This window comes from Lithobates pipiens, unplaced genomic scaffold, assembly GCF_037356315.1.
Source record: "Lithobates pipiens isolate NorthernLeopardFrog02 unplaced genomic scaffold, aLitPip1_a1.2 Scaffold_13, whole genome shotgun sequence".
NCBI lineage: Eukaryota > Metazoa > Chordata > Amphibia > Anura > Ranidae > Lithobates > Lithobates pipiens.
In genome coordinates this window covers 331,338,446-331,482,624 of record NW_027507718.1, presented here as the reverse complement: position 1 = coordinate 331,482,624, position 144,179 = coordinate 331,338,446, and the positions used below count along the sequence as shown (strand labels likewise).

The window sequence follows — 144,179 nt, the reverse complement described above, 5'->3', positions numbered from 1 at the left end:
CCCAGGAGATAGCGGGGACCACTTACGATGCGCTTTTTTTTTAAATAATACACTTTTTTGGGAAAAAATACACTTTTTTTAATAAAAAAATAAGACAACAGTAAAGTTAGCCCAATCTGTATATTGTGAAAGATAATGTTACGCTGAGTAAATTGATACCAAACATGTCAGGCTTCAAAATTGCGCCCGCTCGTGGAATGGCGAGAAACTTTTACCTTTTTGTACAAATTGTACAAGTTGTATGTTTTGAGTTACAGAGGAGGTCTAGAGCTAAAATGATTGCTCTCGCTCTACCGATCGCGGCAATACCTCACATGTTGGGTTTGAACAACGTTTTCATATGCGGGCGCTACTCACGTATGCGTTTGCTTCTGCACGCGAGCTAGTCAGGATGGGACACGTTTAAAAAAAAATAAATGTTCTTATTTATTTTACATTTTATTTTTTATTTTTATACTGTTCTTTTTTTTTTTTTTTTTTTTTTTAATGTGGCACTTTTATTCTATTACAAGGAATGTAAACCCCTTATAATAGAAAAAAAGCATGACAGGACCTCTTAAATATGAGATCTGGGGTCAAAAAAGACCTCAGATCTCATATTTAAAGTAAAATGCTATGGGTGGAAGTGACATTTTGACATCGCTTCCGCCCTCCAATGATATGGAGACGGGTGGGGGGCATCTTCCCCTCACTCATCTCCATGTCAGGCTAGGGAACAGATCCAATAGTTTCCGCCACTGCTGAAGGCTCCAGTAAGTGGCGGAGGGCACCGGAGTGCAGAAGGAGGGGGGGGGGGCCCTCTTCCGCCGCCACAAAGACCACTTTTATCTTGAAGCAGACCGCCCGCTGAAGAAGAGGATACCGGGGTTATGGCAGCTAGCTGCTGCCATAATGACAATAATCCTCTTCAAAGTACCAACGTATAACGATGGTCCAGAAGTGGTTAAACTCCAGAAGAAGTACAGGTCACCTTCAACATGGAGATTCTGAAAAACATTCAACAGTTGTGCAGCACAGCCAGCAGTTTGGGAAATGCAGCTAGAAATTAAGCATCCCATGCCCCCTCTACCTATCCCAGTTCATTGTTCTCAATAAAAACCCAAAAGGAAAACCCCTAGACTGTTCCGTAATCTGTACCCATTCAACCCAAGAAACTCTTGTGAGATCAGGTATCTGGTTTGAAACTGGTGTTTAGAAGGGTTGAGGTTAGGACTGGGCATTAGGGATCCTCCACACCAAACTCATGAAACCATATCCTAAGCTGGCTTTGTGCATGGGGACAGTTATGCTGGAACAAAAAAGGGCCTTCTAATGTTGTCACAAGGCTGGAAGCGCATAATTGCTTAAAATACCTTTGTACTGAATACTGTAGCATTAAAAATACACTTTTTACATGAAAAACCCGGTCTCGGTAGTTTAAAAGGGGCCATAAAGCATTTTTTTGTGACCATACTTACATACACTTTAATATATGAAAGCATTACGCCATCTAGTGGCAAATACAAAACACTAACCACAAAAATGTCTACTATTGTATTTCCAATTCAGTTTTTTCTTATTTCAGCAATTCTACAAATGTTAACCTTTTTCATTGCACAAACAAAGGTTTTCCCAGCACACTTATCAGCTAGCCTGCAAAAAACTTCAAAATAACTAAAAAAAAAAAGTCTATCAATCTGCATTAAAAACAGGTTTTAGTTGCATACTTTTGCAAATATATGTGGAAGCCAGACTGCCTCATCAGGGCTTCTCTGTAAAGTGCCATCCTAAGGTTGCATTCGCACAGGTGTTTAGCCATGGTGTTAATCCCAGCGGCAGGAATCTACTTATACAAGCACATAGCTTTGGGCCACGGAGCTTGTTAACTGCTTGCCGAGCATATAACTTAGAACTGGAAATGCAGGATCACATACTAGTTACATGATCCTGCACTTCCAGGTCTGGGCGGTCCCATTAAATTGTCCCACAGTTCAGTTACTAATGAAAATCTGGAAAGGGGTCAAGAATACATTGGGACTGCCTGGGTTTCTGTCAAACACCCATTTGGCAGAACCGCTTTTACACAGATTTAGCTAAGGTGGCTAAACATCCGATCCAGGAAAGGGCAGGGATTATATTCCACAATCAAGTGCTAAATGACTCTGTCCTAAAACCATATCTTCAACTTCTGTGGGAATTCCCAGAGCTCTAAGGTCATCACTACAATATACACAGCTACAGCATGCCATGCGCTGCCAGTGTAGACAATCTAACTTGAAGTTAGAGGAATCTGCATTTCTGGAATCCATGTATACTGACCCTGAGAAAAAAGGTATTATTTCTAGAATTTATACCCATTTACTGTCACATGTACAAGCCCCTCACCTTTTACCCTGCAGGGAGGGGTGGGAGCAACAGGTCGGTCCCATTCACGGTGAACAGTGGGATCAGATTCTTGGAGTAGAACCATTGGTGTCGGTGTTTGCGGCGCAGAGGCTGCCACACCTGTTTATACTGCACCGAGTATACCGTACACCTGTACAGCTACATAAATGGGGTAGACGAGAGACTTCCATATGTCCAAAATGTCAGGCTCATCCGAGTGACCTCATCCATATTCTTTGGAGATGCCCCAAGTTGGTGCAATATTGGAACAGAATTGTCATCAAAATTAACAATGTATATAAGGTTCAGCTAGCAGTAGACCCGTTGACGTGTCTGTTAAGGAGGCTTGAAGAGGAACTGTATCCCCCTCCGGTGTACATCGCCATCATGAAGCTCTTATAGCTAGCTAGGAAGCTGATTGCCCGACTTTGGCTTTCAGCACAGGCCCCGAAGGAAGCACAGTGGATCCAAATGGTTACTACCATCCTCATCTGAGAAAAAAACACCTACCATCATAGGAAATGACTTAAAAAATGTATAAGCATCTGGCAGAGTTGGTGGAACGCTCCAGAAGTGGCACCCCCGCAGATGGCTCTAGGCAGGTTACTAATAAGATAGGTGGTTTCCTGCACTGACTTCAGGTGACAATATGAGACTATGGGTGACCTGTCAGAAGTGATTTGCCTTTTCTTTATAACACAATGTTCTGGCTGTATACTACCAGTTGGATTGACCTTTTCTTTTTAATTGTATTTTGTTTTTCTTCTTTTCTACTCGTTGTTTTGTTTGATTGTTTGCACTTTCCTTTCCAAGAGAGCTTGTTATGCAATGCTTCTCAGTCACTTGCTAGATGAGTTGGCTATAAATTTACTGTCATTCATGTAATGCTATGAGGATTGAAACTCCTGTCTTTCATGGATTGTATACCTATGCAACTGCACCATCGAATGCCTTGTGTTCTATTCAATAAAAATCTATTTTGTTCATTTAAAAAAATGGGGATCTGATCAACATGTACAAATACATAAGTGGTCCATATAGTGAAATGGGGGTTGAGTTATTCACTTTAAGGTCATCACAGAGGACAAGGGGGCAATCTTTACGTCTAGAAGAAAAAAAGATTTCATCTCCAAAATACGGAAAGATTTCTTCACAGTAAGAGCTGTGAAAATGTGGAATAGACTCCCTCCAGAGGTGGTTCTGGCAAGCTCAGTAGATTGATTTAAAAAAGGACTGGATTCTTTCCTAAATGTACATAATAAAACTGGGTACTAACATTTATAGATAAAGTTGATCCAAGTCTAGCGGCCATAACCTTCTGCAGGGCGGCCTTAACTTTTTGGGCTTACCGGTTACCTCCGCTTGGCTTGTTCTTCCACGTCTAGGGGTTCCCAGGGTTGATACCCAACAACTTTGGACGCTGACACCAATAAAGTCCTTCTGAAAGGTTTGTTTCTCAGGATGCCAGCTTGTTGGCCCTCCTCCGAAGAGTCCTTCTCCGGTTACTTGCATGAGCTGCGGTGCCCCTCCAAGCCGAGAGCACACCCGGACATCTTTAATCCTCCTTCAGTTACTGCACAGGTGGCATTTTATCCTGAAGGACGTCATATGACGCCCAGTCAGGATAACAAAACCACTTCCCGGACGTCAATCTTCTATTGACCGGGGGCGGGAAGTGGTTAAAGAACATGTGATCACTTTGTTCTCTGTAATCTTTAACACCAAGTCTAGGTAGTTGATAGACGTGGTGTCCCATGTGGCTATGGACTTCAGTCCATAACTGTTGTTATTTATAATTTCTAGAAACTACTTTTTTAGAGTGGTTACAAGGCCCTCCTACATTATTACAATCTCATCTATGTACCACTTGTATAACTTGAGGCTGCTCCACTGTTGTCCATAGATGTTCTCTTGTTCCCATTTGTTTAATACTAAGTTTGCCACGCTGGGAGCATAGCGAGCTCCCATTGCCACTCCCTTAGTTTGGTTATAATATGTCCCTTGGTACCAAAAATAATTGTTCCCCATAACTAATTGTAATCTTTCCAAAATGTATTTCCTTTGTGCTGATATTAACTGAGATTGTTTTTTTAAAGCCCATTTTGCAGCTGCAAGTCCATCTTTTTGTTTGATGTTAGTGTATAGGGATTCAATATCCACTGTGACTAGTAAAGTGTCTGCATTCATTTCTACTGTAGAGAGGATTTTAATGAGTTCTCTACTGTCCTTGAGAAAAGATGTTCCCCCTGTGACTAGCCGTTGGAAGAATATATCTAAATATTCCCCCACACTAGAAAAAAGTGAACCAATCCCACTTAGCCCACGTACACATGGTCGGAGATTTTGGCAACCAAATCCGTCGGATTTTGTCAGTCGGATTTAGTCCGACGGATTGTGTCCGAAACTGTTGCATACACACGGTCGGGCCAAGTTGTCTGATTTTGTGGTTGCCAAGAACGCGGTGACGTAAGCCGTGTACGGCGGGACTAGAAAAAGGAAGTTCAGCTCCACGTCCGGCACCCTTTGGGCTCCTTCTGCTGATCTCGTGTCTATCGCGTGTTAGTAGAAGTTTGGTGAGAGACGATTCGCGCTTTTCAGATTTGTGATTCAGATCGCTACAGTTCTTCAGTTTCTGCTTGTCGGTGCGTATCTGATAATCAGTGCGTGCAGTCAGTAAGTATTTGTTGATCATTGTGGACTATATCTTGGTATAGTACACTTTGAAAGGCAGTTCTTATTGTCTGCTTGCTTCTGCTATTCAGTTCGTTCTTTCAGGCTTTGCTGTTTATCTGTGCTTTCTGGTGTCCGTTCTGACCAGCCGACCGTTTTCAAACCATGTTTCCTCTACGTACTCGTCGTAGAGTTTCTGCTGTGCAGGGGCTTCGTGTTGGGGTTGTTACTTTGACATAAACCCGGTCCATGAACAGGGAGGGGAGGCGTTTGTGGACCAAGAATTGGTTGCGCCAGCGTGACCAGTTCTCGCACATGCCTTTGCTCCGTGAGATCCAGGAGAATAATCCTGATGATTTCAGGAATTATCTCCGGATGACGGACCCCGTTTTTCACTGTCTGCTGGCTTTGCTGACCCCTTATATCACCAGGCAGGATACCTGCATGTGGCAAGCCATCACTCCGGAGCAGAGGCTCATCGCCACGTTGTGCTACTTGGCGACTGGGAGAAGCCTTCAGGACCTCAAGTTCTCTACAGGCATCTCCCCCCAGGCTCTGGGGCTCATTATTCCAGAGACCTGTTCTGCCATCATTCAGGTCCTGCAGAAGGACTATATGAAGGTAAGTGTTATCCTTTAACATCACATTCTATGTATTTCATGATTGCTAATGTCTTGAATTTCTTTCCTCATTCCCTAATTACCATCATTGCAATAGGCTCTAATTTATATGCTGTGCCCCTTTGTCCTCAGGCATATTTGCCTCACTAACTTCCCCACCATGCTCTTCTTGGCCCATAGAACTAGAGTCTAGTCACTTAACAATGTCTTTTGTCAGCTCCATAGTATTGTATTACCCTAAACACCCCCTAAAATGTCTACAAATGTGATGTGTATGCTTCAATTCATGCAGAGTGTTTTTTTTCTTTTTTTGGGGGGGGTTGTGCCAAACTCATTAGGAACCCCCCCCTCTCCCCAACTGCTAGCTCAGCTGATAGCAATCCTCTATCTGTTGACTTTACCAAACTCAATATACACTATACCTACCTTTTTGATGCTCACATTTATGGATGAATTCACCTAAGCATGTAGTGTAAGGGCCTGCCTCAATACTTTAAACGTTTTTGTTTTTTTTGCTTTTAACCTATTAATTATCTGGATGTAATATGAGAATGTCAAAAAGTGCTTACATTTTGTTTAATTTTTGTTATTCTGACACTTCTTACCTGTCCGGTGGGCTGCCAATAGTGTAACTAAGGAGGGCCTTCCCAAAGTATCACACATTATTTAGCCATTCAGCTCTCAATCAAGTGGAGAGGGTTACCTGTCCTAAACATCCCCCCCTCATTTTTTAGCAAGGGCCCATCAGATGGGGGGGGGGGGGGTGATGACTCTCATAAGGGGATATTAGACTTTAGGCTTTAAATACTTAGTTCCCAAAATGTTTGACTAATTTAGTCACAAAATGTTTGTGTGTAATCTGCTTGGAATGTTGATTGGTCAAATTAATAATTTTTGTTCTTGTTTCAATCCACAGTGTCCTTCAATGCCACAGGAATGGCAGACTGTGGCCTCCCACTTTGCCAGTCGTTGGGACTTTCCCAATTGTGGAGGAGCAATAGATGGGAAGCACGTCCGCATCATCCCACCACACAACTCGGGGTCATACTATTTTAACTATAAGGGGTTTCATAGTATCGTGATGTTGGCGGTGGTGTCTGCGACATATGAGTTTTTGTATGTGGACATGGGGCAAAATGGACGGATGTCGGATGGTGGAGTGTTCTCACGGACGGAGTTCTACTGGCGTCTCCAGAGTGGCAGTCTGGGCTTGCCACCCCCAGAGGAGAATCAGGAAGGACTGATAGTTTCTGCGAACTATGCGGTCTCAGTTGGCCAACAAGAAGCAGACTTGATGGACAATGCAGATAACCTCACGGGCCTTCAACATGCTCATCCTGGCTTGCCCCCCAAAAGCGCCCGTGAGGTTAGAACACAATACATGGACTACTTTGTGGGTAGGGGGGCCATTGATATGCCAGACAATGTCTGAGCAGCATTTTAAAAATACATTTTTATCTGAAACTCCTTCATTTACTGCTTGGCTTGGTTTTATGTGTCTCGTAGGTATAATTAGGTTTGATCAAGTTGTGCCTTTTTCACCAACAGTGCAAACCCAAGTTCAGAGCGAGATGAGGGGACAGTCTCTTCTTCAGATAATCTTATTATGTTGTGGGTCTGCTACACACACACCTTCTTTTTTGGTAACTAATGTATGTAGTGCTTTACTGACCCAAATCGTGCTAATTTTCATCACCATGGCAGGAAAATGGCATGATTGTCAAAATTTACACATCACTGTGGGTGTTTTTTTAGTAAAGGCACATCCACTATGCACTACAGGTGCACTGCAAAAGTACACCTGAAACTGCCCTGGGAGTGCAAAGTGGAGTTGCCTTTATTAAATCACACTCCTTCTCAGCACAAACTTAAATTGTACTCCAAATACATTTTTGTTGCCATGAAAAAAAAAGCCACACATTGCTGCTAATTGAACTGTTTAATCCAACCACATTCACATGTGCGTTTTGAAAAGGTTTTTACAACCAACCAAGAAATCCTGTGTTTCCAAAACTTAGTTTATTCAAAATTTGGTTTAATTGTTGTTTTTGTGTAAACAGGCATGTATCTAACTGTAAAATACAGAACACAGGAACTTACAAAGTTCCACTTTGAAAAGTGAAGACAATATCAGACATGAGTATGTACAAACTGGTCTGATCTTGCCTTCATCACATGGGGTGTCACCCCTGAAAAATCCAAATTTTGAAGATGCACACAGTGTGTCAACATGTGCTATCTCCCATCATGGGGGATCAATGTACATGCTTTGGGGCTGCAACTCCTTCATCTCAGACACTAAACACAAAACACATACATTGATCCCCCATGATGGGAGATAATGCATTTTTACACACTCTGTGCATCTTCCAAATGTCGAATTTGGAGATATACAACATTTTGTTAGTAAAATTCCAAAAATAAGACCCTATCTAGTTTGGGGTGTTTCACACTCTCCCCAAAACATCAATGATGTTTTTCAAATTTAAATTAACATCATTGATGTTTTGCAGGATATGTTCCCAATCCCCATTGCACCCCATTATCTCCCCGATCTGGGCATTTCCACTGGTAAAACGGAAATCTTCTTCCACATCACCTACAAAACAAAACAAAAAAAAACATGTAATATAAATATGGTGACATACATTGATGAGCTTACCGGAAGCTGTGTTCTCCGACACTCACCTGTTGTGGTGACAATTTGCCCAACCTGCACGATCTCTCCTTCCTCCTCCTCCTCCTCCTGCTCCTCTGTTTGTGCTTTTGGAAGTTGTCCTTCTTTGTGAGGGGTGGGGTCCCTGGTGTCCTCATACTTGCCGAGTCTTCTCTCCCCTATGATATTTAGAAAAAATAAAGAATGAACACACAGAGTGAAGAATTAACAATATGAAACATTGTTTGGAAGTGTTGTTCAATTGTTTATTTTGGCTGAGCTTCAAGGTCATAACATTATTAGGGACACTGTGTTCAGCTAGAATACTTACCAGAAGAACGATGTTTCTCACGAACGAATGAAACCATGAACTTGAAAGTGGCCATTTTAAAATGCACAACATGAACTCAAAGCACATGGAGCAGTATGCAAGCAATAATAATCAAATGAACACACGACAACTACTTACTTTTGGCAAGAACACGCTTGATCCTTATGTACTGCTCGTGCTCCCTCAGTTTCAGGTCTGACCAGCGTTTTCTCAGTTGATCCATGGATCGGTGTACCCCAAAATTAGGCAGAAGACACTTCACAACTTTATTCATGATCTTGGCCTTTCTGATATTTGGGTTTGGGTAAGGTCCCTACTTCCCATCATAGTCGGTCCTGTTCAATATGTCGACTATCTCCAACATCTCTCCAAAAGACATATTTGCGGCCTTAAATCTTGTCTTCCTGGATCGGGACGTTTCAGGCTCCGGCCTTTCCTCACCCTCCTCCTCGTTAGTGGAATTATTAGTGCGCACCTGTGTTCTCTCCGCCATGTGCTCTCCCCACTGCGCCGGAAGCGAAGGGGCGGGGAATAGTCTGGAAAGAACGTCAGGGGCGGGCGGAGTTGAACACATGCGCACTGTATATAAAACGTAACACGCGTGTGTCGTCCGTACGATCTGTTAACAGAGGGAGAAGCTGAGGCGACGAACGCGCAAACGAAGGTAAAATTTTGAACTTGGCACATCACTAGGCTACACTGCTTCTAGATTGAGGCCTGCATTAGTGGAGTTTAGCCTGACATTAGGGTTTGTCTTGCAGACATGGACAGGTTTAATGACTACAGCTTCCTCCCTCTATTCATCGACACTGTTGGAACTGGTTGAGTTTGTGAAGCCGGTGGTCCCCAGGGCAGATGACAAATATATCAAAAAGAAAATTGGGAACCTCAGGAGTACATATCTGAAGGAGAGGAATAAGGTGCTGAAGTCCATGAAATCTGGAGCTTCAGCAGCTGAGGTTTATGTTCCCACCCTGTGGTATTATGACAGGATGAATTTTCTGGCAGACCAGGCTGAGGCCAGAGAATCCCTCTCTACTCTTCCTTCCACGCGTCCTATGCTCCATTCCACACCTGATGAGTCTTCCGACGCCCAACCTGGGCCTTCCACTCAGGAAGAACTGGAGGAACCCAGCTTGAGCCAGGTATAGTATTGTTGTACATATTTGTGGAGTCAAAATGAATGATGTTAACTTGATTTCTGATCCCTAATTGGTGAGTTTAGAAAGTGTTTCACATATCAATAGACAATAGTGGCCAAAACCTTTGGGACAAGAAAGAAAAATGCTAGGCTCAGAATGATAGTCTTTTCTATTGGTTAACAATTTGCAACAGTGTTGATGTGAAAATTGTGCATGTTTGATGAACCAAAAACTCAAACTATGTCCCTTTTTCATACACAGGAAGACCTCAGCCAGGACCAGGAGGGTGTGGAATGCAGCAGCCAGGAGGTGGCTGTGGAAAGTGGCAGCCAGGAGGAGGCGGGGGTAAGCGGCAGCCAGGCGGTGGGCAGCCAAAGGAGCCTCACCGAATGCCAGGTCCCTCCCCTCCGCCTTCCACACAGAAGGGCGAGAAAGGGGGGGAATGTTGAGGAGTCGGCCCTGAGGCTGATTGGTGAGGCTTCTGCGGCACTCCAAGCAAAACCAACCTACCAAGAGGCCTTGGCCGCCTTGGTTGTATGCAAGCTTGAGAAAATGGAGCAGGGGCAACAGATCTTGTGTGAGCAGGTTATTCTCCAAACCCTCAACACGGGTAGGTTGGGCCAAATGACACCAGAAACACACTTGTGTCATTTGGCCCATGCCCCTGCTACTCCTCCTCCTTCTGCCACACCTCCAGCACCACAGCCACAGCCTGGAAGGAAGCGTGTAAGGAAGACCAGAGTGTGATGACCTGGGTTCAGTCTGGTCTGCCAGAAGATGCAGCCTGTTGTAGTACCACAGCCTGGGAACATAGATGTCATCTGCTGCTGTTCCGGGTTTCATGGACTTCAGGACCAGACTTCTCTCCCTCAGATATGTACTCCTCAGGCCACCAATTTTTGCGTTGAAATATTTGATGTGTGCCCTGGGGGCCAAAGGCTTCACAAATCTCCCCAGTTTCAACATTACTGCCTCCCTCTTTATCTGTTACTGACACCGAAATAAAGGTATTTTTTGTTTGGATGAAATACTTGCGTATGTGTTTTCCTTCCAAAAGGCCAGTTTATTTGTGAGCAGGCAGGTACATTTACAAAAAACAAAGTGAAATAAATAACAAGGGGTGTTAACACTAAACAACCTCCTGTAGTTTAAAAAAGAAAAAGAAAATCTAAAAAATAGAATAATGTTGTTGTTGTAAGTTTACACAAAAATAAAAAATAAAAAATAAGGAGAAATGAGCAAAGTGTCTTTAAAGGAGATTTTTAGATTAGATTTTTAGGCAATCCCCCCACAAAAACATCCAAAAAAGAAAAAACCTAATCTAAAATTGTGTAGATGTGCTCCGAGAATACTTTCGGATCACACTCCATACTGGATTGCGCTCCAGCTCCTGAGCGTCTCACCTGCTCCTCCTTGGCGGCTCAACCCGTTTTGGCTGACGGCCCTGAGGGACCAGGAAGACATCCCCACTGAACTACAATATTACTTCACAGCTAACGGGCACTCAGCTGCTTATGACACGGTCTGGGAGATGTTTAAACTGCATGCCCGCTCCCTCCTTTCCACGCGCATCAATAGAGTCAAAAGGTCATCTAAACTTATTCTGCAACAGGCTGCGGAACATCTACAGGTGCTGGAGGAGGCGTTCCATCGGGACCCTTCGCCCAGCACAGCCAATAATCTTAGGATACAGACGCGACAGGTTTCCCAGTTGCACATTGAGAAAGCTAAGCAGCGCATCTTCTTTTGTAGACAGAGGGTGTTTGAGTACGGTGAGCGATCAGGCAAACTACTTGCATACCTGGCCCATCTGGATGCGCATCCCCCTGTGGTAGTGTCGTTGTTAGATCCGCGGGGAACGATATCACCGATCCGCAACTAGTGGCGGAGGAATTTGGGAAGTTCTACCGTGCACTTTACACCTCCCGGGTCACCCTCTCTCCCCAAGACACCAGGGACTACCTGGCGGGAGTTGCATTTCCCAGACTGGCTGATGAACAGCTTGAACTGTTAGAAGCCCCTATTACTATAGAAGATATCTCTGTGGCTATCTCCTGCCTGGCAGCGTCCAAGGCCCCAGGATTAGATGGCTTACCACTTGAATTCTACGCCACTTACTCTGAAATCCTCATCCCTAAACTTTATGACTTATACAAATTTATGTTTGATACAGGTACCCTACCCCCCTCTATGAGAGAGGCCCAAATTGTAGTAATCCCCAAGCCTGGCAAGGACCCTAAATACCCAGAATCGTATAGACCTATCTCCCTGCTCCAAGTTGATATTAAGATATTAGCTAAGATCCTAGCCTCCCGCCTCAACCAAGTCATTCTGTCCCTAGTCCACCCAGATCAGACAGGCTTTATGCCAGGGAAAAATACAGCAATGAACATTCGTCGTCTATTTATGAATATTCAGGGATCCCACGATGACATCGGGTCGAGGGTCGTGGTGGCTCTGGATGCCGCTAAGGCCTTCGACTCTGTGGAGTGGAACTACTTATGGGAGTGCCTTTCGAGATTTGGATTTGGCCCCAATTTTATTCGTTGGGTTCAACTCCTATACCAATCCCCCAAGGCCAAGGTGTTTGTGAATGGTTGGTTATCGGACCAATTTCCACTTGAGAGGGGGACCCGACAGGGCTGTCCTCTTTCCCCTATGCTGTATGCACTGGCGGTGGAGCCGTTGGCCATCATGATTCGGGCAGATGCTAATATCCGTGGCCTTAAGATTGGTAACCTGGAAGAGAAGATCGGGCTATATGCCGATGATACCCTCCTGTACCTGGCAGACTCGGGTCCTTCCCTGTGCGCTGCCCTTCATTCTATAGAATGTATCGGTGGCCATTCGGGTTTGCGTATTAACTGGTCCAAATCTCAGATCCTTCCCATTGACCATTTCCCCCCTCCGTTCACGTCTCCACCTCTGAGTCTCCCAAGGGTCTCCTCGATTAAGTACCTCGGGGTGCAGGTGACCAGATCACTCACAGACTACACACTCCTTAACATTGAACCCCTATGTACCCTGATCAAGACTAAGACACAGAATTGGGCCAGACTACCGCTGGGGGTTATGGGACGCATTAATTTGGTTAAAATGATACTTTTACCAAAGATACTCTATCTTGTGTGGCATGCCCCCCTATATATACCACAAAAAATTTTCAAAACGATTGAGTCTATTCTTAACTCATTTATATGGGGGCACAGCAGACATAAATTATCCTGGAAGCTCCTGAAAAACCCGGCGACGCTGGGAGGAGCTGCTCTTCCAGACTTTCAGGAGTACTATCTTGCCTCACAATTATCCCATTTTTATTATTTTGATAAAAGCGAACTACTACGATATCAGGCACTAATCTGTGGGCATCCTGACAATCCAGCCCACACCCCCCTTCAGGCAGTCCTCAGGGCCCCCTTGACGGGTTGCTCCCCCCGTCATAACGCAGACATGCTGACACATCACCGGAGGGTATGGGGGGTGGCACTGAAAAAACTTGGGATCCCACGGGTCCACTCCCACACGCCTCTCTGGTTCAACATGCACCTACCTGAACTGCTGTCCATTCCAGATCCTGTGGTGTGGATACGCCACGGGATCTTATATATTTATCAGGTCATGACTAATATGGGAATAAAAACGTTTCAAATGCTCAAGGACGAATTTTCCCTCCCTAACCGTCTTCTTTTTAGATACCTGCAGCTCCGCCATGCCATACAAACCCAATTTATTAGCTCTAACCCATCCTTGGCAGTCCCCTCTATAGTAGATACAGTTACGGGTACTGAGCCAGCTAAATTAATCTCCACCTTGTACTCCGCTATCCGTCTCCCTGGTGTCATGGCCTTGGCCTATGCTGCTAAGACCAGATGGGAGGTGGACGTTGGGCTTATTGCGGATGAGGATTGGGATGACATTCTGGGGGATGTGAAATATGTATCCTCCCGGCTGTCAGATCGCCTCACGCAGCTGTATATCATACACAGGACATATCTAACTCCCCAGAATATAGCACGTTTCAAGCCCATGTACAATCCGGGATGCCGTCAATGTGGTCATACCCCGGGCTCCCTTTATCACCTTCTATGGACCTGTCCCACTATTCAAGCATACTGGATGCAAGTGATACGATTCCTGCACGACCAGATGGGTTCACCTGCTACCCTAGACCCCAAAATGTGCCTGCTCGGTCTGATGCCTAGCTTAGAAGCTGATAAATCTCTTCACACCTTTTTGCATGAGACCCTATTCCTGGCAAGGAAAGCGGTGGCTAGAAGGTGGATGCAGGCCCTGCCCCCCACAATCCAGTGTTGGAAAAAAGAGGTAAATGATACTCTTCCATATAAGAAGCTAATTTATGTGCATAGGGGGTGTTCACCTAAATACGAAAAGGTCTGGGGTAGATGGTTGGCAGATGATGAAACGTGTACTTGATATACTCACCCTTCATCTTCTCCTTTCCCTCTCCCTTTTTTTTTTTTTTTCTCCTCTCCCCTCCCTCTCTCCCCCTTTCCTTTGTCTCTTTTTATACATACATATGTACTATGTGATGGCTCTACCTCTTGTGGGTAGTTTGTTTTATGCTACACGGTTACTGTAATGTATCTATATATGTGCTATCGTTTTGGCCATGTTGGCCTCCGTCAATTTATGTACCAAGCATTCGTACCTCAATAAAGTTGGCTTTTTCAATTAAAAAAAAAAATTGTGTAGATGTGACTAAAATTGTATTGCTGAAATGGTTAAAAAAGAATAATGAAATCCGTTCGGGAGAAGTGTGTGTGACTATGAGCATCAAAAGAAGTTGGTTCTTGCATCATTGTAAAGAACAAGAGAATGCGCTTGATGAATGAATTTTTAACATTGCAGCGTGACGAATGTGCTATATCGCTTACGAGCCTTAGTTTTACCTGAACGAGCGCTTCCGTGTCGGAAGTTGAATGTGAGCATGCGTGGCACTTGGTCCGATCAAAATGCTCTACACATGATCGGATTAGGTCCGACCGGCCCAGTTGGTCGGGAAATATTTCCAACATGTTGGAAAATTGGGTCGGACGGAGATTCGGACGGAATCAGTCCGATGCATACCACACACAGTCGGATTATCTGACGACACGGTCCGATAAGACGCATTCCGATGGATTCTCCGACCGTGTGTACAAGGGCTTAGAATGGGCCATCCTGGGGGGTTAACTGTTGATTTGTGGACTTTGGGGACAATATAAAGAACAGGTAGTATAAGAGCTTGTGGGACGAGGTATTTAGCCTCTTTCTTATCCAGAATTTATCCTTTTGTACCCTTTTTAACCCATTCTGTAAGTTCAGCTTTTAATTTTAGCGTGGGGTCACCCTTTAGCTCTATATAGGTAGCTTTATCACTAAGTAGTCTAAGTACTTCTTTATTATAGCTGTCTTTGGACGTAAGAGGGCATTTGGCTTATATTTGTATTTTTTAATAAAACTTTATTATGCTATGGTCCTGCTCTTTCTGTTTTCTGAGCAACCTTGGATTGGAGTGATTCCCCCCAAGCTTACCCCACTGGATTCCACTAGTACGGGCAACAGTTCCTTAATCTGTCAAAGCTCCATCTGACCTGTCTTTTTAAATAAAGGGGTCATGGTGGTTTAGTAAATGGCTACATATATCCACCGGGTGTCGTTTGTTTTCCACGATCATTTTAAGTGCTGACGGTGTACGATTTCAAATGCTCCAGTTTATATGGACATCTTTGTGATTTAACAGATTTGGACTTTGTCATCACTTTGCACTTTATCTACTAATGCTGCTTTTCGTTGGATTTTCTTCATCACTTTGCACTTTATGTATTTTTGGATTAAGATATTAATGCTGTATTATTTTGTCACAAGTTTCAATTTTAATTATTGTGGTTTTCTTGTTTTTAAGCTCCCCCTTGTTATGTGTCGCGGTGGCTCCTGAAGAGCACATGCTATGCGTTTTTCAAAGTTAAACTTTACCTAAACTGCAGTTTGGTTTGGGTTTATTTGTCTAAATTGGACCTCTGCATCAGTCTGACTGGACTGTGAGATGTTCAGCCTGGCCACAGGGGGCACTGTCTTTTGTGGCAGGCATGGAACTATGCTCTGGTTGGGTGCTTATGTTACTCTTTTTCAGAGCCAGGTCAGTGGGAGTGGCCCTCTCGCTGTGCCCTCTGGGAGAGGGTATTTAAGATGCGGACATCACGTGGTTCTGGGTTCCGGTCCAGTATGAAGTGCTGATTACATGGTCCTGGTCCTCCTGACCAGCCCCCAGGAAGGCTATGGCCTGGGGTGTGGATCCACTCGACTTTAATGTCTCTGGGCTGGCTAGCTCGAGGCAAGGAAACTGAAGGAGGATTCTGAGGTGGTTGGGTGCTGTATCCGGTCCGGGAGAGACCCAGAGTACTTCAAGCATTCCAGGGGAGGACTCTTTAGAAGAACACCACGCACGGGTTGGTTTTCTTAAAGCGGAGGTCCACCCTAAAATGGACCTCCGCTCATCGGAATCCCCCCCCCCTCCGGCGCCACAATCGGCACCTTTCAGGGGGGAGGGGGGTGCAGTTACCTGGATAATCCAGGTAACTGCACCCACTTCCGGGCTAGCTCTCTGCGGAACGAGCGTAGGTTACGCCCCCGTTCCGCAAGCGCCCGCCCCCTTCAGCAAGTGCCCTGCTGCCTGCTGGGAAACACACAGCTCCCAGAGGCAGCGGGGACCGTCCGGATTGCGCCGCGCGGCTCGCGCATGCGCAGTAGGGAACCGGGAAATGAAGCCGAAAGGCTCCATTTCCTGATTCCCATACCCAAGATGGCGGCGGGACCCGGCAGCCGAGCGAGCGATCGGCTTCGGGTGCCGACATCGCGGGCGCGCTGGACAGGTAAGTGTCACTATTTAAAAGTCAGCAGCTGCAGTATTTGTAGCTGCTGGCTTTTAAAAAAAAAAAAAAAAAACGCGGAGTCCCGGTGGACTCCCGCTTTAACAAGAGCCTGGAAGGGCTGAAGTAACCGAGAGAATCCGGTCTTGTGGATATCGCCAAGCTGGCTGAAAGATCCAGGTATCCTACAAGTGTTCTCAAGCTTAGTTTCCCTACATGTTCTGCAACAACGTCTGTGACACAGACTTTGTTCCTGAGTAAGAACCTTGTTGGCTGCTAGGCCTTGTGAGAGAGAAACTGTTCAACCTGAGTGATCATCCTGCTGCGAATGGCTATTCTCTAGATGCAGTCAAAGCAAGCAAGTTCTTTAACGTTTTTTATGGACTTTGATATAAGTGTACCTGAGCCTCCTTTCCAACCCTCTGATCCCAAGTTGAAAGACTGTTTAATTGTCTGAGTTTTCAAATAAAATCCATTCAAGTGGCTCTATTGTCAGTCTCAAGTTACTGGGCCATCTACAATGGGACATCCCCTAGACGTGCCACAAGGAGAACGGAAGGTAACGGTAATAACCAGCAGATCCTTCTGGGGTTAGTGCTACATATATACAACCCATATTTCACAAAGTTAGCATTTGCACTTTGAAGGGAGCAGCTAATTTATTGTTCACATTGTTTAATTTAGTCATAGTGCGGGGTTCTTTTTATTTTTCAGGTTATGGGTATATGGGGTATCCTAGCCAATAGACAGGGGCTTTCTTGAATCCCTTGGCCTACTGGGAGCACCTATATATCTGGGCAGAGTCAGATGATCTGTGCCCCCTGGATGGCTGTCTGAGTGGACGTGTGTCATATACGCCCCGGGCTGCTGGCTGCTAGGCTATGTGGGGGCCTGTCCAGAAGTAAAGAGAGCAGCGCAGGGTTGGGAATGCAGCTTGCAATCCAACCAAAAGTGACGGTTCTGCCAGCCAGATAACCTGTCAGTGGTCGGAAGTAAAAGGGAAGCTGTCGCCACAAAGGGTCCAACCACCTTTACCAGGGACCACAGTGAGTAACTGAAGCAAGTATCGGAACCACATTCTCACCAAACGGGTACCGTGGAGAATATGGAAAATTCAGGCGGTGATCAAGTCAGGGACCCAACCCATGGTGGATACGCTTGAAAAACAGCCTTGTGAGACAAGCCAGGAACCTCGTCTGTTAACAGGGGTGAAGCTTGAGAATTATCTGGTACCAAGCTAGGGGCCCAGCAGGGAAGCGTGGGTGACCTTTGAGGGGATACCACCGCAAACCTTGGAGGAGCTCAAGGGATTCAGAGTCAGTAAATCAGTGGGTCTAGTGAGAGACTGGGAGCTGTTGAAGAACTACAAGAGGCAGTTGTCGTGAAGTTGAAAGGACTGTTACATTTGAGTTAGGAACTGTTAAAGACTGTTACCATAGGAGACAGCAATCCTGCATGTGCAGATGTGGTATCTTGCTGGGGCCTTTCCCTGCATGGCTGTCCTCCTATTGAAGTCTCAGAATCAGTCAATTGAATTTGCAACTATCTAAGGGTGTCCTGGCCCTAACCCTCTTTCCCCCAAAAAAGGACTGTCAAAAGAAATAAAACCTCTTTTACATCCAAGAAGTGTCTGGCGCCCAATGACTTTCACCATCTTTACACCCACTATGCCTTACAACTCACCACATTGAAAGATGTCAGCTAGCTTTGGCCTGGAAAGTTCTCATTAGATTGGACAAGGCCAAAGATCTTGCTACATTATTTAAATGTGATTCTCTTGTTTGAGGCATTGTCCTTGCAGCAGTTGCCCATAACAATCGGCTTCAGCACCATCAGAATTTCATCTGGCTCCGTGGTTCTTCTGAGGTCCCCCGGCAGCTTTTGTGGCTCCTTCCCGCATCAGATAACCCCCTAGGAGAAGCACTCTCCCGAGAGGGTTACCTTGCGGGCGTGCTCCCGAGTCCAGCATTGCGTCCTCGGACACAAATGCTGCCCCCCCCGGGCACCCGCATCATTGGATTTGATTGACAGCAGCGGGAGCCAATGGCTGAGCTGCTATCACTCTATCCAATCAATAGCCGGGACCCCGTGGAGAGAGGGACGGCAGAGAGATGAAGGGGATCAGGTAAGTAAAACGGGGGACTGTGACTGCCAGGTGTTTATCACCTTAATGCATAGAATGCATTAAAGCGGTGTTCCAGCCGCAATTTTTTTTTCATTAAAGTCAGCAGCTACATTGTAGCTGCTGACTTTTAAAAAGGACACTCCCCTGTCCAGGGAGCCAGCAATGTCGGGCTCCCGAGGCCGATCCGTCCATCGGATTGGGTGCCCGGCACGCCATCGTAACAAAGGGAAACAGGCAGTGAAGCCTTGCAGCTTCACTGCCCGTTTCCTACTGTGCATGCACGAGTCGCACTGCGTTTTGTGATAGGCCCTGTTGATTTCTGGGACACACACATGTCCCAGAAGACAACAGGGCAGCTCATCGAAGAGGAAGAAGTGAAGGAACAGCGCAGCGGAATAGGAAGAGGCAGATTAGGAAGACTGCCTAGCAACAGGGGTTTCAGGTAAGTAAAAAAATATTTTTTTTCAAATTTTTTATATATATATTTTTTTGAGAATATTAATGTAATTTTATTATTTTTGGATAGACCTCCACTTTAACCACTTGCTGACCGCCGCACGACGATGTACGTCCTATTTTGAAGAGGGATATCTCGGCAACGGCAGCAGCTGCTGCCACAACCAAGATATCCATCTCTTCAGGCGGCGGTCGGCTGTACGATAACGGTGGTCTCCGCGGCAGATTTGCAGCGAGATCACCGCTATTGGCGGCGGGAGAGGTGCCACCCCCCCTCCCGCCGCCCTCCTGCACCTTCCGCCGCTTACCGGAGCCGTCGGTAGCGGCGGAGGCGATCGGGTCCTCTTCCTAGCTGGGCATAGAGACAAGTGAGGCTAAGATGGCCCTCACTCGTCTCTATACCATAGGAGGGCGGAAGCGACGTCAAAACGTCACTTCCGCCCATACCTCTTAAAGGTATATTTTTTTTAACCAGTTGCCGACCACCGCACGCCGATGTACGTCGGCAGAATGGCACGGGCAGGCATAAGGGCTTACATGTACGTCCCTTGCCTCCCGCGAGTCGGGGGCCCGATCGGGCCCCCGCCCGGTGCCTGCGGCGGTCGGTATTCGTTCGGGAGCGATCCCGGACGAGGGGACGGCCATTCATTCATGGCCACCCCCTCGCGATCGCTCCCGACGAATAGAAATCCCCCGTGACATCACTTCCTCTCCTGTAATGTAAACACAGGAGAGGAAGTGATGTATTCTCTCCTCCGTGTCGGTATTTTTCGTTCCGACACGGAGGAGAGCGGATCGGTGAGTTGCACCAACACTCTACACACACAGTAGAACATGCCAGGCACACTCACACCCCCCCTTTACCCCCCGATCACCCCCCAATTACCCCTGCCCCCCAGTCACAGTGACACCAATGTCATTTTTTTTTTTTTTTTTTTTTGCATTGGTGTCATTTGTGACTGTAATAAATGTTAGGGCAGTTAGGGTTAGCCCCCTTTAGTTCTAATGTACCCCCCTAACCCCCCCAATAAAGGTTTAACCCCGTGATCACCCCCCGTCGCCAGTGTCACTAAGGCTGGGTTCACATTGCAGCGGTTTATGAGAACGAATGTGATTCGCACCGCACTGCAGTGCAAATCACATCCGATCTCTGTGCGATTCGAGTTCAGCCATTCGCCGCACCCGCCACACCCGCCGCACCCGCCGCAAATTCGCACGGGACCCTTTTTTTGGCCCGCAGCAGAATCGGATCGCATGGGTGTTCACACCATGCGATCCGAGTTTGCAGATCGCACTGCGATATGCGAACTGATCTGGGGGTGTCAGTAACATTTCACTGACACTCCCAGCAGTTCGCATAGGGCAGTGTGAACTGCCGCCGGGAGGCATGCGATGCGGGAACCCGCCGCGGATTCGCGGCGTTTCCGCATCGCTCCAGTGTGAACCCAGCCTAATAAGCGATCATTTTTCTGATCGCCGTATTAGTGTCACAGGTGACGCTAGTTAGGCAGGTAGGTATTTAGGTTCGCCGCAGCTTTTTATAGCGCCAGGGACCCCCATATACTACCGCATAAAGCCCCATGATTGCCCCCTAGTTAACCCTTTCACCAGTGATCACCATATAACTGTTACAGGTGACGCTGGTTGGTTAGTTATTTTTTTATAGTTTCAGGGCACCCGCCATTTATTACCTAATAAAGGTTTAACCCCCTGATCACCCGGCGGGTGTCATTTGTGACTAATAACTGTTAGGGCAGTTAGGGTTAGCCCCCTTTAGTTCTAAGGTACCCCCCTAACCCCCCCAATAAAGGTTTAACCCCGTGATCACCCCCCGTCGCCAGTGTCACTAAGGCTGGGTTCACATTGCAGCGGTTTATGAGAACGGATGTGATTCGCACCGCACTGCAGTGCAAATCACATCCGATCTCTGTGAGATTCGAGTTCAGCTATACAGATAGTATGGCTGAATTCGTGTCGCACCCGCCGCACCCGCCGCAAACTCGCACGGGACCCTTTTTTTGGTCCGCAGCAGAATCGGATCGCATGGGTGTTCACACCATGCGATCCAAGTTTGCAGATCGCACTGCGATATGCGAACTGATCTGGGGGTGTCATTAACATTTCACTGACACTCCCAGCAGTTCGCATAGGGCAGTGTGAACTGCCGCCGGGAGGCATGCGATGCGGGAACCCGCCGCGCATTCGTGGCGTTCCCGCATCGCTCCAGTGTGAACCCAGCCTAATAAGCGATCGTTTTTCTGATCGCTGTATTAGTGTCACAGGTGACGCTAGTTAGGCAGGTAGGTATTTAGGTTCGCCGCAGCTTTTTATAGCGCCAGGGACCCCCATATACTACCGCATAAAGCCCCCTGATTGCCCCTAGTTAACCCTTTCACCAGTGATCACCATATAACTGTTACAGGTGACGCTGGTTGGTTAGTTATTTTTTTATAGTTTCAGGGCACCCGCCATTTATTACCTAGTCTCACTAGTGTACCCCTAAATTTAGGGGTGTCTACTTTCCAAAATGGGGTCATTTGGGGGGGGGTTTGTGCCATCTTGGCATTTTATGGCCTTCAAAACTGTAACGCCCTTAGAAAGCCTGAAGGCGGTGCTTGGTTTTCGGGGCCCCGTACGCGGCTAGGCTCCCAAAAAGTCCCACATATGTGGTATCCCCGTACTCAGGAGAAGCAGCAGAATTTATTTTGGGGTGTCATTTCACATATGCCCATGGCATGCGTGAGCAATATATCATTTAGTGACAACTTTGTGAAAAAAAAAAAAAAAAAAAAAAGTTTGTAATTTTCCCGCAACTTGCTGATAAAAAGCCGATTTAGAACTACAGCGGGACTTTGAAATGACTTCTGTAAGAAGTCAGTGTGAGTTGCCTGAGTCGTCATAGCAACACTTTCCTCCTCTCTGGGCAGTCTGCCAAGAAAAGAACTAAATGATACAATGTTTACACTTCTGAATGAATGAAGTCATCTCTGTGTAGAAGTTCCCAGTTTAACCATTTAACCACTTCAGGACCGCCGTATTGCCATTGTACGTCAGCACAATGGCACAGGCAGGCACAATCACGTAGATTTACGTGATTGCCTTCCAGCGGGTGGGGGGTCCGATCGGACCCCCTCCCGCTGTTTACGGCGGTCTGATTCGGTCCAGGAGCGCTCCGTGATGAGGGGATGGCCGTTGGTTTTCGGCCACCCCCTCTGGATCGCTCCTGGCCAATGAGAAGCTTCCTCCCCTGTGTATTGTTTACACAGGAAGGAGGAAGTGATGTCATTCTCCTCGGGGCGGTCTTTTTGACCGGACTACGAGGAGAAGACTAATAGTAAGTGTGCACCAACACTACACTGACATGTAGGTACACACAGGCACACAAACCCCCCCCCCGATCCCCCCCCGCCCCCCCTCCCCCCCCAGTCACAGTGTCACTGATTGCATTGATCATTTCTTTACTGATCAATGCATTCAGTGTCAGTTGTGACAGTAAAAACTGTCAGGACAGTTAGTGTTAGGTCCAGGGTAGCCCCCTATCACCCCCCAATAAAGATTTAACCCCCTGATTGCCCCTAGAGTTAACCCTTTCACCCCCTTTTGCCAGTGTCACTAAGCGATCATTTTTCTGATCGCTGCATGTGTCGCTAGGTAGCTAGTTATTTTTTTAGGTTCACCGCCAGGTTTTTATATCGCTAGGTACCCCGATATACTACCCAATAATGGTTTTAACCCCCTGATTGCCGCTAGTTAACCCTTTCACCCCCTTTTGCCAGTGTCACTAAGCGATCGTTTTTCTGATCGCTGCATTAGTGTCGCTACAGTCGCTAGGTAGCTAGTTATTTTTTTAGGTTCACCGCCAGGTTTTTATAGCGCTAGGTACCCCGATATACTACCCAATAATGGTTTTAACCCCCTGATTGCCGCTAGTTAACCCTTTCACCCCCTTTTGCCAGTGTCACTAAGCGATCATTTTTCTGATCGCTGCATGTGTCGCTAGGTAGCTAGTTATTTTTTTAGGTTCACCGCCAGGTTTTTATATCGCTAGGTACCCCAATATACTACCCAATAATGGTTTTAACCCCCTGATTGCCGCTAGTTAACCCTTTCACCCCCTTTTGCCAGTGTCACTAAGCGATCGTTTTTCTGATCGCTGCATTAGTGTCGCTACAGTCGCTAGGTAGCTAGTTATTTTTTTAGGTTCACCGCCAGGTTTTTATAGCGCTAGGTATCCTGATATACTACCCAATAATGGTTTTAACCCCCTGATTTCCGCTAGTTAACCCTTTCACCCCCTTTTGCCAGTGTCACTAAGCGATAATTTTTCTGAACGCTGCATCAGTGTCGCTAGTGTCGCTAGGTAGCTAGTTATTTTTTTAGGTTCACCGCCAGGTTTTTATAGCGCTAGGTACCCCGATATACTACCCAATAATGGTTTTAACCCCTTGATTGCTGCTAGTTAACCCTTTCACCCCCTTTCACCAGTGATCACAGTATAAGTGTCACTGGTGACGCTGGTTAGCCAGTTAGTTATTTAGGTTCCCCGTCAGGTTTTTATATAGCGCCAGGGACCCCCATATACTACCTAATAAAAATTTGAACCCCCTGATTGCCCCTAGTTAACCCTTTCACCACTGATCACCGTATAAGTGTTACGAGTGACTCTGGTTAGTTTGTTTTTTATATATAATCCGGAAGGCAGTGCTTGGTTTTCGGGGTCCCGTACGTGGCTAGGCTCCCAAAAAGTCCCCCACATGTGGTATCCCCGTACTCGGGAGAAGCAGCAGAATTTATTTTGGGGTGTAATTTGACTTCTGCCCATAGCATGTGTGAGCAATATATCATTTAGTGACAACTTTGTGCAAAAAAAAAAAAAGTTTGTAATATTCCCGCAACTTTTGGCAAAATATAAAATATTCCATGGACTCAACATGCCTCTCAGTAAATAGCTTGGGGTGTCTACTTTCCAAAATGGGGTCATTTGGGGGGGTTTTGTGCTATTTTGGCATTTTATGGCCTTCGAAACTGTGATAGGTAGTGAGGAGTTAAATCAAAAATTTGCACCCTTAGAAATCCTGAAGGTGGTGATTGGTTTTCGGGGTGCCGTGCGCGACTAGACTCCCAAAAAGTCCCACACATGTGGTATCCCCGTACTCAGGAGAAGCAGCAGAATGTTTTTTGGGTTGTCATTTCACATATGCCCATAGCATGTGTGAGCAATATATCATTTAGTGACAACTTGGTGCAAAAAAAAAAAAGTTTGTAATATTCCCGCAACTTGTGGCAAAATATAAAATATTCCATGGACTCAACATGCCTCTCAGTAAATAGTTTGGGGTGTCTACTTTCCAAAATGGGGTCATTTTGGGGGGTTTTGTGCTATTTTGGCATTTTATGGCCTTCGAAACTGTGATAGGTAGTGAGGAGTTAAATCAAAAATTTGCACCCTTAGAAATCCTGAAGGTGGTGATTGGTTTTCGGGGTGCCGTGCGCGACTAGACTCCCAAAAAGTCCCACACATGTGGTATCCCCATACTCGGGAGAAGTAGCGGAATATATTTTGGGGTGCAATTCCACATATAACCATGGCATGTGTGAGCAATATATCATTTAGTGACAACTTTTTGTAAAAAAAATTTTTTTTTTTTTTTTTGTCATTATTCAATCCCTTAGGACAAAAAAAATAAATATTCAATGGGCTCAACATACCCATCAGCAATTTCCTTGGGGTGTCTACTTTCCAAAATGGGGTCATTTGGGGGGGATTTGTACTGCCCTGCCATTTTAGCACCTCAAGAAATGAGATCGGCAGTCATAAATTAAAAGCTGTGTAAATTCCAGAAAATGTACTCTAGTTTGTAGACGCTATAACTTTTGCGCAAACCAAAAAATATACGCTTATTGACATTTTTTTTACTAAAGACATGTGGCTGAATAAATTTTGCCCTCAATGTATGACTAAAATTTAGTTTATTCGATTTTTCTTATAACAAAAAGAAGACAATATCTTTTTTTTTCAAAATTTTCGCTCTTTTTCCATTTATATCGCAAAAAAAAAAAAAATCGCAGAGGCAATCAAATACCATCAAAAGAAAGCTCTATTTGTGGGAAGAAAAGGACGCAAATATCGTTTGGGTGCAATATTGCATGACCGCGCAATTACCAGTTAAAGCAGCGCAGTGCGAAATTGCAAAAAGACCTCTGGTCCTTAAGGTGTTTATTGGTCCGGAGCTGAAGTGGTTAAAGACTAAATCTTTTCTGACACTTGTTGCTTACAAGTAAAAATCCTGTATTTTCTGCCAGAAAATCACTTAGACCCCCCAAAAATTATATATATTTTTTTAGCAGAGATCCTAGGGAATAAAATAGCGGTTGTTACAATATTTTATGTCACACGGCATTTGCACAGAGGTCTTTCAAATGCATTTTTTTGGGGGAAAAAATACACTATTTAAAATTAAAAAAACTATTTTTTCGTCCAAAAGTTTTGACTACCTGTTTTTATTTAATACATAGGTTTTGTTTTTTGTTTTTTTTAATCTAAATCATACATACAAGTAAACTGATTGGAGGTTTTTTTTGTTTAATAACTGTTTAAATGTAAGAAATTTTCTGTATCACTTATGAAGGCTGCTTTCACACTGGATCGTTGATGGTAAAACGCAAGTTTTAGCGGCTCTTTACCCTCATTATAGTGGTGCTATTTAGCTGCTAGTGGGGCACATATAACCCAGCTAGCGGCCAAGGAAGAGGTTAAATGCACCCATGAAGCACTGCTGCCAAATCGCATTGCATGCGCTTCGGCAGTGGTGCCCATTCATATCAATGGGCATGAGTGGTGGAGGAGCGGTATACACCACTCCAAACGTGCTGCTTGCAGGACTTTTTTTTTAAGATCCTGCCAGCGCATCGCCTCAGTGTGAAAGCACTCTGTCTTTCACACAGACTGCAGAGGAGCCATTTTGCAGGCACTTTACAGGCGCTATTTTTAGCCCAAAAGCGCCTGAAAAACGCCCCAATGGGAAAGGTGTGTTAGATCAAGGGGGATTAAAAAAAAAATAATAATAAATAAAAAAGGAAAAAAAATAAATAAAATAAAATCGGCCTAACATATCGGCCCAAAAAAATCGGCATCATATATCGGCTATCGGCCGCCATGATTTCTAAATATCGGCATCGGCATCGGCCAGAGAAAAACCCATATCGGTCGACCTCTAGTTTACATTGCACCGATATACGCCGGCACAATGACAGCGGTGGGCAAATGGGCGTACCTGTTTGTTCCCTTTCATTGGCAGGGCTAGTGGGCACGTGTGCGCCCGCTGCGTACAGCGTGACCGTGCCTGTGGATTTTAATGTCTGCCAGTGTCCCACGATCATGTCATAGAGAGGTAGGACAGGGAGATGTAAACAAGGAAATTCCCTGTTCTGCCTAGTGACATGACAACGATCTACTGCTCCCTGTCATCGGGAGCAGTGATCGCTGTCATGTCAGTGGTAGCCCACCCCCCACAGTTAGAATCACTCCCTAGGACACACTTAACCCCTTGATCGCCTCCTAGTGTTTAACCCCTTCCCTGCCAGTGTCATTTATACAGTAATCAGTGCATTTTTATAGCACTGATTGCTGTATAAATGACAATGGTCCCGAAATAGTGTCAAAAGTGTCCGATGTGTCTGCCATAATGTTGCAGTCACAATAAAAATCGCAGATCGCCATCATTACTAATAAAAAAAAATAATAATAAAAATGCCATAAATCTATCCGCTATTTTGTAAATGTTATAACCTTTGCACAAAAAAAAAATTCAATATACGCTTATTGCCATTTTTTTACTAAAAATATGTAATACATATCGGCCTAAAGTGAGGGAAAAAAAATTATATATTTTTTGAGAATATTTATTATAGCAAAAAATAAAAAATATTGCTTTTTTTCACAATTGTCACTATTTTTTGTTTATAGTGTCGTGGATATTCCACTACACTCTAGCGCTAATAAGCGCCCTTCCACCATAATAGTATAATGCAGCCTTTCGATCGTATGTCTCCCCTCTGGTTCTCCATTAAAGAGACATCACCAGCATTCTTACGTCCTCATCTCACCATGGTCAGTCAGCATCCCTGTCTCCTGACCCATGCATCTCCTTTTATTTACACATAAACAGCAAGCCACACCCTTGAGGGTTTGCCTCCAACAGCTAAACACCTCCTACACAGTTTGTGACCTCACAGGAAAATTAGGATATTACCAGAATAAATTATTATTATTATACACGATTTATATAGAGCCAACAGTTTACGCAGCACTTTATAATGTATAAGGAGGGACAACACCAATACAGTACAATACAAAAGGTACAGGAGGGCCCTGCTTGTAAAGCTTACATTCTAAAGGGAGGGGGTGGTGGTACAAAAGGTAATAGCTGCAGAGAATGATTTGATGGGGGTGAATAAATTAATTTATACAATAACCAATGAATGATGACTACAATTCCACTGATAGAAATCCTTAATATACATTGTTCCAGAGAACAATGTTTACCTGGATTATGCTACCCTTCCTTGTGGATGGAAGGTTATCTGCAGATGCACGCTGCGAATCTCGACATGTGCTGATCATACACATCCGCCCATAACTGATCCTTGCAGAGCAAACATATCCCCTCAGACAATTGTCTGTGCAATGCACAGGGGCCCTTTCGCTGGTGGCCATATCCCCACTCTGCAAACACCTCTCTCCAAACAACAGGAAGTTTGCAACTACTTAAGAGGTCTCAACCAGAATCATTCTGCCCCAGTCATCTCTTTAGAGTGGGCTGGGAGAGAACGAAAACTGGGGGGGGGGGACTCTTATGACAATACATATTAAAATACATCCAATAAATCGTAAGAAAATTTTCCACAACAGCAGCACAAAAAACAAAAACCGCAGAGGTGAAAAAATACCACCAAAAGAAAGCTCTATTTGTGGGGAAAAAAAAGTCTATTTTGTTTTTGTGTAACGTCACACGGCTGCGCAATTGTTATTTAAAGCGACGCGGTGCCGAATCCTGAAAAGTGCTCTGGTCAGGAAGGGGGTAAAATCTTCTGGGGCTGAAGCGGTTAATAAGTCACTGGGACCAGATGGCTTATACCCGAGGGTCCTTAGGGAACTCAGTAAAGTAATTGTCAGACCATTGTACCTAATTTTTTGTGACAGCTAATTCAAAAAAGGGCCAAAATACATCCCTGGGAATTACAGACCAGTTAGCCTAACATCAATAGTATGCAAGCTCTTGGCAGGGGTGATAAGGAACTATATACAAGATTTTAGTATTGAAAATTATATCATTAGCAGTAATCAGCATGGATTCATGAAGAATTGTTCTTTGCCAAACCAATCTATTAACCTTCTATGAGAAGGTGAGATGCCATCTGGATAAAGGAAGGCTCAGTGACGTATTGTATCTGGATTTTGCAAAAGCATTTGACACAGTTGCCCATAAACATTTACTGTACAAAGTAAGGTCCGTTGGCATGGACCATAGGGTGAGTACATGGATTGAAAACTTGCTGCAAGGGCGAGTTCAGAGGGTGGTGATCAATGGGGAGCTCTTGGAATGGTCAGGGGTGGAAAGTGGGGTCCTCAAAGGCTCTGTGCTGGGACCAATCCTATTTATTTTGTTCATAAACGACCTGGAGGATGGGGTAAACAGTTCAATCTCTGTATTTGCGGACAAAATTAAGCTAAGCAGGGCAATAACTTCTCTGCAGGATTTGGAAACCTTGCAAGAATATCTGAACAAATTAATGGGCTGGGCAACTACATGAGGTTTAATGTGGAAAGACTTAGTTAGACTTACCGGTGATGGTATTTCTAAAAGCCATTCAGGACAACCCTGAAGAGAGCGCAGCTCCGCCCCTTTTTTCAGGAAACACTTGCAGGCCTTTAAATCCCTACTCTTCCACCATGGCTTCAGTTATTGTGGCCTCAGACATACTGGAAAACAAAGCACAGAAAAAAACACAAACAACCATGATAGATACTTATACCAATTCTAAGCTAGAAGAAGGGAGGAAAACTAGGGGTTGTCCAGAAAGGCTCTTAGAAATACCGTCACCGGTAAGTCTAAGTCTTTCTCAAATGGTCTTTCAGGACAACCCTGGAGAGGATAACCAAGAAGCTTACCCTAGGGTGGGACTATTGCTTGCAGCACCTTCCTGCCGAAGGCCTGATCCGCAGCTGACAACAAGTCCAACCTGTAGCGTCGGAGAAAGGTTGAATAGCTTGACCACGTGGCTGCCTAGCAAATCTGATCAGGCGTAGCACCAGCCCTTCGGCCCAAGATACTGCCGTTGCTCTCATGGAATGAGCCGCGATCCCTGAGGGAGGTATTTCTCCTTTAGCTCCGTAGGCCTCTGAGCCACCTACCCAGAGTGCTTTTAGAGGCTTTTTTCTTCCTTACAAGGGCCTGAAAAGATTATAAAGAGGGCAAAGTTTGAGGAGACTTTGGGAAGGAACGCTGCGTCTGTTTGGAGAACTACCCTGTCTGGAAAGCTTTTGAGAAAAGGCTCCGTGACTGCAAAGGCCTGAAGTTCACTGATTCGCCTTGCCGATGTAATGGCCACCAAAAAGATTGTCTTTAAAACTAAATTTTTCAAACAAGCATCTTATAAGAACGGAACTCCCATGAGACCCTGCAAAACAATAGATAAATCCCAACTGGGAAAACTTTTGTGGGACACTGGCCTATTTTGTGCCAATGCCCTAAAAAATCTTGAAATTAGAGCTTCTCTAGATTTTTGAAGTAAACTGAAAGAGCCGCCAACTGAGATTTTAAGGTGCTGGCTGCCAGTCCTTTCTCCATTCCGTCATGAAGAAATTCGAGGACCAAAATGACACTTTTCACCTGGAAGCTCTTGGAGGTATAATAGCAATTACATTTATTCCATACCTTCTGGTATATGGCCCTAGTCACATCTTTTCTGCTGGAGAGTAGGGTTTTTATTAGCTTGTCGGATAAACTTTTAGCCTTTAGAATATCTTCCTCAGAAGCCAAGCAGTTAGGTGTAGACGGTCTGCCTCTGGATGAACCACTGATCCTTGTGTTAGAAGGTCCTCCCTGAATGGTAGTTTCCATGGAGGCTCTGTGGTCAGGTTTAGTAGTGTTGCAAACCAAGGCCTTTTTGGCCAGAACGGCATGATTAGGATCAAACTGGTCCCCCCCTCCCTGAATTTTCTTAAGACCATCGGAATTAGAGGGAAGGGGGGAAAGGCATAACACAGGTGGTAGTGCCATGGATGCGCTAGAGCACCTATGCCTAAGGCCTGGCGTTCTCGGTGAAGAGAAAAGAACCTGTGGACCTTGGCGTTCTGTTAACTGGCAAACAGGTCTACCTGAGGGAATTCCCACCATCTGGTAACCATCCGAAAAACCTTCTGATTCAAGCACCACTCTGGTTCTATCAGTCTTCTTCTGCTGAGCAGATCGGCTAACAGATTTTGGGAGCCCTTCAGGTGAATTGCCGACAGGGAGGCTACATTCTGCTCTGCCCAACAGAAAAGTTGATTGGCTAGATCCATAAGACCCCTGCTCCTGGTCCCCCCCTGCTTTAGGACATATGCCACCGCAGTCATATTGTCCGAGAGGATCTGGACATGATGTCCCTTCACTGAATGGTGAAAAGCTAGGAGGGCTAGGAAAATGGCCCTGAGCTCTCGCCAGTTTGACAATCTCTGGGACTCCACTTTGGACCAAGTCCCCTGGGCCGTTAATCCATCCAGATGGGCTCCCCAACCCCAGGCACTTGCGTCCGTTGTTAGACGTTTGTCTACCGGAAACACCCAAGTCAGGCCTCTCGTTAGATTGGCTGAATCCCTCCACCACCACAGAGCTCATCTCACCTTTGAGGTAAGCTTGATCTTTTTCTCCAACGAAACCTGATGAGACCAAGTTTGTAAGATACACAACTGAAGTGGCCTGGAGTGGCACCTGGCCCACTGTATCGCTGGGATCGAGGCCGTGAGAAGCCCTAACACTGCCATGGCTGAGTGGACTGAAACCGCATAATTCGTTTGAATTTGCTTTACCGCCATCTGGACCTGTTCCAACTTTGCCTGCGGTAGGAAGACCTTCTGCAGGACAGAATTGATTATATAGCCCAGAAAGGTCACTTCCTGACTCAGATCTAAGTTCGACTTCTCCAAGTTGAGGAGCCAACCTAAGTGTCAGAAACCATGAATCAGGCCGAGACAGAAGTACAATTAAATCTCACTTGTTTATTAATAAAAATAAAAAGGTAAATATAAAAAGTGTAGTCAAGCATAGCCAGAGTCCAGTAACCAGATCGGGTAGTCAGCCAGGCCAGAAGTCAGGGATCCAAGTAGAGCACAGCAAGCAGGATAAGGAGCCAGAAGGGATGTCAGCAAGCCAGTCTTTAAACAAACTGCAGGAGATGGTTTCAGTGATGTGACCAAGGTGAAGGCAGAGGTGAAGTGAGCTGGAAGGCTTTAAATAGGCAGGTCAGACGAGCATCATCAGGAACAACTGGTAACTGTGGAGAGAGAAGAGAGCTGGCAATTAGCCGACAGCTGAGCGGCCAGCCCAGAGAAGGAAGGGCTAAGCCAGCCCTGACACTAAGTCTCTGAGGTGTACCTGAGCTACTCGCAGGTTTGTTAACAGCTGCTCCCTGGAGTCCGCAAAAAACAACAGGTCGTCTTAATACGGAATCACAGGAATCCCTCTCAACCTCAGTGGCTCCAGAGCTTCCGCCATGATCTTTGTAAAGATTCTGGGGAAGACAAGAGCCCGAAAGGCAGGGCCCTGAACTGAAGGTGCCAGATTGATGTCCCCGGCGGGTTGATTGCCAACCGAAGAAAACGTTGGGAGGCCTGGGCAATCGGGACATGTAGATAGGCATCCCTCAGGTCTAGGGATACCATGAAGCAGTTTGGGGGCAGCTTTGTTATTGAATGGATTGTGTCCATGCGAAAATGTTTGTAGCGGATTGACCTGTTCAAGACCTTTAGAATCAGAATCAACCGATACTTTCCTGGTGGGTTTTTTCACCAGGAAGATGTGGGAGCAAAAACCTTGCCCTTCCTGATGTTTCAGGACCTGGACAACTACCTTCTGCTGGATCAGATCCTGTAACAGGTCATTGCGGAGGCTTTGTCCGGGTCTTTTGGAAGGGCCGTAATGTAAAACCTGTTTGGAGGGGGCTACAAGAACTCCAAACTGTAACCCTGGGCAATAATATTCCTCACAAACTGTCTCGAAGATGTTTTGCTCCACTGCAGGAGGAAGGCAGACAACCTCTCCCCTACTGGAACTGGACTGTCATTTGCTTTTTGGTGGCGGATCAGCGGGGGATCTAAAAATAACCCCTCCTCTACCTTTACCCTTTTTCAGGGACCCAACGGCTTTTACTGTCCTCCCAAGTTTTTAACCAGACAGCCCACCTAGCGGAATTTACTAGGGACGAAGACCTGGCTGCCATCTTAATAGATTCGGCTGAAGCGTCGGCCATGTACTTTACAGCCTTCAAGATCAACGGAAAAGACTCCAGAAGATCCTTCTGGGATGTTCCTGCCTCAACGTGACTTCTTAGTTTTTCCACCCAGCACTCAAGATTTCTTGCCACCACTGTGGACGCCATAGCTGGTTTGAGGCTAGCCGGCGCAGAAACCCATGCCTTTTTCAAGAGGGATTCTGCCCTTTTGTCCATTGCATCCTTGAGAACCCCCATGTCCTCAAAGGCTAAACCTGTATGGTGTGCTACCTGCGAAAAAGCGGCATCGAACCATGGCTTTTTGTTCCAAGCTTCTGAATCTTTATCGTCAAAGGGAAACCATCTTTTCAAGGTTTTGGAAAGGAAAGGACCTCTTTCCGGATCCTTCCACTCCCTTCTGACTGTATCTCATAGTACCCTATGGACTGGAAAAACCCTAGACTTGGTGTCGTGCAGGCCCTGGTACATCTTATCATGAACTGACAACTGGACCTTCTCTTCTTGGATATCCAATGTTGTGTAAATTGCTTTCAGAAGGTCGTCTACTTCCTCCAAGGACAACTTATACTTGGAACTACAGCTGCCATCTTCCTCTTCTGCCACATCCTCTGAATCCCTGAGGGAAGGAAGAGTGCTTGCCCCCTCGTCCTCTGAGTCTAAATCCTTCTCATATTTGGAGGTAGACACCCTGGGACTTAGTGGTGGTTGCTGACTACTGCCCGCACCTGCTGGACTTTGGACCAGCAGTGTCTTAACGGAGCTCAGGGAACTTACAAGCTCCCGAACTGAGGAAAAAAGATCCCTGTACTGTTGGGAGGCTTCTTGATACACGATCTGCATAAGGCTTTTTGCCAAGATTCATGCAGTGGATTCTTGCATGAGGGGCATTTCTTCTGGCCTGGCGGATTTGAACGTTTCGATTTCCCCGAGATAGTTTCCTAAAAGACAGATAGATGATGTCTTCCTACCACTGTAACAACCAAATAACGCCATCCATGGTGTTCCCCACAATCACCAGCACATAGAAGAAAACCAGCCCTGAGAGCCACCAGTGCCACCACCAACAGACTAGATAGATCCAAGAGAAGTTACCTCAGAAAACTGTAGCGGCAGGCTCCCCAAAGGGAGGTAGCATAGACAAGAACATACAGCCCATGAGGAAAAGAATAAAGAGTACCGCTGTGCCCCTCTTACCTGGGCTTGACCGTTGCCTGCCTCAGTCGCTGACGATCCCTCCATCATGCAGAGAGCGCAGCGGGGGACTGAAACCAACAGCCACATTTTTAAGCTTCCCGAGTCTGACGTCACTACGCTGCTCGGAAGCAGAAACAGGACCCGCCCCCAGGCCACTGGGGTTCCAAACGACCGGAACCATTCGTTGTTCTGCCCAAACAGGAAGCCGCGTCACTGGCCGCCATGTCACCAGCCCGCAAGGGATAACGTCCGGAAGCCTACCAGCGTGAGCGCGCGAAAAACAAAATCAGAGCTCCAGATTTCCGGACGCCTCGACCTCCTGTCAGCCACTGCTCCCCTGAGCTGGAAAAGGCTGGGTGCTCCGGAGCACCCTCCGATTGTACCGGGAGGGAGCTGGGATGGTCATACGTTGCACAACACCTCACCGAGGTAAGGCCTTTCAACTCCACCCTGGAGAGAACGCAGCCCTATGGTTCCCACAAGTGCTTCCACCATTACGGAGGAAACACAATAACTGAAGCCATGGTGGAAGAGGAGGGATTTAAAGGTCTGCAAGTGTTTCCTAAAAAAAGGGGCTGAGCTGCTCTCTCTCCAGGGTTGTCCTGAAAGGCGATTTGAGAAAAATGTAAAGTAATTCATTTGGGTGGCAAAAATATGAATGCAATCTATACACTGGAGGGAGAACCTCTCTGGGAATCAAGGATGGAAAAGGACCTGGGGGTCCTAGTAGATGATAAGCTGAGCAATGGCGTACAATGCCAAGCTGCTGCTAACAAAGCAAGCAGAATATTGGCATGCATTAAAAAGGGGATTAACTCCAGGTATAAAATGATAATTCTCCCACTCTACAAGACTCTGGTCCGGCCGCACCTCGAGTATGCTGCCCAGTTCTGGGCACCAGTCCTCAGGAAGGATGTACTGGAAATATAGCGAGTACAAAGAAGGGCAACAAAACTGATAAAGGACCTGGAGGATATTAATTATGAAGAAAGGTTGCGAGCACTGAACTTATTCTCTCTGGAGAAGAGACGCTTGAGAGGGGATATGATTTAAATATACAAATACCATACTGGTGACCCCACAATAGGGATACAACTTTTCTGCAGAAGGGAGTTTAATAAGACACGTGGTCACTTATTAAAATGAGAAGAAAAGAGGTTTAACCATAAACTACACAGAGGGTTCTTTACTTTAAGTATGGCAAGGATGTGGAATTCCCTTCCACAGGCAGTGGTATCAGCAGGGGGTATCGATAGTTTCAAGAAACTATTAGATAAGCACTTGAACGACCAACATACAGGGATATAGAATATAATACTGACATACGTCTTTTTTCAACCTCACCTACTATGTAACTATGTGACACCAGGGAGAGAAAATGGCTAATTTGGCCCAATTTGGACATTTTCACTTAGGGGTGTACTCACTTTTGTTACCAGTGGTTTAGACATGAATTGCTGTGTTGAGTTATTTTGAGGGGACAGCAAATGTAGACTTTTATACCAACTGTACACACACTACTTTACAGTTTAGCAAAGTGTAATTTCTTCAGTGTTGTCACATGAAAAGATATAATAAAATATGTACAAAAATGTGAGGGGTGTACTCACTTTTGTGAGATACTGTATGTATGAGAAGTGTAGTCCTGTGTGTGTAATGAGGACTAGGCCTCTGTATGTATGGAAAGTGTAGCCATGTGTGTGTGTAATGAGGACTAGGCCTCTGTATTTACGGGAAGTGTTGTCCTCTGTGTGTAAAGAGGACTAGGCCTCTGTATGTATGAGACGTGTTGTCCTGTGTGTAATGTAATGAGGACAAGGCCTCTGTATGTATGGGAAGTGTAGTCCTGTGTGTAATGTAATGATGACGAGGCCTCTGTATGTATGGGAAGTGTAGTCCTGTGTGTAATGTAATGAGGACGAGGCCTCTGTATGTATGGGAAGTGTAGTCCTGTGTGTAATGTAATGAGGACGAGGCCTCTGTATGTATGGGAAGTGTAGTCCTGTGTGTGTAATGTAATGAGGACGAGGCCTCTGTATGTATGGGAAGTGTAGTCCTGTGTGTAATGTAATGAGGACGAGGCCTCTGTATGTATGGGAAGTGTAGTCCTGTGTGTAATGTAATGAGGACAAGGCCTCTGTATGTATGGGAAGTGTAGTCCTGTGTGTAATGTAATGAGGACGAGGCCTCTGTATGTATGGGAAGTGTAGTCCTGTGTGTAATGTAATGAGGACGAGGCCTCTGTATGTATGGGAAGTGTAGTCCTGTGTGTAATGTAATGAGGACGAGGCCTCTGTATGTATGGGAAGTGTAGTCCTGTGTGTAATGTAATGTGGACGAGGCCTCTGTATGTATGGGAAGTGTAGTCCTGTGTGTAATGTAATGAGGACGAGGCCTCTGTATGTATGGGAAGTGTAGTCCTGTGTGTAATGAGGACAAGGCCTCTGTATGTACAGAAAGTGTAGTCCTGTGTGTAATGTAATGAGGACTAGACTTCTGTATATATGAGAAGTGTAGTTCTTTGTATGTAATGAGGACTAGGCCTCCGTATGTATGGGCAGTGTAGTCCTGTGTGTAATATGAGGACTAGGCCTCTGTATATATTGGAAGTGTAGTCCTATGTGTAATATAATGAGGACTAGGCCTCTGTATATAAGGGAAGTGTAGTTCTGTGTATGTAATGAGGACTAGGCCTCTGTATATATGGGAAGTGTAGTTCTGTGTATGTAATGAGGACTAGGCCTCTGTATACATGGGAAGTGTAGTTCTGTACGTGAGCTTTGTTCTGCGCATGTCCATAGTTCTCTCCTCATGATTAGCACTTCCTGCTCCTCCCCCTCCTCTCGCCCATCCCCGCACTCAGCTCTAAACTGAAAACAAAACTTTTGGTTGCGGAGTTGTTTCGTTTCTTCGTACTTTCCCTCCGCCGGGTGCCGCATTGCCTCGCCCTTCCTCCCAATGGAGGTGAGCGGCTGGTTGTAGCGGTCGGTGCCGCCATGCCGAGCTCCGCTGTGGTTGAGTAGCAGGGGGCCCTGTCTGTCAAACGCACCTGGCGTTGCACGTGGAGCTGTGTGCGCCCCTATGTGCCCCTCTCATGCCCCCCACTGGAGGACGATCCCTGCCACTCGGCCCCTGTCCGCTCTTCTGCCATGCGGGTTAGATAGAGAAGAGCAGAGACACGTTTGTTTGTACTCAGCACTCCGCAATGGACGAGCCCCGTGTGAAGGGCACAGAGCCTGCCCTCAGCAGTGCCAGCAAGGAAGAGGCTGCCATGGACACTTACCTGAGGTCTAAGGGGCTGTACAGGAAGAAAATCGCTAAGGATGGATCGTGTCTGTTCAGGGCAGTGGCTGAGCAGGTACTAATCCCCCTTTTATTATTACTCTGCACTCTTCTGTCCTGGAATGCTCACACTAAGACCTCATAACAGGTGTAAAGGCCACATCACAGGGGCAAGGGGGTCTCGGTAACGGGGCTGGACTTAAAGAAGAACTCCAGTCTCCTGTGTAAAAAATCAAACACCAGCTGTAGCTAGCTATTGACTTTTAATAAACACTCACCCGTCCCACCATCCAGCGGTGTGCTCACCTTAGCCGCTTTACTCTCCTTGTCTGTGCCCGAAATCTTAACTGTGGACACTTGGCTGTGACAGCTTGCGGCTTCACAGCCAGGTGACCATTGTGAATGGTCCCACAGACTTCTGGGACCTGTCATGTGTCCCAGAAGACTGCGGCGAGAACTTCTGCTTCTGATTGGTTAAGCGGTTGGAGTGGGTACCTGTCAAAAGTACCTGAGACCTTATAGTGGAACTTTCCCTTTTATGTGCAGCTCCACTTTAAGTCTAATCCCTTATGAGGGCTTTGTGCTGCCTGCAGGGATTGTAAAGGGGTTCCATGCATCACCGTGCAGGCGGTCCCGCTCATGTCACTTTGACACAGCTGCGATTTGACATCCTTGTTAGTGCATGACCCTAAACTCGCACTGGTTGTGCTCAGGGACACATACCCACATGGATGGCAAATTGAGAGCAGCTCTCCCCTCACATAAACTATGATCATAAGCGTCTCTCTGAGAGGAGGTGAGCACATGCTACGTTTTTGGCTGGAGATATGTTGCAGAAGCAAATGCAAAGCTGGGGACATGTTGTATGAGATTCATAGAGATCAGTGCTGTAGCCTTAACCACTTCCCACCCGGTCTATAGCAGAACGACAGCTGGACAGTGGTTTAGTTATCCTGACTGGGCGTCATATGACGTCCTGCAGGATAACAGCCGCCACGTGCCCATTGGTGGTGTGGTGTGTCAGTCTGACACGCTGCTACACCGATCTCGGTAAAGACCCTCTGACGGAGGCTCTTTACCACGTGATCAGCCGTGTCCAATCACGGCTGATGACTATGTAAATGGGAAGAGCCGGTGATTGGCTTTTCCTCACTCGTGTCTGACAGACACGAGTAGAGGAGACTCTACGCTGATTGTTTATCAGCGCAGCCCCCCCCCCCCCCCCCCCCTCTCGGATACCCACACTGGACCACCAGGGAAGCCCCCCAGCATGTGGATGGCCAGGTACATCCCCCATGGCCATCCAAATGTGAAAATTGATGCCCAACATATGCCAATTGGTGCCCACAAATGGGCTTCTTTGGAGCGGTCTGTTTACTGCTCCTCCACCGCTGCTCCCCATTGAAATCAATGGGGCAGCGCAGCTATACCGCCAGCAAAACATCCCTTTTGCGGGTGGTTTTAACCCCTTCTCAGCCGCTAGCGGGGGTAAAAGTGCCCCGCTAGCGGCCGAAATGCTCCGTAAATCCGACGGTAAAATGCCACTAAAAATAGTGGCGTTTTACCACCGACACTATGGGCAGCTTGGTGTGAAGGCTCTCTTATCTGCTCACTCAGCTGTCAAAAGAAAACATCCAGGCAGTCTGCCAAGTTTTTAAAATGTAACATTCTAACTAATGCTTCCTTCTTAGATCAGGGAAACTTCTGTGTGTAAAGAAAAAAAATCCATGCAGTCTGCCAAGTTTTTAAATCGCATGTAAATGCAGGAAGTTTACCACTTAAAGCGGTGCTGCACAGAAAAAAAAAAAATCATTAAAATTTCTTAAAAAAAAATTTTTTTTTTTTACTCGCCTCTAAATGACTGTTGCTAGGGGGTCCCTCGTAGTCTGCCTCCTTCAGTGCCTGGGCTGTTGACATCACTTCCCCTCAGCACAGAAAGAGCTCAGCTCTGCCCCCCTCACTCCTGTCAGTCATCTGGGACATGTGACAGGTCCCAGATGACTGCGTGTCCTATCATGGCCACAGCCGGGTGCCCACAGTTGCAATGCCGGCGCCGCCGAGCGGAGGGGGTGACGAGCGGGGCTTCGATTCGCTGGACCCTGGAACAGGTAAGTGTCCGATTATTAAAAGTCAGCAGCTGCAGTATTTGTAGCTGCTGACTTTTTTTTTTTTTTTTTTTTTTATGGAAAATCCTCTTTAAAGTCTAAATCTTTTTCTGACACTTGTTTCTTAAAGTGGTTGTAAACCCTTATAAACCACTTTTACTTACAGGTAAGTCTAGATTAAGGCTTACCTGTAGGTACAAGAAATATCTCTTAAACCTACATAGTTTAGAAGATATTTGCAAAAGACAGCAGCGCAAACGCACTGAGCATGCCACTGCCAACGGCGATCATGCCGTTACTGGTGGCTCCGGCCAGTCACAGCGCCAGAGCCGCGATACTCGGGGATAGATGGAGGCGTCAGAGGAGGACAACGAAGATCACTTCTGGGGCTTCCATCTCAGGTAAGTTATTCATAATGAGCTAGTATGCTATGCATACTAGCTCATTATGCCTTTGCCTCGCAAGGTCTTTTTGTTTTTGTATTATTTTCGCTTTACTCCCTCTTTAACCACTATGAATCCGTGCTATAGACGAATGACGGCTACAGCGCGGACCTGCTTTGCTGGGACGACGTCTAATGACATTGCTCCATGCACGAGTGGCCTGCGCGTCCCCTGAAGGGCACAGGCGGCGCGCTCTGTGATCAGCGAGTCTAAGACTCGCTGGATCACAGATCGGAGTAAGGGGTCGATCCCGACCCCTTACCACGTGATCAGCTGTCAGCCAATGACAGATGATCACGTGATGTCAACACAGCTGGTAGATTGCGGAACATCAGTCCCGATCACCGAGATGTGCCCCAGCTCCTCTGTGCCCCCTACAAGTGTCGCCCACCAGCACCACCTGTCATTGCCCACAGTAACGCCTATCAGTGCCCACAATCAGTCCCTGGACAGTGCTGCTGCCTATAAGTGTCACCTACCAGTGCCCATCCGTGCCACCTTATCAGTGTCCATCAGTACCGCCTTAACTGTGCCTTTCAGTGCCCACCAGTGCAGCCCATCAGTGCCGCCTCATCAGTGCAAATCAATGAAGTAGAAAAATGATCTGTTGGCAAAATTTTATAACAAACTATTAAACATGATTTTTCTTTTTTTCAAAATTTTCTTTTTTTTTTTGTTTAGCAAAAAATAAAAACCCCAGCTGTGATTTAAATACCACCAAAAGAAAGCTCTATTTGTGGGGAAAAAAAGATAAAAATGTAATTTAGGTACAGTGTTGTATGACTGCGCAATTGTCATTCAAATAGCGTCAGTGCCAAAAGCTGAAAATTGGGGGGGGGGGGGGTGTTAAGTGCCCAGTAAGCAAGTGGTTACATTTTAAAATCAGTATTTTTTGCTAGAAAATGACTTGGTACCCCCAAACATTAGATATATATTAGCAGAGACCCTAAGGAATAACATTTCAATGAATGTAATATTTTGTCGCACTATATTTGCCTAGCGGTCTTTCAAACGCAATTTTTGGGAGAAAATACACTTCAAGGAATAAAAAAGAAAGTAAAGTTAGCCCAATTTTTTTATGGTTTAATGTGAAAGATGATGTTGCGCCGTGAGAATTGTGATCTATCTTCTAAGCAAAAAAATTGATTCTCATTTTAGCCATAATCGTGCAGCTCTACTTCCTTGGCATGGAGACGAGTGAGGGGAAGATGGGCCCCCACCCGTCTCCATGACATTGTAGAAATTGATGTCAAAACGTCAATTCCGCCCATAGTTCTTAAAGAGCCATTTAAAAAATAAAATAAAATTTTATGACTTTTTTTAATTGCATTTTAGTGTAAATATGAGATCTGAGGTCTTTTTGACCCCAAATCTCATGTTTTAGAGGTCCTGTCATGCTTTTTTTTTTTTTTTTTTTTTTTCTATTACAAGAAATGTTTACATTCCTTGCAATAGGAATAAAAGTGACACTTTAAAAAAGAAAAAAAAGTGCAGCAGATTTAGAAACAGCGGGGGATCGGTGTATAACACGCACTCCCGATTTCCCCCTGATTTTAGGGGGAAAAAAGTGCGTGGTATATGGCGATAAATACGGTACTTGTTTTAAAGGTACAGTCTACCATGTCATTGTATTTGTGCACTCGTTGATCTTGTCCTCATACATACTGCCTGAAATCTAAATTAAAACAAAAAAATAGTAAACTAAATGCACTTCTCAACTGTCTCAGATTTTCACCTTGTATAAGTTAAAGGAGAAGTATAGCCAAAGCTCGTTTGGCTGTACTTCTCCTATGGATCACAGATGTGCAATTAGTTTTGCACTCCTGTGATCCAATTTCAACAGAGAGCATACTGAAGTCCACACTCTGACGCCACCAATGTCAGTCCAGGCACCGTGTTATCCCGACCACGGAGTCTGGATCAGCCAAATGCCTGGACTGACACCCGCCGAGCGAGCCGCTGAGAGCCTGAAACGGCCCTCTGACCCCCTCCATAGCTCAGGGCTCCAGTGAGCGAAGAAGGGGAAGAGCAGAGTGCTGTGGCTGACGGTCTGCAGCTCTCTGCTCACAGAGCTCTGAAAACCGAGTGATTGGAAATGTTTGATCGCTCAGTTCTAAGCGGGGACAGATGCAGCCTCTACCTAGGTAAGTATGAATATTGGGAACATTTTTCCTTTTCTCTTTTTAATGAGTTGTGGCATTTTGGCAGTCCCCACACTGTGATGCCGGTGCCATGTTTGAACTTGCTTGTCCTTCCTGGAAGCCTCATTGGCCCACAGTGCAGGAATACCCAATGCTAGCAGTTTTCTTGGTAACGTGCATCACTCTTGCACCAAAACAGAAGACCATTACAGAAATTGTCCAGCCCTGCACATATAGCCATCTGCCTTTACCAATACTGTCGGTTCTCTGCCTATCACACCATCATTTCTATATTTTTTTATTGACTCATTTTTTCTCAGTAAATTAATGGATAGCATGGGATGTAGAGAGAGGCAACTGGGGAAGAAGATGGCTGAGGACACATCAGAGATGTGAAGTTATGTTTGCTGCACAACTGTGCATGTTCTATAAGGGCTCATTAACATGGTCACAGAGTGCCAATAAAACAAGTGTATTTCTGTGCCGGGGGGGGGGGGGGGGCGCGCATTCAAGTGTTTGCATACAGCCACTTATACAAATGAATGAGAGGCTGCAGCTATACGCTGTTAACCACATACCCGAGCGTACACATGTGCATCCCTGGATACAGCTTGTGTGCCCCTGTATGCATGAACACCCTTGGATGTGTGTTTACCAGTGTAGAGCTGCAACCTGTCATTGATTTAGAGTACAGGCTGCTACGGCTCTACACAAGCATCTGTACTCTTAGGTGCAGAAATATATGCTTGTATGGCTTTCTGCGGATGTTTGAATGAGAAATATACAGACTGGAAGACCTAGGTTTACAAAGTGGTAGAAAGCTAGGTTGTTGCATATAGGGTAAGCATTGCTATGGAGCAAAGTTGTATAGGAGACTAAAGACTGCTTTAAAGTAGTTGTAAGGTAAAAGTTTTTTTTACCTTCTCCCTCACTGCCCCCTCCATCCCCAAATACATAGCTGTGCCTGATTTTGATCAAGCAATGTGCACGAAAGCTCATTAGCTCAGATACAGCTCTGTGCATCTTATGGAAACAGTGCAGAGCTTGGGAGCCAGCATGTACAAGTTCCCCCATAGCAAGAGCCTTGCTATAGGGGCACACTGTGCGGAGCAGGGCAAAGGGTGCAATCGGAGGACCTGACGAGGATGATCGTTAGAGAGCAGAGCAAGTATAGTATGTTATGTTACTTTGAAGCAGAACTAAACCCTCCTATCTTTTACAGCCAAAGAAGCTGCCACCTTGGCCTCTTTGATCTGCATTTGCCATGGTGCTGCACATGTGATCAGTTATGACACCATTTGATTTTATTGTTCACTGCATGCCTTGAATGTAATTGGGTTTAGTTCCACTTAAGTATGTCAGAAAGTGTATGAAAGAATTTCAAATGTTTATTCATGAAGTATTAAGCCGCCAGTGGCAATACTTAACACCTGTCTGCTACAGGTATCCTTATATAGTACTTGTACCTACATGCTTAGTATAGGAAGGTCTTAAACATGCCATAGTTCCTGTACAATTTTTATACTTTAACAAAAGTGTCCCAAAGTAAAAAACAGTTTCTAGGTTATGACAGCTCTCTGCAATTTTTTTTTCTCCAAAACATTGTACTGCTTTCATCATAAGAGTTAAGTTTCAGTAGTTGACAAGCCACATTCTTTCAGCTTAGCTTTTCTTCTTTTTTTTTTTTTTTTTTTTTTTAAAGTGGTTGTAAATCTGTACAAATACCCAGTGAAGTGATTGACCTTTGGTGATACACAGAGAAACAAACAAATCTTTCATAAGTTTTACCTGTGTTCTGCAGTCTTCTCTTCAACCTTGCATACAAAGTCCAGAATTTATTAAGGTTGTCTAAGCTGTCAGAAAGTTGAAGTTACACTCTGCAGGGCTCAGTAGAGAGCTCTGAGAGCTGATTGGAGAGAACGGCACACCCTCTTAACACAGCACACAGGAACAGAGCTGATGCTGTTAAACACAGGCTGTGTGCTGGGAGGTCTCTCCCCGTCACCTTTTTTCTCTTGGTATCAGGAATACTTGTTGATTCATGCTAATAGCAGAGGAGCAAAGCAGCAGACAGAAATGACACGTATTGCTCTTAATTGTGACTATACACAATAGAACAGTGTTTCTCAACCTTTCTTCGGTCAAGGCGCCAATTAAAATTATGGATAGTCTTGAGGAACTCCATTCTAAAATGTAAAAACTATTCTAAAAGCTTTACATAAAGCATAAAGAAATCTATTCACTGCTTCATTCTCCGCCATTCAGAGGAGAGCTTTCTCCTCTGTATGCCAGTTTATAAAGCGGAGTAGATCGCTTCACCCTTGAGGGGTGAATCGATCTACAAACGCTTCTAACTGAAGAACGGCTCCTAATACTGGAATCTTGTGAGACTTTACGAGATTACAGTTCTAGAAATTCACTGATACACAGAGATGTCAATTTATTAAGCAGTGATAAATTATTACAGCTCAATACACTGACACACGGTGTGATTAATGTTAGTAAAATAAAGAGTCCCCCTACATAATATATACATGTATACACACACAGACATTATATATACATGTATATACACAAAATATATATAGATGTGTATATGTGATAGATATATATATATATATATATATATATATATATATATATATATATATATATATATATATATATATATATATATATATATATATATATATATATATATATATATATATGGACATGGTTACATTGTTGGGGGTTCGAACGAGGCATAAAGAAGTTAATTATCTTCCTCTTTCCTCCTCAGATCCCCCCCACATTCCCTCTTCACTCCCCGATTCTCCACCTCTGAGTTGGTGAATCAGGGAGTGTTAATTCTCACACAGATCGCCAGTGTAGCGCTCAGATCGCAGCTTCATAAACTGGCCGTTACTGTGTCATTCAATGAGGATTCTCAGTGTGCGGAGATAATCGGCGGGAGAACAAGTTCAAACTCTTCTCCCCCGATTATCTCTGGTTCATAAACTGTTTATGGGCTGTGATCAGCGGCGATCCTCTGGATCACTGCTTCATAAATGGACACCATAGTCGGCTAATATCACCCCAGTGCTGAGGGAGAGGGTCAAACAAAGATGCTGGGGAAGCAAGACATCCTCCTCATTTACTGATGTAATTGGTTGTTAGGATGCCAGTGTCTAGAAAGTCATAATGGTAAATAATGAAAACCTGTGACTTTGTGTAACAGGCAGGCTTGATCCACCTGCTGGCTCGTATACAATTATTTATTTATTTCTTGATCAATTTTATTAGGCATTTTGCCAAAGCACACCTGGTTGTAAAGCTGCTATAGAGGGATATGCTTTGTTCATATTTCAAGGCTGAGGTTTACAACCACTTTAACTCCTTTATTACATTTTTTTATTTTTTTTTTTACAGAAAAACACACTTTAAGGCCCCTTTCACACGGACGGATAGAATGGTGCTTTTAGCTGTGGATTTTCTAGTTTTCTACCGCAGCTAAAAGCACACAATGCTTTCCTATGGCCCCATTCACACACAGCGTTTAGCCGCGATTTCGTTACATGCGGTTCGGTGCGAATAGAAAAAATAGAATTGAATGCGTCTAGGTGCGATGTAGCGCAGCTATATGCACATAACTGCAGGTAATTGCAGTCTTTTGTGTCAACTGCGGATAGCAGCGTGAGAAGGGATTCAAGGGACCAAAAAAAAAAATGAAAAAAAAGGGTTGCTATGGGAACGACTATATTAGATAACTGCAGCTGAACGCAACTGCACAGAAACGCACCTAAACGCATGTAATTGCACTGTACAAATGCAGCTGATCGCTGTGCCTGGAGTCTTGAATTTCACAGAAAAAAATAAACATGCTAAACTGCGGCAGAACAGCCGTCCGTGTGAAAGGGGCCTTATCGTGTATAGGCCAATAAGGGAGGGATGGTTGCACAGTGCCTTGAAATTTTTCAAATTTTCTCATATTACAACCAAAAAAACCTGAATGTATTTTATTATGATTTTATGTGCGAGACCAACACAAAGTGGCACGTAATTGTGAAGTGGAAGGAAAATGATAAATGGTTTTCAAAATGTTTTACAAATGAATATCTGAAAAGTGTGGCGTTTCTTTGTATTCAGCCCCCTTTTACTGCGATACCCCTAGCTAAAATCTAGTGGACCCAATTGTCTTCAGAAGTCACCTAATTAGTAAATGGAGTCCACCTGTGTGTAATTTCATCTCAGTATAAATACAGCTGTTTTGTGAAGCCCTCAGAGACGTTTAAAGAATGGTTAGGTTATAAAACAAAAATATCCCAAGCTTTGAACATCTCATGGAGCACTGTTCAATCCATCATCCAAAAATGGAAAGAGTTTGGCACAACTGCAAACTTGCCAAGACATGGCCATCCACCTAAACTGACAGGCTGGCCAAGGAGAGCAGTAATTAGAGAAGCAGCCAAGAGGCCCATGGGAACGCTGGAGGAGCTGCAGAGATCCACAGCTCAGGTGGGAGAATCTGTCCACAGGCAACTATTCGTTGAGCACTCCACGAATCTGGCCTTTATGGAAGAGTGGCAAGATGTCATTGTTGGGGGAAAAAAAGCAATAAGAAGTCCTGTTTACGAGAAGCCATGTGTGAGGACACAGCAAACGTGGAAGAAGTTACTCTGGTCAGATGAGATCGGAATTTAACTTTTTGGCCTAAAACCAAAAGTGCAGTATGACGAAAAACTATCACTGCACATCACCATGAGCACACCATCCCCACCGTGAAACATGGTGGTGGCAGCAGCCTGTTGTGGGGATGCTTTTCTTCAGCAGGGACAGGGAAGCTGGTCAGAGTTGATTGGAAGAGAGATGGAGCCAAATGCAGCACAATCTTCAAAGAAAACCTGTTGGTCTGCAAAAGACTTGAGCGGAGGTTCACCTTTCAGCAGGACAATGGCCCTAAACTTAGACGGAGCTACGATGGAATGGTTTAGATCAAAGCATATTCATGTTAGAATGGCCCAGTCAAAGTTCAGACCCAAATCCAATTGAGACTTTGTGACAAAATTTGAAAATTGCTGCTTACAGATGCTCTCCATCCAATCTGACAGCTTGAGTTATTTTGCAAAGAAGAATGGGCAAAAATGTCACTCTCTAGATGTGCAAAGCTGGTAGAGACCTCCCCAAAAAAGACTCGCAGCTGTAATTGCAGGTGGTTCTACAAAGTATTAACTTGGGGGGGGGGGGGGGCTGAATACAAATACACGCCACACTTTTCAGATATGTATTTGTCAAAAAAATTTAAAACCATTTATTTTCTTTCCACTTCACAATTATGTGCCACTTTGTGTTTGTCGCATAAAATCCCAGTAAAATACATTTTAGGTTTTTGATTGTAACAAAATAAGGAAAATTTCAAGCGGTAGGAATGCTTTTTTGAGCACGAAAAATGTTTTCAAAGAAATTGAGCGTGCCGATCTTATGATGAAAAAACTTCACACACTCTATAACGAAAAGGGTTTTTTATAACGTAAATGCTGTAAACTACCTGAGTAGTAGTGAGAAATGAACATCTTGCACTCTGACGCGATCAGCCAGGCCCGTGTCGTGCATTCGGCCTCTATGGATGCCGAATGCTGGACTCTGGAGTGCACCCTCAAAGTAACCCCTCCTTGGGGAAGCGCTTCTCCGAGGGGGTTATCGGATGTGGGGAGGACCCGCAGGAGCTGCCGGGGGACCTCTATACCCCCTGCTCTCCTGCCCCACCAATACACCTTTTTTCATATCTCCACTGCTCTACCCCTTTCCTTCTCATCTGCCCCAACGATGTACCCCCCCCTGCTCTTCTGTCCCACTGCTGAACCCCCTTCTCATCTCTACCACCACTGTACCTCCCTGCACATCTGCCCCATTGCTGGCACCCTCCTGCTTTTTCTGTCCCCCCCTCTGAACCCCTTCTGTTCATCTGCTCCATCGCTGTACCATCTTCTCATCTATGATATGTGTGATGTGCAGAGTGGTGAAAGGAAGCAGAGATGACACATCTACCTTTCCTTGCACACTCATCCTGCTGATTTACCTCTCACATCCAGCCCATGTGCTTGTATGTGATGTCACATACAAGCATCTGGAATGGATGTGCAAGGATGAGCTCGGGTTTAGGGGCGTTTTTTGCAAGCAGTGGGCCTGTGTGCATAAGTTGGGGCCCAGTAGCAGAGAAAAGGTTTGTACGCAGCAGCAAACGTTGGGTGTGATTATTATTTTTTTATTTTTTTCATTGCACTGAATATTAGCTGTGACTTAAAGGAACACAGAGTGCAAGGGGTTCAGTAGTAAGTGACGCAAAGGTTCGGGAATGATTTCAACAAAGTTCCCAGAAGCTCAACAGTAATTCCACAAACTGTCACCTGATTGTGTTTTTCTCAATCACAGTGAAATCCCTTCTTTCTGAGATTGATAGTGACAACCAAGAGAGTCCTCTTCCTCAATATGGTGGACGGGGCTAGCAGGACTGTGATTGGCTATAGCATTGGCCAATGTCAGTCGTCGTCCTCCTGGAAACAGGGACGCCCCCCCCCCCCCCCCACCAAAACTTCACTCAATCTCTTCCCCCATCACAAAAGCTGACGGTTGCAGCTACAGTAAAGTTAGAGAACCAAACAATGTTTCCCATCTTTTACAATGTGTGGGGTGCGCAGTGCCTCCCCTTCAGTGCAGGTGCAGCATGGGGAATTCTGAATTTGGAATGCATTAGTGTCTCACTGACACTTCCCTGCTCTGCTGATGGGGAGGGAGTCGAGTGCTGGCAAAAGAAGCTTGTGGCACCCGTGTCGGGGGTTGCTTTACCCCTGCACTAAACCTGATTCGGTTGACGGTGGGTTTTGGATAACTAAAGTCTTAAAGAAAACATCACTTTTTGCTAATTCAGTGCAAAGTGACTGGTTCTCTTAATAGGACACCTTCCATTTCACCCACTAGTTTCCCATGCTCATTCGCAACACTATAGGGCACATTCTCACTATGTGCCGTGACCTGCGTTAACCTGCCTTGATTGTGTGGATTATCACAAGGGCACGTTGAAAACTGTGTCCTATGTGCCTCATTCACACAACGGAGCAGTGATTTGCTGTGTACTGCAGAAAAATGCAGACATACTGCATTTTCTTGCAGCGTACTGTGCAACACTGTTTTCACTCTTGGGTTCCATGCACAGTTGACCTGAGAACAGCCATAGGGATTCATAATCCATGTCTCAGAATAGAGTGCAGCTTCCTGTAAACGACAAGCGACTAGTGAAAAAGTAAAGGGTTTATGGCTTCCCTGAAGATTAGATCGCTTCTCTTAAGTGAATCTGAACTCTCTGGTCGGGTAGTTTGTCTTTCAGGAAACTGGCTGACCTGTTGCAAACTCTGATTTGCTCAAACTGAACTAGTGATTTGATGTGTTTGTTCCTAATTCATTGATTCCTTTTCTCTTTCCTTCCGCGCTGTATCTCTTTGCTTTACTAATTTCATCATGAACACGAAAGCCGTGTCCAACTGAGTTTTCAGTACACTGTTTGCTTTTCCATCATAATTTATTTGTGGCTCGACAAATCCCAGGTGCCAGGTCACCATGGAGACTAAAAATTGCTTCCTAGCACCTGGGCTTTTGTCAGCCGTCCGAATCTGCCTCTCGCTTTCCGACTGCGCTATAGCCAAAAGAAGGCTACAGCACTGTTGTCCAGTTCTGGGAGGGCATCTATTGAAGTCGCTCCGACTTCAGAAAAGGTTCCTGTTCTACTTCAATCCGACTTGTAGGCGACCGGTACCCATTGATTTCAATGGAGGTCACCTCCAAGTCGGATCTCAGTCTATACGGAACTCTCACAGAATTATCAGCTCTCAAGAGGCAACTCCACGCCAAATTTATTTAAAAAAAATTTGGTGTGGGTTCCCCCTCCGAGAGTGTACTAGGCCCTTAGGTCTGGTAGGGATTTTAAGGGGAACCCCCTACACCAAAAAAATGGCATGGGGTCCCCCCAGATCCATACCAGACCCTTATCCGAGCACGCTGGCTGGCCAGGAAAGGGGGTGGGGACGAGTGAGCGCCCCCCCAGCCATACCAGGCCGCGTGCCCTCAACATGGGGGGTGCCTTGGGGAGGGGGGCTGCGCGGCCCCCCCACCCCAAAGCACCTTGTCCCCATGTTGAGGACAAGGGCCTCTTCCCGACAACGCTGGCTGTTGGTTGTCTGGGTCTGCGGGAGGGGGGCTTATCAGAATCCGGGAGCCCCCTTTAATAAGGGGGCCCCCGGATCCGGGCCTCCCACCCTATGTGAATGAGTATGGGGTACAATGTACTCCTACCCATTCATCTGGTGAAAAAAACGTAAAAACACACAAGGGTTAAAATAGTTTATTGCACAGCTCCGGGGGTCTTCTCGCCGGACTCCTCCGCCATCTTCTGCTAGCTCTTTTACTAGCAGAGGAGCCTGGCTTTCTTCTTCGCTGCCGCCCTCTTCTTCCGACTTTGGGGGGTCTTGTCCCCCCTCTTCGGTTCTTCTTGCCAGGCCACCACGCCTCCTTCTAGCTCTTTTACAAGCGGTGGCCCGGTCTTCTGTCGCCGTCTTCTGTTCTCTTCAGGAGCTGTTGCCTCGTCGCTGTCTCTGCTCACAATGACAGGGACGCGGTGACTTATATATAGGGACATCACCGGATGATGTCCCCACCCATTATGTCACAGTCCCAGCATCCTCTGGGACTGTGACATAATGGGTGGGGACATCATCCGGGAATTGTCAAAAGGTAGTTGAACTGTATAAAACAGGAAAGGGATATAAAAATATATCCAAGGAATTGAGAAGACCAATCGGCAGTGTTCAAATTCTCATCAAAAAGGTGGAAAATGACGGGTTCTGTTGAAACCAAACCAAATTTCAGCCACAACTGCAGGAAATTTGTTCAGGATGCAAAGAAAAACCCACAAATAACTTCAGGGGAAATACAAAACTCTCTGAAAACATTGTGTGGCTGTTCCAAAATGCACAATAAGGAGGCACTTGAAGAAAGATGGGCTACGTGGTCGCATTGCCAGAAAGCCATTACTACGCAAATTCCACAAAGTATCCCGCTTATAATACACCAAATGGCACAGAGACGACCTCAAACCTTCTGGTTCAAAGTCATTTGGAGTGATGAGACCAAAATTGAGCTTTTTGGGCACAAACATAAACGCTTCATTTGGAGTGGAGTCAACAAGGCCTATGATAAAAGGTACTTGCTGTAAAAACACGAAGGTAGATCACTGATGTTTTGGGGATGTGTGAGCTACAAAGGCACAGGAAATTTGTTCATAATTGATGCCAAGATGAATGCCATATGTTATCAAAAAATACTGGAGGAATATTTGCATTCATCAGCCAGGAAGCTGTGCATGAGACGTACTTGGACATTCCAACATGACAACGATCCAAAACGCAAGACCAAGCCGACCTGTCATTGGCTATAGCAGAATAAAGTGAAGGTTCTGGAGTGGCCATCTGTCTCCTGTCCTCAATAACTTTTGGGGAGATCTCAAACCGTGCAGTTCATGCAAGACAGCCCAAGAATTTCCACGAACTGGAGGCTTTTTACCAAGAGGAATGGGCAGCTTTACCATCTGAGAAAATTAAAGAGCCTCATCCACAAATACCACATAAGACTTCAAGCTGCCATTGATGTTTAAAGTGGGGAATGCACGGTATTAAAGGGGTTGTAAACCCTCGTGTTTTTATTTTTTTATTTTTTTCTTAACCACAATAATACTTCCACTGTGCAGTTTGTATTGCACAGAGTGGCCCTGATCTGCCTCCTCTGGGGTCCCCTGGAGTCACTGGTAGCTCCTCCCCACACCTCTTTGGAGAAGGCTCTCCTAAGGTGAAGACATGTGAAGGCACGCGCCCGAGTCTTGCTTCTGTGTCCATTCACACAGAATGCTGGACTCGGCGCCCACGTCATTGGATTTGCTTGACAGCAGTGCAGCCATTGGCTCCCACTGCCATTAATCTATCCAAACAAGAGCTGAGACAACGGGCAGAGAGGTACAGCGTGTCTCCGCTATGGGAACAAACTGGCTCAGGTGAGTAAAAGGGGGGGGGGGGGTTGGCGGGGCGCTGGTCAGCGTCCAGAAGTTTTTTTTTCACCTTAATGCATAGGATGCATTAAAGGGGTTGTAAACCCTTGTGCTTTTTTCACCTTAATGCATCCTGTGAATGAAGGTGAAAAAACACCTGCCAGTGACCGAGCCCTCCTGTTTTACCTGAGCCCTGGAACCTTACCCGACGGGGACACGCTGTCCCTCTGCCTGGAGTTGATTGGATAGATTGATAGCAGCGCACCCATTGGGTCCCGCTGCTGTCAATCAAATCTAATGATGCAGGAGGCGGGGTCGAGTCATACATTCAGCAGCTATGGAAGCTGAGTGATGGACTTGGGAGCATGCCAACAAGGTATCCCCCCTGGGAGATTGCTTCTCAGCGGAGATTATCTGATGTGGGGAGGAGCTGCGAGAGCCACTGAAGACTGTTCGGGGCCACTCTGTGCAAAAAGAGCTACACAGTGGAGGTAAATATCACAGGGTGGTTGTTATTAATCACTTCCCGAGCGGCGTACGCTGATGTACGTCGGCAGAATGGCACGGGCAGGCAAATGGGCGTACCTGTACGTCCCTTTAAATTTGCCACCCTGCCATTGCGAGCACGCCGGCGCGCTCGCGTGCCGGTTGGGACCCCCGTGAGTCCGGTCGCGGGTCCCGTGGACACAATTGCCGCAGGCATACCTGCAATCGTCTCATGGGGTGGCTGAACTAGGAGATGCCGTTGTAAACAGCATCTCCCCGTTCTGCCTAGCAACAAGTGACGCTGATCTCTGCTCCATGTGATTGGAGCAGAGATCAGTGTTCAGTAAAAGAAAGCCCAGCCCCCAACAGTTAGTAACACGCCCCTAGGAACACTTAACCCCTACACTGCCACACACTGGTTAACCCCTTCACTACCAGTGTCATTTACACAGGAATCGCTGCGTTTGTATAGCAGTGATTGCTGTAAATGACAATGGTCACAAAAATGTCCGATGTGTCCGCCATAATGTCACAATAAAAATTGATGATCGCCGCCATTACTAGTAAAAAAAATAAACTAAAAATGCCATAAAACTATCCCCTATTTTGTAAACGCTATAACTTTTGCACAAACCAATCAATAATCGCTTATTGCGATTTTGGGGGGAAAAAAATGTAGAATACGTATCGGCCTAAACTGAGGGAAATTTTATTTTTTATATATAATATATATTTTTGGGGGGATATTTATTATAACAAAAAGTAAAAAATAATGCGTTTTTTTTTTTTTCAAAATTGTCGCTCTATTTTTGTTTATAGCGCGAAAAATAAAAACCACAGGGGTGATCAAATACCACTAAAAGAGAGCTCTATTTGTGGGGAAAAAAGGGGCGTCAATTGTTTGGGAGCCACGTTGCACAATTGCTCAATTGTCAGTTTAAAGTGATGCAGTGCCGCATCGCAAAAAGTGGTCTGGTCTTAAGCCAGCAAAATGGTCCGGGGCTGAAGTGGTTAATCAAAGCTTTTCAATGACTTTTAAAAAAAAAGGGTTTACAACGCCTTTAAAAACTGGGGTATGTAAACTTTTGATCATGCTTTATTTGGGTAGTTTCTGTTGTGATTATGATTTAAAAAGAGTAAACACAGTTGATTGATAATTAATGGCTTCAGCCAATCGAGAACCACAAGTGAAAAATGTTTGTGTTTTATCTTTCATGTTCTCTGAAAAATGTCCAGACATAATAAATTCTGCTAGGGTATGCAAACTTATGAGCACTGTCGGCTGGCAAAATCAGGTTGTTAAAGTGTGTGTGTGTGTGTGTGTGTGTGTGTGTGTGTGTGTGTGTGTGTGTGTTTTTTTTTTTTTTTTTTTTTCTGGTCTCAGCTGCTGTCAAAACCAAGCATTACCCACCAGACAAGCCTCATGCATATTGCCATTACTGCCACAGCTTCAGTGTGGTGATAATAGAATGTGCAATCCCTCTTCCAACAGGCATACTGGAGGTGGCTGAATTGCCGCTGCTGACAATGCAATCCACAGCTAGGCCCATGTTAAATAGGCCTACTGATTCTTAACCTCTTTCTGCCTGTGTAATGCATATGTGCGGAGGCAAGGAGGGTGGGCTTCATCGCCCCCATACTGCACATACAGTATGTATCAATGGGCAGCTGAGGCTTTTCTGCCAAGAGCACATTTACTGACTGCTCCCAACACAGAGAATGACCTGTCAAATACAGCTTCTGGTCTCTATAAATGATCAGGAGCCAGAGGGCTAACATTGGCGCCTAATTCCACAGCTATTACCTATTTCCATAGAACTATATTGGTGCATGTATGTGACTCTACACTGTAGAGAATACTGCTGGAAGTCCTTTATTGTTCCATCTGACCGTCTCTTGGAACCACTACAATTGAAATACACAGCAGCTTACATAACAGCTCAGATAACATTAGGGCCCAATGCACCAGTTTGCCCAGCTCTTTTAAACTATTTCTCCTGGTAGCAGAAATGAGGCTTCAAAAACACGTCCAAACCGCCTTTTTGCAAAGCCGTTTAGGCATATCAAGCACTTGGGCGTTTATTCATTTCATTGGCCAGAATATTAATTCCAGCCATTGAAATTAATGCTCATGCTCTAAACATGCTTGGGGCTTAGGCACGTTTTTTTCTTTTTTTCTTCCTCCAAATACGTTTGAATGGACACACAGGCTAACAGAGGAGCATTTGATAATTTTTTTTTTTTTTTGTAAAACAGGCATTTTGAGCTACAGTGTGCATGAGGCCATGAAGTGTTGCCTTTTACAGAAAAAATGTAAGATGAACTAACACAGGACACTCTCCCCTCTTCCTTGTCGTCATTGTACTTAACTATGTGGTTGCTGAGCTGTGAGCACCCCTGCAGCTGCTCCAGTGACCCACGGATTTGAAATCACTAGTTTTCGCTCTCTCCTCCGTGTTTCCAGGATGCCCCCGTTGCATTTGGGGAGGGTGAAGTTCTGCCTAGGTGAATATAACTGCACCGCAGCTGCATGCCATGCTGGCTTTTAGGGGTTAAAACAGGCAACAAGGAGGTGACACAACACCACCTAACTCAATTGCGACCTCTGAAAAGCAATCTGTGCTGATCTTCAGAGGGCCAAAAAAAACAGAAAATGCACTGAATGATTAAGCATTATAAAATGGCGATTGCTATTCAGCCCCCCTGAATTTTTTATTTTTTTTGTCTCCCGGAAAATATTTATCAACTTTGTTCAACGATAACTATAAACATTGTATCATTTGGTTCTTTTAGGCCCCTTTGACACTGTCGGACCATTCAGGTCACACTGTCAGGACCTGAACAGGCGCTCCATGCTGGTCTAAGGAGTGACGGATGTCAGCGGTGACATGCCTGCTGACATCCGACCCGGGTGATAATGCACATGCTGTCCGTTTTCATTCGATCACTCCATAGAAACCAGCGGCGCTCGACAAGCCCCTACCCGCTCAGTGAGCAGAGAGGGACCTGTCATTAGCCGGCTCAGCGGAGATCAACGGAGAGATCTCCCGCTTAGTCAGCGGACTGAGGCAGCGGATCCTCTTTGTGGAAATGAGGCCTTAAGCTCCGTTCGCACCATGATGTTCTATTTTGCAGGCAGAATTGCCACAATTCTGCCAGCGATTCAGAAATACTGCAAATTGCGGGGTGCCCTTGCAAACCCCTTTACTTCGGCATCAAATCCCGGTGTGATTCTGCCACGATTTTCGTCCGAATGGCAGTAAAAACGTGCAAACAGAATCACGGGGCGCCCAAAAGAAGTTCTTGTACTTCTTCTGGGAGTCGGACATCCCTCCATTCAAAGTAATGGGGTTCAAAAGGGCATCCCGCGATTTGTGGCATTTCCAAATTGCAGGCAGAATCTCCAAAAACGGTACACCATGGTGTGAATAGAGCCTTAGATCAGTGGTCTCCAAACTCCGTCCCGGGGGCCGGATGCAGCCTTTTGCTTGCCTTTTATCCGGCCCTTTGTATCAGTGAGAAGATAGAACTCCAGACACTATTTTACCTTAATGACTAGAAAAAAAGAAAAAAAAAGTACGGTTAGCCCAATTTTTTTTTGTGTAATGTGAAAGCTGTTGCGCCACGAGAATTGAGAGAATCGTCTTTATTCTAGGCAAAATATTTTTTTTTCTAAATTGTCAATCCTTTTTTTAATTTATATCACTAAAAAATAAACCCTGTGGTGATCAAATACCACCAAAAGAAAACACTGTGTGGTGGGGGGGGGGGTAAAATCTTCTGCGCTCAAGTAGTTAAATAGTTTATATACCCCACCTCTGCTCCAAGGAATTCCCACTTCTCATCTTGCTGAAATGTAATATATGCAGTGTATACTGTTAATTTTTTGTATGTTCTCATTTCATAGGTTTTGCACTCTCAGGCACGGCATTTGGAAATCAGGAAATCCTGTATAAAGTACCTGCGTGAGAACAGGACCCTCTTTGAAGCTGTAAGTAAAATTTTCATTTTCATAAATTTTGATGCTGCAAGCAACTTTTTAATCTATGACCAATATTCTTTGGCAGAAATGTTGCTGTGGAAATATTTATCTTGTGCAGAAGTAAACTTGTATGATTAAGATGAACAAATTTAGACTTGGGCCTTGTTTACATGGGTGTAATTAAACGTACACCCTTACAAGGGCCCAGTTTGCCTGCAAGGGATGCTCAGATGTTTTGTACATCCGTGTGGGCAGTCCCATTCATGTCTATTGGCGGCTGCACAGATGCAGTTGCTATTCCAAGTTTGACGGCCATGTGAAATGCCGGTGCATGTCCCAGAATGCAGACAGTATAAGTTCGGGGACATGCACCTGCACAAATGCCAAATTGGGAGCAGTGGCTGTTACTGTGCAGCTGAAGATGAAATGAATAGCACTCCCCCAATGTAGGTGCATAAAACGTGTTCATCCCATGTGGGCAAACATGGCTCTGACAGGTGTACACTCAAGTTACTTTTCTTATGACTTTTATGAACAAGGCCTTAAAACAAGAGGAAAAAGCTTCTGGTTTGAGAGAGAGCTTTGGATTTGAAACATTGCTGTTATTTATGGAAGACTTAAAGAGGAAGTAAACCCTCTGTTTCCCTGCAAAGGTAATGCATAATGGGCTACTATGTATTGAATTTTTGCAGGCGGTTTTAACTCTTTTTCGGGCGCTAGTGGGGGGGTTAAAACCGTCCCGCTAGCGCCCAAATACCGCCACTAAAAATAGCGCCGCTTTAGTGCCGATGACCGCGCTGCCCCAGTGTGAAAGGGACCTAATAGATGGGGGCAGGGTAGAGCTTGTGTTCGGAGCATGTGTGCGCCTTCATTTCATTAAACGTCTATGTGGAGAGGCCATCTTAGTTGAGGCCTATATAGGGAATGACAAGAAAGGATGGATATAGATGTATATATCTATTATGTATTTTTTTTTATATTAAAGTAGCGAGAACATTTTATTAAAATACAATAGAAATTCATATGCTTTATAGTAACGAAATAAGAGCTGTTAATTTATCTAACGGTCATAGCTATGGCATTCTCACTAGACCATAAGGGTCCTGTTAATGCCTCTTGAGGCATATCCTGGACTGTTGTAACTTTTTCAATTAGACTAATGCTCCATTTTTGCCCTCTTCCCCATTCTAAGCCTATTCTATCTACCCTGTGAAAGAAAAGAAGTCTATACGTACCTAGTCTGAGGGTGATCTGGACCGGTCACATCATCTCTGCAGCGGCTGCTTCAATGAAGAGATCGCCCACAATGGCTGAAACTGCCAGTGTGGGGACCTTACCCGTAGACTTACTATGGGCCGTCTGATATCTCTCATCTACACTGAAGCCGGTGCTGGGACCCAATCATGTGTCTGGGCTGGAGCTCTCTCAGAATAAGTATGTATAGACCTTTTACTTTCACAGGGTAGACAGAATAAGCTTAGAATGGGGGTGGGAGTAGATTTAGGTATGTTTAGGCTCGGTTCACACAGGGACGGCACGACTTGCAGCGCGACTCAGACGCGACCTGTAAACGACTTCAGCGGCGACTTGCAAAACGACTTCTGTATAGAAGTCAATGCAAGTCGCCTGAAGTCGCCCCAAAAGTAGTACAGTAACCTTTTTTCTAAGTCGGAGCGACTTGAGTCGCTCCTATTAGAACGGTTCCATAGTACAGAACGGAGCGCGACTTGTCAGGCGGCGTAGTCGCCTGGACAAGTCACCCCTGTGTGAACCGAGCCTTAGGCTCGGTTCACACAGGGGGCGATGCGAGGCGACACGACTTGCCTCGCCGCGACCTCAGCGGCGACTTGCAAATTACTTCTGTATAGAAGTCAATGCAAGTCGCCCAAAAGTAGTACAGGAACCTTTTTTCTAAGTCGGAGCGACTCGAGTCGCTCCTCTTAGAACGGTTCCGTAGTACAGAACGGGAGCGACTTGTCAGGTCGCGGCACGGCAAGTCGTGTCGCCTCGCGTCGCCCCCTGTGTGAACGGAGCCTTAGTGTTTGAGCTGCCACTGCTTTCCTGATGTTGTAAGGATTAACTAAAAAACAAAAACAAAAAATTTTTTACAAACCAAGTTTCCAGCGCTAGTTACTTTGTTGCATTGCTGAGCCATAGTGATTGCATGGATTTGTTTACAAACAAGCCTAGTTCCTGCTTTAGTGTAAATATGCGTTGCAGCAAAAGAGGGACTTTGACAGCAGAAACATAGGAATGCTTAAAGAGGTTGTAAAGGCAGAAGGTTTTTTTTTTTTATTTTTTTTTTATCTTAAGGGCCGGTTCACACAGCGATGCGCGGCGAGGCGTCTCCGACTTGCCTCGCCGCGACCTGCACGGACCTCAGCGGCGACTTGCAGAGGACTTCTGCATAGAAGTCAATGCAAGTCGCCCCCGAAGTCGCCCCGAAGTAGTACAGGAACCTTTTTTCTGAGTCGGAGCGACTCGAGTCGCTCCTCTCAGAACGGTTCCATAGCACTGAATGGGGGCGACTTGCGGGAGCGAGGCGAGCCGTGTCGCCTCGCCTCGCGTCGCAGTGTGAACCGGCCCTTAGGCATTCTATGCCTTAAGATAAAAAGCCTTCTCTGTGCAGCAGCCCCCCTAATACTTACTTGAGCCCCTCTCTAGCCAGCCATGTCCACGAGTGTTTTTGGCCATCCTAGACTATCCCTGCTGATTGGCTGACTAACTTTGACAGCAGCAGGAGCCAATGCTGCTGCTGTGTCTCAGCCAATTGGGAGAGAGGGGGGGCAGGGCCGGGCCGCTGCTCCATGTCTGAATGTACACAGGGAGCTGGGACTTGGCTCGGGTGCCCCCATTGCAAGCTGCTTGCTGTAGGGGTATTCGACAGCAGGGAGGGGCCAGGATCACTGAAGAGGGACCCAAGAGGAGGATGATTTGGGCTGCTCTGTGCAAATCCACTGCAACAGAGCAGGTAAGTATAACATGTTTTTTTATTTATTTATTTTATATATATATTAAAAAAAAATTACAATCATTTTAAGTTGTCAAATCATATCTGAACCCAAAAACCTAAAGTAATGGATTGCTGCCATGGCCGGTTTAAGGATTTTTGTCTACACCAGGTTGAGGTGGATAAAAATCCCTTTTTTATTGAAGCTTCATATGGCAGGTGGTTAACAGATGGAGCAAGGAACAAACTGGTGTCAACATGCATGCAGTTCAGCACTACATAAAGATAAATGTCTATTCACACTGTACAGGGCTCAGCACCCATGTGAGGGTTTGTTCATGACAGGTGCAGAAAATGCTTGGAAAATCGCTTATTCTCCTGCACTGCACAAAAAAACTGCTTCCTTTTGCAGATGTGTACATGTGCCATTAATAGACACCCCTGTGCATGTAGCAAATGCACGTGTTTTGTGCCCATTAAAACTCAGGGTACTGCAGTATCATGCGGTTTGGTGTTGTGCGATATTATTATTATTATTTTTTTTGTGCCTTCAATTGGGTTTTTATGTGTATTCAGCAGCTCATTGATGATAATGGGCTTCCCTAAAATGCAACGTGGGAATGAGAAAAAAAGAAAGTGCACTTGGATACACCTCCCATGGTGTGAGCAAGCCCTGAATTAAGCACATAAGATTCTTTGCCACACAGGGCACAGGCAGTTGTGGGTGACAACCAGCAGAAGGACTGTGTGTAGTCTCCCGGCTCATACACGCAGGATCCACTCTCTTCTGGTCCTCATAGAGCTGATTCCTGGTGTCCTTACTGTACTCTTGCCCCTCCATCTTTCTCTAGTGCTCAGGGAAAGTGGATGGTCACCTCTGCCCGCTCTCCTCTTTGATCGCTGGAGGACCTGAACCGGAGGAGAGCAGTCCCGGAGGAGTAAGAAGGACCAAACTGATAACTAATTGTGCACTGCCAGGGCTGATGCAAGCATTTTTGTGTATATATAGGTAAAGGTGCAAGATATATGTAAAGACTCCCAAATCCTGGCACCCTACAGTGGCTGCCTTATGCTGGCCCTGGTTACAGCCAAAGCTTTTTAAGCAGTTAATGTAGCAGTGTTTGTTGTGGTTTTTTTTTTGTGATAAGTTTTAACTAAATTTTAATAAAAGCTGACCGTTGTAAGCACCCCCATCAGTGTTAGTTTGTCTCAACCCTCCAACTGACACTTTTGCTGGACAGCTTGGTCTGTTACAGGAAGTTTGGAAAAAAAAGTTAGTGATAGAATCCACAGGTAAAAATAAGGGGAGAAAAATAATTGAACCACCACATAAGGATTGGATAACTACATGTTACATTTGAATTTTTGGTTTTAGATACATTTTAAGCATTTTTTTTTTTGTACATCTCAAAGCGTATAAAAAAATAGGCAGAGAAATGTGTTAAAAAATGTTCTGAATTAAAGCATATACCCTTAAAAAATAAAAAATTTGTTTGGGTAAACAAATTAGTTGTAGAGTTTTTAAAGTCAACCAATGCATGCTAAATATGGTCTGGGCATCAAGCCATGACTGAGCTCTGGTCGCAAAAGGGTTAAAGATGAGAGAACCGTAGAATAGAGTGAAGAAACTAAAAATATTTTCTCTCCTTTTTCTAATAAACTGTTTTCAATATACTTGTATATTAATCTGTTATAATTTGAAAAAAATATCAAAATGTATGCTAAATACTTCTAGGGCTCATGCACACAGGACGTTTTTTACAGCTGCTATTAGGGGCTTCTGACATTATTTTTACCTGCCTCTAAATGCCCCCTCAATGTTTACCTATGTGTCCATACACAAACCTTCATAGGCATAAGCATTTACAGGCAGTAGAAAATACACCAGTGGCTGTTTAGCAGTGTTTTTGGGCATCTTCTTTTTACAGCTCAACGCTGTAACAAGCGTTTAGCCACGTTTGGCTTTTTACATTATAGGGGGTGTGTTTACTGGAAAAAAACGCCTATAAACGCTAATGAAAAATGCAGCCAACAGTGCGTTTTTAATGCAGCTTTTTCCTGGCAGCAGCGCTAGTGTTTTTTTTTTTTTTTAAACGTCCTGTGTGCATGTGCCCTTAGAAGTTCTAGTTTCAATTAATACTTTATTTTCATATTACATTGTGTTTTTCCTTTTGGTATTTACTTTTTTTTTTATTTTAACTACAGTTTATTGAAGGCTCGTTTGATGAATATTTGAAACGTCTAGAAAATCCACAGGTAATATGAACGATATTGCTAAACTGTGATATTTAGCTTTAAATTCTTTAACCATTTAAGGACCAGCCGTAGCAGTTGTACTGTGGCAGGTTGTCTCCCCTGGGTGAATTGCCGTCATGGTACGTTGGCGGCTTTAAGAGCTCTAGGGGGCAGTGCACCGCCAATGTGCGTCGCCGGCGGGCGCAACGCCCGCCAGCTACACGCGATCGCTTCTGACAGAAACGGAATGGGTGTGTGTGTGTGTGTGTGTATCATTTTTTTTTATATGTTAGTTTTAATGTCTAGGTGACTGTCGTCATACATTCCTGGAGTCTTCAGGGGTGAGAAGTGAAGGGTAGCTGGATTTCAGGAAGTAAATTCAACAGGCATCAATTGCCATTATTCAAGATGGCCACGGACAGAAATGCTAGGGGGTGTTTTTCAAAGTGATTATTCAGCAAAATAAAGCTTTAAGACATGGATGGATGATTGGATGGGGTAGTTATACCTGGGCTGTTAAAAATGGGCTACTTCAGCCCCAGAAGGGTTTATCCCCTTATTGACCAGGCCATTTTTTGCGATATGGCACTGACGCTTTAACTTACAATTTCATAGTCGTGCGACATTGTACCTGGACAAAACTGATGTCCTTTTCTCCCCCCCCCTCACGTGTTTTTTTTTTTTTGTTTTTTTTTTTTGTTTTTTTTTTTTGTTTTTGTTTTTCCAATGGTTGTAGGCCCATAGGGTTTTACAGGCATGAGAGAAATGGGTTAAATGTAACTTTAAAGATGTAATGGTGTCAATATGTTTGTAGAACCACCTTTTGCTGCAATTACAGCTGCAAGTCTTTTTTATTATGTCTCTACCAGGTTTGTATGTCTAGAGAGTAACATTTTTGCCCATTCTTCTTTGCAAAATAGCTCAAGCTCTGTCAGATTGTATGGAGAGCGTCTGTGAGCAGCAATTTTCATCTCTGGCAGATTCTCAATTGGATTTAGGTCTGGACCTTAACTGGTCATTCTAACACATGAATATGCTTTGATCTAAAACATTCCATTGTAGCTTTGACTGTGTGTTTACAGTCGTCCGTGTAAAGTCTTTTGCAGACTCGAACAGGATTTCATTTAAGATTACCCTGTATTTGGCTCCATCCATCTTCCCATCAACTCTGACCAGCTTCCCTGTCCCTGCTGAAGTAAAGCATTCCCACAACATGAGGATGCTGCCATCACCATGTTTCACGGGTTGGGATGGTGTGTTCTGGGTGATGTGCATTGTTAGTATTCTGCCATGCAGTGTTTATGCTTTTAGGCCAAAAAGTAAAATTTTGGTCTCATCTGACCCGAGCACTTTCTTCCATATGTTTGCTGTGTCCCCCACATGGCTTCTCGCAAAATGCGAACAGGACTTCTTAAGGCTTTCTTTCAACAATGGCTTTCTTAATGCCACTGTTCTAAAAAGGTCAGATTTGTGGAGTGTACTACTAAAAGTTGTCCTGTGGACAGATTCTCCCATCTGAGTTGTGGATTTCTGCAGCTCCTCCAGAGTTACCATGGGCCTCTTGGCTGCTTCTTTTAATTTAATGCTCTCCTTGCCCGGCCTGTCAGTTTAGGTGGACAGCCTTGTCTTGGTAGGTTTGGAGTTGTGCCATACTCTTTCTATTTTCTGATGATGAATTGAACAGTGCTCTGTGAGATGTTCAAAGCTTGGGATAACTCTGGGTTAACCCTGTTTTTAATGCCACAATTGTATCCCTGGCCTGTTCACTAAGGTTCTCTGTTTCCACTAGATTTTAGTTGGGGGGGGGGGGGGGGAGGGGTTCCAAGTAAAGGGGGCTGAATACAAATGCACGCCACACTTTTCACATATTTATTTGTAAAAAGAAAAAAAAAATTGAAAACCATTTATCATTTTCCTTCTACTTCCAAATTATGTGCCACTTTGTGTTGGTCTGTCACATAAAATCCCAAAAAATACAGTTTAAGTTTTTGCATGATAAAATTTGGAAAATTTAAAGAGATATGAATACTTTTTCAAGGCTTTTTTGTTTTTTGTAGGTTTGCATATCTTAATATTTTTCCACCTAAAATTCCTTTAGAAGTTTTAAATATTTTTCAGTTTTAAAGATGAATTTGCTAGCTGAAGAAACCATGATCCTAGCAGAAGGGAATGCCAGTGATATAAGGTTTACTGAGCTTGCCAGCGGTTCTGTTCTGCTGTAAGCCTTATGTACTTTGCAGAAAAGGGGTTAAAGGGAGTCTTAATTGAACCTTCAAGTCTTTTATGTGTGTTTGTTTTTATTGGTACATGTAAGAAACAGAAGACATTTTTTTAGCTTTTTATTGCAAAATGTCAACAGGTTCACAGCAGAATGTTTTAACGTTGGCTCTTGTTCTTTTTGCTCATTCAGGAATGGGTTGGCCAAGTGGAAATAAGTGCCCTTTCTCTAATGTTCAAGTAAGTGGTTCTCTTTTGTACAAGCATAGCGCGTAATATGTACGAGAATATTTCATTTTTATCCAAGGAGGGGCATAGGATTTCAAAAACTCTGGCTATATTGCCCCCTACAAAAGGATTGGACACTAGCAAACAAGAAAAATTGTGGGCCATCCTAGTATAAGGCCCCTGTCACAGCTTTTCAGGCAGACCTGATTGAAAGGTCCATTCATCCCTATGGCTACAGCTTTGTCCTTGGTTTGTGTTCCAGGTGTGGACAGATGGCAGACAGACTTCATCAGCCAATGTATCAAAATAACAGCTCCACAATGGGTGCATAAAAAGCTTCCTAGTAGACGACTGCTGCTCTAATTATTGCAAATATCAGTAAACAATATAATGTGGTAAAAGTAGCGCAGGTCTGCACACCAACCTTCAATATCCTCAGTGTTAGTGCAAATACACATATATATATACTGTATTTATTGGCATATAACACGCACCTTTTTCCCTTTAAAATCAGGGGAAAATCGCGGGCGCGTGTTATACGCCGATCCCCACTGTCTGTCAGGAAAAAGAGCGAGCGCCGCAGAAAGACAGAGCCGAGTGTACTCTGCTCCGCTCACAGTCCTATCCAGTCCTGCCATTGGACCTGTGTTATGTCCATCATAGGAGCCGGGCCAAGGAGCGGTACTGCGAGACAGGCCGTGAGGAAACGAGTACACAGGCTCTATCTTGGCGGCGGCAAATTTAAACCGTTACATGCCGCAAACGGCACTGGGCAAGGCTACCATTGGACACTGGTAAGGCTGCATTGATGGGCATTTGAATGTAAAGAATTTTCCTTAAAATTCCCTCCTAAACTTGGGCTGCATGTTATGCGCCGAAAAATATGGTATCGCATAATGCACGCACAAATCTCTTTAACAAACTATGTACAAAATATGAATAAAGTGCTAATGCATCAAGTGCAAATCAAACAATCGTGCAAAAATATATATTGCTGAAGTGCTTATATAATCATAGAAATTTACAAAAACTTTAAAATATAAGCAATATAAAGAAAAAACAACTTTGTTTAAAAATTGTGATGTGAAATCCAAGCCGCTTGTAAAAAAAATTTTTTTTTTTTTTCAAAATTGTAGATTTTTTATTTTGTTTTAATTATAGCGCAAAAAATAAAAACCAGAGGTGATCAAATGTCCCCAAAAGAAAGTTCTATTTGTGGGAAAAAGAGACTTTACTTTTATTTGGGTACAACGTCGCACGACCGCGCAATTGACAGTTAAAGCGACGTAGTACAGTATTTTGCGAAAAAATGGCCTGGTCAGGAAGTGGGTTAAACTCTCCGAGGCTGAAAGGGTTAAGGACCATTGTCACAGGTGCATCTGGCATGGCTGTGGACCAACTGTCCCCTAGGTTCAACAACAAACGTGGCCAGGATTCATCTCAACTCCTGTCGTCAGGGCCCAATACCAGACCAGGTTTGCAAGATAACTGAAATACATCACAGATGATATCATTTTCTGCTCAGTGACTGCAGTATTCTAGTCTGCTTCTCCCTAAGGTAATACTTAAAATCTGGCCTGTTATTGGGTCCTGAAGACAGGAGTTGAGAACCACTCCTCTAGTAGAGTGAATGTTCTCTTGGCTCCTTGGGATCAGTAGACCCTTTATATATGCCTTTCCGCCCCTTAACCACAATGTCCCATGATCCTTTTAAGCCTCTGTATCTCCAGGGCTGGCTAGGGGAGTCACTTGTACCGTTTCTGGGAGTTCCTGTGGGTGGGTCCTAGGGTTACTGTAGGCGTTTCTGAGCCTTCATGTGGGTAATGAAAGGTGTAAATGGGTCATACCTCCTCCTGTGTCATTCCTGTCTTGCAGGATGCCACCAAATAATGGTTTACTTGAAGGCTACAGAGGAAGCGCTATGGGAGGTTATTATGAAGGCGTTTCCTTCATATGTACATGAAATCACTTCACAAAGAGCAGGGCTCTGGGAGGGGGGCTGGATCCGAGGGAGTGAGACTCTTCCTGATCAGCATATTTAACTGTGTGGGATTGAATTCTAATTGTGATCCATTCAATCCTGCCTAGCAGCAGCACAGATAGCTTTCAGAACAGACTGCGTATGAAGGGGGTTTCCTTCTTGAATAACGCTTGTGATCTATGAGCCAGGACTTGAGAGGCCTGGACTCTTGCTGTAGATGTTCCAGGGTGGGATTGGATGTTTGGGTTATATTCAATCCTACCTGCCATCCGAGCTGTGAAGGAAGTGCTATAATTTGCAGACTCTGAGACTATAAAGGGGGGTGTTATAGACTCTAGCTTCTGCAGCAAGTGGCTGTGGAAGAGTGTCAGCAGGATATGCAGTGTCGCATGATACAAATCCACAACTAAACGCAGACAACAGAGGTACGTTCTATGCCTGGATTAATCATTCCATTCTGTTCTAGTGAAAAAGTTGGAGTTTAGCTTTAAATTCTCTTTTTAACAGGAAGAGGGCATTCTGGTGATTTACTGACCCAGGTAGATGGCATGACTCCGACCTGATAAGAATGCTGACAGATGGTCTGTAGGCTCTTCTAGATCATCTAGACCTTAAATTTTTAGGACCAATTTTAACATCTTGTTTCATTATCGCTCAATTTAATGACATGGCTGGTGAAATTCAGGTCCAGAGAGGGATAGAGACATCTCTAGATTGGCTTCCTGCAAGGTCTACCAACACACATGGAGGGTATACTGCGTTTGGTGCACAGCAAGGAACTTTTAGGCTCGATTCACATTGGTGTGATGCAGGAAACCCTGCAAATCCACTGCAGGTTCCCGCATCCCACCTGACTCGCAGGCAGTTCACACTGCCTTATACGAGCCACTGGCAGTATCAATACAAAGTTAATGACACCCCCAGATCGGTTCGCATATTGCAGTGCGAACTGTTAATTTAGACCGGAATCTGATCGCATGCATGGGTGTGAACATCTATGCGATTTGATACAGGTGCAGACCAAAAAAAGGGTCCTGCTACGAATGCGATGCGTGTTCAGCCATATAGTACGTATGGTTGAATTTGCATTGCATGTGATTTGCACAACAGTACGATGCAAATCACATGTGATGTCTCACAGCAGTGTGAACCCAGCTTTACCCACAAAATGTATCCTTGGGATGAATGCTGGCTTTTTTTGCAGATAGGCCTAGACCAGCATTTGGCCCTTAGCATTATTAAGGATCAGGTGTCTGCCTTTGCGATACTGCTCCAGAGATTTCTGGCTTCTCATTTTCTGATCAAGACTTCTGTGCAGGTCGTCATCCATGCTGCTCCCAGCTGTGACTGGAATCAGAATTTGGTTCCCCCTGTGCTTTAAAACCACATTTTGAACCTATTGGGGATATTCCCCTTTCCACTTGCTTACAAGGTTGTATTACTTAAAGCAGTGATTTTCATCTCCTCCTCCTGTCCTTAGGGACCCACTAACAGGCCAGATTTTAAGTATTACTTTCGGGAGAGGCAGACTAGAATCCTGTAATCACTGAGCAGCAAATTATATCACCTGTGATGCATTTCAGTTATCTTGCAAACCTGGCCTGCTAGTGGGTGCTGGGGGCAGGAGTTGAGAATCACTGTACTAGAGGCAAGTGTCTTATCTCGCAGCCTTATTCTGTAAAGAGTGCTTTTTGGTCTTACACTGGGACAAGATGGGATTCAGGCCCAGACCTGCCTTCCTACTTAAAGTATTTTCAACCATTTCATCACAACCAGTACATGGTCTGTTGGCATGCTTTTTCTACACCAGTTAATCAAACGAGAGGGTCCGAATGATGGCAAACCAACTTGCATTTTCAAAAGTATATATCTGCAGTGCAATACTTCATGTTTCTCCACATAATTTAAAGGTATGCTGCCACTGGTTTTTGAAAGAACATATACTTTGCATTCACTAAACTTAGTAAGACTTGAATTATTGTGAGCGATATAAGCTTGACAAGACTTCAGTATTTTCCCACTAATGGTCCTTGCACACAGGTGTTTTAATGTAAATGCTGATGTATTTTGCCAGTCAGGGAAGTCCATATGCAGCATACTTCCTTCCATGGGCAAGAATAGCTATGCGCTGCTATACTTGGGTATACACCACCACCATCTTAAACATGACTATAGAGTACAGGCATATGCACAAAAAAAAAGAGCTTTTCTGAAATGTTCAACACTGTAAATAGTTAAGATTTCCATGTCCTTTCCTGGTGAAGCCATCTGCAGACTTGGTAATTTTTATGCCACAGAATGAAGCTATGCAGGTTTTTAGTTTTTTGTTATAAAACTTTTATTTAAGGTAAATGCAATCCTAAAATAGAACGTACGTGCATTTTTCAAAAAAAGTATAAAGGTGTCAAACACTTGTAAAAAGTATGATTTGTGCCTTTGTAAAATTTTTCATACTTGTATTAAATTCCTAGCTTTGTCACCCCATGGAGTAATCTGGATGGGTTCAGAACTGATCCAAGCCCAGTCTCAGACTTTAGTTTTTGTTGTTTAGTCTGTGTGACATGAGTTGGGAATACATTTGAAAGGGCTTCCGATTCTGAACTCCTTACTGTTTGTTGTGTTGGGTTATACTATACTACAGGTCATCTCAGTTGAGAGACAATGAGTGCTGTGAGTACTTCTTGTATCCAGGTTAAATGGCGTTGGATCATTCTTGCTCCACCAGCTTTTTTTAAAAAAATTCTCATCCCTCGTACAGGGTAGGACAGCCATTGGAAATCATGTGGCTCCATGCAATTTACCTGAAAAGGAGAGAGGAACTGTGGCTGAGGAGGGGCAAACTATAAAGAGCCACTCCCACTCCTCCAGTGGGCTGTAATGGCAAGTCCAAGTGAATGCAGGACCTTGATAAGCCCATTCAGCATCTGCTCCCACCCGCTTGTCAAACCAATCTGATGCACAGGCTCGTCTGCATCTTTTGCCAGGCAGGGCCTCTGCGTGCCTGGTGGGGCCCGATACAAGAGGACTGTCTGTTCTCTCCTATTGGTTGCCCTGTATCAGGCAATTGATCCTGGTCTTTGTTGATCCACGGAGGTTATGATTTTCCTACATACATCAAGTTTGGACTCATTCACTTCAGGAAAAGCTCTAGGCTATGTGGCAATGACCATTGTATTAATGCAAGCTGCTGGCATACATCAAACTGATAGTAGGAGCAAAATATTTAATTACAAAGGTTCATCTATTTTTTTTATTTTTTTTTGTCACTTTTAAAGTGGTATTAAAGGCTTTTTAGCTTCATGTATTCAATCTATCTATGCAGCAGAAGCCATTTTCTCCTGATGTCAATCACAGCCAGTGAGCCAATGATAGAGGGGTTGGGGCTGTGGCTCTGTCATACGAATGCATAGAGCCGGGCTCAGGAGTGAGCATCTACCAGTGCCCTCAGAGCAAGCGGCTTTCTATTGGAGTCACTGCCTGAAGAGGAGCTGGGGGTCTGGTGGGGGACTCAAAAAAAGAGGAGCATCAGGGCTGCTCTGTGCAAAAACTATTTTTTTTTTTTTTTTTCTAAATGATCCTTTTATTGTCAATTTAATTTTGACTAGGTGTACCTCGAACACTTTGATTTGCATTTTTTGTCTTTATTGTACAATTTAATTTTCTGTTTATATAAAAAAAAAATAATAATAATCGTTTCCTTTTTTTTATGTTTTTGCTTAAAGAAAAGAATTTGTAATTTACCAAGAGCCTGATGTCTCGCCTGCTCATGTCACAGATAACGGCTTCACTGAAGAGGTTTGAGGTTTTTTATTTTTATTTTTTGTGTACGTTTTTTAGTTAATTGAAGGACATTTTTATACTTAAAATTGTTCTGGCCAAGCTGACTTAAAGCGGTTCTCCATCCTAAAGGGGAAGTTCCGCTAATCTGATCCCTCCCCTCCTCCGGTGCCACAATCGGCACCTTTCAGGAGGGAGGGGGGTGCAGTTACCTGGATAATCCAGGTATCTGCACCCACTTCTGGGACAGACAGACTACCAGCCCCCCGTTGTGTTCTGGGAAACAGGACACAGCGGGGACCAGAAGAGACGCGCATGCGCAGTAGGGAATCGGGCAGTGAAGCCGCAACGTTTCACTTCCCGATTCCCTGACGGAGGATGGCGGCGGGGGCAGCAGCAAGATGAGCGATCGCTTGTCATCTGCCGCTGACATCGCTGGACCATGGGACAGGTAAGTGTGATTTTATTAAGTCAGCAGCTGCAATATTAGTAGCTGCTGGCTTTTAATATTTATTTTTTTAGGTGCAGAACCACTTTAAAAATTTACATTACTATTTTACCGCAGTATGCGCTATAATACTGTTGTACCATTTCATAGTTTCATAGTTTCATAGTTAGTAAGGTTGAATAAAGACACTAGTCCATCCAGTTCAACCTGAGTGAGTATATACAGTTGTCCCTGTACATTGCACACTCACATTGGTCCCTACCCTCAAGGAGCACACAATCCAAGGTCCCCATTTATATACTAGGGCTAATTTTGGACAGAAGCCAATTAACCTACCTGCATGTCTTTGGAGTGTGGGAGGAAACCAGAGTACCCGGAGGAAACCCACGCAGGCACAGGGAGAACATGCAAACTCCAGGCAGGTAGTGTCATGGTTGGGATACGAACCAGTGACCCTTTTTACTGCTAGGTGAGAGTGCTAACCACTACACCACTGTGCTGCCATTAACTGCATATATACAGCACTTATAGGATAACTATAGACCAAGTAACAAAAAAAAAAAATACAGAACGATGAATTATTATAACCATGTGGTGATGCTTTCAACATAATAAATACAAAAAAAAAAAAACATGTTCAATGATTAAAGTGTAAAGTGCTCCCAATAAATACATATGTGCTCCAAGGAAATGGCTGGTACCTTCTTGTGACTCCACTCACCAGAAATTGTAGACCACCTGGTTTGTAGTCTGGGGTCAAAAAAAAGCTATGATCAATCAGATCTGGTATATGCCAGATGGATATGTGCAGGAGCCTCTTCCAAAGTGACTCTGAAACTCCCAGAATAAATCACAAAGCTCAAAGGACAGGGAGAAAAAAAGGACTGATAGTCCTTGCTGTTATTACTGTGATGAATCGCGCTTCTCAGGCGTCAATTACACCCAAAGGCTGATAAAATGGGCATCAGTACAACCAGGAAATGCCGCTGGTCGGCGTGCGTTCCATGGTTTGAGGAAACAGAAGAGCGTCGACACATTTCACCCCTCCTCCAGGGCTTCATAAAGGATATCATTGATGATGCCCTGGAGGGGTGAAACACTTTGACACATTTCCGGTTTCGTCGTTTACGCCCTCCGTGAAACACACTCCGACCAGTGGTGTTTCCTGGTTGTACTGGTGCCCGTTTTATCAGCCTCAGTGTAAGTGATGCCTGAGATGCATGATTCGTCACAGTAATAACAGTACTTCACTATCTGTCCTTTCTTTTTCTCCCTGTCCTTTTGAGCTTGATCGTTTTACTCTGAAAGCCCCAGAAAGACTTTGAAAGAGGCTCCTGCACATATTCATCCGGCATGTACCAGATCTGATTGATCACAGCTTTTTTTTTTTTTTTTTTTACCCCAGACTGTATACCAGGTGGTCTATGACTTCTGGTGGGGGGGGGGGGTCACAAGAGCGGAGTTTTGCACACGGTACAAGCTATTTCCTTTGAGAACATAATTAATTTGGAGCACTTACCACTTTATTCATTGAACATGTTTTTTTTTTTTTTTTTTTTTTATATTTATTATGTTGAAAGTATCAGGGTTATAATGCATCACTGTTGCTTTTTTTGTTTGTTTTGTTTTTTGGCACTTGGTCTATAGTTATCCTATAAACACTGTGTGTGTGTGTGTGTGTGTGTGTGTGTGTGTGTGTGTGTGTGTGTGTATATATATATATATATATATATATATATATATATATATATATATATATATATATATATATATATATGTATGTGTATATGTATACATTTTGTGTGTGTGTGTGTGTGTGTGCGCCCCTAGCCTCTATCCCAGCCTTTCTCAACCTTTTCAACACAGAGGAACCCTTGAAATAGTTCTCCAGTCTCAGGGAACCCCTGCTAAAAATTAGATATATGCAATTCATGATACATTAGTGTCAGTGGGAAGAATGGTCCTTACACTTGTGGTGATTGGGAAGAATGACCTCCGTACAGATAGCTAAACAGATCTATAGGATCTTGGAAACAGTGGGAACTCTGGAGGAACCCTGGTTGAGAATCACTGCTCTATCCTCTATCCTATAGTATGCAAAGGTGTGTTCTGCAGCAGTATGGATGACTTCCTGGCACTGCAGAAGAAAGAGTTGGCCTGAATGCTTATGTCTTGAAGTTTTTGTTTTGTTATTTTAATTTAATTTTTTTATATCCATGATCAAGAAGGCTTGTATTTTTAGTCAATAAATAGTGCTTCCTCTGGCTGAGGTAGAAACCATGATGTCCTCCGCCTGCTTCTCTAATTCGGCCAATCAGAGGAAGCCTTGTATGTCTTTGGCTGAGAAGTATTCAGGTTGACTCTTGTCTTGGCAGCGGATGGGAATTTGTCAGTACTGTTGCTTAATGCAGTGCTGCATACTGTAAGTAGCTAATGCTACTACAATATGATTGTAGTAGTCAAATGAAAGCTGTATTTCTTACTGCTGTGGGACAAAGTACATGTAGTACTTTTTACCATGTTGCAAAGTGCTTTTTAAATCTAGTTATGAGGTCTGACCTGTCCCCCTCCCCTCCTGCCATAGCTGATCCAGCGAGAACTAGGAAGGCTATAGCCACTTTACAAGAGCAGTTTATCTGGGCTCTTTCTACAGACAAGCAATGGCAAGAGGAATGCAGAGGGAGGGGGGACTTTTCAGCATAGAGACAGAGCATTAAAAAAGTTTAATCTTCTTTTAACTATATAATCTATCTATCTATCTTATGAATCGCATTCTATTCTGGATTAAATGTATTCATTATCCAGACGTTGCTGCTAGTTAACTACTATCTGTTTTGTATTCAAGATAATGCTGTGCTTTTCTAATGGAAATCACTATGACATCATTTACCCTTCTGGATATGCTGAAAATGCTGCGTTGTGCCAATGTAAGTAAACTGTTCCATAAAGACTTTTTATCAATGTTTAATGGCGCTGTTTGTAAGCAACACCAATCTCACAGGCACAACACTGGCTGCTTACCGTATATACTCGAGTATAAGCCGAGATTTTCAGCCTCTTTTTTGAGGCTGAAAGTGCCCCCCTCGGCTTATACTCGAGTCATCGCTGTCTGCCTGCTCGATCAGCGTGTCGAGCAGACAGACAGCGGCCATTCTATTCTAATTCAAAAGCCGCGCCTCCGGCTCCGCCTTCGCCTGTGATAGGCGGAACACTGAATTTCCCAGCAGCCTGTGTTCCGCCTATCACGGACATCCGCTCATCCTCGTACTACGGACGAGGATGAAAGGATGGCCGTGATAGGCGGAACACAGACTGCTGGGAAATTGTGTTCCGCCTATCACAGACAGGGAGGCGCGGCATTTGAACAGGAAAATGGGCGCCGACGAAGAGCGGTGATCCTGGGACGGGACCGGACGGAGGCTCGGCTCGGCTCGGGACGGGACCGGACGGAGTCTCGGGACGGGACCGGACCGGACGGAGGCTCGGCTCGGGACGGGACGGGACCGGACGGAGGCTCGGGACCGGACGGAGGCTGGGGACACAGGTAGGCTGGACACACAAGGCCACACACACACACACACACACACACACACACACACACACACACACACACACACACACACACACACACACGGATGGACACACACACACACACACACACACACACACACACACACACACACACACACATGGATGGACACACACACACACACACACACACATGGATGGACACACACACAGGGATGGATGGATGGATGGATGGACGGACACACACACAGGGATGGATGGATGGATGGACACACACACACACACAGGGATGGATGGATGGATGGACACACACACACACACAGGGATGGATGGATGGATGGACACACACACACACACAGGGATGGATGGATGGATGGACACACACACAGGGATGGACAGGCATATCTCACCCTCGGCTTATACACGAGTCAATAGGTTTCCCAGTTTTTTGGGGGTAAATTGGGGGCCTCGGCTTATACTCGGGTCGGCCTATACTCGAGTATATACGGTACTTTGCTGGTTCTTTTCATCGATTATGCAGATTGCAGTTTTGTGATCTGTGTTTCCTCTTGGCCAGGAAGTATACTGGACAAGAATGACTGAGCGATGTTTGCGCAGCATGGCAATAAATGTGGCTTGCATAATTGTTTGAGTGGCTATCCTCCTAACTTCTGCTTTATGCCCCTTTCACACAGGGTGGATCAGCTCAACAGACTCCACTACCTCAGCGGGGAATCTCTCTTCCTTAATCCCCGCTGAGCAGGCGGGTGACAGGTCCGTCTCTGCTCACTGTGCAGGGGCGGGCCCGTCAGAGCCCCACTCTGTTCTATGGGAATATCGGATGAAAATGGACAGCATGTCTGTTTTCATCTTATCTGCTGTACGGATGGTGAACGTTTCACTGTCCGTCTGTCTTTAAGCGGATCTTATCAGATGGCAGATGGGTGTTAGTGGACACATCTCCACTGACATTTGCCTGCCCATACAAGTCAATGAGTGGCCCGCTCAGATCCGCCTGAAAAGACGGGTCGATCTTTGTGGGCCGATCATGTGAAAGGGGCCTTGGGCTTCCCGTACATTGAACATGCAACATGATCTATTGGATTTAAGAAACTTAAACCATGAATGTACTAGATTCGCCTACAATTTAATTTAGGTAACAAGTTGCAGTATTTGTAAGAATTTAACTTCTATCATTTTAATTACAGCTGTAGTGAGCTGTGAAGTGTTTTTATTTTATTTTTATTTTTTTTCCTTCCAAGTTTGTTGTACATTACAGGTTCACTTTAAAGCGAAGCTCCGCTTAATTTTTTTATTTTAATTGGAGCTCCGCTTTAAAGTGAACTTCTCATGTACAACAAACTTAAAGGAAAAAAAAATTAAGTGAGCAGCTACAAATACTGCAGCTGCTGACTTTTAATAATCATACACCTGTTCCACGGTCCAGCGATGCGGAGGCATTGTAACTGGGTGCTGGAGCCCTTTTAAAAGAGGGTATCCCCCCCCCCCCCCCCCAAAAAAAAGAAATGCCACATGTGGCATCTCAGGGGGTCACCTTCTCTAAAAGCGGAAGTTCCATTTTTGGGTGGCACTCCACTTTAAGATATCAATTGCAATTTATTTGAAGACCTATTTATAGTTGTGTAGAAACAAAACGCCCAGTGCCCAAAAAATCAGAAGCTTTGCAGCAACAGTCCATCCGTGCAGTTTTTCTTATGGCAAACTGGCAAGCCCTTTCTTTGTGTGCTTTGAACAGATTACTAAAAATACGTTTAAAGTGTGGCCAAACTTTAAAATAGTCATGCGTGCTGTTGTCAGAAGGGCAGGTATGCATTGCTACATTACTTCGACTTGGGAGCTAATTGGCTTAAGCTATATCGGCAAACCCTCAGTCCATTGCAGCAGTTAACATCTCACAATATAATATTCAAGTCCATAGTGTAATAATGTGCTTTTGGCTGTATGAGGCAGACTCTGTTTAGGGACATCCAGTCATCTTTGGGCATTCTAACACACGCTGATGCCTACGTGGTTGGGTTCAACATCAGGCTGAGACACTGCTTTATGAGCATTATGGAATCGCATTCATTATGTGGAGCAGCTGTTATCGGTGCCAAAATGGATTGATATTGGCATAGGAGCCAGTAGATTTTTGATTCCCTTTTGGTTTTGTGCTGTATGAAAAAATGTGCAGGTCGCCAAGGACCTGCGAAAAGATTTAAAGTATCTTCCTTTATAAATTTAGCTGTTTTAAGATATATTATTAAATTTAAAGTGGTAGTAAAGTGTGTGTGTGTGTGTGTGTGTGTGTGTGTGTGTTTTTTTTTTTCTTCTTGGGTCACCTGCCAAATCAATCAAGGACACCAAAGATGTCAGGCACCATGTCTGTGTGGTCACTTAACCTTCCTCTCCTTCCCACAAAAACCTAAATTAAAAACAAAAAAACATACAATAGCCTTTCCCCATTCAGGAGACAAATATATCATATGGACATCCGATGCCAGTAATTGTCCCAAAAAAAAGTTGTAGTATAAAAAAGGCAGAGAAGCTGACCTCTGAACTGCCTACCTACTGTAAAATGTTTGCCTTATTTATGCACAGGCAATACATAAATAAAAGAAGAAAAAAAAACACAAAGAAAAAGAGGCAAGTAAAGCTTGCCTGCATATTTCCAACTCTCCGGTCAACCTGTCCTGATGAAGTATTCAAATAATGCATCCGGGTAGCAGTGTTAATTTCATCAACACAAATGTTTTCATCAACAGCATTTTTACAGTCATGAAAATGAAATGAAAAATATAGCACATTTTCGTCCACTGACGAAAACTATTATGAAAATCTGGTCCGTTTGTCGTTATCGAAAAACAAGACAAAAATGGCAAGGAGGGACGTTTACCATGGGTTTTATTTTTTATGGAGTTCTGCCTACTTCCGCAATCCACGCCCAGCAAGCACTGTGACAAGTCCGGGAGTGCCAGTCTGCCAGATAGTGAGAGGCAAGCGGCACTGTGTATTACAGGCCTGACCCTCCTGAGTCCCCCAGAACTTGATGCCGCGCCAAGCGCCCGCCGCCTAGAGGCAGAGCAGACTGTGAGTGCAGACTAGTGCAGTACAGGCACAGCAGGCCTGAGGCCTCCCCTTAGATGACCACCGTCCACCCAGAGCACACTGCAACTGTGCAGGCCTCCTCTGACAGCCTGGCAGTGGCATCCAGGCCTCTGTCGGATTATAGGCCGTCCCTCAGACCACCATCCAGGCTCCAAGTACATTCAATATGATCGCAAGACTCCTCAAACAGAGTCAGTTTGCCAAATAGCAAACATGGGATGGGACAGCTTGCTCCCTAGTGAATGGCAAAAGCTCACAACATTGCATGACCTACTGCTGCCTTTTGCAGAACATACTAAAACCCTCCAGAGTGACACCATGTCCCTGCCCTCTTTGATCTGCTCAGCCATCTTGATGACTTTAAACAGAACACTAGATACTACGCCCTTACCACAAAGGAATTGTCTGAAAAAGATGATGTGGTAGAAGAACTATAGCAGGAAGTGGAAGTGGATTTGACAATCTAGGTAAATATCACACTAATGAGAAAGGAAAAAGGGATCACTAATGCTAATAGTAAAAAAAGGCAGCCTTTGAGCCTTACCTTACGCCGGTGTCCTTACTAGAGGTCGACCGATATGGGCTTTTCTCTGGCCGATGCCGATGTTTAGAAATCGTGGTGGCCGATATATAATGGCGATTTTTGGGCTGATATGTTAGGCTGATTTTTTTTAATTTTTCCTACCCCCCCCCCCCTCCTCATCTCATAAAATCTAACAGACTCCTTTCACACTGGGGCGTTTTTTCAGGCGCTTTTGGGCTAAAAATAGCACCTGTAAAGTGCCTGCAAAATGGCTCCCCTGCAGTCTGTGTGGAAGCCTGAGTGCTTTCACACTGAGGCTATGCACTGGCAGGATGTTAAAAAAAAAAAAAAAAAAAAAAGTCCTGTAAGCGGCATGTTTGGAGTGGTGTATACCGCTCCTCCACCACTCCTGCCCATTGAAATGAATGGGCACCACTGTCGAATTGCATGCAATCCAATTGGCAGCGGTGCTTCACGGACACATTTAACCTCTTCCTCGCCCGCTAGCTGGGTTTTAAGTGCCCCGCTAGCAGCCGAATAGCGCTGCTAAAACTAGCAGCGTTTTACTGTCAACACCTGCCTGCTTCAGTGTGAAAGCAACCTTAAGTAATAAGTGATACAGAAAATTTCTTACATTTAAACATTAAACAAAACAAACCTCCAATCAGTTCACTTGTATGTATAATTTAGATAAAAAATATGTGTGTATGTATATACAGTGCCTTGCGAAAGTATTCGGCCCCCTTGAACTTTTCAACCTTTTGCCACATTTCAGGCTTCAAACATAAAGATATAACATAACATTTTTATTTTTTGTGAAGAATCACCAACAAGTGGGACACAATTGTGAAGTGGAACGAAATCTATTGGATAATTTTAAACTTTTTTTAGCAAATAAAAAACTGAAAAGTGGTGCGTGCAATATTATTCGGCCCCTTTACTTTCAAACTCACTCCAGAAGTTCAGCGAGGATCTCTGAATGATCCAATGTTGTCCTAAATGACTGATGGTGATAAATAGAATCCACCTGTGTGTAATCAAGTCTCTGTATAAATGCACCTGCTCTGTGATAGTCTCAGGGTTCTGTTGAAAGCGCAGAGAGCATCATGAAGACCAAGGAACACACCAGGCAGGTCCGTAATACTGTTGTGGAGAAGTTTAAAGCCGGATTTGGATACAAAAAGATTTCCCAAGCTTTAAAGATCCCATGGAGCACTGTGCAAGCGATCATTTTGAAATGGAAGGAGTATCAGACCACTGCAAATATACCGAGACCTGGCCGTCCCTCTAAACTTTCAGCTCAGACAAGACTGAGCAGAGATGCAGCCAAGAGGCCCATGATCACCTGGATGAACTGCAGAGAACTACAGCTGAGGTGGGAGAGTCTGTCCATAGGACAACAATCAGTCGTACACTGCACAAATCTCGCCTTTATGGAAGAGTGGCAAGAAAGCCATTTCTCAAAGATATCCATAAAACGTCTCGTCTAAAGTTTGCCACAAGCCACCTGGGAGACACACCAAACATGTGGAAGAAGGTGCTCTGGTCAGATGAAACCAAAATCGAACTTATTGCCCACAATGCAAAACGATATGTTTGGCATAAAAGCAACACAGCTCATCACCCTCAACACACCATCCCCACTGTCAAACATGGTGGTGGCAGCATCATGGTTTGGGCCTGCTTTTCTTCAGCAGGGACGATGGTTAGAATTGAGGGGAAGATGGATGCAGCCAAATACAGGACCATTCTGGATGAAAACCTGTTGGAGTCTGCAAAAGACCTGAAAGTGGGACGGAGATTTATCTTCCAACAAGACAATGATCCCAAACATACAGCAAAATCTACAAAGGAATGGTTCACAAATAAACGTATCCAGGTGTTAGAATGGCAAAGTCAAAGTCCAGACCTGAATCCAATCGAGAATCTGTGGAAAGAGCTGAAAACTGCTGTTCACAAACGCTCTCCATCCAACCTCACTGAGCTTGAGCTGTTTTGCAAGGAAGAATGGGCAAGAATTTCAGTCTCTCGATGTGCAAAACTGATAGACATACCCCAAGCGACTTGCAGCTGTAATCGCAGCAAAAGGTGGCTCTACAAAGTATTAACGCAAGGGGGGCCGAATAATTTTGCACGCCCCACTTTTCATTTTTTTATTGGTTAAAAAAAAGTTTCAAAAATCCAATAGATTTCGTTCCACTTCACAATTGTGTCCCACTTGTTGGTGATTCTTCACAAAAAATAAAAATTTTATATCTTTATGTTTTGAAGCCTGAAAAGTTCAAGGGGGGCCGAATACTTTTGCAAGGATATATAGAGATATAGAGATATAGAGATATAGAGATATAGAGATATACATACATACATACATACACAGGTAATCAAAACTTTTGGAAGAAAAAAAAATGGGCTAACTTTACTGTTTTTTACTTTTTTTTTAATTTATTTATTTTCCCCCCAAAAAAATTGCGTTTGAAAGACCTCTGCGCAAATGCCATGTGACATAAAATATTGCAACAACCGCTATTTTATTCCCTAGGGTCTCTGCTAAAAAATAGAAGATTTAGTCTTTAAATGGTTAAACTGAGAACTCTACACACAGAGATCAATTCATTCATAAGTGTAAACATTGTATCTCTTTTTGCTTTTTTCTTGTCAGACTGCCCAGAGAGGAAACAAGTCACTTCACTGAAGTAGCGGCTGAGGATATAATCGGCCTTTTTTATCAGCACAATCTGCTGATGCCAATTAAACGCCAAATATCGGCCGATATATCGATCGACCTCTAGTCCTTACCCCAGTAGTCTTTTAGTGTGATATTTACCTCTATTGTCATTGCGAATGCTGAGAGAGTGAGTTGATAATGTGGTGACTGTTATAATCCAGCACATCCACACACTAATGGCATTGTTGTAGACTGTGCACTTTCTTTAACTGTATCTGAGAATTAGAACTGTAAACTTGTTCTTCTTGTAGAAATAAGCATTACCCTCAAGTATTGGTTTATTATGCTGTGCCTGTGTGGTGTGTGCTGTACTTGGCCACGTACAGCTATGGCCAAAATGACTCCAATATTAATTTTGACAATGTCTGCCAGTGCTGCTTCAGTGTTTTTTTTTTTTTTTTTTGTCCAGATGTATCTGGTATACATGACCTGACATTTGTCAGATTGATACTTATGGAATGCATTACAAGATACAACAATGTCAAATGCTTTTATTGACAATTACATTAAGTTAATGCAATTTTTTTTTTGGTTCACTCACCAGCCTCTTGAGGTCAGATTGACCATGACCACAGGTCCACCGCAAGTGCTCAAAGGGATTAAGGTCTGGATAGCTTCCTGGCCATGGACCCAAAATTTCTTTTTTTTGTTTTCGCTTCCCCACACCACTTAGTTGTCACTTTTGCCTTATGGTAAGGCGCTCCATCATGTTGGAAAAGGGATTGTTATCACCAAACTGTTCTTAGATGGTTAGGAGAAGTTGTTCTCGGAACCTGAGGATGTTTTTGTACCATTTTATTCATGGCTGTGTTCTTATGCAAAATTTTGAGTGGGCCCACCACTCCCTTGGCTGAGAAGCAGCCATCCGCACACATGAATGGTCTCAGGATGCTTTACTGTTTGTATGACAGTCACGCAAAGAGTTCTTATTTTTTGGGGGGGTTTTTTGGGAATTTTTACGTTGCCCTTTTGTCAAAACGGCAATGTTCTTGACAAAACGGTTTTACTTAAAGACGTTGTAGAACGACTAAATCTGTGTCTGTAGTGCATGTTCAAACTAGGGATGCACCGAAATTTCGGCCGCCAAAACATATCGGCCTAAAATATGCCCTTTTCGGCAATTTGCAGAAAGAAAAACGGCCGATAATGGAGCCGAAAATGGGGTGTGGCCTGGGTGGGGGCAGGGCTCCGCCCCGCCCCTGGTGCCGCCCATCATGGGGGGTATAGCGCAGGAGAGCTGCCTCCGCCGCCTGTTTGATCACAGCGCCGGGAACAACACAGCTTTCATTTCAATAGCTGTGTGTTCCCGGCCACGCACCGTCACACACAGCCCCTCCCCTTGTCCGGGCACTTGGAAAGATCATCCGCAGGATTGGACGGATGATCTGTCTATCAAAGTGCCCGGACAAGGGGGAGGGGCTGTTTGTGATGGCGCGCGGCCGGGAACACACAGCTATTGAAATGTGCGCTGTGATCAAACAGGTGGTGGAGGCGGATCTCCTCCCTGCACAGGCTGGCTGCAAAATGGGACACAGGCTCACTGGCTGCAAAATGGCTCACTGGCTGCAATGGGACACAGGCACACTGGCCTGCAATGGGGGACGCCTCCTGTACCACATCCAGTCTCTGGCCATCTCCTGTACCACGTCCCCAGTCTCTGGCCATCTCCTGTACCACGTCCCCAGTCTCTGGCCATCTCCTGTACCACGTCCCCAGTCTCTGGCCATCTCCTGTACCACGTCCCCAGTCTCTGGCCATCTCCTGTACCACGTCCCCAGTCTCTGGCCATCTCCTGTACCACGTCCCCAGTCTCTGGCCATCTCCTGTACCACGTCCCCAGTCTCTGGCCATCTCCTGTACCACGTCCCCAGTCTCTGGCCATCTCCTGTACCACGTCCCCAGTCTCTGGCCATCTCCTGTACCACGTCCCCAGTCTCTGGCCATCTCCTGTACCACGTCCCCAGTCTCTGGCCATCTCCTGTATAAAAATATTTTTTTCAAAATATGTTTCGTATCGGTGCTGTTTCGGTTTTCGGCCTAGTGTATTTTTCATTTTCGGTATCGGTTTCGGCACCAAAAAACCCATTCGGTGCACCACTAGTTCAAACCTAACCATTTAATAACACATTCCATTTTTTACTCCAGCAGCAGTATATAATGAGTTTGGAAACTGTGGAGAAATGCTTAATGCATAATTTAACTACGCCCATTAGATTTTAGTTGACTAAATACGACTAAAACACTTGCAGAAGACTAAAATGGGACCGGAACTAAAATGCCATTTTTCCTAAGACTAAAACTGAATCAAATTTTGCTTCCAAAAGTAACACTGCCAGAGAGTCCAAACTATCTTGAAGCGCTTTTGTTTATCCTGCAATATTCTGATGATTTCTCCTTAAGCATTATCCAGGTAAGTTTTTGGCCACAGATTTAACCACTTGCTTGCTGGGCACTTAAACCCCCCTCCTGCCCAGACCAATTTTCAGCTTTCAGTGCTGACGTTTTGAATGACAATTACTCAGTCATGCAACACTGTACCGAAATGATTTTTTTTGTCCTTTTTCTTCATACAAATAGAGCTTTCTTTTGGTGGTATTTGATCACCTCTGGGTTTTTATTTTCTGCGCTATAAATGAAAAAAGACCCAAAACTTTGAAAAAAATATTCATTTTCTTCGTTTTTGTGATAAAATTTGGCAAATTGGCAATTTTGCTTCATACATTTTGGCCACAATTTATACTGCTACACATCTTTGGTAAAAAATAACCCAAATTAGTTCATATTATGTGATCTGTGTGAAATTTATAGAGTCTACAAGCCTTGGTGCAAATCATAAAAAAAGATCACATCTGATTTACTGAGGCCTATCGCAATTCTTGAGACCCTAACAAGCCAGGGAAGTACAAATGCCCCCCAAATTACCCCTTTTTGGAAAGTAGACATTCCAATGCATTCAGTAAGAGGCATGGTGAGTTCTTTGACGTTGTCATTTTTTTTTCTCACAATTCTTTGCAAAATTTAAGATTTTATTTTATTTTATTTTTCACAAAATTGTCATTGTAATGGCTTATTTCTCTCACGCTGAATGTGCATTCCACCAATAACACCCCAAAATACCTTCTGCTAGTCCTCCTTAGTATAACGATACCACATGTGTGAGACTTTTACACAGCCTGACCACATACAGAGGCCTAACATTGAAGTAGCACCATCAGGCATTCTAGGAGCATAAATTACACATTTAATTTCTCAACCACCTATTACAGTTTTGAAGGCCCTGGAACACCAGGACAATGGAAACATCAAGAAAATGACCCCATTTTGGAAAGCTTACACCCCAACATATAATCTGAGGCATAATGAGTCTTTTGAATGGTTCGTTTTTTTCCAGAAGCTTTTGGAAAATGTGGAAAAAAAATGAAAACGCTTTTTTTTTATTTTTTTTTTTTTTTTTTTTTACACAAAGTTGTCCGTTTTATAAGATATTTCCAACACATAGCATTTACATAGCAAAAATAGCACCCTAAAATACATTCTACTACTCCTGAGTATGGCAATACCACATGTGTGAACCGTTTACACAGCCTAGCCACATAGAAGGAACACAGTCAGGCGTTCCAGGGACACATAGCATGCACATACCAAGAATTACAACCCCAAATACATTATGCTGAGCAGAGGGTAAAGAAAAGATTACTTGTGGTTTTAGAAGCGCATTTGTCCAAAGGAGGATAGCACTGGTCCACGCAGCAGGCAGGGACTTGGTCAGCAACAGCGAACACAGTTTTTCAGGCAGCAGGCAGGGTTAGTGTCCATATACTGTCCATGGTCAGTGCAGAGATATTGTCAGCAGTGCCAAAAATATTGGTCCTGGTAGTGGGCAGGTTCATGTGGTGTGGGCAGTGCAGCATGACGGCAGTAAGTCCTACAGGCAGCAGACAGAAGTAGAGCCTCGTTCAGGACAGAATGGGGATAGGGGTAGAGGCTGCTCCCACCCAAATCTCTTTTGAAGTCTCCAGACCCTAATCTAGGAATGAAAAAACAAAGAAAATAGTTTTCTTCATACAGAAAAACTATTCTGGAGCCCCTCGCATATGTGCGACCCCTGTGTTGCATCCCACTAGCCCATTTGCAGAATACAAGATCAGTCCAAGAGGCAGGTAAATATCATGGTCAAACAGTCCAGGGTCAGTTCCAGATCGGGCAGCGATATGTACAGAATCAGCAGGCATAAGAGTGGTCGAATAACAAGCCAGGGTCAGTTACAGAGCAGGCAGTGGCATAAGGGGTGTGAAGGTGTATAAAGGCAGGAACTGAGGATTATGTTTACCATACTTCACTAATAATTTATTGAAGTATGGTAACGGCGAAAACAGTCACCTATGCAGAGGCCTGGTTGGGAAAGACATTGTGCACAATAATATGTGGGCTGCGCTAAAAAAATAATAAAATTAATAATTATAAACAAAAAAAATCTTAGTGAGAAACTCTAGGAAGTTACTGCTTAGTTAATCTCAACTGTGCCCGAAAATAAAATTATATTAAATGTAAATAACGGATATACATCAATATTGCCAGTGAAGACACCATCAATAATAATAGATTATCCTAATGTGATGTGAACATTCAACTGAAGGAAAGAAACAATGTGACATCACATGACCAATTGGCTTAAAAAATGAATAAAACATCAATATATGTGAAAAAAATAACATTAAATATCAAAGTGTCCATAAAGTCCATAAGAAATATCTATTTTCAAAATATTCCACGGTGATATGGTGACAGCAAAGATATCCAGAACAAACGTGAACCGTGCACAACCTCCACCACAGATATTACTGCCGCTTACCGAAGGTGTATGGTTCCTTATTATAGAGAACCATGCAGAGCGGATGACTGATTCCCCCAGTCCAGGGTTTTCACAAATGGATGAAAAAAGAACTCTGGAACCCGTTCGCCTCCAAGTACACTCCCTCTCACCGGTTTACATAAAAAATAAAACTCACAATAGTGTAAAACCCAAGTAAATTTTAATCGAATGTGAGACAAATGCGCACTTACAGATATAATGTCTAAAACGATCGTTCAGCAAATTCGAGCCTTGTTTTAAGGGCAGTGAAAACTTCCTCCTGGTAGCCAAAGAAGCGTTTGGGGTTTTGGGTGGAGTTGCGGTAAATGACATAGGAATTGTATATGGCCAATTGAAAAAAATGAATTGCTACTTTTTATTTCAATTGTATGTCCATCTTGTGGCAAGGTATGGTTCCATCATTTGGTCATTGAAGTCTATTCCCCCCATGAACAAATTATATTCATAAATGCATTTTGTTTTTTTTATGGGGCCATTCCTTCTGGGGATTTCCACGAGTGTATCATTGTGGATAGAAGACATGTATACATCCCTTCTGTCCCTCCACTTCACTGCCAGAATCTCCTGGTTTCGCAGACTTGCCATTTCTTTTACTCAACTTCTTATTGACAAGACTTTGAGGAAAGCCCTTCCGATTCCTTTTTACAGTGCTACATGCTGGCGTCGTCTTCCAGTGAAGGTTGTGGAACAGGGGCAGAGAGATGTGTAGAAGTTGTCTACATACAGGTGGTAGTCTTTATCCAGTAGGGGGTATATGAGGTCCTAAACAACTTTCCCGCTGGATCCCAAGTAGTCTGGACAATTAGGGGGCTGCAGCTGGGTGTCCTTCCCTTCGTACACTGAAGGAATATGTACCCTTTGGCTCGGTTGTATAATTTGTAGACCTTCACCCCATAGCGGGCCCTTTTGCTGGGGATAAATTGCTTATTTTTAAGCACATGTGGTGTTCCAGGGTAAACAATTTGGAGAATGCTTCTGAAAAATAAGTATTGGACGAATTTTGTAAAGCCTGTTGTAATTTGGGTCATTTCGGGGAGGGCACTGGGTATTGTCACTGAAATGTAGGAACCTCATGATCATCAGATACCTGGTTCTGGGCATTACCGCGGAGAAGAGCGGCATGTGGTGGAGGGGGTGGGTTGACCAATAGGTACGCAATTGATTTTTTATTTTTTTTTGAGTCCCATATTAAATGTGAGGCCTAGAAAAAAACTTGAACTCCTCCATTGTTAGGTCTCTCCATTCGTAGGGACAGGCATAATAAGATGTTGGATTTTGCAAAATAAATTGTTGTGCATACAGGTTGCACTGGGCCACAATTGACGCCAACATGTCCTCCATAAAAATTAAAAAAAAATGTATTGGGGTAAAATTCTCCGGGTCCACCTGGACTCCTGGCTGGGCAGTGAAAGGGGGAACATTGGCCTCTCCTGAATTGGGAGGAAGCCAGAAGGGGTTCTGAAGGGCATAGGGAAGGCTGGCATGGGTCCTAACCCTTTGGGGCTGAGATGACACCCCACTGGTACTTGGCCTTTCTTGCTGAGGCACTGCGGTGCTGGTGGATGGCACTGCGGTGCTGGTGGATGGCGGTGCTGGTGGATGGCACTGCGGTGCTGGTGGATGGCACTGCCTCCTCACTAGAACGCCTTTGTTTCATGGGCCGGATATCTTCCTCCTCTGATTCACTCAGTGTTTCACTACTGAGGACTGGCTCATAATTTGTCGGCTTCAGAATCCGAATTTGAAAGGGAATCTGAAAGAGAGCTCCCCGTTGCTCTCATCGGCCATGGAAAGAATTTGGTACGCCCCCTCAGCGGACAAAAAGCCTCTTTTAGACATGGTTGGTTGCTGGTGGTGATGAGACTGCACAGGTGTGAGCTAAGCCTGCACTGATGGGCTCTGATGAGGTGGCACTGATGTGCACTGAGGCAGCACAGATGGGCACTGATCGCACAGATGTGCACTGATGAAGCAGCACAGAGGCGGCACAGGTGGGCACTGATGAGGTGGCACAGATGGGCACTGATTGCATAGATGGGTGCTGTTGAGGTGACACAGATGGGCGCTGTTGAGGTGGCACAGACAGGCACTGATGGCACAAATGGACACTGCTGCGCACAGGTGGCCACAAATGGCACTAGATGGGTCACTGGGCACTGTTTGGGCACTTTGTATTTTTAACAAGCTTCTTCACACTCTCTCTCCTCACACGCTGTCTCTGTGTAAGGAGAGAGATCCGGCAATGAGATGATCTCAAATGTTTACATTTGAGATCATCTCTAATTGGAGGCTGCGTTTGCACTGTAAATGGCCACTGTGATTGGCGTTTACAGCGATCTGTGATTGGCTCTGTCCAGGGGACACGGCCGACACAGGTTTTCCCTGATGCGTGCACGCGAGGAGCCATTAAAGGGGACAACGTCAATAGACATCGTCCCGGCAATGTAGATCCAGCTGTAGCTGTCTTCCTGTAATAACGCGGATCTCGGGAGGTTAATCTACCACTGAACATTTCCGAGCCATGGCTTTGGCAAGTTTAGCCACTAAAAACATTCCTTGCATTTATTGAATAAAAAACAGTGACTTAATCGGTTACCCTTTGGCAGTATAACCAGGTGTTGACGTTCCTCGACAGGTGCTTTTTTTTCCAAACTGAACAGAGTTTTATTTAGAAAGTAAATCAATATCGTGACCAGTTGTTAAAATTGTACTATGTAATATGTTTTTTGTTTCTTCCTTTTTTTTTATTTATTTTTTTAATTTTTTTTTTCAGCTATAATTTATGAGCTACTTTATGAAAAAGTGTTTGGGGTCAACGTTACAGAAGATATGTTGAAAACAGAAGTATTTGACTGGAAAGCTGAAATCATTGATGGTGATGGTTCAGGATCTGATGGAGGCGATGATGCAGCTAGGTATGGACATCTGTAAAGGCATTGCATAGCTTTGTGTATACTTTTTTTTTTTTTTTTTTTTTTTTTTTAATAATCGGTGAGCGCCACTTTTTTTTTGAGGTATGATTTGGTTATGGGATCTGAAGTTCACGCAACCTTATCTGCTGCCACTTGAATGCAGCTTCTCCAGGAGAGTTGAAAGGGATTTATTTCTCATTTTATTGAGGTACACACAAGGGGGAGACACAATGGGAAAAAAAAAAATCAGCCCTGGATAACCCATCCTACCCAGCTAGGGTCCTAGAAGGATGGACGTACTTTCTTCAGCTTTAAGGTGAAAAGTCAAAACAGTTTTTGCTAGATTTTATTTGAATTTTTTCCTTCCTCAGCCTGACTTTGGAGTGCTGTATCTAGACCCTACTAGACTAGTAATTGTGGGGCTTGCTTGGAAGTGACCTTCAGGCACTGGACCCCACTTGTGGCCCTTTTGAAGATGCAAATGTCGCCGTCCCCGTCCCCCCTTTGGAGGCCCAGGCCCACCCCCCCACCCCCTTTTGATCTTGGTCTTTGCTGGCTGGAAGAGAGACCCCACATGTCATAAAGAGAACCTGTCACGCACTATACCTATTACAAGGGATGTTTACATTCCTTGTAATAGGAATACAAGTGATCGTTTTTTTTTTTTTCCATAGTATCAGGAGTTCTGTCTCTAAAGAGTTTGTCAGAGGGGTTTGTCTGGCTTCCACCGAGCTTAAGTCAACAAGAAGGGAGGTCAGCTGTAGTGTGTTTTTTGAGTCGGGATCAGTGCTTAATGTGCACTCCAGATAACTGCCTTGTGTGCTTCCCACACAATGCCAGTCTTGCTGTCTAGTGTGTCGTTAGTCTGGAAATAACAATCCAATTCTCTGGTAACGTGCTTGAGCACCTCTTCTTGTAGGAGACTTTCACTCGACCTCCAAGTTCTTGTCTTGGATGTGAGGCTCTCGGTTAGTGCGTAGTATCTGATTGTGAGCCAACCAAGTGATAGACCCGATCGAGGAGTTTCGGACTGCTTGCAGTTGGAGGTGCAAGATTAGAAAATAGTCAATCCTAGAATATTTGTCAGAGGAGTAGCTTGAGACTCGTGGACCCCGATGCAAAAGTTGACCTGCCCCACCCCACCCCACTACTTCCAGCGTACATACAGATACATCCACCACACGCCAACATACTCAGTGGCTTAAGAGTTTTGAGTTCATCTTTACATCAGAGGACAGGGATCACTCCTGGAGAATCAGAGGATAGGGACCCCTGGCAGGTCACTTGGCAGAGCTCCTTTCCCATCCCAGCACTATATACAGCCCCCCGCCCCCCCACTATACATGGCGGAAATCACATTCCTTTGCACACAGCCTGTCAGCCTTCACAGGGTATATTTGGATTTTATGTTGCCGTTCTGACCTGTGAAAGTCTCTGGTTGGAACGACAGTGTAGTTGCAGTAGGCAGATGCACCCTGTGCAGATCATGACTGGCTGTGTTGTAAAGGAATGTGATTTCAGCCCTGTGGCGGATGAACAGTATAGAGTGCTGTAACAGGAAAGGAGCTCAGCAGCCGAGCATAGCATGCAGGGTGGTCAGGGGACACGGGGGGCGGGGGCAACTTGGAGAGGGAAAAGCCATGTGACACAATCTGGAGCCTGCAGCCCTTCAGGGGTCCCCTGAGGAGGTGTTAAGGGATTTGTTTTAGCAATTTCTGAAGGTTTCTCTGTATTGGGGAAAGGTCACCTCCCGAAAGTGTCTCCTTTTTTTTTTTTTTTTTTTTTTCCTCAGATGTCAGGAATGGGGGGTAAGTAGACATCCCCGGGTGGTGGGTACAGAGAATCCCAGCTGGGGACTAGGAGACACTGAGCAGTGTCATACCTCACCAGTGACATTGGTCCCATCGTGGTTACAGGACGGCACTCTCCTACTGCCTCGCTGAGCTCTGTTACCATTCCATGTTGCCAGCACACAGCTCAGACTGTCATCTTAGGCTGTTCTCGACTCGTGCTCCTCTCCATTCAGGAAATGGCTCACAGCTTCTCCCCAGCCAATGGGAACAGAGGGGTGTGGACTGTGGAAGGCAAAGTAGAAGCCCAGTACTGGAGCATGGCTGTGGGGCCCTAGGGCAGATCGGAGCTGAAAAGGGCAGGTTACTTTTTTTTTTTTTTTTTTTTTTTTTTTTTTTTTTTTTTGGAGAAAACCACCAGGAGGGAGACTAAGATTGTAGCAATACAATGCTAATACCAGACTGGTAATCAAGCATTGGTCTATGTGGGAGTGTGGTTAGAAACAGCCGGGGAGAAACTCACCGGCCACCCTGACTATAGTGAGTGATGAGGTTGTGAAATAAACATGGACAAATACTGAAAGGCCATGTAAATATACAGTATCTCACAAAAGTGAGTACACCCCTCACATTTTTGTCATTATTTTATTATACTTTTCATGTGACAACATTGACGAAATTGCCTTTTTGCTACTATGTAAAGTAGTGAATGTACAGCTTTGTATAACAGTGTAAATTTGCTGTCCCCTCAAAACAACTCAACACACAGCCATTAATGTCTAAACCGCTGGCAACAAAAGTGAGAACCCTAGGTGAAAAAGTCCAAATTGGGCTCAACGTGTCATGTTTTCGATGGCCACCATTTATTTTCTTACTGCCCTAACCCTCTTGGGCATGGAGTTCACCAGTTCTTCACATCTTTCTGACTGGAGTCCTCTTCCAATCCTCCATGATGACATCACAGATCTGGTGGATGTTGGAGACCTTGCACTCCTCCACCTTCTGTTTTGAGACTGCCCCACAGATGCTCAATAGGGTTTAGGTCTGGAGACCTGCTTGGCCAGTCCATCAATTTTCCCTTCAGCTTCTTTAGCAAGGCAGTGGTCCTCCTGAAAGTGTTTGGGGTCGTTATGTTGGAATACTGCCCTGTAACCCAGTCTCTGAAAGGAGCGGTTCATGCTCTGCTTCAGTATGTCACAGTACATGGTTCCCTCAATGAACTGTAGCTCCCCAGTGCCAGTAGTACTCATGCAGCCCCAGACCATGACACTCCCACCACCATGCTTGACTGTAGGCAAGACACACTTGTCTTTGTACTCCTCACCTGGTTGCCACCACATACGATTAACATGATCTGAACCAAGTACCTGTCTCTTGGACTCATCAGACCGCAGGATATGGTTCCAGTAATCCATGTCCTTAGTCTGCTTGTCTTCAGCAAACTGTGGGCTTTCTTTTACATCATCTTTAGCAGAGGCTTCCTTCTGGGACAACAGCCATGCAGACCAATTTAATGCAACCTGTGGCGTATGCTCTGACCACTGACAGGCTGACCCCCCACCCCTTCAACCTTTGCAGCAATGCTGGCAACACTCATACATCTATTTCCCAAAGAAAATTTGATGCTGAGCATGTGCATTCAACTTCTTTGGTCAACTATGGCAAGGCCTGTTCTGAGTGGAACCTGTTCTGTTCAACCACTGTATGGGCTTGGCCACTGTGCTGCAACTCAGTTTCATTGTATTGGCAATCTTCTTATAGCCTAGGCCATCCTTCTGTAGCGCAGCAATTTTTTTATTTTTTTTTAGAACTTCTGAGTTATTTGCCATGAGGTACCATGTTGAACTTCCAGTGACCAGTAAGCGAGAGAGCGACTAACACCAAATTTAACTCGCCTGCTCCCCATTCACACCTGAAACCTTGTAACACTAACAAGTCGCATGACATCTGGGAGGGAAAAATGGCTAATTGGGCCCAATTTGGACATTTTCATGTAGGGGTGTACTCGCTTTTGTTAGCGGTTTAGACATTAATGGTTGTGTGTTGAGTTGTTTTAAGGGGACAGCAAATTTACACTGTTATACAAGCTGTACACTACTACATTGTAGCAAAGTGTAATTTCTTCAGTGTTGTAACATGAAAAGATAGAATATTTAACATAATGTGAGGGGTGTATTCACTTTTTTTGAGATACTGTATATAACGGGTACATATAGAACATGTGCAACATACGGACCACACAGGTTGAGGTGAAATTTTAACTCTGGTCCCCTCACCAGACATCTAGGTCTAGAGTGATTCTCCACTGTGAACCCCCCTGATGGGGGGGGGGGGGGGACGGGACGGGACAATGTAAGGGGGTTCAGAATCCCCATTACTACTAGAGAACATCGTGGGGTCTGATGATTTAGGCCCGAGGACTCTGTGTACCCCGTCTAACTCCAATGACAGCGGCGGAGCTTCCATTAGCCTATGGAAGATGGCTGTGACAATCGCTGCCAGATCCTCTGGGAGGCCTCGCAGCCGCAAGTTGTTTCAGCGGCAGCAGTCCTCCAATTCATCCAGGTGGAGCTGCATGTCCATGGCCGTGATAGCATGGGAGGCCTGGGAACATTCCAGAGCTAACGTGTTCCATTGAGTGTATCGAGGCCTTGCCTGTGTCCATTCAGTCAGTGAGGGAGCTCATCTCAAATTTTATTTCTGTCGTGTCTCTGCTTTGTGCTCTGTCTTTTCTATGCGGAGGATGAGGGCCTGCAGCATGGCGCGGAGGTCTTCCTCCAGGCGGCTTGGATACTGTGAGGGGGCCGGTCATGTCTTCCCGGAGAAGGGAGTAAGGGGGTTGGACAGGGCTGTAGTGGCGCTGTCCCCCATGCGGAATGCACGTGGAGCTGCTACAATGGCACCTGGCGAGGCCTGCTGTGGTTCTCGGAAGTATCGCTGGATCCTGCTTTGTGGTGTGAGGGGCCTGTTCTGTAACTTTTTTTAGTAGGTGGCATGCCATATACACATGGGTGAAAAGCTGTTGTTTGGTCACGGTAGGCAGGGGGAAGCCATAAACTCGCCAGAAGCTCTTCAGAAACACGTCTTCACTCAGCCATTGCTAAGTCACGCCCTGGAGTGAAACCTTTTCTAATAAAGCTTGTGGAGCATAAGTCTGCAGCCTAACATTTCAGTTGTAATGGCTTGTTAGAATGCTTTAAACCTGTGTGCCATATGGTGCTCACACGCATACAAATACACAAAACACACTGGTTGAAGTAGAGATCCAGTCTGGGTGAAAAAATATTAAGTTAGCAACTACAAATACTTTTGCTGCTGCGCTTTTTTGTTTTTTTTTTCTTTAAATATAAGGACACTTGCCTGTCCAGGGAGCCCACAATGTCAGCACCCAAAGCTGACCTGTCCATCGGCTCTGGGTGCAAGCGCTGGCATCCTTACTAACGGGAAGTGAAGCCTTGTGGCTACACAGCCTGTTTCTTACTGTGCAGCTCTTTCTGAATGGTCCCACCATCTTCTGGGGGAGACATGGGTCCAAGAAGGCAGCAGGGTGGACGAACAGCATGATAAAACCAGAAGTGATGTACCTTGCTGCGGCAACATGGGACAGAAGTCCTGAAAAAAACTTGCCCAAAAGGTATGATGGGAAATAAAGCAGGGGCATGGTTTTTAATCCTTAGAGGGTTGTTGGGCAGTTTGCCCTTCTGCCATCCAGGTGCAGCGCACATCCTTTTAAACTCAAAGGCCAACCCATTGCTTCTGGCACTCTTCAGCAGCTTAACATCTACCACTCGCCACTGCACAGATTATCAGACCTTTCCCCATCTCTGGATTTTTCTCAACCCGAGGGACCTTAGGGCCTTTTCTTGGTACCCACACTGTGGGACACTCAAATGGACCCTTAGGAGAGCCGCTACTTGGGGCCCTAGCAGGTATAATACCCAGGGCATGAAGGGCTCAACACCTGTAAGATCTGTCCAGGTCTGGCTTCTCCAGGGTTCAGCATAGAAACTTCTCAGTCATCTGTAGGTAATGTATACCAACTTAGTTCCTCATTTGAACTTAATTCAATGACCTTTGGGCTACATTCACACTTATGACTATGCCCAACAGTGTTTGCATGCGAGAACCTCCAGTGGATGTTTCTGGAGGCAGCCTCATTGAAAGTAATGGGACTGTCTGCTCCCACAGCTGCTCGCATATAATTGCTATGCAGTGCCCAACGCCTTTCGGGACGAAGTCCCTTAGGGGCAACAATCGGATGGATTCGCACTGTATAAGATCAAAAATACATATTATAAATAAAATTGCAAGTGAGTGCATTACAATCTAGGACCATACATCATACAGTACTGAACAAGGACATACCATCAAGAAGTCAAATTATGAGAAAGCTGCTGGAATAAGGATAATATAAACCAATGCAAGCATGTGCTCAGCGACAAGTGGGCCAAATGGCATTCATACAAATTCCCGAATGAGGGGCAAAGAGTCAACACCATTGCTGCTGCTAAAGGGCTTTGCTTAAGGTAGCTTGAATTCTGGGGAGAAGGAAAAAAAAAACATTTATACAATTATAATTGTGTTGGCGAATTAATTCGTATGTAACTTGGAAATAGTCAATCCATCCAAAAAAAGGTAAGGGAGGGGGGGGGGGGGGGAAGGTTCATAATGAAACCATGATGCAGACATACCTGAATAAGCAAAATTATGACCGGTGGAGCCACAGAATTTCAAAGCGGACCCGAAAGAAGAAGACAAATATAGAATCTACAAAGGATGGGAAAAATATTTATAACGGACAAGAAAAAGCATGAAGCATGCCTGCTGAGTGAACCATTAAATGGGTAAATTATTCAGTAGAGTGTCAAACCTGGGATGATAGTCTCCAATATGAAAGGCCAGCGTCACAGGCATGCAGTGCAGCAGCCGGGCATCCCGAGCAGCGGCGAGGCTCGTCCCTCTGACGCCAGCCTTTAAAGGCCTGCCCCAATGTGACGAACGGTGTGATGATGCCATCACACCCATCACATGACCGGCGACATCTTGCCGGAAATAAAGTAAAAAGTAAACTGGCTGGGTGCGACGAGTGGCGTGATGACGTCACGCCCCTGTCGCATGACCAGCGCCATCTTGCCGGAAAAGAACACAGCAAACGCCAAATCTAAAAAGAGGGACGACAAAGCAAGTGTACACAATGGTTGCCGCAGCAACCAATGAGACACATGAGGCAAGTATCGGAGACCAAAAAACAGGACGAATGGACACAATAGTTGCCATAGCAACCAATAAACAAAACTTGCTAAGCAGACGTCCACAATTGAGAAAAACAGACCCAAAAAAGTAGAATCAATAAAAACAAATAGCAGATACAAGAATGTGACAACAAAATGCCTCTTCCATATATATCAGGAATCTGGGAAACAAATGCGCGGGCGCCCACCAGCGACATAGAAGGTCCGCCGCGCCCAAACTGATTGTGAACAAATGTCACCAGCCCATAGCCATGAACCAAAGGGCCGCAATAGAGGGGCCCCCTGAAAAAAAAGGGGGGGGCCTCCAGTGCGCCATGTAGAATACCAGGGGGTCCATATACTGTGCGAAATGCGCCGCACTGGCAGTCCCAGTCCATTAGATACTCGTAAGACATCAAATGAGCGTTCAAATTCTAAAAATCAAAAACATACAAACAGCTAATGAAAAAATTCTAGTATTACAGCAATGTATAAAGGGGGGGGGGGGGATACCTGTTCACAGAACGCAGGAAGGTGCATGTCTTCTGGTTCTTTATCATTTCCTCATTCCCTTCATGTTTCTATCCAATCTCGCCAGTTCTGGTCAAGTTTGTTCTTTTCTTTCCTCTTCAATCATGAGTCATCCTGAGTTTTCTGCTGGACTTGGACGTTAGTGTCCTACTTCTTGCAGGTTTATGACTGTATTAACTTCAGGGTTCTTCCCTGATGACTCTCCTTGGTGAGATGATTGAACGATTGTCTCCGGGTATGGAGTTCTCCTCCTCCTTCCTTTTGGGATCAGCTAAGTAATGATTTAGTGCTTTCTTCTGGATTGGCTCGGATTGTTCTCATTTACCTTGTTGGATGTTTCCCTCCTAATCGTAATATCACACGCCTGCCTCTTTGGCCAATCAGAGGAAGTTTTGCTCTTTTTATTATAAATACAAGGCCCCTTCTCAATGGCAGAGAAGCTCTCAGCTTGACTCTTCAATTGCCGCATCAGACAGTAAGTTGCCCGTGATGCTGTTGGCTCACTGTAGCAAATGCTACTACAGTCTATTCACTCCAGAGATCTCATTGTTCTGTAATGGATATAATTTGTTTGGGCCAGTTTGGCCCAAATGAACAATTTTAAAATAAAGTTAAATCTGGAATTTTACTTTAAATACAGTATATAATGTATTTTTCACGCATTTTGTTAATGTAATAAAAATAAAAGAATACATTTTATTTATATTTAGAAGTACTTTGGAACAAGAATTCTAATTATAATATAATAATTTCCTCTAGTTGCGGAGATAATGTGAATTTTGTTGGTGTGAATGGATTTAAACCTCACAAGGATGGGAAGGTATGCTTCAGATGTGCTACTGTACAATATTTAACAATGTTTTGGATTACCTTTTTTTTTTTTTTATATACAATTTTTGGTACTTTGTAGCCTCCACATATCATGGAAAGTAATTCAATGGTGTCAGCAGCCGTCCTTCGATCGCTTAATCCAGCAGTTTTTAGAAACGTGGAGTATGAGGTCTGGATGAAGTCACAAAGGGGTAAGCAGAGGTCTCTTGATTGAAGCTATTGTCTCTCTTCATAACAAGTTACATAAAATATCTGCATATAAATTACATATGTTCTACATATTGTCTTGTTGTTTCCGTAGTCAGTGTTGTGAGCCAATGTCCTCCCCTCCTGCCTATTCCCCTGTGGCTGTAAAGTAGTGTCTAAAAAAAAAATTACTTGTACCTTCTGTTCTAGGAATATATAAAGTACAGTGTGTCAGGTGTTTGTGTTTTTTTTTTTTTTTTTTTGAATTCTAAATAGCTTTTGCACATCGCCGCTGAAAGATAATGTGTTCTCAGCCCCTCCTACTGTACTCCCTTAGATCAGGAAGGAGAGTGATGGTGGAAACTTGACAGGACAGCGGTGCAGTGCAAAAAGGTATTTAACGTTACAATTTATAAAAGAAAATGGACACACTGTAGTGTTTAACTTCCTAAAACAGAGGGACTGCAAGTCATTTATAAATGTGACTTTATTACAACCACTTTAAGTATTTAATATTATCCCCTAGACAAAAAGAGCAGGTAACCGTTCAAGTACAAGGAGGGAATTTTTTTTTTTTTTTTTTTTTTTTTTTTTTTCCAACAGACAGGAGTTCAAATTTTTATGAGTGCACTGTTTTACTGTGTTTATAGATCAGCAACGGATGGATTTCACCATTGCTGCTGGCATGCAGTATTCTGTAGGAGACAAATGCAAAGTAAGCCTTCAGTTTCATATAGCCTTCTGATGTATATATCTTTGCAACTCCAGCATATGCTGAGTGTGGAATTGCAACTTCCTGAACTGACTAGAGGCCACTGGGACAAGCAGGAACTGATTATGGTCTGTGAGAAAATGAAAAGAATGCAGAGTGACAGCTGAACATGGGTTAGGAAGCAGATGGAGGAAGCAGTGTGTTATGAGATGGTGGAGTGAAAGGAGGCAAAGTTTAAGCTAATCATAGCAGGTGATCACGAGAACAAGGGGTTTTACAGCTGACCATAGATCACTGGGAGAAACAGAGGGCAGAGTAGGTGCTGATCAAGTAGGGAAAAGTGCAGGTAGCGTGTGAGCTCATCAAGAAGGCACAGGGATGCGGTGAAATGTCTTGATGTGCTTTGTACTGGTAAATCGGGCTGAGCACTCAGATCTGAGCGCCTGCAAAATCCCCACTAAAAACAGCAAGTTTAAAGCCCTGCAAGTGTTAGTAAATAGTCAAGAAGCCCACAGTAGGCTAAATTATCAATACCGGATTTTGATATTATAACTCAGCAGTTGGGTAATACTAAGGGACAAAAAACGTTTTTATCACTAGGTGCCCAGATACATTTATATCTGTCTGGATAAATATCAGAAGTCCTACATTGGACAGCCAATTTCCTAATATCCTTACTAACTGGGATATCCTATGTTTGCACATTCCATCCTTATGTTGGTTGCCTCTCTACATCTCCATTTGGATGCAAGATGATTCTCCTGCTTGGTATTTTTTCAGAAAACAGTTCCACCTAGTGGACTAATAAAAAAAACAACTCACGCTGAGTTCCTTACTTGTCCCTCTATCTATCTATCTATCTATCTATCTATCTATCTATCTATATATCTCTAATATATTATCTTGATGTGGGTATGCTTTTGACAGATCGACCTTGTACACCCTTTTAATATCTCTAAACACCTTGTGCTTCTTGTGGAGCATTTTACTGCACAACATTATTCCTCATCCTGGGACTCCTACAGGACCACCTGGTTATCTTTGTAAATAGAGGGATTCCCTTCCAGGGGGGGCAATTATAAGATTCGATCCTCCTTTTTACTGTTTTCCATCAATAGCGGTCCCCTTCCTTGGGCTCCTCTTCCACTTGGAGACAGACTAGCTTGAAGACCAGTGTTTTCCTTTCCTCTGATTTTTTTTTTTTCCTGCTATGCCTTGTCGGGTGGCACATAATTTTGTCCCTTATCCCCTTAAGGGTTGTTAGTCGGGTATGACATCTATAGCTACTCCATGTCTCCATGGGAACCCATCTCCCTATTTCTCTAATTTCTTACAGGAAAGTCCCCCTAGAGACGACGACTCCTACTCCCATCCACCTATTCTATGCCCATCCAATTGGCCCGTTTTTTTTTTATTCTTCATGGAGAGTCTCTGTATCTCCCTAAGCCCTGTCTGTTGAAATAAGGTTCTGGGGCCTATACAATTCCTGGTGTCTGAGCTGCTTTGAGAGGAACTGCCTACGTTCTGTTTCACATTTCTCCCAAAGCGTTGGCTGCTGTTCAGTCTCCGCTGTTGCCCCTGTAGCAAGGTATTTACTTAAGCTTGTTGTGGCTGGTTAGCTAACTTGGCTTTCCCCTCCTCCATTTATTGGTTGGGAATGTCCTATGGTTTTTGAAGAGTCCTGGTATCCTGCATTGTATGATGAAGATTTTGCAATACCTGTACATTTTTGTACCTTGGTGTACAGGACGCCGTTTTTTTTTTTATTTTTATTTTTATTTTTTTTTTAAAAGCCAGCAGCTACAAATACTGCAGCTGCTGACTTTTAAAATAGTGACACTTACCTGTCCAGCGCGCCCGGGATGTCGGCACCCAAAGATGATCTCTAGATCGTCTCTCAAGTGCTGCCGCCGCCATCTTGGGTATGGGAATCAGGAAATGGAGCCTTTCGGCTTCATTTCCCGGTTCCCTACTGTGCATGCGCGAGTCGCGCTGTGCAATAAGGACGGTCCCCGCTGCCTCTGGGTTCTGTGTGTTTCCCAGCAGGCAGCGGGGCACTTGCGGAAAGGGGCGTAATCTACGCCCCTTTCCGCAGAGAGCTATCCCGGAAGTGGGTGCAGATACCTGTACTGTACAGGTATCTGCATCCCCCTCCCTCCTGAAAGGTGCCAATTGTGGCGCCGGAGGGGGGGAGGGTTCCGATGAGCGGAAGGTCCACTTTAGGGTGGACCTCCGCTTTAAGGGTAATCAGCCCTGATGGGAAAAGCTGCCGTTTAGCCTGATTCCTGGGTAGTTTTGTATGAGCGTAACGCGATGCACCTTTTTGAGGTGCATTTACGCATGAGACATAATTTCAACAGGCTCCTTAGGGGTATCCCCACATGCCTAAGTGACCATACTAGCAATAGTTGGTCAACATCCAGGATGAGTGTACATCTATGTGGGGCACCCAGTCTGAACACCATTGCACACGACATGTCATTTTAAGCACGAGCACTTTGTTTCATCGCCTAATGGGACATAATTTATTTTGTGTTCTGCATGTTGACATGAATGTGATCAACCCTAAGCACAGCAAACTGTTTTTATACTCCTCCCACTGCACATAACCCACTTTTCACCATTGCGCCTGCACCCTCCTCTCGCTTCCATGCTTACCCCTGGTGCCATCATGACACCTGATCGCTGTCTTCTCCAACTGCACTCAACACGGCGCCTGAACACACCACCCCTTGCTCTCACCATTGCGCCTAAGCCTTCTCTGCACTCACCACCGCACCTGACCTTGCCTGTTCTTGAACATGCAAACATTTGTTTATAATGAAAGGGATGCTGAGGAGAAAAATGTGACTATGGTAAAGTGTATTATTTATGTGTGCAGTTTGTTGGAACATATGCTATTTATCGCACGCAATACTCAGATCTGTCCATTCTTACCAAGTCATTACATTGTGCATGGTATTGTGAGCTATTATATATATATATATTTATATATATATATTTATATATATATATATTTTTTTTTTTTTTTTTTTTTTTTGATGACTGGCAAAAGCTCTAGCTAGTAGTTTTTATTGGTGACACTGGGATATTAAAATGTACCTACTTTTGCTGCAATATGTAAAGTCGTCACCATTCTTAGTAATATGAAAACTTGGTTTTTCTTTTTTGTAGGTTCGATTAGAGTATGGAGGAACTTTTTATAATGCTCACATCCAAGAAGTTGTTGCTGAGAACGGACCAGCTGTAGTTTTTGTGGAAGAGCTGGGTGAAAAGTATGTCACACAAACCATTAACTGTATGAGAAGAACACTTAAATTGAGTTGAATAATGTGCTTGGCTAACTCTGTATGTAAGAGTTTGAATTTTCATGCTCATAAATAACCATATTTGCAATTAAGGATACAGCATTACCTAAAGTAGGCCTCCTTTCCCTCCTTGACTTCCCGGAGGTAACTGGACGTTCCTCTTTGGACAGATGAGATTGAATTAGCCATTTCCCAATTACCATGAAACACCTGGCTTGGATGGCTTGCAGCTAACTGGTGTGTTAAATTTAACCGCTTGCCGACCAGCTGCCGCAGTTTTACTGAGGCAGAATGGCACACCGTTACCTTGCGTTGCTTCACCTTTTGGCCACTAGGGGTACGCGTCTGCAGCATGTGCCTGTAGCTGGTGCGAGTGCCCAGTAGGCGCAATGACCGCCATGCTCCCTCGATCAGTTGTGACAGAGCGAGAAACGGGATCTGTGTGTTTAAACCCTTTTTTTTCTTCCTTCCTTCCTTCATCCCCCCTACAGTTAGTCCACACCTAGGGAACACAGTTAACCCCTTCCCTGCCAGTGACATTTATACAGTAATCAGTGGATTTTAATAGCACTGATCGCTGTATAATCGTCAGTGGTCCCAAAAAGTGTCAAATGTGTCCAATATGTTTGCCGCAATATTTTTATTTTATTATTTTTTATTCAAAAAAGTGAGTTTTTTAAGTGCACTTGTAAGACCTCTGCGCAAATACGGTGTGAATAAAAGTATTGCAATGATCTCAGTTTTATTCTCTAGCATGTTAGAAAAAATATATAATGTTTGGGGTTTCACAACAAAAAATAAACAACAAAATCTTAAAACGAGGCTGAAGTATTAAAGTATAGCTTTCTAAAATATTTTTACCATTGGGGTTCAGAATTGTGAAAAATGTGGTAATGTGTTCACATCATCAAAAGTGTGTGTGTGTGTGTGTGTAAAAATAAATAAATAAAATACATACATATATATATATATATATATATATATATATATATATATATATATATATATATATATATATATATATATATTTCATATCGTTTTTAACTTTTTTTTTTTTTTTATCTAGAAAAGTTGTTCCACTGAAAAACCTTAAACCAGTCCCACTAACTGTCAGTAATAATGATGGCTGGAGCACTGTTGCTGGGAAGAAGTTAAAAAAGTCTTGTGTGAGTGGCCCGGTGGTACAGTTCGGTAAATAACATTTTTATGGTGCTTTATGTAAATATTTAGGTGGTGGTCAGTGTTTTTGTATTAAAAGTTGGTTCTTTCTCCTATTGGCAGAGAAGGATAGCAGAGGACAGAAGAGTTTAGCTAAACCACAAAAGACTCAATCTGTACCTTCTCCGCGTCTGCAACAAGCATCTGGAAATAAGCAACATGGACTTCCTGCAGATCAGACTGTCCTGAATGAGAATAAAGGGCAGAGCAAGACTCCAAAAGTGCCTGGAAGGCAAGCTTTTACATTTTATATAATGGAGCAAAATGCAATTTTTATTTTTATTTTATTTTTTTTGCAAAAGGAAATTTTGGTATTATCACAGTCCAGATAATAACCTGATTCCCTATTCGTGGCAGGCTACTTTTGTTTTACCATCAGGGTGGTGAAGGAGCCTGGGAGTCTAGTCAACCCACATTTGAGTGCTTCCGGCAGCCTTGTGGCTAAGCCCTGGGTTCGCTCATTGTTTTGATGGATGTTAGATTCAGAGACACAAGATTTTTTTTTTTTTTTCCTGTAGATGTTAGGGAGGTTTCTCCCTTGTTCTCGTGTTCTGTTTGTCTGCAGTCCCTGGTGTATTGTATTGTTTTCCACCCCTCTGTAGTTTATGAATATGAAATTGAAGGTCACTAAATTCACTTTTAGGTCATACTGTTGCCCACTGTAGGCCAGCCCAGGATAAACCCCTTCCACTAATAGTATGGTTCGGCTTTTTGATAGTTTCTTAGGAGGTTGGACACCTTTACTTCAACTCTGCCCTGGCTAACTTAAAGGGGTTGTACACCCTTGAAGTTTTTCACCTTAATGCATTCTGTGCATTAAGGTGAAAACCATCCTGTGCTGCAGCTGACCCCCTTTTACTTACAGTATCTCACAAAAGTGAGTACACCCCTAAATATTTTATTTAATCTTTTCATGTGACACACTGGGTGTACATCTTGTATAACCGTGTAAATTTGATGCCCCCTCCAAAAAAAACAGTCATTGTCTAAACCGCTGGTAACAAAAGTGAGTACACCCTAAGTGAGAATGTCCAAATTGGGCCCAAAGTGTCTTGTGTGGCCACCATTATTTTCCACCACTGCCTTAACTCTCTTGGGCATGGAGTTCACCAGAGCTTCACAGGCTGCCACTGGAGTCCTCGTCCATTCCTTCATGATGACATCACCGAGCTGGTGAATGTTAGAGACCTTGCACACCACCTCCACCTTTCCACTTGAGGATGCCCCACAGATGCTCAATAGGATTTAGGTCTGGAGACGTGCTTAGCCAATCCATCACCTTTACCTTCTTTAGCAAGGCAGCTGTCATCTTGGAGGTGTGTGTTGGGGTCGTTATCTTGGAGTACTGCCCTGCGGCCCAGTCTCCGAAGGGAGGGGATCATGCTCTGCTTCAGTATGTCACAATACATATTGGCATTTATGGTTCCCTTAATGAACTGTAGCTCCCCAGTGCGGCCAGCACTCGTGCAGACCATGACACTCCCACTACCATGCTTGACTGCAGGTAAGACGTGCTTGTCTTTGTACTCCTCAACTGGTTGCCACCAAAGATGCTTGTTACCATCTGAACCAAATAAGTTTATCTTGGTCTCATCAGACTCCAGTAATCTATGTCCTTAGTCTGCTTGTCTTCAGCAAACTGTTTGCTGGCTTTGTGCATCACCTTTAGAAGAGGCTTCCTTCTGGGATGACAGCCATGCAGACAAATTTGATGCAGTGTGTGGCTTATTCTTTGAGCACTGACAGGCTGACCCCCCACACCCCTTCAACTTCTGCAGCAATGCTGGCAGCACTTTTACGTCTATTTCCCGGAACTATAAGATCAATCCTGCATTGGGAAGATCAGCAAACAACTGTGCTTATGCGAATGGTAAGATCCGGATAAACAGGTATGATGAAATTCTCTTACCGGAAAGGATGGACCTGTGTGTCAGCGACACCAGATCATACGAGCATGTAGCGATAATCACTTGGAGCGGCCAGCTCTGTGAGGTCATTCACCATCCACAAGCATCCAATGGAATCGGCAGACCAAAACGTTAACAGCCAGGGCATCCAGAAAGGGTTTCTCAAATCGATCAGTAAGCATAAGGAGCGAGTAACATGTAGAAACATAAAAGAAAAGACTCCCAATGGTGTAGATTCGAGGGTACCAATTGGCGTTTTTATTTCAAAAAATGCCGAATATATAGTATAGGTATCAAAACATAAAAAATGTGATCACATTTTTAAAAAGCAATATAGGAAGCGTAAGAAACAGCCCTACGTGTTTCGTCCGATAGGACTTCAACTGGCAATTTAAGATTATCGCTACAGACTTCTGCATTTCGCATAAGTCTGGGAGAGGGAAAAACTGGACAGATGGGATCTCTCCAAAGTGACTCTAGGATACAAACTAGAGTTTCAGGAGTTTCCACCATCTCACTTTCTGAGATCAAATGTTCCCAAGGATCCAGGGAAAAGACGATCCCCGTTTTCAAGCATTAGACCGATTATTGACTCAAGGGGTAATCGTACAGATCCCCACAGAAGAACAAGGTTTAGGTTTTATTCAAACCTGTTTACAGTACCAAAACCGAATGGAGATGTCGGGCCCATTCTGGATCTAAAAAAATCTAAATTGGTTCCTAAAAATTTGCTAATTTCAAATGGAGTCCATCTGGTCAGTGGTCTCCATCCTACAAGGCCGAGAACTTCTGACGTCCATCGATATCGGGGACGCATATCTGCATGTCCCTACATTTCCTGCTCACCAAAGGTTTCTGCGATTCGAAGTGGAACGGCGGCACTTTCAGTTTGCGGCCTTACCCTTTGGGCTAGCCACAGCACCATGGGTTTTCACAAAAATACTGACCTCACTTCTAGTCAGGTTGAGGGCACAGGGCATAACAGTGTTGGCGTACCTAAACAATTTGTTAATCGACCAGTCAGTGACTCGTGTAAAGCAAAGTGTTCGCATTACAACCAGTTACCTGGAAAGTCTTGGTTGGATCCTCAACCTTGAGAAGTCTTCCTTAAAACCAGTAAGAAGGCTGGATTACTTAGGCCTGATCATCGATACAGCCCAGAAAAGGGGGTTCTTGCTTCCAGCAAGGATCAGCTCCATACAAGAGCTGGTACGGATGGTCTGGTCAAAAGCAAATCCTTAAATTTACCTTTGCATGAGGTTGTTAGGAAAGATGGTAGCTTCATTCGAAGCAGTCTCCTATGCCTAGTTCCATTCAAGAATGTTGCAAAACAGAATCCTCTACTTGGAACAAGACGATCCAAGCTTTGGACTTGCCAACGCGGCTGTCCCAAAGAGTGTCTCAAAGCCTCAGTTGGTGGTTACGAAGCCAGAGTTTGCTGAAGGGGAAATCCTTCAAACCAATAATCTGGAAAGTAGTAACCACAGATGACAGCCTCTCAGGCTGGGGAGTGGTACTAGAGGAGATGACTGTCCATGGACAGTGGTCAAAACTCAAGAGCCCTGCCCATCAAGATCCTAGAGATTTAGGCAATGTATTGTCCAGTCCGGATTCAATCCGACAATGTCACTGCTGTGGCCTATATCAATCACCAAGGGGGCACCAAGAGTCTCTCAGCTCAGAGAGAGGTTAACCATATCATAACTTGGGCAGAAAGGAATGTCCCATACCTATCGGCAGTTTTCATTCCGAGAGTAGAAAATTGGCAAGCGGACTAAGTCGCCAGCAATTATTCCCAGGGGAATGGTCTCTCACCCTGAAGTGTTTGCCAAAGATTGGGGACTCCGGACATAGATCTAGTGTCCAGATTCAACATGAAGTTAATCAACTTTGTGTCTAGAACAAGGGATCCATTCGCATATGGAACAGATGCGCTGGTAACTCCGTGGGATCAATTTTCACGAATCTACGCTTCTCCCCCGAATCAGTTGCTGCCAGTTGCTGCCTCGACTTCTTTGCAGAATCAAGCTGGTAAGAAAGCCGGTAATTCTAGTAGCAACAGCATGGCCCAGAAGGTCATGGTATACAGAGATCGTAAAGATGGCAGTGGAGGGTCCTTGGCCTCTTCCACTAAGGCCAGACCTGCTATCACAGGGGCCCATATTCCATCCTACTTTACGAATGCTAAATTTAACGGCTTGGCTATTGAAACCCACATTCTGAAGAAGCGTGGGCTTTCCAGGTCTGTTATCTCAACTTTAATCAATGCAAGGAAACCAGTTTCCAGAGCTGTATATTAGCGTTTGGAAAGCTTGTTTCCTGGTGTGAATCCAAGGGTTGGTACCCTCGGAGATGTAGAAAGGCAAGGATTCTGCCTATAATATAATTGGGGATGACGTTGGCCCTATCTGTTTTATTTCAAAGACCGCTTGCTACGCATTATTTAGTCCGGGGTTTTATGCAAGGGGTGATGCAGATTAATCCGCTAGTTAAATCACCTTTAACCCCTTGGGACTTTAATTTAGTTTTTGTCCACCATTTGAACCATTATAGCATGTTCCCTTAGTCCTTCTGACTAGGAAGCTGATATTTTTGGTTGCTATATCCTCAGCAAGGAAGGTTTCCGAATTGGCTGCCCATTCATGTAAAGGGACATATTTGATTATTCATGAGGACAGAGTGGTGTTACGCCCTCGTCCAGGTTTTTTGCCAAAAGTGGTTTCAGGCTTTCATCTGAATGAAGATATTGTCCTGCCGTGGTTTTTCCCAAAACCATGTTCCAGGGAAGAAATGTCACTATATTGTGTTGATGCAGTGAGAATTTATTTAAAGAAAACTGCTCAGATTCGTAAGACTGATGTCTTATTTATTCTGCCAGAGGGTCCTAAAAAAGGACAGGCAGCGTCAAAATCCACTGTTGCTAAGTGGATTTGGCAAGTTATAATTCAAACTTATAATTTAAGGGCTAAGATTCCCCCTATTCAAGTTTAAGGTGCACTCTACCAGAGCGGTTAGTGCTTCTTGGGCAGTGCGTCACCAGGCCTCTTTTGCTCAGATCTGCAAGGCCCCAACATGGTCTTTGGGCCATACATTTACAAACTTTTACCAAGTAGATGTAAGAAGGATTGAGGAGTGCAGTGTGCTGCAGGCAGCAGTATGTCCTCAAAGTCTGGGGCGGCCCTACGGATTGTCTCCCTCCCCTCAAGTAGCATTGCTATGGGACGTCCCACTAAGTAAATACTTAAGGCTTTATGTCCTATGATGTATGATAAAGAAAATAGGATTTTTATAATGGCACCTGTAAAATCCTTTTCTTGGAGTACATCATAGAACACAGAGATCCCCCTTCTTTTTATGGGGTTTAAGTATATTGCTTGGCTACAAAAACTCCTGGAGGTACTCCTGGAAGGAGGAGGGGTTATAGGGGAGTAAATTTCCTGTATTGGGTGTGCCAGTATCAACACCCGAAGGTAGCTATAACCAACTAAGTAAATGCTTAAGGCTTTGTGTCCTATGATGTACTCCAAGAAAAGGATTTTACAGGTAAGCTGTTATAAAAATCCTATTTTTCAGATGCCATGTTGCACTTCCAATGACCAGTATGAGAGAGCGAAAACACCAAATTTAACACACCTACTCCTATTCACACCTGAGTCCTTGCAACACTAACAAGTCACAGGACACCGATGAGGGAAAATGGCTAATTAGGCCCAATTTGGACATTTTCACTTAAAGGTGTACTCACTTTTGTTGCCAGCGGTTTAGACATTAATGGCTGTGATTTCTTTTGAGGGGACAGCAAATTTACACTGTTATACAAGCTGTACATTCACTACTTTACATTGTAGCAAAGTGTAATTTCGTCAGTGTTGCCACATGAAAAGATATAATAAAATATTTACAAAAATGTGATGGGTGTACTCACTTTTGTGAGATACTGTACCTGAACCTGGTCTTTCCAGCTGCGGGGATGAATACACCAGCTCCAGACGGTGTCTTGGGACCTGATTGGATAGATTGATAGCAGTGCAGCTTTTGGCTCCTGCTGCTGTCAATCAAATCCAATGACGCAGGAGCCGGGGGTGGTGCCGACTTTTGCTGTCTGTCAGATGCAACAGCAGGGCATGGAAGCACGCCTGCACGAGTACCCCGAGCACAAGTGGCTCAACGGGGAATTCGAACAGGAGGAGCCCGGAGCGCTGCTGAAAGACCCCAGAAGAGGAGGATCAGGGCCACTCTGTGCAAAACCAACTGCACAGAGGAGGTAAGTATAACATGTTTGTGTTTTTTTTTTTTTTTTAACTGAACCTTTAACTGGCCCATAGCCAAATGACGGCTACAGGGCGGGTCGATAACTCTGCTAGGGTGTACTATGACGTCCTCTCAGAATCGCGTGTCCCCTGGAGCGTCCGTGACCGCTGACAGCGACTGTTTACTACATGATCGCTCCTTCAAATGACGGAGCGATCACATGTAAACAAACCGGTGGGATATCCGGTTCCTCTTTCCCCTCTCCGTCTAGTGTGAACTGAGAGGGGAGAGATCGGATGCAGCAGCACTGTGGGCTGGATATGTAGTGCCCACAGCGCTGCTCGGTGACAAAGCCAGCCACGCTCAGCCAGCCACGCTCAGCCAGCCACGCTCAGCCAGCCACGCTCAGCCAGCCACGCTCAGCCAGCCACGCTCAGCCACTGTATGTGGCCAGGCTGTGGAAGTCTCCCACATGTGGTATCGCCATACTCAGGAGTAGAAAAATCTATTTCTCTATCGTTCATTGACGGACACAGCAGCCCTTGACCTTAGGGTTATATCGCCCCTTTAGGAGAGGACTAGGCAGAAAGTGTCTAAAATGGAAACCCTTGCACAGTACCGCCCAGGGGGCTGTCCTACTGTATATAACCCCTCACACTGCATCTAGCAGGGCAATTTTTATTCTGCCTAGTATAGAAGGACCTGGCTCCCGATTTATTTATTTTTTTCTGCATATTTGATTCCTGTGATCTAAAATCAACAGCCGGGCTGGTTGACAGGCTGGATAATATAGATCCTTGTAGTCTCCCTAGCCATCAAGCGTGAGCAGGCCCTAGCTACGCCTTGGGTCGGCCACGGCATGCCCCATCTATTCCAGGGGCGGGTGGTGCGCTATATGCTCCAGGGCCCACATTTGACCGGACTACTGCTGTCTCTGTCTGTATGCCGTGGCCAGCAGCCACCCCGTACTGCTTGGGTGATATGGTCTGTCTGTGGAATGCGTCCAGCAGTTCCTGCAGGGTGGCTAAGTAAGGTTCCTCCTGTCCGGGCAGGCTGGAGCAGCTGGGCATTCCCTGGAAGGTCAACTAGGGGGTCTCTTACTCTCCCTTTCTTCTCTCCCTGTTCTTTCCCTCCTCCCCATGCTTTCGTCCGCTGTTTGACTGGGCACATGGGGGTGCTGTACATGTACCTGGCCCAGGGTCCTCTTTGGGGGGGCTCTGGGTCCTGGCAGGGGGGTGCGCGCATCCTCTTCACTTTTTATTTTTTATTTTTTTCTGGGCCACGGTGGGTGACTGTGCTGTGTGAGCCATGTGGGGAGGCCGCCGCGCGCTCTGCGGCCATTTTGTGGTAGCCACAGCTAGTTTTTTGCCTTCAGCCATTTTCTAGTAGCTCTGACATTTTCTTGGCACTCTCAGGCTGTTTTTGCTGACGCAGCCATTTTCTAATAGCCTCAGGTGGTTTTGCCTCTAGCACTGGGTGCTTGTTTCCTTCTAGAACAAGGCGCTTGTTTCCTTCTAGAAGAGCGTGCTTCCACACTGACGCCTCGTGGATGGAACAGGGGAGAGCCGACAGCAGCAGCACAGGGCAGTACCTGGGTCAGGGTGGTGAGTCCTGCGGGGATGGGGGGCCTTTTGTGTGACTTTTCTTTGGTCCCTAAGTGGTGACAGGCGAGTGTGGGTCAGAATGGCATCAGAAGCTGGCACTTCTTCCCCAGACATCACTGTGATTGCAACTGGTTCCCCTGCACCTGTGGTGCCTATGGACGCTCAGTCGATGGTCCTGGAGGTCTTTGTTGGCAGGGTGGAAGTGGCGTGCGGGCGCAAGGCGGGGTAAAAAAAAAAAATGCCCCCACCATCTTCTGGGGAAAGCTCTGATTCAGACTCTGGCCCTGCTGTGACTGGCGGCCCCTGTTCTGATGTATCAGAGGATTCTGACCAGGACCGTTCGGACAGTGAGGATGACTCCATGTCCGGGTCAGCTCAGGAAAAGCACTTGTAGGAGCACTTATTTACAGCAGTGCGGGATACCCTAAAAATGGAGGATACGGTGGGGGGGTGGCATCTACAGAGATGTCTGTCCCTTTTGGGTCCCACAAGCCAGCCCGCTTGTGGGACCCAATCTGGCTTTTTGCATGCGAGTCCTGGATCTCATGGTAGCCACTTTCAAGGCGGTACCGTGTGCTCGATTCCACACTCGAGTCTTCCAAAAGGAAATATTGTCCAAATGGGACAAATCTCCGTCGTCCCTGGATTGTCAAATTCGGGTGAGCCAGCTAGTCGGGATTCCCTGCTCTGGTGGATGAGGTCGCCGGCTGTTCGGTCCGGGAATTCGTTCCTTCCTCTTCATTGGACGATGATCACAACGGACACCATCCTGACCGGTTGGGGGGGGGTTTGGGGCGTACAGTCACCCCATTGTCGGTGGACCCAGGAGGAATCCTGCCTGCTGATCAATTTACTGGAGTTTCGGGCAATCAGAGTGGCGCGTGCCGGCTCTATCGGCCATGTACATTCCAGGTGTAGAAAACTGGCAAGCGGACTACCCAAGTCATCAGATGCTGGACCAAGGGGAATGGTCGCTAAATCCGGATATATTTCAGCTTCTTTGCCTAAGGTGTGGCACGCCAGATGTGGATCTCCTGGCTTCTCGACTCAATCGGAAGGTACAGAGGTTTGTGGCCAGGCCAAAGGATCCCTGGGCGGTGGCTCCATAGGGGCATAATTGGACTGATTTATGCCTCCCCCCCCCCCCCCCCCCCCCAACCAAACTTCTACCACGTCTGCTTCGCAGATGGAGGCCGAGGGGATTCTGGTGATTCTGATTGCCCCAGATTGGCCTCGGCATCCGTGTTATGCTGACATATTAAGAACGGTTGCGGATGTGCCTTAGCGACTGGCAAAAAAAACTGTTGCTGCAGTGTTTAATGGCATTGTTGTTGAAACTCAGGTTCTGAGACATGGGTATATCTGAATCAATAATTGCTGCAATTTTAAAAACTTTGAAGTTTATTTTTCACAAGTTCTATTATTGGACATGAAAAGGCAGTGTTCACTTGGTTTCTCAGGAATTCCACCCTAGGAGATTCTCAGTGGGAGGAATCCTCTCCTTCCTTGAGTTGGGTCTGGACCAGTGTTTGGCTGTCAGCAATATCAAAGGTTAGGTTTGTAAGGAACCGCCTTCACAAAGTATTTTCTGCCTTTTACCTCACCTGATTCCTCTTTCCAGCTCCAGTTCACCAAAAAGAAATTTCTTTCTAGTGTCTAGATGTGGCGCTGTCTGTGAGTGTCTCTTTCAACCATTACTTTTAGAAAGATAGATTCCCTTTGTCAACTCAGGGTATGCCCATAATGTTGCACCAACTTCTTGTGCCACCACTTCTAAGCAGGCCATCATTCAGTGAAGCCTCAAAGGTAAACTTCTACCCCTTCTCGTCATGGTGCACTCCACTAAATCTGACACTGCTTCTAGAGCTTTATGTTGTGCCCAGTGTCCTGCAGACAGCAGTACAACCTACAGTTCATTATTATGAATTGCTGCTCCAACACTTCATCTTCTATGAATAATGGGAATTAACCCTTCTAATAATAATATTCATAAGTTTAATTTTGAAATTGATGGTGGAAACATGTCTCAAACGTTGGGACAGAAAAAAAAAATGAATAAAGGTGGTAAATTTGTCCTAACAAGGAACATCTCGAACAGCTAATTGGGTTATTCAGAAACAGGTCAGCAACCTGATTGGGTATAAAAATAGCATCTTAGAGTTAGTGTGTCTCAAAAGGCTGGATGGCCAGAGGTTCACTAATCGGTGATAAGTTGCAGCTCAAAAAAGTTTTGCAAAGACTTTAAATCATCTAAATTACATAATTTCAATGGATTGCAAGAAACTGGTGAAATCTCTGTGCACAAGGGACAAGGTCAAAACGCAGTATTGGATGCCCATGATTTTTCTTGGCCCTCTGATTGCACTGCACTAAAAGCAGGCACGATTCTGTGATGGGGCGTTACTGCATGAACTGACAAATTTTCCAAAAATCACTATCTCTGAACACAGTTTGTCGTGCCCTTTAAAAATGCAAGTAAAGAATCTATCGTGGAAAGAAGCCATATCTGAGCTCTAGAAATGCCATTGGAGTCTTTGGGTTAAAGCTGTTTTAAAATGGGTCTATTGCGAAGTGTAAAACCGTATTTTAATCAGACAAATTTAAAATATGACGTTCTTTTTGGCAATCATGGGTCCTGCATCCTTAGGAGAGGGGCTTTCTGGCTTATCAGCACTCCGTTCAAATGCCTGCATCTCTAACGGTACGAGGGTGTATTAGTGCGTATGGAATTGGCAGCTTGCACATCTGGAAAGGCACCATCGTTGCTGAAAGATGTATCCAGGTTTTAGAGCAGTATAAGCTTCCATCCAAACGTCTTTCCAGGGAAGCCCTTACATATTTCAGTGGGACAATGTTAAACTGCATTCTGCATCTATGGCAACAGTATCGCTTCATAGTAGAGGGTACCAGGTGCATAACTAGCCTTCCTACAGTCCAGACCTTTCCACCAATTGGAAATGTTTGGCGCATCTTGAAACAAGACATGAAGACCCTGGACTGTTGAGCAGTTAGATTTCTATATCGGGCAAGAATGGGACAACATTCCTCTCCCTAAACTCTAGTAACTGGTCCCCTCAGTTCCCAGACATTTAGACTTTTACAGGGTCTTCTTAAAAGAGAGAATACTACTCCCATGGTAAATATGGCCCTGTCCCAACTTTTTTCTGACCTGTTGCCATCGATTTCAAAATTACCTTATTTTACTTCTTAAAATTGTATATTTTCTCAGTTTAAACATTTTGATAGGTTTTACATTTACTATTGTGCATAAAATATGGTGAATTTGAGATTTGCAAATCATTGCTTTCTGTTTGTATGTAGATTTTAGTGTCCCAACTTTGTTTTGGAATTGGGGTTGTATTTGATTCTACTTGGATTTTTGTAAGAAGTCATCTTGTATATTCAAATCTGTAAGGAGAATGAATTGTAGACATTAACAGTATACTTTTCACAGAAAGCTTGATCGGGAAAGAGGCGAGGAGTCAAGCTTCCACAAAAAGGAGCGTGTCCACTTTGGGCTTACTCCAGAAGAACGAAGAGAGAAACAAGTCATTGAGGAGTCCAAGTCTTTGTATGAGATGCAGAACAGGGATACAGAAGCATTCCCAACCCTTGCTGTAAGTTTTTTTTTTTTTTTTTTTCCCCCAAGCATTTCCAACACTTTTGACCTTAATCTTTGCAACTCCATAAAGGCAAAATGTGGTGACGCAGAACACTGCGGCAGAGGCTTTTAGAAAGCCTGTTGTGAGCCATGCTCACACACAGTAGTTGAACAGTGTAGAAGAAAGTGATCATATTAGTGCAGGAGAGACAGATCGGCAACAGTATACGCTTGGCTTTCAAATGAAACTGAGACAGTCATACCTTTCCTTTTAACAAGAGTAATCGCTTTTGATGAATAATCTCATGATTTATCATGCTTCCGTATGTTTTTGCATGCATATTTATTACTTGCTGTTGTCACTTCATAATTCATAATTTGAATATATGCAAAACTAATTTAAAAAGAAATGATTGTATAAATGTTTTACTAAAAGATTAAAGTGCTTGTTAAATGCTGCACTAGTAACAGCAATGCCAGCAGCAGTTGAAAATAATGCATTTTTATTTTTCACGGGTTTTGTTTGTTTTGTGAACTGAAGCAACATGGATGTAAACACAAGCAATAAGAATATGCCCTTAAAGGTGTCTTTTCAAAATGTAAAAAGTCCTTGGGGCTCATTCATACCAAGCTTTGCACCGTAAAAAAAAAGTATTTCTCTGTGCCCTTGAGTGACAGGTGGTGTTGTACTGTCGCCTGTAATAATCGATGACTGGCTGCAGCTGTAACCTGGAAACTGCACATCCAAGCATTTACTTACACAGCAATGGATAGCACATAGCAATGGATGTGCGCTCCTGGATGCAAACCGGGCTGCTCACATGTTCCTATATGCAAGTTAACGATTGATGTGCAGTTACTAGTGTACGTACTCTAACCATGTGTGAATGGGTAATGTCAAAGGGACAGGACATGTGCGCGCACAATCCCTTCTACTGCAGTTTTCTCAGGTGCAGATGATTTTCTTCAGTTCTCAACTTTCCTCACATAGTAAGCAGTGTTTTTGTGGGGTACAAAGTACTGTGGTACATGTTACATGATATATACAGGCAGGGGAGGACTGACAACTCATGGGGCACCCCTGGGTCCCCACCCACATGCAAGCCACACCTACACAAAGCCCCACCTACATAAATCATGGGGCACACTGTAAGGCATACAGCAGGGCACAGACACAACACAGGGCATGGGGTGCACAGCAGTGAACACAGGACATGGGGCACAGTAGGGCACACGTGAAGTCACATGGGGCTTAAGGCACATCAGGGGGTACACAGCAGGGCACTGAGAACATTACAGGGCATAGGGCACATCACAGGACACACAGCAGAGCATATCAGGTGGTACACAGCAGGGCATGGGGCACATCACAGGGCACACAGCAGGGTTTATTATGCTGTATACAGCAGGGCACATTATTAAGCACAGCATGGTGCATCACAGGGGGCACGGAACATCAGGGTGTACACAGCGGGGCAAGGGGCACACAGGCAAATCATGGGGTACACAACAGGGCACATCAGGAGGTACACAGCAGGGCATGCATCACAGGGAATGTGGCACATAGGGCACACAACAGAGCACAGGGCACACAGTAGGGCACATCTAGCAGTATACAGGAGGACACATAACAGGGCATGAGGCACACAGTATGGTACACAGCAAAGCACAGGGCACATTAGGGAGCACGCAGTAGGGCACAAAGCACATGACCGGGTATGGGGCACACAGTAGGTCACATCATGGGTCACAGCACACAGACGGTACGCAGCATGGCACATCACAGGGCATGGGGCACATCAGGGAGTACAGAGCACATCACAGGGCATGGGGCACACAGTAGAGCACATCAGGTGGTGCACAGCAGGGCATGGGGCACATAGCAGAGCAAAGGACACATCACAGGGCATGAGGCACACAGCATGGCATATCTGGGGGGTACACAGCAGGGAACATCCCAGGCCACGAGGCACGCAGTAGGGAAAATAGCAGGGCACAAAGCGGAGCACTGGGATCCTCCAGACGCGGCACAGTGTCAGGACAGCTGTGGGGGGAGAAGGTACAGGGGGACACAGTGTGGGTGGGTGTAAGACACGAGGGGACATGGCAGGTAGGTGAACACGGGGACACGGTGGGTGGATGAGGACACAGTGGGGGGGTGTAAGGCACAGGGGGACGCAGTGGGTGGCTATACTGTCTGCCACCCCGCGATGGTGGCAATCATCCATTTTACCTTCAGTAAAAACAGGGCCTCAGCCAATACCTGAATACATAATGCAGTCTAACATGGATTCAGCAGGACGTGGCTGTGATACTACAGCTCCTTGCCAGCTACTCCTCTCCTCCGTCGACTCCCAGGTGATGTCATGTACAAGCATCTGGGGTGGACGGGAGGGAAGCAGGTGCTGGCAAGAAGCAGTGTGCTGTGAGAGGTATTATCACAGCCGCGTCCTGCTGAATCCCTGTTAGACTGCATTACGAGGTGCAGAGGCTCTCACGGGCCCGAGTGATCAATGGGTCAGTCCGCCCCTGTATACAGGCGTAACATAATCCAAAAGTAAAATTTGGCCTTTATCTTTGAGCACCTTCTGGTCCAGAGTTCTGATCAGCTGTATGTACTCCTGGACAGTGAGTGGGGTATATTTTTTCATTGGCTTATGCAACATAGCTGTACTGCAGACACCTTGACGTCATTTGCACTTGTGTGCAAAGCTGAGCTAGGCACAGGGGAACGTTGTACCATCTGTGATTTAGACCCCCAATTGGAGCCTACTGTGCTTGCAGTCAATTTTTTAGTCCTCCCTTCCTCAGGCTCTCATTCTTCTAACTCTTTCTGACAAGGTATTTTCCTGTTATACAGATATATGACTCGGCTGACGTAGCTCATTGCACCTTCTCAAATTAGAAGTTGGGAACTATGCCCCCTTTTCCTGGTGTAGTCCGAGGCAAATAAGTTGGATGTATTTGGTTTTCTAGGAGAACACCAGGAAGAATCACTGTCAGATGCTGATTTCTTTCCTTTGCTGGAGGAAGAGTTCCAGTCCTCATTTTTGCCATAACAAATGCCAAATGTGGAAAAAAATTTAACAGCCCAAACACATAGAAAGTCCCAAAATCTAAGGTACACCTTTGTAGGAACTAGGAATGCTAGAGGTGACAATAGATTCCCTGATAACTTGCATAGAGGTGACCGTTACAGTTCATTGGTTTCAATACAATTGGTTGTCTTATGTGATACACAAGATGGAATGTCCTGTATATAATCATTCCAGACAGTGAAAGTCCACATGTGGTGTCGCCATAATTGGGAGGAGTAGCAGAATGTTATTTGAGGTGTATTTCTAAGTATGCCTATGCTGTGTGAAAAATATCTTCTTAAACTGACAACTTTGTGTGTAAAAAAAAAAAAAAAAAAAAAAAAAAAGAAGTAATTATTACGTTTCTAAAAAAAAAATTAAGTTGTCAGAAGACTCACTATGCCTCTTAGAAAATACCTTGGGCTGTTTGCTTTTCAAATTGTAGTCCCTTTGTGCGTGTTTCCACTGTCCTGGTGCTCTAGGGCCTCCAAATATGTGATGCATAGTCAAAATCTCCTTTGTTTTGGGCCTCTCTAAGCTGTGAAACAGTCTCGCACATATGGTATCCCTATACTTGGGAGGCGTAGCGGAATGTGTTTTGGGGTGTTATTCTAAGTATGCCTATGCTATATGTGAGTAATAACTTGTTAAAATTGCTACTTTGTGAAAGATGGATTTTATTGAATTCTTCATTTTCCAATATATCTCATAGTTTGTAGAGACTATAACTTTTACACAGACTATATACACTGATCTGGGTTATCAAAGAAATGTAGCAGAATATATTTTGCATCGCTTTATGACTGACACAAAGAATGTTTGTCTTTTTTTTTTTTCTTTTTTTTTTCTTCAATTTTTTTGGTATTTGTTTATATAGCAAAACATAAAAAAAAACAGTGGTGATTCAATACAACCAAAACAAAGCTCTATCTGTCTCAAATGATAAATATTTGAGTATAGTGTTACATGCATTGTGTGACAGTGCTGGCAGCTGAAAAATGGCCTCGACTGGAAGGGGGTGAGAGTGCCTGGACTTGAATTGGTTAATATCATGCTGTGGCGTGGAGAAAATAAGATTTTTGTGCTGACCATAAAACCCTTTTCTGTAGGTCTGTTGGACACAGCTCCCTCCCCTTGTAAGCTGCTATTCCCTTTAGGGCTGCAGCTAACTATTATTTTCCTAATCGATTAATCGGCCGATTACTTTTTTCGATTAATCAGATAAAAAAAGAGAAAAAGTGTGTGTGTGTATATATATGTGTGTGTATGTATATATATATATATGTGTGTGTGTGTGTGTGTGTGTGTATATATATGTGTATATATATATATATATATATATATATATATATATATATATATATATATATATATATATATATATATATATATATATATACATACACACACACACACACACACACACACACACACACACACACACACACACACACACACACACACACACACACACACACACACACACACACACACACACACACACATATATATACACACACACACACACATATATATATACACACACACACACATATATATACACACACACACATATATATACACACACACACATACACACACACGTGTCCCCCCCAGTATAGATGACACATTCCTCCCCTCTCACATGGTGTCACTGCCCCACCTCCTCTCAGTGCTTCCCTCCATCCCATCCCCGCCCCCCACAGCCACATTGTTTATCTAAATAAAAGGTATAACACTATCTCCCCCCCAATAAAATGCAGCTTATTACAAGCATAAAAACATAGTCAGCATATCACTGATGATTTGCGCCAAGCTCACCACCGATCAAAGTTCCTCCAAACAGACCACCGTGATGAGTCCCGGGATGCCTATTGGCGCAAATCGTCAGTGATATGCTATGTTTTTATGCTTGTCATAAGCTGCATTTTATTGGGGGGGGGGAGAGAGATAGTGTTATACCTTTTTATTTAAATCACCAATGTGGCTGTGCCAAGCAAGTGGAAAGGCTTAGATAGGATTAGATAATAACTACTATCTAATAGATAATAGTTATTAGGTTAGATTAGGTAATTAACGTAGTGGTACCTGCATAAAAAGTTTTGAATGAGGGCAGGCAAGGCATCCAGCGTGACTCCTCCAGAATTCCTTCACTTGGGCTGACGCAGGCTGAACGTCAGCTCGCCGCCGGGTGTACCAAGATGGCCGCCAGCTCCGGAGCTAGGCCGAAGCCACGGCCTTTCCTAAGGCTGTGGCCTGCTCCGTGGATCGCATGGTGCGGACCAACTAATCGATAATGAAAATCGTTGACAACGAATTTCATTATCGATAATATTGATTAATCGTTTCAGCCCTAATTCCCTTTATGCTACACATCTAGTATTACAAAAATAAAATTTTTCATCTAAAATTACCACTTAACCAAAACCCCAAGGTAGCTTTTGTTTCTGTGTGTTGTCAAGATGAAACTTAAATGGGCACAGATCCATTTTTTTTTTTTTTTTTTTTTTTTTTTTAAATAATTAAAATGCTTAGAATGAAATGCAGATGTAGCCCTAACACGATAACATCATAATCTTGCACATAACACTTTTTCCACAAACTGCATTATTTTGGAGATCTGACATAGGAGCTTACAATGTGTATATATTAGCCGACCTCCCAATTTCAAGAAGTGCCAGATTTGTTTATACACAATGATAAGCAATCCAAGCATCTTTGTCATTAGAAACGATATAAACGTTTTTTTTTTTTTCTTTCCGTCCTATATAAATGATTTGATCTGTTTTCAGGCGTCTTTAGTTGATGCCACTGCTACAAGTTCTGATGTGAAAAAGACCCTGATGGTAAATAGAGAGAGTGCCAAGAGAAAGTCAGAAGATGACCAGAAGACTAAAGGTGAATCTAATACTATGGATGATTCCTTCATGTGTGTTTTTAATTTTTTTTTTTTTTTACTGTTGGGGTCTAATATTGCCTTTTCTTATTTCGATTAATCGGTTAATAACCTTTAAAAAAAATTTAAGAAAAAGTGGGTCAAATTGATGTTCATTTTCAACCACAGTGACGGGAAAATATGGAAATAGAAAACTTCTTAGTCAAAGGGATTTTCAGACGGTGTATGTGGGTTTTGTTCAGAAATTACATTAATTTTAAAAATAGAATATTAAAAACAAGTGAAAATTTCAAGCTAAATTCTTTCATTCAGCAAATGTACGATTTTTCATCTGAATATTCTCATCTGAAAATTGATCCGTGAGGCCAGCATAAGGCTCGGTACACACCTATGCAGTTTGCTTTTGATCTGTTTCTTCAGTGCTTTTTGCTGTGTGTTTTTGATTTTTGTGATTTTACTGCAATTTGCATTTTTGCATTTTTTTTGGGCAGACTAAAAAACACAAATTGCTGCAAAAATGCATTACACGCTTTTCTGCAGCTTCTCCATTGAATTATATTGAACCAATAAAGCACCATTTTGCGTTAAAAGTCCCGACCCTTTCAGATGTTAACGTGTCCCATAGGAAACCATGTAAATGAACTGCAGTGTATTTCTGCAAAAAGCACCAATAAACACATAGATGTGAACCAGGTCTAAGATGTTTAGTAACATAATGGGATTAAAAAATTAAAATGAGCCCTTTTATAGTAGAAAAAGACAGATAATTACTACTGTAAGGGGTTAATTTTTTTACTGTAGAACAGTGAAAGTAATATTTACAGTAGCGATTTTCTCTTGTACTATAAAGGGCCCATTTTAGTTTTTTTAACCTCATTATGTTACGTGGCCGATTATGAAAATAGTATTCGATTTATTTCATAATCGATTAGTTGTCGATTAATCGATTCATCGTTTCAGCCCTAATTAAAAGTAATTCATTATTGAATAACTTACTTTAAAAAAAAAAAACAAAAAAAAAAAACTTGGTGACCTTGCAATATTTCTGCAGCTGCTTGTTAGTAATTTGTGGTTTTTACTTTTAATTAAGCTTCCAAACTGGCTCAGCCTGCAACAGTGGATGATCAGAAAACATGTGAGGTAGGTTATAAATGAGAATATGTGTTTATAACTGCAGAGCAAGATTATGAATAAGTGTAGTCAAACAATCTAAAAGGAAAAAGTTGAAGTAACCCTGTCATTAAGATCCCCAACCCTGTCATTAGGATCCCCTTGCAAAGTGGTTCTTCCTACTGGTTCACACTTCACTACCTGGATGTACACCCAGAAGTGTCAGATACCTGCAGCAACCAGAGATCTGCAACACGGGGTCACTGGCAATGCAAGTATAACGTTTCTTTTATAAACTGGCTTTAGTTTCCCTTGGGGATTTTATTAACCATGTAACAACAGCTTCCTGTACATTTACTGATACAGGGCGGCCGCTCAGTGCAGAATCGTGTACATATGTTCTGTATTTCTGGGTAGGACGCACGCCGTCCCGGCTGTGCTGTGTTTTTATCACAGCACTTGCTGATCACTGGGTCTCGACCAATCATTGACTGCCGCCACCCGGTGATGGGCTCTGAGCTTCACTGAACGCAACACCAAAACACTAAACTAAATTGGAGCTGTGTTCTGTGACAGAAGATCTTGTTAATTTCCTGCTAAGCAGGGGATAAAAACAAATGGATTCCCTGTAAAACACATGCAGTACACACATTTAACCCTTTGGTCGTCCTAGATGTTAACCCCTTCCTACCCTGTGTAATTAGGCAGTCCCCCCCCCCCCCCCAGCGTCCGTTAATGTCAGATTGCTCGCCGCACTATCACAGTCCCATTTGAAGTCACTGATCTCTGCTATTACTAGTATAAAAGTGTTTTTCACACAAACCAATCAATATAACCTTATTGGGAATTTTTTTTTTTTTAACTAAAGACATGCAGCAGAATACAGTTTGGCCAAAATGTATTCATAAATTATTATTTTTTTTGTCAAAAAAATTGTCAGTCTTTTTTTCATTTACATAATAAATAAAAAGCCCAGAGATGATCAAGTACTACCAAAAGAAAGCTCAATTTGTGTGAAAAAAAATTATATAAACTTTGCCCACATGATTGTCAGTTAAATTAGCACAGTGCTGAATAGCAAAAAATGACCTGGTCATGGGGGGTAAAACCTTTCGTAGGTGAAGTGGTTAACAGGGCCATGCTCTTGTTAGACTTTGGCGTGAGCAATATACATTTGTTCACAGTAGTGCTGAAGGACTCAAATGGTGACAAGCTTGTGACCAGCATTGCAAGTCACCCACAGAAGCCTGCCCCATCCAGCTGCTTTTTATGTAATGTACATGAGAAATTGATAATTGTACAATACTTTGAGTTCAAAAATTGAAAATCTTTACAGCTGCTTTGGTGCTGTTGTGTACTGGCCCCTTGGTTGTCTTGTGCTTCATATGGAAAAGGTTTCTGGCCCCCTAGTTGTGAGATTTCTACAAGGATGTATGACAAAAAAACAACGCTTTGTTACTGCAGTCCTGCTATGATGACCGCTTTCAACTCCATCTCTTGTGTAGGCATTACAGGGTCAGGAAATGAGGGCAAATTTCCCCTATGAAGTCACAGGCAGAAATAAGACAAAAAATGTCATCTTAACTCACTTTAGGACTGAATGAATAGTCAGATTTTTGCATAAACCCAGTTGTGACTGGTTCTAGTTGACCTGTTCACGCCCACACTGTAGCCCAAAGACGGCTAAAGTGCAGGCATAAATTGCCGGGAGGGCATCCATGGGCGTCCTCCCGTGCATGAGCTGTCTGTGCGCCCCCGGGGGGGGGGGGGGGAATGGGCGTGCCTCTTGCTCTGTGATCCGGTCGTCTATCCGATTTCCATGCCAAAACAAGAGCTTTCTAGCGCAGAACAGAAGATGCCAAGGTTCACCATCGCTGGGCTAGATGGTTGATCAAACCCAAAAGACAAACAGTCATCATTTTGAGGAATGGAAATCGTGGTTACTGAGCAAATAAAATGTAGGATATCAGCCCAAAATGTTTGTATGCAGGAACAGGACCAAAAAACATAAAAAAAAAATCTGAATATGTGTCTCCGCACTGCCAACAATTAGGTTCTACTTTGGAAAAAGTTTGGTGTAGCCTCTGGTGTAAAAGGCCATGTGGCGAATCTTGAATTGGATTAGCCTATCCGTGTGGCCACCAATTTAATAAAAGGGGGAAATCCCCGATATCCTCCTCGTTCCAAATCCAGCACCTCCACCCGCCTCTTGCATTGTAAAAGCTCTAGACCCAACATGCACTGATGGCTGTAAAGCCTTGTAAATTGTGGCTAAAGGCTTTGCCAGATTATCATCACTTAGTTAAGATTCAAGATCCCTGTGGAGTGTAGAATGTCCAAATTGGGCGAAGTAAGCATGGCAGAGTTCCAAAACTGGAAGAATAAGGAGTTTGGGAGGTTATGGTTTTGTTTTAGCTTATCAAAAGTAATTTAGGGAGCCCCTGTAACAAATGTCAGTCAAATATTTTATACCACATAAAGACCACATAGTGATCAGGGATAGTCAAGAATTCTTGGAGCCTTGGGTTAAGCCAGAGGGGAGTATGTGGAGACCCAAAAGCAGAGGTTGAGTGCCCGTGGGCATAATCTGCAAGTCTTTGATTACTGCCTTCATCGAGAGAGTGGGTCAAGAAGGGGGACTGAGCTCCACAATATGGAAAATTATTTGGGTAGTCGGGGAAATGACAATCTAAAAAGAAAACACAAAAGTTTGTGCTCAGATAATGAAATATGGAGCTGCTGCACCCAAATACAATTGACTACCGGGTAGTTCATGATTACAAATAAAACAAAATATTGTAAAAAATATATTCTACATTCCATCAAATATGATAACAAACTAATTGCATATATGCCACTGTTGAATCCAAAAACATATTGCATAAAATGTGAAAATTATTCACTGCCAAAAATCATGTGATACACCACTAATAATAATTTTGTGCTCCTTCATCTATTAGTGGTATAGCCTGTGATTCGTAGCAGTTGTGATTCATTTTCATGTTTGATGCAATATGTATTTCTTGTTCAACAGTGGTATATATGTAATTAGTTCTTTATCACATTTGATCGCTTTGATTATTTTTTTTTTTAGAATATTTTGCAAGGAGGTAGCGCACTTTTTTTTTTTATTTGTCATTGTGGAAACGACAATACCTAAATATTTTGTGGCATTTGTCCATTGCAACTAAATTTGCAGGTTCTCAACTCCACAAACACCAGGGTCTATGGGCATAAGAGACTTTTTCCAATTAACATGAAGCCCCAATGCAGTTGCAAAAGTGAAGAGAATATTAAGGGATTCTTGTAAAGAAGGGCCAGGGTCCCGAAGGAACAGAATTTCAGCATATGCTAAATTTTCAGTGATGGTGTCCACATTTATTCCAACCACCTTATCTGAACGACGCAGGGCTGCGGCCAGTGGCTCCATGGCGCGCACAAGCTTGATTCCACAATTAAAGACCCAAAGACAGATTTTCATAGCCTTGTAGTTCAGGAAAAGCTCCCCTTTGCCTTTTTATTACTGTTCCTTTTGCATTCCAGTCTGGCTCTATACTGCTCTACCAACAATACCAACTACATATTGGATATTTTATATATCTTTTGTTTACTTATTTTTAACAAAAAAACTTAAGCAAAATTTAGTGAGATAAAAAAATAATGCATATCCAGTCAGGTGAAACCTCCTAACGTCTTCATGTTTTCTGAGCTATCTTTATCTGCTTTGCTGCGAAAAAAAGGTCTTAATTGGGTTTGCTTTTACAGAGAAAAGACCATGCGGCACATCTAAACATGTAAGCGTAGTTTAATTGTGTAATAAAATGGAAATTATTTGTTACTGTCATTTACAGGAAATGAAAAAGCCGCCTGCTACCTCTGATGAAACTGTCATCATACCTGATGTCACTGTTCTTCCTACTCCTGCTGAACAGCAGACATCCACCACAGTGCCTTTTCAACCCCCAGTAGTGACACCTTGGTCAGGTCAGTTAGTCTCTTGACTTGTCTACTAGCTTTTTATATTTCGGAGACATCTCTTGCAAGATTTTCCTATAGTAGTCCTGTGTCTCTTTCCATAATGTTGTCTTTTTTACATGACACAATCATTTGACAAAGAAGTGGCAGAATGTAAAGCTGAGATAGAGAACTAATTTCTTTCTCGTCCATCGAGGAACACAGGACATCTTAAACCTTTGGGTTATAGTGCTAAAAACGGGATTGCACACTCGTTAAACTGTATACCAGCCCAGGATAACCCCTCCCACTACCAGTATACCCCATATTTTGCTAGTGTCCTAGGAATATCTCCTCTGAAACTCTGTTATGCCTAATTTTTTTACAATTTTCTTTAATCAAGATACTGCATCGTTGATTGTGTGTTTGTTTGTTTTTTGTTTTTTTGTTTTTTTCTTCGATTTCAACTCTTTGACATGGTTCTCCTTAGGAGTATTTTAGCCTATTCTCTACTATTAGTCTGTCCGATCCTCTTGAGTTCTGTCAGATGTGTCTGGACCTACTGCTCTTTAAACTGAGGTTTTTACCATGGTCATGCAAGACTTTATGACCAACTTCCCCAGTTATTTGCAGATGTTGATTAGAGAGGCCATAAGCATGCTCCCACTCCTTCATTTGGAGATTTGATTTGCCCATAGCCTTCATGGCTTCTGAGCCACCAGCTTCAGAGTTTCTGATTCTAAGTTGTTCAAGTTCCTCACTGATGAACTTATCCCTGCTATTACTCCCAAACTAAAGAGGACAGTTTTGGCTCCACTTGATGTGGTTCACACCACTTTTAATATGGAGGATTACCCTGTTGCTTCTACTATGTCTCTTAAAATGTTTGGTAGTTTAAACTCGTAAAGCCGCAAAGGATTCTGCTTTTGCACCCACTCTGCCAACTTTTAGAACAAAAGGATAAACGATCGGAGACCCTTTTCTAGCACTCTGGTGATTTCTACCCTTCGTGCATTTGTATTATGGTTGATCCCTCACTTAAAGAGTGTGTAGAGCAGATTCAGTTGTGAGGGATACCAGAAGCCTTCTGTCCAATTTCCTGCATGTATCTTTGCATATGCATAGGACACTTTGGCTAAAGTGCTGGACTGCAGGACCCTTGTGTAAATAGCCTTTGGATCCACATGGCTTTCCAAAGGACCGCATCCTTTCAAGTCCAGTGACATGGCCCTTCCTTTTGCTCCCTTGTTGCAGATTTTGATTGACAATTGCTATCATTCTATCAATCTTGCCAGTGAGGTGGGAGAGAGCAGAGAGATGCTCACACAGTGCTAGATCGAGCATGGGCTCAGGTAAGTATAAGGGGGGAGATGGGGTGGATCATCTGGCATAGAATGCATTACTTAAAAAAAAAAAAAAAAAAACCTAACAACCACTTTAAGCTCTTTTCAAATGAAATCGCTGACATTTCTTTTATATTGTAGGTATTTCAGCACAGGCAGCAGCTTGTGCAGAAGCTGCACCCAACTCAGCTGAGTTGCAACCTCAGGTGACGTCGACATTCTCACCACTTCCAGTTTCAATGCCAGCAGTTAGCCAGCACTTACTGCCAATGCCTCAGACCCTGAGTCTTTACCAAGATCCTCTATATCCCGGATTCCCTGTGAATGAAAAGGGGGAGAGAATTACTTCCCCACCTCCCTATTCCTACTGTAAAAACGGAGATGATCTCCCGAGTGGTAAGTCAAGTTGTAGCATGCATTTTCAGCCTGTAGCTATATCCTACTGATAAAGGAAACATTAGAAACATGCATATTTACTTTTTTTTTTTTTCCCTTTTAGATAAAAGCATCCTTCATTTCTTCTATAATCTTGGCATTAAGGTTAGTCCCTTCTTTCTAAAATGGTTGCCTGGTTAGAGACATTTTATGTCTGCTGATTCTGTTGCGCTGGTTGAAAAAAGTATCTGAATATTGTCTGGATGTGTTCTTTTATACTGTTCTGTTATACTGTATTTAATTCCATTTCCTCCACTAACCTATTTCCGACTTAAACAATGGAGGCCCATATTACTCTGATTTCTAAACTTAACAAGGATTTGACACTTTGTTCCAGCTATTATATTGTCCAATATCTTTAATTGGAGTAGGTATAATTATTTACGCCAAACTGATTGCAGCACGTCTCCAATCTCTTATTCTGAGCCTTGCACATACGGATTTGTTCAAGGAAGAGAAACGTGTGACACCATGATAAAAACATTCTTACTTATGGGTGATGCCCAAACGGCTAAAATACCAGCATGCCTTCTCTCAGTTGACACGGAGAAGGCATTCGATGAGGTCGGGTGGCCTTTCCTTGAGGCAAATAGGGATGGGCCCATATTTGCTTAATAAGACCTTAGCATTATATTCTAAACGCAAGACTAGAATAAGGATTAATGAATCATTGACTACAAGCTTCTCTATACAAAATGGTACTCGCCAGGGATGCCCTCTGTCGTCCTTTGCTTTATGTTCTGGTAATGGGGCACTTAACAATAGCTACCAGATAGAATTCTTCTATTACTGGCATAAAAATATAACAGGAAAAAAAACTTGCCCTGTTCGCTGATAGGTTACCAACCCACATATCTCTATGCCTTCTATTTTATCTGAATTCTAGTATTTTGGAGGATTGAGTAATTTCAAGGTAAATTTATCAAAATCAGAAATTCTTAATGCTTCACTTTCATCACACCAAGTGACAACAGTAAAGAATAATTTTTCGTTTAGATTCTGCTCCTCTACATTAAAATATTTACGTATTAATATTCAGCTCCCACCCATTTATATTTGACAGATTATACCCCTCTTATGCAACATACTCTCCAAGATCTTAAAAAATATTGATTCTAATGTATATTCATGGTTAAGGGAGGATTAACATACTGAAAATGGACATAATACCCCGCTTACTGTACCTTTTTTAAAACTATCCCTGTTCCTATTCCTAGATCCTTTTTCTCAATTTTGCAATCTGCCTTTACAAAGTTTAGATGGGGGCACAAGAGACCTAGATTAAATAGGAAAACATTAACATTACATAAACTGAAAGGAGTAGTGGGTGTACCGGATCTATATTATGTTCCAGCAGTTCTGACTAGATTAGTGAACTGGTTTCACCATTCAGATATCAAACAATGGGTATCAATAGAACAGGGGTTGAATCAGTTTTGATCTTCAGGCACTTCCTTGGTTAAACTTATCTTCCTGTGGTACTTAACAAAACATGCTCTCTTCTTTACCTTTTCTTAAATCTCATTTATTGAGCATTTGGTATAAAATGATTTTGCGGTTAGGGCTTTCCTCGCAAGTAGGACTTGTGACACCCTTATTTGGCAATTCTCAATTTCCACCCGCAGTAGATCGGTCACAGTTTCAGTTTTTAATATGGAACAAGGAGTCTCACAGAAGTGTGAGCCAGATTCTTTGTCAGGGCAAACTTCCATCCATAATGAATTTTAATTTCTACACAACAGCCCTCACTTATGCAATGGTTGGAATATTAGCTAGTATTGTCATTCCTGTCTCGTACTCCCTTAATCCAATCTTATAATAGAGATCTAAATTTGTTTGAGTCTTTTTTGTTAAAGTACAAAACCAAAACCTGTTCTTTCAGCAATATATGATTCTTATTACAAAAAAACCTTCCTAAGCCTCCAGAATTGACAAATAAATGGGCATACAATCTTAATGTTCTAATTGGAGCAGAAGAGTGGGAGAAATAATTTATTCTCACACAGTGCTTGTCACATACAAGGCTGGATGTCCACTCCCTATGTAACCCCTCCCACTACTGGGAGTACCTCAGTTTTCTCTTTCATTCACTGACTGACACAGCTCCATTAATCTTGACCATAGGGTTGTTACGCCACCTTCAGGAGAGGACTAGGCAGAACATGTTACACATGTGAAAAAACAGAGGTTTACAGTTCTGCCCAGGGGGCAGTCCCTCCTGTAACACCCCCCTCAACCTGCTTCTTACAGCCCAGTTTTTTTTTCTGCCTAGTGAAGGAGATGGACCTAGGAACCCTGCGGGACTGTCGGTCCTGGTATTTTTTTGCAGAAGTTTGCCTTTTGCGCAAGATTTGGGATCCTGTGATCTACTATCAACAGCCGGCTGGGTGACAGGCTGGATACCCTTATCCTTAAAGTCTCCCCAGCCTGGCCATCGAGCCTGTGCAGACCATAGCTAGGCGCTGGGTTGGCCACGACATGCCCCTCAGGCTCCAGGGGCGGCACGGTGAGTGCGGCACTCCGGGGCACACATGATTGGGCTACTGATTTCTGTGTCGGTGTGCCTTGGCCAGCAGCCACCCCGTACTTTTCGAGAGTGGGTCTGTGATGGGATGTCCCCAGCTCGTCCGGATGGCAAGTACAGCTCTCCCTGCCTCGGCAGGGTTGAGCAGCTGGGCATTCCCTGGGAGGTCGATTCGGGGGTCCCTCTCCACCCTCTCTTCTCTCCCTGTCCCTATCTTCCCTCCCCCTGCATGCTGCATGATGGGCTGCTGAGCGGTGTGTGTGTGCACCTATAGCCAGGGGTTCCCCGGGGGGCTCTCACCTGGATGGGGGGCTGCGCTGGGTGTCTGTGGTCTCCCCGCTGGGTGTCTGTGGTGTCCCCGCCCCGCTGGGTGTCTGTGGTGTCCCCGCCCCGCTGGGTGTCTGTGGTGTCCCCGCCCCGCTGGGTGTCTGTGGTGTCCCCGCCCCGCTGGGTGTCTGTGGTGTCCCCGCCCCGCTGGGTGTCTGTGGTGTCCCCGCCCCGCTGGGTGTCTGTGGTGTCCCCGCCCCGCTGGGTGTCTGTGGTGTCCCCGCCCCGCTGGGTGTCTGTGGTGTCCCCGCCCCGCTGGGTGTCTGTGGTGTCCCCGCCCCGCTGGGTGTCTGTGGTGTCCCCTCCCCGCTGGGTGTCTGTGGTGTCCCCTCCCCGCTGGGTGTCTGTGGTGTCCCCGCCCCGCTGGGTGTCTGTGGTGTCCCCGCCCCGCTGGGTGTCTGTGGTGTCCCCGCCCCGCTGGGTGTCTGTGGTGTCCCCGCCCCGCTGGGTGTCTGTGGTGTCCCCGCCCCGCTGGGTGTCTGTGGTGTCCCCGCCCCGCTGGGTGTCTGTGGTGTCCCCGCCCCGCTGGGTGTCTGTGGTGTCCCCGCCCCGCTGGGTGTCTGTGGTGTCCCCGCCCCGCTGGGTGTCTGTGGTGTCCCCGCCCCGCTGGGTGTCTGGAGGTCAGCTTATGCTGATCACCATAACGCTGTTCTGCCGCCATTTTTACTGTCTTTTTTTTCCCCCTGTGTACAGTTGTTTGTCGGCCATGATTGGTGTGCCTCAGTGGAAAGCATGGTCAGAAGCCATTTTGCTGTAGTTCAGTGGCCATTTTCCCTATGATTATGTCCCTTACACTGGGCAGCCGGCTGCCATTTTGTTGTAGCCCAGCGCAGTTTTTATGCTCAGCACTGGTCCCTGCTGCTAAGAACAGTGCGGTTTCTCACTCAGGACACCTGGGAGCTGACACAGGCACTTGTAGCTGAACGACACAGAACTCGGTCAGGGTGGTGTGTCCTGCGATGGGGGCCCCTCAGTCTGCAGCAGTTAGGAGGGTGGGACTGTGCACCTGTCCTAAGTCCCCAAGGGTGGCAGACAGGGTGGGGCAGCATGGCTTCAGAAACTGAGGTTTCTTCCCCCAAACTCCCTGTAACTGCAACCGGCTCATCTGCAAACCGTACATTGCCTTTGGACGCTTTGTCGGTGGTCCTTAAAACGTTTGTTGCCATGGTGGAGGCGGTGTGTGGGCGCAAGGTGGGAGAAAGTGGCCCCTGTAAACCCAAGCACACCCCCCCCCCCCCCCCCGTCCTCTGGGGTGAGCTCTGACGCAGACTCTGGTGGCCCCCTGCTCTGTCGATTCAGATGGTGCTGACCAAGACCGATCGGACAGTGAGGATGAGTCCCCGTCCGGATCCACGGAAGAGATGCGCTAGTTGGAGCACTTATCACAGCTGTGAGTGATACGCTGAAGATTCAGGATACAGCAGGTCCTTCTGCTGAAGTAGCAGCCCCTTTTGGTTCCTTAAGCCAGCCCGTGCACCTGCGGTGTTTCCGTACCTGACTTATTTCGATAAGTTCATATACAGGGATGGGGGCGACCGCAGCGGACCTTTCGGTCCCAAAAAGCATGGTGGTGCATTACTCGTTTGAGGAGAGCCTTCTTAAATAATGATTGGCTCCTCTGGTCGTGGACCCCCCCCCCCAGTATCCAGGTTAAATAAAGCAAACGCGATCTCGGTAGAGGGAACTCCGGTGTTTAAGGACTCCACAGACAGGAAGGCCGAGGCAGTGGCCCGTTACTTTTTTTTTTTTACGGTTGTGAGGTTAGCAATACGACCAGTACTGGCCACAGCACTTGTGTGAATATGTGTGACACTTATTGAATGGGCAAAACCATACTAGCTCATTATGAATAACTTACCTGAGAACGAAGCCCCCAAAACGGTCCTTCATCTTCACCGCTGCCGTGTATCCCGGAGTGACTTCCGGGTCTCGTTGCTCCGGCGGAGCCACGATTACGTCACTCCCGCGCATGCGCACGGGAGCCGACACAAGCAGCATATCGCCATGATCTGCGGCCTGCTCAGTGCGCCTACACACCGCTGTCTACGGCGCATGCGCCGTAGACAGAGGTGCCTGTCTTTTTGTAAATATCTCCTAAACCGTATAGGTTTAGGAGATATTTCTTGGACCTACAGGTAAGCCTTAATCTAGGCTTACCTGTAGGTCAAAGTGGTTTGTAAGGGTTTACAACCACTTTAAGTACGTTTTGTGATGCGGCTCTGGATACGCTTCCTCTGCTATCCAGGGCTTCTGTGTCGGCAGTGGTGCTGAGGCGCCTGATTTGGCTAAAATGCTTGTCTGCGGACCAGGCATCTAAAAAAAAAAAAAAAAAAAAAAAAGCCTGATGGATCTACCCTTCCTTGGTGAGCGGCTCTTTGGAGCCTCCATTAGATGAAATTTTTAAGAATGTCACAGGTGCGAAGAGTACCTTGCTCCCGCAGGCCAGGAAGACTAAGGAGCCACGCCGCAGGCAAGGGCCCTCATTTTCCGTTCAAAAGAGTCTTTTTCGTCCGTCTGGGACTTTGGCAATATGCTCCCAGTCTGACAGGACAACCCATGAGGGACAAAAGCGTCCCTGAAACCACAAGCCTGCGAGCAAAAGTGATACCGCATGAAGGTTTGCCCCCGACCGCCATGCGGGTGGGGGCTCACCTTCGGGAGTTTGCAGCCCGGTGGGCCTCGGCTATCTGACCAATGGGTCTGCAAACTGATTTCCTCTGGCTACAAGATAGAGTTCCTCTCTTGGCCACCAAACAGATTCTTCCCCTCCAGCATTACTCCTGGCTTACTGAGAGGCCCTATTGGGGGCAGTATGGGACCTGCTAGCCGCAGGGTGATGGTGCCTGTTCCGGAATCGGAAAGGTTCCAGGGGTTCTACTCCAATCTGTAGTCCCCAAAAAGGAAGGGGTACATCCAATCTTGGACCTAAAAACCTCAATTGCTTTGTTAAAGTACAGAGGTTCAGAAGGGAATCAGTTCGCTCAGTAGTCGCTGCACTCCAACAAGGGGACTCCCTGACGTCTTTGGACATCCAGGATGCGTAGCTGCACATACCCATATGCCTTGGGCATCATAGTGTTCTGCGATTTGCAACAGGAAAGCCCACTACAAGTTTGTGGCTCTCCCTTTTGGCTTGGCTTCAGCACCCTGAGTCTTTACCAAGGTATTGGATCCAAATTTTGGCGTTTTTGCGACAACGCGGGATCGCAATTGTAGGTTACCTGGACAATCTCCTTCTGAGAGCACCTTCTGCCTCAGAATTAGAGGATGTGGAAATCACCATGAAAACCCTGCTCATACCGACTCAGTGCTTGTAGTACCTAGGCTTACTGCTAGAGTCCATGGGACCGGAAGTTTTTCCTCCCTTCAGACAAGCTGCAGACTCAGAGCCACGGTAAAACTATTGATGAACTGCAGGTGGTCGTCGCTGCGCTTCTGCATGCGAGCTCTGGGCCTCATGGTGGCCTCCTTTTGAGGTGGTACCATACGCTCAGTTTCACACCAGAGTCTTGCAGAAGGAGATATTGACAAAATGGGACAAATCTCTGTTATCCCTGAATCAGCAGATTCGGGTGAGTCAGTCAGAGACTCCATGCTCTGGTGGCTATTGAAAGTGACCAGTCCGATTCGTAAACACAAGTTTTGTTTGTGTCGCCAGATGGCCCTATAAGAGGACAGAGGGCGTCAAAATATACTGTTTCTAAATGGATTCTATCAAGTAGATGTAAAAGGCATGAGGACCTGCATTTGGGCGTAGTGTACTGCAGGTTGCAGTATAAGTCCTTTAGTCTTTTGGTGCCCTACTTTTGTTGTCTCCCTCCCTTCAGTTGGCATTGCTATGGCACATCCCACATAGTAACTACTATGGCTCTGTATCCCCTGATGTACGATAAGAAAATAGGATTTTTTTTATAACGGCTTACCTGTAAAATCATTTTCTTTGAAGTACATCACAGGACACACAGGTCCCTCCCTTCTTGGTATACCTGTGTATTGCTTTGCTACAAAATTGAGGTTTTCCTACCAGTGGGAGGGGTTATATAGGGAGTGCATGTTTTAATTTAGGGCGTGCTAGTGTCAATCACCTGAAGATGGCCTATAACCAACATGGTAACTACTATGGCTCTGTGTCCTGTGATGTACTTCAAAGAAAAGGATTTTACAGGTAAGCTGTAATAAAAATCCTATTTTTGCTACAGGTAAGTACGTTACCTGCACAGTTTAGATACCCCTTTGTATTTGTATGTGCTGACATCATTGGCACAATGCGCACTGACACACATTGAAGCAATGGCACATATGGGCCAAGGCTTCAGTGGGTGTGCCGTTAATGTGCGGGAGCCACGATACCCAGAAGTAACCCCCGTGATGTCGTCGGCCAGTGCTGTGTACCACAGTGAGGGCTTCGATCTCGGGCATACTAGCTCATTATGCCTTTGTCTTGCAGGTGTTGGTTTTTGTTGCCCAGACCCCCCAATTGGTTGTAACCAGATATGAAATATGAACAAAGCATTTCCCTTATATAGCGTGTAATCGGAGCTTTAAGTGTAATTTCTGTCTGCTGCTGCATTCCTATAGCAGCATGAATCTCTTTCGACAGTCTTTCCTGACACCAAGAGAAAAATGGTGACGGGAGGGATTTTTCTGTGTGCTGTGTGAAGAGGGGTGTGTTCCTTCCAATCGGCTCTCAGAGCTCTCCTCAATGATCTCTGCAAAGTGTCTTCAGCTATCCACCCCCTTTTTTCAGACCGCTCAGACAAGCTTTATAAGTTCTACAATTCTACACTTTCAACTAATGAAGAGAAAACAGCAGATAAACAGGCGCAACGTTTGTAGGCGGATTTGCTTCATCTCTATGTATCAATGGAGGACAGGTTTACTGGGTCTGTGTAAGGGTTTACAACCACTTTAAGTTTTACTTCAGATCTATGAAGAACGCATGCGAATTGTAGTTCCCATGGCCTGGATGGAGGAATATGAACCAGGTTCCATTTGAGTGTGAGAATTTTCAGGCTAATGGCTGAGTTTTTGTCTCAAGTCATAGTAAGCAGCTGTAAATATAGCATGCTCACTTTGTTCCTTTTGCAGCAACTCTAGCCTGTACAAGAAACTAATATAACAATGATCACAATATCAATTTTTGTTACTTTTTAATTTCATTGCATCGATTTAAATATTCACATTGGTTTCTCTTTTTAATTTGTTTTTCAGGCTTACACATGTCCAATGTGGCCCCCGCATTTATATTTGCATCCTCTTCATCAAGCCTACATAAATGCGTACCGGATATATCCAAATATTCCTGTTTACCCTCAAAACAGTTGGATGCAGGACACCACTGTAAACCAAAATGAAGCAGACCCTTCACTGTCCGTACACCAGAATGAAGTGAGACATGATGACCAGGTTTTGCAGCCTGCTATTCTATGCTCTTCATCGCTTCTTACACCATCTGTCCAAACGTCTGTAGCAGAAGTTCCATCCCAAACTAATGAATCTGAGGATAAGCAGCAGTTCCAGCCAGGGTTAAATGACTTTGAAGGTGCACAGGCAAGCAAGACAATATTCCCACAACCTCAATTTGGGCAAGGCTCTTACATGGGACATCTTCCAGTAGCTCCTCAAGTTTTCCCACAAGTGTGGTATGGCTATCCCTATCAAGGTTATGTTGAGAACCCAGTCGTACAACATAATGTGTTCATTACCCCTCAGAGTACAAATGTGCCTAACAACATTTTAACTGTTGATGTTGCTGAAAGCCACACAGTTGAAGAATCTATAAAGCAGCCCCAAGAGCTAGTAAATAAAAGCAGACCAGATCGGCCTTTGTCATTTAATGTTGTTGCTACAGAGGAGTCTGAATTAAACGCCTTTCAGGTTAAACCAGGACCACAAATTTTAGATAGGCCTGAGATTGTTGATTCAAAGAGCCTTCTAGAGAGAGTGCCTGAGAACCAGGTGTCTCCATCAGTTGTATTTAAAACCCCAGAGGAAAGGAAGTCCAGCAATGACAGTGTCCATCAGTTACCCACAGTGACCACATCTGTAAACCCAGCTGAAGACAGACCAATAAGAGCAAAAGAGGAGAGTTCAGAAGATGAGAGGGAAGTATCTAATATATTGAGCGGTGGCAGATCAAAGAACTTCTACAACCAGTCATATGGAAGCAGGAGGTTCAGAAACGAAAAATTTCATCAACCTAACAGAGGTGGCTACCAATATTCTAGAAATGAGGATGCCTGGAGGGGAGCAAGAGGCAGAGAAGATGGCTATCCGCATTACAGAAATTACAGGGGAAGGCCGAATCGCAGGCGGCCAATGGGAGATCCAAATAGGCAATACCACGAATAGAAATTCTGAGTGTTTGTATTTATTTGGACAGTTTTTACTTAAGATAATAATAAAATACAGATTCTATTTAAAATTTGGTTTCAGGGAAAAGTGTAAAATTGTAGCCATAGATTCGAATTTTTTAGTGTTTTTTTTTTTTTCTCAATATAGGCTCACTAGTGGGGATCGTTTCAAATGTATTCTTTATATAAATTCCTGTTATGAAATGTTTAGTGTTTGTAAGAATAATGTTGATGGCTTAGCATTGGCAGATTTATCAGTGTGTTAATGCAGTGAAGTTTATCATGCCAAATAGCAATGTCATATTTTGAATTGCCTTAGAGTACTTTAGGCATTTTACAAAGCTTGGTATGATAAAATTGCTTTTGATTGTGCTTCCATTCCCAAAGGCCTTTGACTATGAGATCGCCAACCCCCTGTTTACTTTGCAGGGGTAAAACTTGAATGCTGTTCCCTATTGTGGCTTACTGTAAATATTACATTGTTTAACCACTTTTTTTTTTTTTTTTTTATGGGGAGAGCACAAACTATGATAATGCATGGTTACTCAGTATTTGTAGCTCTCACGCCTGTGAGAAAATGGAGCCAGGGTCTATATTGGCACATGGTTTCCCTTCTAAGTGTCTGGTTTTCTGTCCCACAATTTCATTACACAGGGCCCCTGTTAAAAAAACTAAAAAACAAAACAAACAAAAAAACTGAGTGACATTCATGTCGAACTTTCTCATTGCTTTGATACAACTAATGCAATTTCCAGGTGTGCCAATGTCATGGTTATTTTCACTACTGTGATCTGGCTGATGCAGAAATTTGCCTTACTGCGAATACATCTGGGGCAGGTGAATTAACTATAGTTTATGGTAACAGAATTTAGAAGCCCAAGTTCATGCACGTGCCTTGTTTCTGATTGTTAAAATAACTTTTTTTTTCTCAAATTTTTTTAAAAATGCCAGTGACCATTTTTTAATGGATAGATCACATATACATGTGGCAGCATTAACGATTTCTATCCAGTACCAAAAGAAGTTGCTTTTCAAGATGAATTCAGAGCATTTTCAATGCATGCAATGTTGCATATATTTGGTAAAGTCTTGTACAGTTTGTGCACAGGCAGTAAAAGAAACCCCGTAGATATTTAAGGATGCAAATGTATGACCAGTTGTCTTGAGCTGCCATCTCTTCTTTTACTGTTTGCAAAACTCTCAGCACAAAGAAGTCACTGAACATATGGTAGCTACATACACTGTTCAGGAAATTAAAAGGGTACAACAAGGTTTAATATGTGATGGAGTAAAGACGCTGTTTACAGTTTTTGCGTTTATGCTCCGCCACATTGCCCTTAATTGCCTTGTTACCATAGAGTTGTGTGAGCTTTATCTGAAAATACAGCTAAGTTCCACAGACAGGATTCCACAGCTGACTATTTAAACATAGAGATGCATTATTAACAGGTCTTGGGTAAGAAAAATGTTTACCTATTGTAAATTTAATAGCCCGCTATTCACAGCTAGATTGTGTAATTTGGGGAACTGACATATGCTTAGTTGAATTGGTATACCTAATAAATTGATAGCTGCTAGCAATAACTTAAAGCTACAGAAACAAAAATTGACGTCTTGAGCTTTGGCACAGGACACATGAAAGTAAATGGATGCTACACTTTGTACTGATATATCAAAAAGATGTTTAAGAATTTAAAGTATTTTATTTTAAATGTATAGATAAACCTTGCTCCTCAGTATGTTCTACTTGTTTTTTAAAGATTGATAGAATTTTACTTTTTTTTTTTTTTTTGCTATACTGATATTTAATTTCCTGATTCCCGTACTCTGTTACTTCTGTTAAGGGTTTTTTTTTTTTGGCTTGAGGTGGACTCTTGAATGTCTATTTTTCATTATGATTGCAAATGTAAAATGTACTCAAGATGTATTGTTTCCAGGGATGGTTTCTTTGGAGAATAGGCTATTCTTTATATATATATATATCCTGAGTGCAGTGTGTTTTTAGAGCAGCTTTGCTCTCATGTTTACAGGTTACGTTTGCTTATATATATATATATATATATATATATATATATATATATATATATATATATATATATATATATTTTTTATATATATATATATATATATATATTTTTTATATATATATATATATATATATTTTTTATATATATATATATATATATATATATATATATATATATAATTTGACATGTATTCCTATGCATGGATAAATTTGACTAGTCAATGTTTTCATTTTTATAGGAACATTATTTCTGTGCTGGTTTGTCCTGTTTATATGCTGTCTTAAAGCAAAATGTTGGTAAATAAAACCTTTCTAAAAACGTGTTGTTTTTTTTGAAAACTGGAGGTCTATCATATAAATTATAAATTGGTACTGTAACCACCATGAACAGAGATGTAGTTATGTAGGGAGGGTTGGCTCCACAACTAAGCATTTATTTAGCAATAGAAGCGACAGTCCTATAAATTTTTTTTACTTTGCTTTATATAGGCTTAAAAAAAGGCTGAAATAAAAAAGGCAAGGCCTCATGGTGTAGTATTTAAAACCAGACTGAAATTATTTCATAACAGCCAGGGTGCTTGAATTTCTTTTAGATAAAAGCAGGCATGTCAGAAGCTACAATCTGTCATGGATCTCAATTACTTCCAACCACAGACATGCCTGCTTTTATCCAATAAAATGTGAGTACCCTGGCTGTTTTTATGAAATAAATCCACCCTGGTTTTAATTACTACACCATGAGGAGTTGCTTTTTTGCATCTCATACATGTACCTATGAATTTCTATTTGGTGAGACTACAAGATCCAGCCATCTATAATACAGTTGAAATGGTTCTGTGGCGCTGTGGATATATCACGTTTGTTTGACCACCTGTAACTCAGCGGTCCATTTTCTTGTGTTGATGTTCAGTGGAGGATAATTTCATGCTCACCTTATTGTGTCTGTCTACACTGTGTGTGGTTCCAGCTGTTTCCCTGAACAAGGACTCTGTTTTAACACTATGAACTCTTTATAATTTTATGTGTTTTTTTTTTTTTGTTTTTTTTTTAGTGCTTCATACATTCCTCCTTTATTCTTTTTATTGTTGCCATACAATTTACTCCAGCTGCTTTATTAATGTTAGCGCAGTGATTAGTCTTGAATTTATTTTAAAACTTGGTGCCAAAACTCAACCACTCATGTAACACCACAGGTTGCACACTTTACAGCCATTTCCACCTTTAGCAACTATAAGATACTCGGCCCTTTCTGATAGCTTTTCTCTTATATTCACCGACTGAAACAGCTCCTCTTAGCCATTGGGTTGTTACGCCACCTTTAGGAGAATACTAGGCATTACATGTTATGTCAAACAGAACTTTTCAGTTCCGCCCAAGGGGCGGTCCCTTAGGTAACAACCCCCCCAGCCTGCCATGCAGCCTTCAGTTTTATTTTGCCTGGAGAACGACCTAGGAACCCTGATGGGCCCATCGATCTGTTATTTTTTTTTTTTTTTTTTTTTTTCTGTAGGAGCTTTGCTTTTTGCGCAAGATATATCCTGTCATCTGCTATCAACAGCCGGCTGGGTGACAGGCTGGATACCCTTATCCTTGTAGTCTCCCCAGCCTGGCCAGCAAGCTCCGCGTTGGGTCGGCCACGACGTACCTCAGCTCCAGAGGTGGGGTCGGTGAGCTTTAATGCTCCGGGCGCACATATGACCGGGCTACTGATGTCTGCGTCAGTGTGCCGAGGCCAGCAGCCACCCTGTACTGATCAGAGAGTGGGTCTGTAATGGAATGTCTCCCAGCTCTTCAGGACTGGTAAGTACAGCTCTCCCTGCCTTGGTTGGGCTGAGCAGCTGGGCATTCCCTGGGGGGTCGATTCGGGGGTCCCTCTCCTCCCTCTTTTCTCCCTGTCCCTATCTTCCCTCCCCCCCTGTGGGGGATGCTGCATGAGGCTGTTGAACGGTGTGTGTGTCATATGCAGGGGCTCTCACCCTTGGGGGGGGGGGGGGCTGCACTGGCTGGTTGTGCCCTGAGTGCTGTTTTTCATGCCCCTGGGGGTGCCTGTGATCTTTGCAGCGCTGATCACCGCCATTTTTTAGCTCTGTCCCTCATGGTTTTTCAGTATCAGCGGCCATCTTGGGTATGGGCAAGGTAAGAATGCTCTCCTGTGCATTGGCAGCCATTTTCCCTGTGATTTGTCCTTATACTGGAGGTCGTCTGCCATTTTCTAGTAGCCTGAGCAAGTTTTTTCAGCTTCTCAAGAGCAGGGGTCTCAAACTGGCAGCCCTCTAGCTGTTGCAAAACTATAAGTCCCATGAGGCATTGCAAGGCTGACAGATACAAGCAGGACTCCCACAGGCAGAGGCATGGTGGAACTTGTAGTTTCGCAACAACTGGAGGGCCGCCAGTTTGAGACCCGTGCTCTAGAGACAGCATGTGTCCCTGTACTCCGGCGGCCATTTTCCCAGTGTTTTATGTCCTTATGCTGGACGCTGGGCGGCCATTTCCTTTGAGCCTGAGCACATTGCAGAGCGGTTTCAGTGCCATTAGCAGCAGCTTTAACTGACAGAGTGGCTTCCTCTGCACCTGGGAGCCAACAGAGACCGCGGGCACTACTTTCTGGATAGCGCAGGACCTTTCAGTGTGGGAAAGAGCCCCTCAGCTAGCAGCAGTAAGGAGGGTGGGACCATCGCTGTCCTAAGTCCCCTTCAGTTGGCAGACAGGGTAGGGTCAGCATGGCTTCAGAAACTTGTGTTTCTTCCCCGAAATCCAGGCAATTGCAACCGGTTCGCCTGCGGAATGCGCAGTGCCTTTGGACACCTTGTCGGCGGTCCTTCATTGCCAAGATGGAGGTGGTGCTTGGGCGCAAAGGTGCTAAAAAGCAGCCCCTGCCCCGTCCTCTGGAAAGAGCTCTGACGCAGACTCGGGCCCTGCTGAGGCTGGTGACCCCCTGCTCTGTCGTTTCAAATGACGCTGACCAGGACTGTACGGACAGTGAGGATGAGTCCCCGTCCGGGTTCGTGCGCGACAAATCGCTTGTTGGCGCACTTATCACAGCTGTGCGTGATGCCCTTAAGATTCAGGAGCCAGCAGATCCCTCTGCTGATGTAGCGGTCCCTTTTGGGTCCTGTAAGCCAGCCTAAGGTGTTCCCGTATCTGACTTATTTCGGTAAGTTAATTTACAAGGAATGGGGTCGCCCGCAACGGACCTTTTGGTCCCCAAACATGGTCGGTGCGTTACCCCTTTGAGGAGAGCATTCTCAAAAAGTGGTCGGGTCCTCTGGGCGTTGACCCCCCTCCCAGTAATCACGATCCCGGTAGAGGGGACTCCTGCATTTAAGGATCCCACGGACAGGAAGGCCGAGGTAGTGGCGTGTTCCTTGTTTACGGTTGTGGGGTCAGCCATGCGACCAGTACTGGCACCCGCACTTGTGTCGCAGACACTGAGTGGGCAAAACTGTTGCACCGCTAATTGGGAGAACAGGCTTCTCCTGTCTGCGTGGAATTAGCAGACCAACTAGTGCAAGGCCTTAAGTACGGTGGTGACACAGCCCTGGATACCCTTCCCCTGTTATGTCAGCAGTGGTGCTGAGGGCGCCTGATTTGGCTGAAATGCTGGTCTGCTGACCAGGCATCCAAGAAAGCCTTGACGGATCTTCCCTTCCTTGGCGAGCGGCTCTTTGGAGCCTCATTGGATGACATTATTCAGAATGCCACTGGTGGTAGGAGGCAAGGGCCCTCTCTTTCTGCTCGCAATTGGCTTTTTCGTCCGCCCGGTGCTTCGGCAAAATGCTCCCAGCCCGACAGGACACCCACGGATGGTCAGAAGTGTCCCTGGAACCGCAAGCCTGCGAACAAAAGTGCTACCCCATGAAGGTTTGCCCCCCCCACATACTTTTCGGGTGGGGGGTCGTCTTCGGGAGTTTGCAGCCTGGTGGACCTCCCCCGGTTATCTGACTATTGGATCTGCGATCTGATTTCCACATGCTACAAGATAGTTTCTCTCTTGGCCGCCAAACAGATTCTTCCCCTCCAGCATACCCGTGTCCCCGGTTTGCCGGGAGGCCCTGTTAGGGGCGGTAAGGGACTTGCTGAATCAGGGGGTGATTGTACCGGTTCCGCAATCGGAACGCTTCCAGGGGTTCTGCTCAAATCTGTGGTTCCCAAGAAAGAAGGGGTGCATCCAATCTTGGACTTGAAGGCCCTCAATCACTTTGTAAAAGTGCAGAGGTTCAGAATGGAATCAGTTCGCTCAGTAGTCGCTGCACTCCATCAAGAGGACTTCCTGGCATCCTTGGACATCCAGGATGCTTACCTGCACATACCCATTTGCCTTCAAAAATTTCTGCGTTTGGCAGTAGGGCTAGCCCACTACCAGTTTGGCTCTTCCTTTTTGGCCTGGCATCAGCCCCCCGAGTCTTTGCCAAAGTACTGGCTCCAGTATTGGCATTGCTGAGGCAACGTGCGATCTTGGGTTACCTAGACAATCTCCTCCTGAGAGCATCTTCCGCCTCAGAATTAGAGGAGGATGTGGTGATCACCTTGCAGACCCTGCAAGAATTTGGGTGGCTGTTGAACCTAAAGAAGTTGGTGGTTGTACCGACCCAGCGTTTGGAGTACCTGGGGTTACTATTGGACTCCAGGGAAGCGAGGGTTTTTCTCTCCTCAGACAAATTTATGACTCTCAGATCGGCGGTCAATCTACTGATGAGCCGCAAGTCATCGTCGCTCTGCTTTTGCATGCGAGTGCTGGGGCTCATGGTAGCCTCCTTCGAGGTGGTACCTTATGCTCAGTTCCACACCAGAGTCCTGCAGAAGGAGATTTTGACGAAGTGGGACAAATCTCAATTGTCCCTGGATCAGCGGATCCAGGTGAGTCAACCAGTCAGGGACTCCCTGATCTGGTGGTTGAGGTCCACGCTGATTCAGTCCGGAAAATCATTCCTTCCTGTGACATGGATGGTGATCACTACGGACGCCAGTCTGTCTGGCTGGGGTGGAGTGATGGGGATTCAGTCGGCTCAGGGCTTCTGGTCGGAGGAGGAATCTAAGTTGCCGTTCAATCTGCTCGAATTGAGAGCGATCAGGCTGTGCCTCCACACATGGTCGATGAGTCTTCAAGGGCGTCCAATCAGGATACAGTCAGACAACGCCACGGCTGTTGGGTACATAAATCACCAAGGGGGAACAAGAAGCTCAGCCGCTGCTCAGGAGGTCACTCACATACTTCGGTGGGCAGAGTGACACGTACTGGCCCTGTCGGCCATATACATCCCAGGGGTGTCAAATTGGCAGGCGGACTATCTGAGTCGACAGATGCTGGACCCAGGAGAATGGGCATTGCATCTGGAGATGTTCAGGCTGCTGTGCCTGCAGTGGGGCACACCAGATGTGGACCAAGATTCGTGTCCAGGACCAGAAATCCTTGGGCAGATGCGCTGCTGGCTCCGTGGGATCAGTACCAGCCGATCTATGCCTTTCCTCCACTAAAACTGTTGCAACGCCTGCTGCGCAGAGTGGAAGCCGAGGGGATCCCAGTAATCCTGGTTGCCCCAAATTGGCCTCAGCGGCCCTGGTACGCAGACCTGGTGCGTCTGGTGGCAGACGCTCCCTGGCGGCTGCTGTTGCGAGAGGACCTCTTATCTCAAGGTCCAATCTTTCACCCTGCTTTACCATCACTGGATTTAACGGCATGGCTGTTGAAAGCCAGGTGTTGAGGAACCGAGGTCTGTTGGACTCGGTGATTCCAACTATGTTGAGGGCGTGGAAATCTTCTTCCAGGAAGATATACCATCGTACTTGGAAGGCCTATATCTCCATGTGTGAAGAGAGGATGGCATCCGCGCTCTTTCTCTATATCCAGGATCCTGCTGTTTCTTCAGCTAGGTGTAGACCAGAAGTTGGCGTTGAGCACCATCAAGGGGCAAATTTCAGCTCTGGCTGTTTTTTTTTTCCAGCAACTCCTGGCGTCTCACTCATTGGTGAGTACCTTTGTTCAGGGGGTGCAACATGTAGTCCCTCCGGTGCGTCCTCAGTTACCTCCGTGGGATTTGAACCTGGTGTTGTCGGCGCTTCAGAAGCCGCCGTATGAGAATGGGGAGATTCCCTTGTTGACCCTTTCACAGAAAGTTGTCTTTCTAGTGGCCATTACATCGGCCAGGAGGGTTTCGGAATTGGCTGCCTTGTCATGCAAGTCGCCTTAGCTGGTCATCCACAGGGATAAGGTGGTGTTGCGTCCGCAACCGTCCTTTCTACCAAAGGTGGTTTCGGCTTTTCATATCAATGAAGACATTGTATTACCATCGTTGTGTCCTAAACCGAAGCACCCCAAGGAGGTGGCCTTTCACGCTCTCAATGTAGTTGGGGCTCTGAAGGTGTACTTGTCTGCCACAGCCCCCTTTCGGAAGTCAGACTCACTGTTTGTTTCGGTGGCTGGTCCTAAGAAAGGCATGGCGGTCTCGTCGGCCACCATTTCCAGGTGGATCAGACAGATTGTAGTATAAGCCTACGCCTTGAAGGGGCAGGTGCCTCACTTTCCAGTCACGGCCCACTCTACAAGAGCAATCGGATTTTCTTAGGCCTTCCGACACCAAGCGTCTGTCGCTCAGGTGTGTAAGGCGGCGACCTGGTCGTCTGTCCATTCATTTACCAAGTTCTAAAAGGTAGACATCAGTGCATCGTCTGATGCCTGTTTTGGCTGCAAAGTTTTGCAGGCGGCCGTGTAGTTGCAATTGAGTGTTTACCTGATTTTTCGATAAAAAGCAGTACTGTTTTGTTAATGCACTGTTGCATTACTTCCGCAAGGTTGCAGTCTTGGATCACTCCTGTTGAGGATGCCCGGTTATATGGTGGAGTTTTCCACACACTGCTGTTTTTTTGTGGGTTTAGTTTCACTAGTTCCCACTTGCCATGGTGAATGAAGTTTTTATGCTGTTTTTTCCCACCCCTCGTTTGGCACTGCTTGGGGAAGTCCCAATTGGTTACAGAGAGGAGCTGTCGGTCGGTGAATATAAGAGAAAATAGGATTTTTGTACTCGCTGTAAAA

At 44.6% G+C, this 144,179-nt stretch overlaps 1 protein-coding gene across 1 annotated transcript; it reads left to right on the top strand.

Annotated features, from left to right (window-relative positions):
- The first annotated feature begins 36,747 nt into the window (after window positions 1-36,747).
- OTUD4 (OTU deubiquitinase 4) lies at window positions 36,748-136,060 on the top strand. Its single transcript, XM_077476980.1, has 20 exons — window positions 36,748-37,279; window positions 56,355-56,438; window positions 61,585-61,635; window positions 64,025-64,071; window positions 69,763-69,835; window positions 73,111-73,192; window positions 87,796-87,937; window positions 96,246-96,306; window positions 96,397-96,508; window positions 97,154-97,218; window positions 100,390-100,490; window positions 101,590-101,714; window positions 101,805-101,973; window positions 112,958-113,120; window positions 118,974-119,079; window positions 120,168-120,217; window positions 124,039-124,171; window positions 125,626-125,880; window positions 125,984-126,024; window positions 133,982-136,060. The coding sequence occupies exons 1-20, from the start codon at window positions 37,127-37,129 to the stop codon at window positions 135,119-135,121; spliced, it is 3,153 nt and encodes a 1,050-aa protein (XP_077333106.1). The 5' UTR covers window positions 36,748-37,126; the 3' UTR covers window positions 135,122-136,060.
- The last annotated feature ends 8,119 nt before the right edge of the window (window positions 136,061-144,179 follow it).

Bases quoted from the DNA above. Each gene is read 5' to 3' on its own strand.
- OTUD4 (XM_077476980.1), top strand. From the start codon at position 37,127: ATGGACGAGCCCCGTGTGAAGGGCACAGAGCCTGCCCTCAGCAGTGCC. The intron at 96,509-97,153 runs GTAAGCAGAGGT...CTGTGTTTATAG, and splicing joins CTGGATGAAGTCACAAAGGG to ATCAGCAACGGATGGATTTC. The intron at 101,974-112,957 runs GCAAGCTTTTAC...TACTTTTCACAG, and splicing joins ACTCCAAAAGTGCCTGGAAG to AAAGCTTGATCGGGAAAGAG.